Genomic DNA, 144,179 nt, shown 5'->3' with positions numbered 1-144,179 from the left:
GGGGCCCAAAAGCTTGTATTCGATTTTATCTGGTCGATGGACAAGCCATCCGGGCCGGGTGCCTTATTGCCAGCACTATTGGCAATGGCTTCCTCCACCTCCTCTAATGTTATGGCTATGGTACTGTCGGGGAAATTATCCTCAGTAGGATCTCCAACTGCAGCATAAAGCTTTGAGAAATGGGTGACCCATGAGTCTCCTGTGATATTGCAATTTATCGGGGTGATGTTAGTTCCCAGGGCTCTCAAGTTCTTTACGTCTCTCCAGAACCCAGTTGAATCTTTTAGGGCAGCAGATTTGGTGAGATTGTCCCAATGGCTTATTAAAAGCTCCTCAGTTCTAACTTTTAGTGCATGTTTATATTTGGAGCGTAGTGAACTGACAAGGGACACATCTCAGGGTTTGGCTTCCAAGGCCTTTCTAAGTTCTCTATTAGCCCTCGAACAATTGGTATCAAACCATCTTTGATTATTTGCATTATGTTCTTTTGATGGTCTGGAGATTGCCCTTTTTATAATTGTGCATAGATCACAGAAAGACTTAGTTATATCGGGGCCACCAGGTGTTAAGCAGTTAGAAATCAGCAAAGGATTATTCCTAATCACATTAGATAGGATCTCTTGGTTGTCGATCCCTCTCCAAACAATCCTAAGCCTGTCTGTAGATACAGTAATATTTTGGGCTCCTGTCTCATGTGGGCCTACGGGTTTTTTAATAGATTTAAGTTGGATTACTATGGGCAGATGATCACTATATGAACTGCTAACAACCTCGGACTTAAGTAGCACTTCACTAAGGAGGGAGGAGGTAAACATATAATCAATCGTGGTTGAACTACCACGGCCAATATAAGTAGGGGCCGGCTCCTTTCCCTCAAAGGTTCCACCATAGCCCATTACATCGTCTAGGTCCCTGCTACATAATAAGTCCAATAATTCAGAACCTCGTCTACAAGGCGGAGATGTAGAGTGAATATGGGCATTAAAATCTCCGCCAACACAAATGCCATCAAATTGGCCAAACTTTTCTCCATTCGCAACTTCATCAATAAAGTTGAACAATTCTAAAAAAGTGGGATTTGGGTGGTTAATAAAATCATTGTTATAAAAATTTATAAGACACATTTTTAACCTTGCGACATATTTCACAGCTATCAGGTGTTTAATGACCACATGTAGAGGTTCAATTTTCACGTCCTTAGAAATTTTTGCCCAGATAGATAGACCACCACTTGGTCGCCCCGAAGCAGAAGATGAAGCAATAAGATTATGACAGAAGAAACCCTCCAATAGTTGAGCGCATGTGCACCATGTTTCTTGCAACATTATCACATCAAAATTACTTATCCAGGTAACCCATTCTTTGATTTTCATCTTACCTGGAAGCCCAGCAATATTCCAACTAATGACACTTAAAGTATCAGTCGGTGGAATAGTGGTGGAAGAAGGAAGGGCAATGGGAGGGTCGGGGCATACTACATGGGGTGGAACTGGTCTGTCTGGACAGGGTTTATGGGTACATATAGGGTTTGCCATTTCCAGAGGCGTTGTACTGATGACCTTGTCCGGTGTAATAGGAAATGTTAGTAGTGGTCAATCTAGGCTTCCTAAATCAGATAGGGCGGAAAATCTGTTGGATAAAGGAATGGTATTAGGGGCCGTTTGAAATATTCTATAAGGGGGCCCAATGGGTGGAGAGTTATTGCAGTAGATGGACTGGCATGGGTGTTATGTGTATCTATAAAGAATCTTACAGAGCTCGGATGTCTAAAGTTAATCACTATGCAGTCCCCACTAATATTTTTATGTTGTGGGCCCACCCAGCTTACCCGACGAGTTGATATGATCTCATTTGAGATATTCCATCTTGCCCCTTTGTGTTTAGTCAGCCAATCGATACATTTATTATGTAATTGTGACCATGACTCGCTTTGGCTTTCCTTGAGGGCTGGTATGCCTGCTAACACTAAAACATATGGGCAGGCTTCTGGGGGTAAGTGGAGTGGCGGCCCTAGATTATTAGTGGTTCTGTTTCTTACTAACGCACATCTGCTTATGCTTGCACTGTCCGAGGTGTTGCCTATCCTATCTGATAGGGTAGCTAATGGGGTGATAGTAGCCTTAGCATTCGAGCTCACAGTACTAGTCGTTGCTCTTCCTGCTACTCCAGAAGGGTCGTGATTTGGGCCCATGGTCGATACGGGTGGGGTATTGGCTGAAGTACTGCAGGATGAAACAATTTTGGCAACAGTTGGGCCTTTGATGTTACTATGGCCAAGATCAGCAGCAGCGGCCAAACCCCCCTCCCTCAGACCATTACATAATGATTCTAATTTGTTCATGATTCTTTCGCCCCGAACGGCATCCAAACTAATAATGCCTTTCCTTTTGGTTTCCTCTTTTTTAACAAGGTTTTCAATTTTGTCCAGTCTCTTAAAAACAGTATTAAATTGTTTAGCTATTTGAATTTCAACTTGTTTAAAAATGGTATCAACAATAGTTTCTATCAGATTGCCATTAACTTTAGGTTGGATATTTCGGTCAATGAACTCAGTCTGAGTACTGACAGAATTGTCGATGCTCTCGTCATGTAACATAGAGGCCCCACAAGTGCCTTTATCCAGGACTGGAGACTCTGATCTACAGGTAAAGGCAGTGGGTCTTCCGGTTCCTTCATCCGATGGTAAGAGTAGAGGTGGTAAATCCTCAGTGGTACCTGACATCACTATTTCACAATCTTTCTCTTTGTCTTTGTTCCACATACTCTGTGGGGTAGGTTGATTCCTGCAATGGCTTAATTGTTTCCTTTTATTTATGATACATTTCACTGGGCCTCTCTTACGTTTCTCCCTTGTTGTTTTGTTGGAGCGTGGTGTTTTATCTGGTTCGGGCTCCACTAATCGGTCAGTTGCAGGTACAGTCACCAGACTAGTTATGTCAAGAATAGGGGTTGCAATGTCAACTTGAGCTGATGGTTTAATGACCGTTACTGTAGGGGAGAGAGGGAGACCCAGATTAGGTAAAGCCTTTGGAGACTGGGAACATGGCGAGGTGGTGGTAGGAAATCCGAAGGACAATCTACGTTCGGTGTCGGCAATCTCGTTGGTGACCATAGTAAGGGCGTTGGCCAACAATGTATCGATCGATGTGGGCAGCTCAATAGGGACAACAGTGGTTACAGATGTGGTCATCATCGTACGTTTCCCCATGTTTTGAATAGTTACCTGTACAGCCTGTACAGCCTGAGGATGCAAGGGGGGGTGGACCAGCCCTGCCTCTGTCTGCCCCTGACGGCCACAGACGGCCCGCCCTCTGCCCGGGCTCAGCCCGGCGATGCCCGCGCGCGTCCCGTGACGCGGAGGGAGCCTCTGCTTATGTAGCGCCTCCGGGCGCGGAACTGGCTGGAAGGAGGTCCTGGCGGCAGCAAAGGATGCCGGGAGCTGTAGTTCCCCCCCACTGCGGCCAGCGATGGAGGGTGGCGGCGAGGGGAACACACAGCGTCAGCGTCCCGTTACAGCCTGGTGGTCTAGTGGATCTCGCCTGGTGAGTCCCGCTGCTCTGTTGGTTTGCAGAATGATCCCCCCGCTCCACCGAGGGAGCCTCTGCTTATGTAGCGCCTCCGGGCGCGGAACTGGCTGGAAGGAGGTCCTGGCGGCAGCAAAGGATGCCGGGAGCTGTAGTTCCCCCCCACTGCGGCCAGCGATGGAGGGTGGCGGCGAGGGGAACACACAGCATCAGCGTCCCGTTACAGCCTGGTGGTCTAGTGGATCTCGCCTGGTGAGTCCCGCTGCTCTGTTGGTTTGCAGAATGATCTTGACAGAGTGAAGTGCCCACGTATTTTACTTGCACCCATACAGAATGGCCTAATGACTTAATTTACAAACCTTAGGAACAGTTCTAGAAGCTATTCAAAAAGAGCTAGTAGCTGTTAGAGAAGAAAAACAAAGCCTAAGACAGGAGATTATAAGCTCAAGGAAAGAAACAGCAGAGTTAGCTTCAAGAATTGGACAGCAATTTAGTTCAGGAAGAGAAACTTTAGGCTCTCCCACTGAAAGTTCCACTAGGTTAACTACACAAGGGGTGCACTCATTGTCCCCAGTTATTCCGTTAGTCCCTCCGGAACGCTTTAGTGGGGATCCTCTAAAGGCACAAGTGTTCCTCACTCAATGCTCATTACATTTCATGTGCAGTCCTTCAAATTTCCCTGACGTGCAATCCAGAGTGGCGTTTATTTGATCCTATCTAAGTGGTGATGCGACGTCATGGTCCATGCCACTAGTTTCCCGCGATGATGCAATATTACACAACTATGAAGAATTTAAACAAGAATTTCTTTGAATATTTGACAGACGAAGAATCTCTCAAGCCGTTGATAATGAATTGCTCAAATTATGACAAGGGAACAGAGATCTTGTAGCATACTTGGCTTAATTTAACAAATTAGTTGTGTAAACAAACTGGCCGGAGAGTAAAAGAGCAGCGTTTTTTTATCAAAGGCTAAAAGACGAGCTGAAGGACGTCGTAGCTCAGATTCCAAATCGTCCCACAGAGATCTCGGCTCCAGTGGGCCTGGTCCTAGAGCTCGATTTCCGTCAAGGCGAAAGAAAAGGGGAACGGAGAAGAGACTTCAAGCCAACTGTTCCAAGATTTGATAGAATCAGAACTGAAACCAGCAAAACTACAGAAGGACCATCAGGCACTGTCCCTATGCAAATAAGAACCATAAAGAGTCCTTTAACTAAAGAAGAAAAAGACAAAAGAAGAGCAGGCAACTTGTGCTTGTATTGTGGATCAAGTGGTCACTTCGTGAGAGGTTGTCTGAAGAGGTCAAAGATTGCACTGAAGCCGAAGGAAAACTTGCAGCACCACCTGTAGGAGGAGTTGAACCGGTGGATGCTAATCAGGAAACAACTCCAAACGAACATCGAGTGGCGAATACCCTGCAGTCGTCTTCACCACACCTGATATTGTCAATGATTATAAAATTTCGACAAGTCACCCTGACAGAAGTTTCTGTAATGATAGACTCGGGAGCCACCGGAAATTTTTGCGACCTAAAAATTGCAGCTAAGGTGGGGTTGAGAGGGGGAACTACCTTTACAACGCAACTTTTACAACGCTATGCTAATACAACGCATTTTTTACAACGCAAAAGCTTTTACAACGCATGCTTTTACAACGCATGCTATTATATGGTAAGTACTTTTACAACGCATATACCATTACAACGCATTCTTTGAAAATGCCTTTACAACGCATGCATTTACAACGCATGCATTTACAACGCATGATATTATATGGTAAGTACTTTTACAACGCATATACTATTACAACGCATTTTTTAATTTTGGGATTTTAACTTTAATAAATATATATCGTATAATTAAATGTTTTTTATAAAAATATAAATTTAAAACAAGTGAGTAGTTTTACAAAATATTAATACTTGAGTATTTTTCTAATATAAAAGAGTATTTTTTAAGTTAATTTAATACTTGAGTTTTTTTCAAAAAAGAAAGAGTATATTTTAATTTAAATTTAAAAATATAAGTGTGAGTAGTTTAACTAAATATTAATACTTGAGTATTTTTCTAATTTAAAAGAGTATTTTTTAAGTAAAATTAATACTTGAGTATTTTTCAAAATACAAAGAGTATATTTTATTATAAAATTAAAAATATAAGTGTGAGTAGTTTAACAAAATATTAGTACTTGAGTTTTTTTCAAATATAAAAGAGTATTAATATTAATAATAAAAGAATTGTATTTTGAGGAATTAATAAATGAGTAATTTTATTTAAAATTAAATATGTAAATAAAATTAAAAAAAGGATTATTATTAAATATTAATACTAGACCAATTATTTAAAATTAATAACAGTTAATTAAAGAAAAAATTAGTATTAAGAAAGATTAATACTAGAGTATTTTTAAGTTACTTATATAAAGTTTAATGTTTGTCTAAAAAAAGGAAGAGTACTTTTGGAGTATTATATTAAAAAATTAGAGAAATGTAAAAAAAAAAATATATATTTTTAATATTAAAAGAGTAATAAGAAATGAATTTCAGAAATAATAATACCTTAAGAAAAAATCCCAGGAAAAAAATAACTTACTTTAAAAAAAAATTCCCACGCTTTTGCATTGAAGTCTATGAGATAATTTGTCCTTCATTTATTTTGGCAGCTTCAGAATATACAACCCGCGGAACAAGAAAAGAAGAATCAGAAAGAGAAGAAAGAGCAAGTTTTGAAGGAAAAAGACAATAGAGTCGAGGTAAGGAACACATTTAGTAAATTTACAATAAAAAAGTTACATTTTTAATGAATAAATTACAATTTAAAAAATAATGACAGTAAACAAATAATGTTTTCAAAATATTTATTTATTGAAAAATCCTTAAAAAATAAACCATATTTTTATTTAATTTTGCAAAGCAAGTAACAATTTTTATAAAACATATAAATATTTTATTAACATTTTTAAACATTTATTTACAGATTAGTTAAATAAAGTAGTCCGTTATAAATATTGATGCACGCGATGACGTAATGACGTGAGCGTCGACGTAATGCGCCATTTTGAAGAGCATCGGAGGAGGAAGCAGCAGGAAGCTGATCTGCGTCCAGGTAGGAAATATTTTCACTTTAAAATATATATTAAACCTTTAATAGTGATACATATATAGTGAGGAAAGAATAAGGAGAGGTTGCGGGAAAACTAATTGATGTTTTAAATGTTTTTAAACATGTCCACAATAATGTCATTAATGCATGCCTATGTCGGGTCGCGAAAAGTTATTTGTTTATTTAAAAAATGTATGTAACTGTTTAAAAATTAAAAGTTACTGTTCACAAAGTTAATTTCTTTACTTCGGAACTAAAAAAAGTGATTTTGATCTTCATTTCTAAGTGAAAAAAAATAGCATACTCGTAAATTTTGGGAAATAATGATTGAATAAAAATTGGTGTTTATGCAGCAATGTGCATTTTGGATTATGGCTTGACATGTACAATTTAGATTGGTTTGAGTTTTGGTGATTTTTTAGGTCGGAAATAAAAAACGAAGTTTTCTGTAATTATATTAATGGCGTACGGATGTAGAAAAATTGGTCAAATACTATGGTAAAGTAAATTTGTTGACATTGGTAGTTGTGCTAGAAATGAAGATTTTGAAAAAAAAAAGAAAACCCGACTTGTTTGTTTGAAAAAAATTTTAGAAAATACATTGTATGCCAATTGTAATTTGAATTTTTTTTAAATTTGAGGCAAAGCAGGAAAGTAAGTAAAAAAAAAAATTTAGAAAGAAAGAATGTTAGAAAGATTTTCCAGGTAGTCTATAGCCACACACAACGAAAATTGTTGTACAATAGCCAATAGTCTCTCAGACATTTCCCTTGTTTTGACTGTTACTCGTGGGTTTAGACTACCTGCGAGTGTTTGGGCTATTCTCATTTCTTGAAAACTTTGCTCCTTCTTCAAAGTTTCCAAAAAAGAGTAGAAGTTTGGATGAGGTTTGCCAATTGTGTGGTTGAAGGAGTTATGCCATCCCTCAATGGCATTGTTTGTTTTTGCTTCTCCCTCTAAACAACTCGTGTAGCAGTTCCACCACTCCACATGGAATCGTGGCTTCCTCCTGCGACCCGATCTGCTTAGGTGTCCAATCCATGTGTCCTCGAAATAATTTAGAATGGGTGCCAATTTTTCTTCGTTACTCGTGTAATAAACAGATTCTATAATTGCAGTGTAGTACTCGTCCACACTATCGGGAGCAACAAAACAAAGTGCAGTTAATTTTTTTAGTTCAAATTGCAGTTTGCTATCACGAGAATATTCTGCAACTAGGGATGTTTTTTGTAATTTACGCCAAAATGCCTGGGAAAAATGAAAAAAACATCCCTGAATTTGGGTATCCGTGTACGTTTTAGTGATCACATTGATCATGCTCAATTCAAAATCAATAATTATTTTCCGAGGACTTTGAGATGTTTTACTTTTAATCACTGATAAAAGTTCAGTGTATGTTGCAGAAGTCTTATCAGGTAGCAAACTGTATACTAAGGGAATTACACTATTGTTAATTTTGGCATGTATAGTGTAAATTTGAGTGAAAGGATGGGGTGTACTTTTAAACGTCCCATCCATCATCCAAATTTCACTACTTTCTAACTTAGCAAGGTTACGTGGGGTACTAAAAATGAGAATTCGTTTCCGAGGGTTTTCGTTGTCATGCAGAAGGAAAGGTTCATCAGAAAAAGAAATAGAAAGATCATGTGGAATTCTAATGTCAGAGAAAGAATGTGGTACAGATAATTGAATGTTACTTGCCTGCTTTTGTCTTTGAATAATTCTTCTCAAATTAGGAATTATAGGCATGTTACTAGCAACATGACTGGGGACATGCTGTGCAACCTCTCTTAAAATGGATCCTGTAGAATCATTGGAGGTGCTTGCAATAGCTTTCATTTCGTTCACAGTTTCTCTAATTTCTACCTCCATTGCAGAGGCAGAGTGGTTATGTTCTGTGGTTTTCACAACTAAATTATCAACAGTAACCGCTCTGCCACTGCAATGGGTAGTGTAGTATTGCACACACCTCCAATGATTTCTAGTTAAACTTATTCTTTCCTTACTATATATGTATCCTCCATGGTTTAATAAATTTTTGCCCTTCCTGGATTTAATATACTTTGCAGCTTCCAGACTAGACATTATCTGAAAAGAGAAGAGAAGAAAAACAAATTAGTCTGAAAAATTAAATGAAATACCTAAAATATAACAGTTACACCATCCAACACTTTCCCTACTGCTGCACCTTCCTGGAGTTAGAATAGTAAATTGCACCCCTATACCATCCAACACTTTCCCTACTGTGCACCTTCCTGGAGTTAGAATAGTAAATTGCACCCCTACACCATCCAACACTTTCCCTACTGATGCACCTTCCTGGAGTTGGAATAGTAAATTGCATCCCTACACCATCCAACACTTTCCCTACTGCTGCACCTTCCTGGAGTTGGAATAGTAAATTGCACCCCTACACCATCCAACACTTTCCCTACTGCTGCACCTTCCTGGAGTTGGAATAGTAAATTGCACCCCTACACCATCCAACACTTTCCCTACTGATGCACCTTCCTGGAGTTAGAATAGTAAATTGCACCCCTACACCATCCAACACTTTCCCTACTGATGCACCTTCCTGGAGTTGGAATAGTAAATTGCATCCCTACACCATCCAACACTTTCCCTACTGCTGCACCTTCCTGGAGTTGGAATAGTAAATTGCACCCCTACACCATCCAACACTTTCCCTACTGCTGCACCTTCCTGGAGTTGGAATAGTAAATTGCACCCCTACACCATCCAACACTTTCCCTACTGCTGCACCTTCCTGGAGTTGGAATAGTAAATTGCACCCCTACACCATCCAACACTTTCCCTACTGCTGCACCTTCCTGGAGTTGGAATAGTAAATTGCACCCCTACACCATCCAACACTTTCCCTACTGATGCACCTTCCTGGAGTTGGAATAGTAAATTGCACCCCTACACCATCCAACACTTTCCCTACTGCTGCACCTTCCTGGAGTTGGAATAGTAAATTGTACCCCTACATCATCCAACACTTTCCCTACTGCTGCACCTTCCTGGAGTTGGAATAGTAAATTGCACCCCTACACCATCCAACACTTTCCCTACTGCTGCACCTTCCTGGAGTTGGAATAGTAAATTGCACCCCTACACCATCCAACACTTTCCCTACTGCTGCACCTTCCTGGAGTTGGAATAGTAAATTGCACCCCTACACCATCCAACACTTTCCCTACTGATGCACCTTCCTGGAGTTGGAATAGTAAATTGCACCCCTACACCATCCAACACTTTCCCTACTGCTGCACCTTCCTGGAGTTGGAATAATAAATTGCACCCCTACACCATCCAACACTTTCCCTACTGCTGCACCTTCCTGGAGTTGGAATAGTAAATTGCACCCCTACACCATCCAACACTTTCCCTACTGCTGCACCTTCCTGGAGTTGGAATAGTAAATTGCACCCCTACACCATCCAACACTTTCCCTACTGATGCACCTTCCTGGAGTTGGAATAGTAAATTGCACCCCTACACCATCCAACACTTTCCCTACTGCTGCACCTTATAATGTTGTGTAAAAATACCTTGTTTTTTTGAAATTGGTTTTCTTGGTGAGTCTTCTTAAGTGGGGATGGCCTGTAGGCTGGAGTAGACACTTATGTGTTGATTTCAATCGTAAAACAAAAACAATTGTCTGCAAAAGTGATAAAAGGAAAAAATGAGAAAACTGAACGTTGTAGAGATATGCAAATTTACAATAACTTTTTGCAAAAATTAAATCCATTTTAATATATAGTACATAACACTTTCCCTACTGTTGCACCTTCCTGGAGTTGGAATAGTAAATTGCACCCCTACACCATCCAACACTTTCCCTACTGCTGCACCTTCCTGGAGTTGGAATAGTAAATTGCACCCCTACACCATCCAACACTTTCCCTACTGCTGCACCTTCCTGGAGTTGGAATAGTAAATTGCACCCCTACACCATCCAACACTTTCCCTACTGCTGCACCTTCCTGGAGTTGGAATAGTAAATTACACCCCTACACCATCCAACACCTTCCCTACTGATGCACCTTCCTGGAGTTCTGAAAAGAAATTCTTCAAACTGCAACTGTTTTTTTAATTATTTTGGGATTTTATTTACATTAACAATTAAATGGTTAGTCTAACATATTGAAAGGTTAAAAAACAATGCTGTATAACAATACCTTGTTTTTTTTAAATTGCTTTTCTTGGTGAGGCTTGTAAAGTTGAATTGGCCTGTTGGCTGCAGTTGTAACGTATGTGATGGAAAGAATCTTTCAGGAACGAAAAAAACAATTGTCTTTGGAAAAAAAAGAGGAAAAAAAAACTTAACGTTGTTTTAAAATGTAAATTCAGATTATCTTTTCGAAATTTTGACATAGAATATAACTAATACTACATAACACTTTCCTAAGTACTGCATCTTCCTGGAGTTAAAATAGAGAAATTTACCCCTACACCATCCAACACTTTCCCTACTGCTGCACCTTCCTGGAGTTGGAATAGTAAATTGTACCCCTACACTATCCATCAGTTATCCTATTTCTGCACTTTAGTCGAGTAACAATAGCAAAAGGAATGACTATTAAATTGTGGAAATTATAATACTCATAATGTAAAATACCTTTTTCAGTTGTTGTTTGTTCTCGTGCCTTTAAGGTAATGCTTGCTGCAGGATATAGTTATTTTTTTGTAACCGATTTACTCTGGAAAAAAAAAAAGTTAAAAAAATTAATGTTACTTTGCCAACGTTGGTTAAAAAAAAAACCATTTTTGAAAATTATGATATTTGTCAAATGAGTATGAGTAACAATTGGTTAAGCAAAACATAATACACATTGAATGCATTTTAAAATAAGAGTAATAATGGATACACCTACACTATCACTCAATTACTCTACCGCTGAACATTCTGGGACTTAGAAAACTAATAGTTACCTCAGTAACTTGAAACGCTTTTTCACATGTAGTACCTAACTGAAGTCCTATTAGTAATTGTTACCCCTGCACCATGGTATAATTTCGTTTATGATGTAGTGTGTTTGAGGGGAAAAAAAAGTTACCTTTGCAATACAACACTTTAGCTAATGCAAAAAATATATTTTTAAAGTAAAATAATTTAAATTAAATTACATTTACCTTCACAATCGTAAAGGTGAGTCGATTCCTTTGAGGTGATGCAAAAATAGGTACACCAATTCTTGATTCTCAATATTTAGCAAGTTTCTGTTTTTGGAAAAGAAAGTAGTTGTTTTAAGTTGGTATATATTTTTAGTGATAACAAATTAGAAACAGTACATTTTAAAAGTTAATATTAAAAATTTTAAAATATATTTTGTATGGAAAGCAAACATATTTTACGCAAAACCATGGTATAAAAATATTTTACTGACTTACTAGTAGTTGTCTACTAATAATGCTTTTCCGAAGGAATTCAGTGCTCTCTCTGAGGAGGTCGCAGTGGAGGTGACAGAGGGTCAGGTTTTGACGTCTGGTCTCTCTGGTAGTTGATAATCAACTGATTGCAAAATGGTGTCTTCCTGGTATTTATAAGTTTTACTCTGTGTCACTATTAATTTTTTTTAAAACTGCGTTCGTTGTGTTTTTTTTTATACTTTATTTTACTGTGGAAAATGATAATTTAAAAATGCATTTTAAAATGTATTGTTTTCATTCATTTGCTCCGTTTTGGCATCCATTTTGGAACATGTCTTTTGGTATTGTTTTCATAGAAAGTGTTGTAGGACAAGTTTTACAAGTGAGATGGTTAAAATGGCGCCTATGTCTATGTGTCTTCTGTTTTACTCTGTTTACTTACTTTCCGATGTAATCATGATAAAAATGTGTAAGTACTGTTGTTAAATCTATCGTTCTTTTTGTAAAACTTTGAAATGTGTGAAAACGGAATTTTATGGGGGATTTTGAGTATTAATTTTAATACCCGAGTATTAATTTTAATACTCGAGTATTAATTTGGTAATGCATTTCAGTAGATTTACGCTCAGTTTTTCTCCACATTTTAATACACTTCCCCACCCTAAAACCCCTAATTTCCCTGCATCCCGTGCCAGATTTTATTGTACTTTTAAATAAAATAAAAACAATTCGCGTTGTAATGGTATGCGTTGTAATAGATTTCGTTGTAACAGCACTTTTCAGTATTTTAATAGGTTTTGCGTTGTAAAAGTATTCGTTGTAAAGTAATGCGTTGTAGTAGTACTTGCGTTGTAAAAAATGCGTTGTAATGGTATGCGTTGTAATAGTATGCGTTGTAACGTCATACATCCGGTTGAGAGCCATACAGAAATTCAAAAATGAGCCTGTGCACACGGTGGATGGGACAAATCTTTTGTGTAGGCCCAGGGGTGTAACAAAGGCCCCCGCAGCCCCCGCAGTGCGGGGGGGGGGGCCTGAGATCCAGTGGGCCCCCTCAGCGCAGGACCCTGACCTAAGAGATCCCGAGTAAGTCAGGAAGGAGGCCCCTCAAGTTTCCTTACGCCACTGGCTGATGGCTGCCCCTGAATGAAGCTTCAGTTTGTGACTAATATTAATGGGCTTTTCGTGGGGCCAGAGGAATTTGCGAGTACAGCTGTCACTTATACAAATCCTACAGCTATCAGGGAAATATTGTAACACACAAAAGAGGAACTTATAGTAATAACGAGGAGTGTTAAAATTTGTGCCGTTTAATTGCAAAATGTCATGTAATTAAATCATTAGTTTTGTGAAACTGCACTTTAAAAAAAAAGTGGTTTGCAGGTATCACACAGATTTCTTTTTTCGCACGAGAGCGCAGTCTTTAAACATATCGGCATGAGATTGGTGTAATCAGAACGTGCTCACCGGTGAGGCATTTCTTGCACAAATGACCCTGCTGTGTGCAAAAAAGTACAAAAAATTGTATACTGACAACTTTTGAGAACTTTTACACAAAACACAATTTGGAAATAGTTTAATTATGGCTGCCAAATTCATACATTCACCCAGGTCTTATAGTACATAAACCAGACAACTCTCACTTGCTGCAACCAGAGTGAAATTAGTAAAGGGACATGCTCCTGATGGGCACTCTCGAAGTCGGTTCAAGGGTCTCCAAACAGAACCGACCTATGGGTCTACACGGTAGAGGTGGGAGAGCCACTGAATGCTTTAGCCTGGCTCTGGAAAAGTCGAGATCCTCTTGGAACCTCACGCCCAAGACGAGCCAAGCTTTCATGTGGCTTCTGCCAGCTACCCATGCTGTAAACTAATCCACCAAGAATTAAGAAAAATTATTAACATTTTATGTGAAACATGAGAGGGAAAAAATAACCATTTAGAGGTTAAATGTCACAATGTAAATCAGAAAGCTCAGGATTTTTCCCGGCTCCCTTCTTGACCAAACTGTGTGTTCTTAGGCAAATATTTTATGTAATCACTGTGCTTCCTTTTTGCGTTTGAACACTTTAAAATATGGGATTTTGGGATGCACACTTACAACCACCTTTCTTCTGTCTGATTTAAATAGACTATAAGGTTGCTCCGTGTGAAAATCTAGGAAACATACAAGGTGCACATGACAACTGACTTGCCTTTTAATTCACTAAAGGCATTTTTGTCATGGCAAGTGGTGGGAGGGGTATGAATGTTTTTAATTTCATGTTTAAAAACGTTTATTGAGGAGGAGCTTAGCGCGCATCCAAGATGGTCGCGTGAGCACAGGGCTCCCCGGACCCTCGCCGCTCCTCGCAAATTATCCTGATGATATCCTGATTTCTTGGACAGGCTTTCGAAGGCGAACCTAGACTGAGTCCATAACTCTTTCCAGAATTTGAATCGGACTTGGGCGACCGAAATTACGGCATTTTGAACTTTTGAGGCCCACCTTGAGGCAGTGCCGGGGACTTGGTGATCTGTGGAGCCGGGGCGTAGTTGAACAACAACGGCATTGGGACCTCCTCAGTGGCCGTGTCCCCACTTTCGGTTTCGCTTTTGGTTTCTGGCGTGGTCTGATTGAGGGCCTGTTTCGCTCGGCCGGGGACCAATCCAGCCTTCTTCTGTTGTCATCGCTGCCTTCTCATCACAGCGTACTGGGTCAAGTCGCGCCTCTCTCCGGACCCCACGAGCCAGCTTCTTGGCCGGCTGGTGCCCGACCTGCCGGCGGCCATTTTCACTCGGTCTTGTGGGCCCCTCCGGGGTGCATCTTCCACCATGACGGGCAGGGGTGAACGCGAGAAGCGGAAGACCAAGACGTCTCTCCGTGGGGGACAGTTCCAGACAAATGTTATGGACCGCTATACTCACTCCAAAGGATCCCCCGGGCCTTCCAGCAGTACCCCGGAGGACGCCAGAGACGACCTATCTGCCCCTGCTGACTTGTCCCTGCAGTACATTATGGGCGCCATCACCGGCATGAAGTAGATCATCGGCCAGCAGTATGAGGCCCTGGCTCGTAAAATTGACACGGTCGCCATTGACGTCACTCTAATCAGGGCTGACCTGTCCAAAACTAACGGGAAGTTGAAGTCGTTGGATTTGAAGACCTCCAGCCTCACGGCCGATGTGTCGGGACTTCTAACAGACCTTGGCGCCCTGAAATCAGACAACGACTTGATGTCCCATCGGCTGGACGATTTTGAGAACAGGGCAAGACGCAACAACATCCGTGTCATAGGTGTTCCGGAGAATCCCGAGACTCGTTCTGTTGACCTCCTGGTTGAAGATCTAATTCTTACTCATCTTGCCCCTTCTGGACTCAGCAAGTTCTTCGCTGTGGAGCGTGCACATCGTGTTCCGGGCGGCAGGCCCAAGCCTGGCGCTCCCCCGAGGCCCATCATTGCTAAACTTTTTCATTTCAGGGACCGTGATGCGATTTTGCAGGCCTCGAGGGTGCACGGCCCGGTGAAATTTGAAAACTCCTCTGTCGCTTTTTTCCCGGACTTCACTCAACTTGTGCAGAGACAGAGGATGGGCTTTCAGGGGGTTAAGCGACGTCTTCGGGACCTGGGCTTGAAGTATGCCATGCTTTTCCCTACCAGGCTCCGAGTGGAACATGAGGAACGGACCTTCTTTTTTGACCGACCGGACAATGTGAGTGACTGGTTGGATTCCCTGCCTGGCCGAGGCGATCGAACGGGGCATCCTGGCGGTGCCGAGGGTGGTGAGCCTCCATAGAAGTGACTTTTCGGTCCCTACCCTTGATAATCGGACATTGCTCAGTTGGGTTCTACCTCTTTTGTATATTTTGTCTGATAAGTAGTTCGCGTCTGGGTGGCGGGTGGAGACGGGCCCCTCTCCTCCTCCGGGGTCTTTTTGTAGAATGGGATTGTTAGGGCGACAGGCACACTGCATTTTGGGGTGGTTTTGTTGTTTGCAGGGGTGCAGGGAGGGGGGAGTTGTAATGGGTTCTGGTTGGGGGGTTTGTGTTTGTGTTTTCTTTTCTCAAGGCGGCATATTTGTTCTTTCTTTGCTTCTGGTGTCCTGCTCGCTGTGGGGAGACTCCTGCTACTTTTGTGGGGATGGGGGGTAGTGGGTTGAGGTTGATATCTTGGAACGTCAATGGATTGGGGGATCGTATCAAACGGGGTGTTGTATTGCAATATTTGCGTCGTTTGACTCCTGATGTCGTACTCCTGCAGGAGACGCATTTGGTTGGCAATGTGTGTCATGCTATGAACAGGTGGGGATACCGATTGGTTGCACACTCTGGGTTCACCACTGGTTCCAGAGGGGTTGGTATTCTTGTCCGGTCTTCCCTCCCACTGGAGATTGATAATGTCATCCTTGACGACAGAGGGCGCTATGCTGCCCTAACTGGGAGGTGGGAGGGCAGGGCCCTTTCCTTGGTTACGATATATGTTCCCCCAGGCCTCCAGCCCTCTACTTTCTCTGATGTTGGCCGGATGTTGTTGGAACTCCCCGAGAGTCTTCTCCTCCTGGGTGGGGACTTTAACTCGGTGCTATCCGGCGATCTCGATCGTCACCCCCCCAGGGCCCTTCCCGTTTCCCAATCATGGCTCGGTGGGTTCTTAGACACCTTCGGTCTGGTGGACTGCTGGAGGTTAATGCACCCGACGCAATGTCAATACACCTTCCACTCCGGGGCTCATGGGAGTCTCTCTAGGCTTGATTACTTCCTCATGCCCGCGGCCCAGTCCACCCACGTTGGGGAGGTTCGGCACTTGGCCCGGGGCATTTCAGACCACTCCCCTGTGTAGCTGCTTTTTGACACAGGGACGCAAGCTGCGGGGCGGATCGCCCCTATTAACCCTTGGTATCTGCGCAACCCCAGTACTCGCGACAGCCTCATTAAGTCGCTCGACCACTACTTCCTGGAGAAGGAGGGGTCTGTCCTGTCCTCAGTGTCCCTGTGGGAAGCTTTCAAAACTGTTATTCGTGGACAGGCCCTCTCTTTAATAGCTGCTACCAAGAAAGCTAAGAATGGGGAGGTCGTGAGGCTGGAGGCTGAAATACTGGAGTTGGAGGCTGAGCTAGACTCGGGTGTCACCCAGGACAGGCTCCACGCCCTTGGCTTGAAACTGTTCGAATACAAATCCCTTGTTACTGAGGCTGCCAAGTCACTGTACAGGGAACAGCAAGGTAGACTGTATGATGTTGGGGATAAGGCGGGTAAACTGATTGCGTGGCTCGATAAGAAGGAAAGAGTGAACCGCGTGGTCTCTGTGCTTCAGGGTCCTGGCGGTGTGCGTGTGACTGACCCTGGTGAGATTGTGGAGTGCTTTGCTGATTATTTTCGTGTGGTTTACTCCCCGGTGTCCGACAGAGATGAGGTTGACTCTCGTTCCTTGTTGAGGGATATCGCGCTACCTTGCCTGTCTGAAGAGGATCGAGAGTGCATGGAGGCATCGTTGTCAGCCGACGAGATTGCTATCGCGATTCGTTCCCTTCGTACTGGTAAGGCTCTGGGCCCCAATGGATTGCCCATTGAATTGTACAAATTGTGTCCGGATAAAGTCGCACCCTTTCTCCGTGATATGTTTTTGGAGTCACGTGAGCTTGGTTCCCTCCCTAGTGACCAGCGTCTGGCCACCATAGTTGTGATTCCCAAGGAGGGCAAGCCTCGTGATCGTTGTGCCTCATACAGACCCATCTCCCTACTGAATGCTGAGCCAAAGATCCTCGCCAAGGTCCTCGCTACTCGCCTACTCGCTGTTATCTGTGATCTGATTCATCCAGATCAATCTGGTTTCATCCCGCACCGGAACACCGCTCTCAATCTGCGGCATTTGCATGGCGTTCTCGCCAGGGCGGAGTTTCTTTCCGAGCCGGCCATCTTGGCTTCCTTGGACGCCACGATGGCCTTTGATACTATAGAATGGCCATATCTCTGGGCCACACTGGCGAAGTTCGGTTTCGGGCCGGGATTTATTAGTTGGGTCAGACTTTTATATACGGATCCGTTGGCTCAGGTTGTTGTCAATGGAAGGGTGTCCCAGCCCTTCGCTCTCGGGAGGGGTACTAGGCAGGGGTGTCCGCTGTCCCCCCTGCTCTTTGCTCTTGCTTTAGAACCGCTTGCAGCCTGGCTCCGATTGGAACCGTCGATAAAAGGCATTCAGTGGGCCCCTGGCTTTGAGGACCGAGTCTCGTTGTACGCCGACGATATTCTTTTGTACCTCACCTCCCCGCGTGAATCCCTTAATGTCCTTTTTGACGTCCTCACTTCTTTCGGGAAAAACTCCGGGATGATCATTAACTGGTCCAAATCCTGTGTGTATGTTATTTCCGGTGACCTTCATCCCTTGCCGAATAGGTTTCCCATTCAAATTTCGCAATCCGGCTTCAAGTACTTTGGGATCTATGTATCGCTGGACCCGGCGGTTCGCCATGAACATAATCTCCTTCCTCCTCTTCGGCGATTGAAGTTGGACGTGGCTCGCTGGCGTAGGTTGCCGTTGTCGCCACTCGGCGGCACTTTTTAAAATGATGTCCCTGCCCCGATTTCTCTAAGCACTCCAGAACTCCTTTGATAGTATTCCGGCGGCCTACTTTCGGGAGGTGGAGGGTCTACAGAGGGAACTTATTTGGGATGGTCGCGCTCGTATCGCGCTTGCAAAGCTGACTCTCCCCTGGTATGACGGGGGCATTGCGCTCCCGGACATCAGGAGGTACTATTGGGCCTCCCAGCTGTCCGCCGTCAACCATGCTACGTATGCACCCGGCCCAAATCCGGCTTTCGAGATGGATAAATATCAGTTGCCGGGTGGCAACTTCAATAGAGCGCTCTATTCTCGGACGGCGGGGAGGAACCTAACGGGACCCACTAAGATTGCAGTGCGTGCGTGGAAGGATGCCAATGTGGCCATGCGTTGGAATGATCGCCTGACACGAGCGACCCCCCTGTCTGCGTCGGACAGATTGGAATGCCTCTGGACGACGAAAGGTTTTGAGAACTGGGATATGATTAGCATTAGCAGAGTGGGTGATCTCTGGGTGAAAGGTTCTGTCAAGTCCTTTGCGGCGCTTCAGAGTGAGTATGAGCTGAGTGAGAGGAAGTTCTTCAGGTACGCACAGGTTCGCCACGCTTTGCTGTCGGTTTTCAAGGCTGGTGCCACGATCCCCGCAGCTTCGCCACTCGAGGACCGTATACTTGATGGTCATCTGCCCGATAGTACGATTTCTTTGATTTACAAGAAGTTAATCAACAGTCGGGCGGACCTCCTTGTGCATCTTCGGGAGGCCTGGACTGGAGACGGGTTGGAGTTGGATGACGAGGACTGGCAGTCTGCATTGTCTTCCCCGAAAGAGGTCGCCATTCCGGCCCGACTCCATCTTGTCCAGCTTAAAATTCTTCACCGTGTGTACGTGACGGGTCCTCGTTTGGTTGCGATGGGTTTTTCTTCGGATGGGCTGTGTAAGCGCGGCTGTGGTATGAGTGCCACCTTCCTGCATATCCTTTGGGAGTGTCGCGAGGTTGCGGCTTATTGGCGCCGTGTGCATGAGGTAATGGAGTGTGTCACTGGGGTTGCTCTGTTGCCTGAGGCTCGTCGATGTTTGCTGAATGTATGGGAGCCGAATGATTACAACGTTGCCCAGGCCCGGTGGGCGGCACTTGGGAACATGATTGCAAAGAGGGATATTGCGCAGCTTTGGGGCTCCCGGCGGCCGCCCGCCGTGTCAGTGTGGAAGGAGAACATGGACTGGTGTATGTTCAGGGAGAAGACGGTATATCTGGTTCGGGGCAAGCCTGGGGCGTGGGGTAGAATTTGGGGTCAGTGGAACGCCTACCGAGGTAACATTTGTACGCCCCCTTTTGAAGACACTTCTGATATTTCCCTGTCCCCCTGATCCTGGGGTGCCTTGAATACTGCACTCTTTACGCTGATTGTTCTGGCTTCCCCGCTGCCTCCCCCTCCCCCCCCGGTCATCTTTATTGACCTCCTGTTTCTTTACCTGGCCGGGTGGGGTCCCCCCGTCGGCGCTTGACACTGTCTAGACTGTTTCTCGCCTTGAGTTTTTTGTTTTTCCTTTTTTGTTCGTTTTCTTATCTTTAAAATTTTAAATATCGGTATTCTGTCTAACTTCTGAGTTGCCGAGCATAACTTTTGTATTTTCAGCTGCGCCTCTGGGGATAAGTCGCTGCTTTGTGTCGTCACGTAATCGGCATGCATGTGCCAGCGGCCGGCCCTGGTGGTTGTAGGCCCATGTTTGTATTGCTGGTTTTCTGCACAATAAAGTTTAAAAAAAAAATAAAAACACGTTTTTTTTTTTTTTTTTTTTTTTTTGAAACCGTTTATTGCAATCTCAAGAATATACAAGTATGGGCCTACAACCTTCCGGCCGGCCGCTAGAATGATAGGAGCATATGACATACATACAAAAACACTGGGCGGTGCAGAGAAGCAGAATCAGGAGGTACCAGCGTCGTGGGCCACATCACTCTGACCCCACAATACGGTTTCATTTTATACACACAACACAAAAACCACACCCGCAAGGCAACCCGCAATCGAAAGCAACAGCACGTGCTCCCCGAATGGGGGACCCCAGCCATCCACAGGAGTCTAAAGAGGGGAAGGGGAACAGATCGAGGACTGGGGGAACTCCGTGCTCGGGGCTATGGAAAGGAGTCAACTAAGGGGACGGGGCTGGTGAGGCCGCAGGCAGCAATGGTGGCGCGCAGATACCCCCGCGGTAGGCGTTCCAGGGGCCCCATACTTTCACCCATGCCCCAGGCTTACCTCTCGCCACATACACCACCTTTTCTCGGAACATGCACCAATCCATGTGTTCTTTCCAGGCCGACACCGCCGGGGGCCTCTGGGATCCCCACAGTTGAGCAATGTCACGCTTAGCTATCATATATCCCAGAGTCACCCATCGCGTCTGCGGAACCGAGTAGTCAGTTGGTTCCCACACATTCAGCAGGCATCTCCTCGCTTCAGGCAGCAGCGCGACATGCGTAACCACTCGCAGGACCTCATGCACACCACGCCAGAATCGCTCCACCTTCGGGCATTCCCACAAAATATGCAAAAAAGTCGCCAAAGCACCACACCCACGCTTACACAACCCATCCTCAGCATAGCCCATACGCAGAAGCCTTGGCCCCGTCATGTAAACCCGATGGAGTATCTTAAGCTGGACGAAGCGAAGGCGAGCCGGTATGGCCACCTCCTTCGGAGAGGCCACCGCGGAAGTCCAGTCTTCGTCGTCCAACTCCAGCCCGTCGGCAACCCAAGCCTCGCGGAGGCCAGTCAGCAAGCCCGAGCGATCATTAATCAATTTTTTGTAAATGAGGGAGATCGTGCTGTCCGGAACGTGGCCATCCAGCACTCTATCCTCCAGGGGGGAAGACTCCGGGATGGAGGCGACGTCTGGGAAGACTGAGCCCAGCGCGTGACGGACCTGCAAGTACCGAAAGTATTCACTGCCCTGCAGCTGAAACTCCGTCTGCAGCGTCTCGAATGTTTTAAATCCCCCCCTCGTCCAGAGGTCCCCCACTTTACTGATGCCGATCGTGTCCCACTTCTCGAAGCCCTTCGAGGTCCACAGGGAGCCCAACCTCTCAGACGCGTACAACGGTGATGCCCGGGTCAAACGGTCCTTCCACCCCATAGCTGCGTTAGCCGCGTGCCATACTCGTACCATGACACGCGTAGGTCCCGTCAGGCGGGGTCCGGGCGCGCCAGAGTAGAGCGCTCGATTATAGTCGCCACCAGGCAGGAGCATCTTGTCCATTTCAAATGCCGGGTTTAAGGCGGGCCCGTAAAGGCCATGATTAATTGCAGCTAGCTGGGAGGCCCAGTAATACCGTTTAATATCCGGGAGGGCAATCCCCCCGTCGTACCATGGGAGCGTCAACTTCGCCAGGGCAATACGCGGCCTCCCGTCCCAGAACAGGCGGCGCTGTAGACTCTCCACCTCACGGAAGTAGTGCGCCGGGACTAAATCCATAGTATTCTGGAGAGCGTACAGGAAGCGTGGCAACGACATCATCTTAAACAATGCCGCCCGGCCGAGCGGCGAAAGCGGCAGGCGCCGCCAGCGCGCGACGTCCTCCTTCAAGCGCTGGAGGGGGGGAAGCAAATTCCGCTCGTAGCGGGCCTCCGGGTCCAGAGTAATGTAAACCCCCAGGTACCGAAACCCCTGCGAGGCAATCTGGATCGGACAGCCCCGCGGGAGGACGGGAGCCTCCCCGGAAAGCACATACACGCATGATTTAGCCCAGTTGATGACAAGGCCTGAGTTGCGGCCGAATGAGCGCAAAACATCAACCAGGACAATCAGTGATTTACGCGGGGAGGCTAGGTACAAAAGGATATCGTCAGCGTATAGGGACACGCGGTCCTCATACTCGGGGGTCCAACGGAGACCACGGATGGAAGGGTGCCACCGCAGCCACTCCGCCAGGGGTTCCAAGGCCAGCGCGAACAGGAGCGGCGACAAGGGACAGCCCTGTCGCGTGCCCCGTCCCAGCTCGAATGGGACCGATACTCTTCCATTCACCACCACCTGCGCCAATGGGCCCGAATACAACAATTTGACCCAGCTGATGAACCCCGGGCCAAATCCAAACTTAGCCAGCATAGCCCAGATGTATGGCCACTCGAGCGTGTCAAACGCCATGGTGGCGTCTAAGGACGCCAATATGGCCGGCTCCCGCACAAACGGGACACGCGCGAGCACCCCGTGCAAGCGCCGCAGATTAAGGGCCGTGTTGCGATGGGGAATAAAGCCGGACTGGTCTTGGTGGACCAAATCGCCCACCACGCCGACCAGCCGGTTGGCTAGCACCTTGGCGAGGATTTTGGGCTCCGCATTCAAGAGCGAGATAGGCCGGTAGGATGTAACCCGGTCTCGAGGTCTCCCTTCCTTGTGGATCACCACGATTGTAGCCAGACGTTGGTCCGGCGGGAGGGAGCCCAGCGAGTGGGCCGCCAGGAACATCGCACGGAGGTGGGGTGCCAGTACATCCGGTCGCAGCTTATACAACTCGATAGGGATGCCGTTCGGGCCCATGGCCTTGCCGGATGCGACCGAGCGTATGGCGAGGGCAATTTCGTCGGAGGTAGGAGCGGCATCTAACGACACCCTGTCCTCCACCGAAAGGGAAGGCAGCGCGATATCCCTAAGCAGGGCATGGGAATCCTCCTCCGAGCAGGGAGAAACCGGGGAATACACCTCGCGGAAATAATCCGCGAAACAAGAGACAATGTCTTCTAGCTCGGTGACACGCACACCATCCATCCTCTCAATCAGCGGGACCACACGACTCGCTCTCTCCTTTTTATCCAACCATGCAAGCAGTTTACCAGCCTTATCACCCACATCATACAGTCGCCCCTGTTGCTCTCTATAGAGGCCCCTGGCCGCCTCCGTGACGAGGGCCCTGTAGGCCGCCTGCTTAAGTTGTAGGACATGTAGTGCAGCGTCCGTCACCCCACCCTCTAGATCACCCTCCAATTCAGCGATTTCGGCCTCCACCCGGGTCACCTCCTCCTGCTCGCGCCTCCGGGCATGGGAAATAAAGGAGAGGGCCTCCCCTCTAAGAACTGTTTTGAAGGCTTCCCACAGGGAGATAGCCGAAGGGAGGGACCCCACATTCTCATCGAAATACCGCTGCAAGGATTTAATCAAATCAGCGCGAATAGTGGGGTCGCGCAGATACCAGGCATTGATTGGAGCTACCCTGCCCTCCCCCCTCGGGAAGACATCAACGTGCAACAGGAGCGGGGAGTGATCTGAAATACCCCGCGCCAAATGGCGCACCTCTCCTACCCTCCCAACATAGGCCGCAGGGACAAGGACATAATCAAGCCGTGAGAGGCTACCATGGGCACCCGAGTGGAAAGTGTACTGCAGCTGCGTGGGATGTTTTAAGCGCCAGCAGTCCACCAATCCCAGTGTATCTAAGAAGCCGGACAGCCACGCCTGCGCCCGGGGGAGGTCCCTAGGGGGGTGACAATCCACGGTCCCAGAAACCACCGCATTGAAGTCCCCCCCAACCACCAGAAGCCCCCCCGGAAGGTCAAGGAGGAGGCGCCCTAAGTCTGCAAAAGTCGTAGACTGTAACCCCGGTGGGACATACACTGATACAAAGACAACTACTTTACCCTCCATTCTCCCCACTAAGACAGTGTAGCGTCCCCGACGTGAAGCCCGAGTGGGCCACCAAGCGATAGCCACGTCGATTCATGGCACAAAAGGAATTACCAATAAGGTGTGTCTCCTGCAGAAAGACCACATCTGGCGAAAGTCGTTTCAAATACTGCAGGACCACACCTCGCTTAATCCTATCCCCCAGTCCGTTAACGTTCCAGGACAATAAAGTCAGGTCCCTACCCCCCATCACATACAGAAGCCATCATTCGTCCCCCGGAGAGCACCTTAAAAACACCAATACAATAAAGGGTTTGCCTTGCGGTAAAAACGAACAACACCCCACCCCAACCCACCCATCCCAACAGAACTCCCCCCTCCCTGCACCCCTGCATGAGCCCAAACAGCCCCCCCAAAGTGCAGTGTGCCTGTCGCCCCATGAATGATTAAACTAACTAGTCCCCCAGAGGAGGAGGGAGAGCCCCCAAGAGACCCCGTACCACCTCCACAGGAGGGAGACTTAACGAACAGTCAAAAATGACGACAATGTTGTCCAGAGCGAGGCCTACTATTAATCCCTCAGTCCTGATCCGGCGAGCCCTCCCCTCCAACCGCGCCCCCCCCACCCCCCCGGCCCCGATCCCCGGGCAAGGAATCCAACCAGTCCCCGGCCGCCTCGGGACGATCAAAAAAGTGCGTGCGGCCATCCACCTCCACCCGCAACTTAGCTGGAAAAAGCATCGCATACTTGAGGTTCAAGTCCCGTAGACGACGTTTGACTCCGAGAAAGCTCAGTCTCTGCTTCTGGACCGCTGGGGTGAAATCAGGATAGAAGTTTACGTCCATATTGTCAAGTCTGACTGGTCCTTGTTGCCTAGAAGTCTGAAGGATAGCGTCTCTGTCCCGAAAGTTGAAAATCCGGGCAATGAGAGGCCTTGGAGGGGCTCCGGCCTTAGGTCTTCCTCCGGGAACCCTGTGGGCACGTTCCACCGCAAAGAATTTACTCAGCCCCCGGGGCTGGAGATGGGTGAGAATCAGGTCCTCCACAAACAGGTCCGCCGCCGCCTCCTCACGTCCCTCCGGCACCCCGACAATGCGGACATTGTTCCTCCGGGCCCGACCCTCGGAATCCTCCAGTCGACGATCCATTAGGGCGCTCGCCTGGCCAAGCCGGCGCACCTCCTTTTGGAGGGCCGCCACGTCCGCTGTAAGGCCCGAGGTGGTGTGGGCCAAAGAATCGACCCGGTCATTGGTCTTGGATAAATCAGCCCTCACCAGGCCAACATCCACGTGGACCGAGTCAATCTTTTGCGCCAGTGTGTCAAAGCGCTGGTCCACCGAGGCCTTCATCTCGGCGATAGCGCCCATGACATCTCGCAGGGTCAAATCCGCGGGCAGCGCAGGAGCATCAGTCGGGTGCTCAGGGGACCTACGCGGCACCTCGGGAGATCCCTTCTGGAGGGTGTAACGGTCCATGCTGTTGGACTGATGGGCTGCGCCACGGCGGGTCGATTTCACCTTTGCCCGGTCACCATCTTGCTTTGTGGACATGGTTTCAGTCCCCAAATCGTCCCAAATCGTGCCAATCACCTCGGAAAAGGCCGACAAACCAGTTCACGGGCTCCGGGGGGGGGGCAACCACAGGTCCGCAGGACGGATCACAGCCGGCGGGCCAGCAGGGCACCCCAACGAGGCCACACCACCGCACACCGCCCCGCAACCCAACCTCGCCTACACAGCAAGGAGGGTGCAAAAGCGAAAGTGAAAGTGCGGGGCACGCGAGTCGCCCAGCCCTGCCCGCCGCTGTTGATCACTTTGTCTCCGGATCGCCCCGTAACTCCAATCCGGGGGGCCGGCGTGGAGAAGGCCGCAAACCTCAATCGGTGCTCCCGCCGGTGTCCGAGGTCCAATTTGGAAGCGGAAAACGGGTGACACCTCAGCTCGGGCTCACCAACACAGTCCCCTCATCTAGGACAGGATATTTTCAGGATTTATGTAGGAGGTCACGGAGGTCCTCGGGAGCCTCGCACCTACGCGGCCATCTTGGTTGCGCGCTAGGCTCCTCCCTCTCCACGTTTATTTTTAATAGGTGTTTTAATGCAGTGATATGATCTGAAGTACTAAATTAAAAAAAAAACTTCTGCAATGCACGGTGTTACATTGTATTTGTTGCACAGTTCACATGCCAAACATTTTCAGGGATCGGCTCATGCATGGGCTCTTAGAGCCGAGCAAGACTCTTGGCTTGAATCTGGCTTGCCTCTCCTTGGTAATTTGTTGGCTTACTCACCACCACCACACAGCACCCAGCAAGTCATGATCTGTTTAATTGTTTCCTAGAATTCTGCTCCTTCTGTCTTCAGTTAGTGAGTCAGAATTCCTAAAGTGGCCACTTGGTATCAACCGGAAAATACCTCCCCTCAGTCCCCAGGTCTCCCACTCTCGACTAGAATGATGGATGTTTCAGAGGCGTAAGACTGTCTGTCGGCAAGGTCCAACTTAGCCCATTCGCAGGGGCAGCCAGCACAGTCTGTAGGTGGGGGGGCGTAGGCTTCTTTAACAAAAAAAACAAAAAAAAACTTACCTTGCCGCCGCCGGGTCCCGCATCTCCTCTCCTTCCTGCCTGTGTCCAGCTCCAGGTCGGAACATCAAGCAGGGAGCTAGGCTCCCACCCCTAAGCCAATCTGTTAGACCTGACATCCTTGGCGTGGGTTTTTCCCCTATCTTTTGCCTCTGCTACATGGATTTTTGATGCTGTGCTGGATTTCGTTTTGCTGGTTTAGATGCTTTGGACACTCTGCCACTGCTAATCAGTGCCAGAGTGTAAGTGCTCCCTGTGTAAAATATCGTATTGATTGGATATACCTGATTGGCATATCTGTATCACCATGAAGTCCCTAGTAAAGTGCACTGTGGGTGCCAGGGCTGGTGATGACAGATGCTACTAGTGGGTCTGCAGCGCTGATTGCGCCACCCACCTGTGTAGCCCTAAAACAGTGTCTCAGGCCTGCCGCCGCAGGCCTGCCTGCAGTCCCCGGACTGCCATGTCCTCCTGGCCAGTGTCCACACTGACCGGGCCTAACCCTTCCCTTTTCGTACACGTCAGTCATCCCTATGGAAGGCCCAAGGTACCCCCCTGGGCAGGGTGCAGTGTATGTAGAAGGCAGAGCATGTACTAGTGCAGGTAACATGTTCTGGTAGTGAACACCGGCCATTTTGTGTGTTCACTACTGCAAGGTTATCTTGTTCCATAGGCTAACATGGGGGAGGCGGGTGCCAATGGCTATCCGCCTATCTTCTCATAAGAACAAGATAAGACATGAGTGTTTGATATCCCTGAGCTCAGCATTTAATAACACATCTTTTAGGAGAGGTTGTTTTTAAATACTGAGTTGGAGAACAGTACTTTTTAGAGAGTAGCTGTTCTCTTGTCTGACCCTTCTGTGTGCCTGGGCGCGCTTGTGGATTGACTGTCTGGTTTGAGAGTGACAGGGACTGGGGATCCCCCGGGAGGTTGGCTGAGTCAGCCCTCTGCTGAATGGCGACAATCGCAAGGAGAGTGGAGGGAGGAGATAGCACCTGGGATTGAATAGGGCTGTGCCTGCCTGTCACTCTGCTGGCTCCACCTCCTGCTGGGCGGCTGACGACCTTGCCCCTCGCTCTGAAAAGAATGTAGAGGCCAGGAAAACAAAGTGCTCCAGCAACACCCAGAACTGGATCAGACCGGGCTCAGGACCCACTTGCACAAAGACTTCAAAGACTTCTAGGGGTATAAGTACAAGACCCCTGACAACAGATTTTTAGATTCGACCATCGAGAGGAACCTCTGCTGAAAGACGGACCGCTGAAGAACTAAAGGAAGATTGCCGTGCTGTGTGCTCTAAAGGCTGACCTGTTCTGCTGTACAACTGAAGCTGAGGAGAAGAAGGGGTCTTGCTGTGTGCTGACCCTATCCACTTGACCAAACAAGACTTTGCTGTGTGCTGTGTCTTCAACTGAATCTCCAAGGGCCTGAGAAGAGCTGGCCTCCTGTTTCGCAACCCAGGGATAGAAAGGTTGCCAAGAACTCAAGACTCTGCTGTGTCCCACCTGCGCTGCTGTGTGCCGCAGGGACCGTGGACTGTTCTACCAAGCTTCTCAACATCTGCCTGTGAGGTGGGCGGGCTGCTCTCTGTCTTGCTGGAGAGTACCGCACCGAGCCAGGCCTGACACCGGTTGCCGCATCAAGAAGATCGACGTGCTCATTGGCACGTGCTTTGCCGCGACCCGGAGGCCTGAAGCAGATCGAGAGTCGTATTTCCCTGCTCTACGAAGCCGCGCTGTGAGTGGCTGACTCCGGTGACGTCGACATCGTCACTGGGGGCTCGTCGAGGGAGTTGTGGAATCCTTGCACCGAACAGCCCGAGGAGCGCTTGTACAACGAGCGCAGCGACACTGCCGGAGCAACGTAGCTGCCTAAACATCGAGAGCCTACAAATTGATTCATTCTCAGTGAGTATCGAATCACTCAAGAGACTAGAGACTATCATCTTACGATCCCGACCAACCAAGAAAGCGAATATTGTGTAAACCTGTGATGCTTGATTTCAACTGCGGAAACTAGATAAAGATATATTATTTTTGATATAACTCACCTGTGTGGTCTAAGTTTGTGGTGTACGGAGGGGGGATCATTGTGGTGTCTACGTGCAAATACCTTACACATTGCCTTGGGGATAAGCCTGTCTGCTCGAGCCAAGCTACCTAGAGGGTGAGCAGGGGTTATCTACCGTTTGTGTCCCTGTACCCTGACTAGAAGCAAGGGTCCCTATTTGGTCTAAGGTGTATACCTCTGCCAACTAGAGACCCCCAGATCTAACACAATCACAATGCTGCAATGCAGCATTTTGATTGGTCTGAGCGCCGTGACACGTCACTCAGCCAGTGGCTGTAGGGGTGGGCATCTTCTGTTTGCAGGCTGTAATACAGCCTGAATGGAGAACAAGGGAGTGTGCATGACTGTTTTGGGTGGTCAGACAGGGCCAATAAAACAGTCATTTTGCACAGGAAATTTTCGATCACTCCTCCCCTGCAGCTCCGCCCCACCTCCTCACGCACTGCCGCAGTATGAGGAAAAAATAAAATGATAATAACATTCCGTTAGAGTCATTTTATTTTTTGCTTTCTTTGCTGCTCCTGGCAGTGGGGCGACGCTCCTCCGCCATAGCGGAGGACCCGCCACTGCTCCCTCGTGTGATTTAATTAGGCTTGGGCAGTAAATTCCGTTCAGCTAGCGGAATTTGGGTAATTTCGCGTTCCGCAGAGAACGCGGAATTGCCAAAAATTCTGCGATCCGCGGGCTCGCGGAATTTGTTGCTTGTTTGCGCTTTCAAAATGGGTGTTCGCGAGATATTTCTCCCCGAGCATGCAAACAGCGTTTTCGAACAAGAAAAAAGCACCGCGAACAGGCGGAATAAGCAATTCTGCATGTTGGCGGAACTTTTGCGTGCTCGCAGAGATTTTTTACCGTTTCGCGGTGCTTTGCGTAGCGCGACTACTTAAATTCTGCCCAACCCTAGATTTAATGAAAGACTCTCCAACCTTCTCACTGCACTCACTGTCCCCACACGGTACCAAAGTGAAGTAACTACCCATACTTAATGACCATCGGTGGTTCCCAGCAGTAGAGTTACAAAAGCCCTTGCAGCCCCTGCGGTGCAGAGGGCTCCCGGGCCTCCCTCACAAAAAGTGATAGGTGGTGGGCTGGGGAGAGAGGGCCCCCTCCATGTATTTTGCAAGGGGGCCCCCTCGAGTTTCGTTACGCCTCGTGAGCCATACAGGACAAGTGCAGATGATTTTTCTAGAGGGACATAGAGGAGTACTTCAATTCAACTTAATTGATGCCCCCCAGTTTCATCTCATATTGGGGTTGCCATGGCTCACTGAGCATAACCCAACCATCAATTGGAGCACCAGGACAATAGTGATGGACTCTGAATACTGCAAGGGAAATTGCTTTGGAGGAGCTGAAAGAACCACAGAAGGCAATCCTGCACATTCATTGTGTGCAGCAGGAGTTTCTGTGTGTATAATCGATTCTAAAGAAATACCTTCTGAATATCAGGATTTTGAAGATGTCTTCAACAAAAGAGAAGCTGAGCAATTACCACCTCATCGCGTGTACGACTGCAAGATAGAGTTGGAACCGGGTTCCAATATGCCCTGTAGCCGTGTCTATGCCATGACAGAAAAAGAACATCAACATCTAAAAGAATATTTAGACAAATACCTGGCAAATGGTTTTATCCGACCTTCTCAATCTCCTGTGTCTTCGCCTCCGTTCTTCGTGCCCAAAAAGGAGGGAGATTTGAGGGCTGCATCAATTATCGTGCAATTTACAAAATCACAAAGAAAAAACCATATCCTCTTCCCCTCATTTCGGTCTTGTTGGATCAGGTCAAAGGAATGCAAATCTATACAAAACTATATTTAAGAGGGGCCTACCATCTAACCAGAATGAGAGAAGGCGACGAATGGAAGACGGCTTTCAGAATGAGTTTTGGGCTATTTGAATACCAGGTGATGCTGTACGGACTATGTAATGCCCCAGCTGCCTTTCAGCATTTTATTAACGATGTCCTAAGTGAATTCATCGATCAATGTGTTATTGTATACATTGAAGATATCCTAATTTACTCAGTCGACAAGAACAAACACCAAGAACTAGTATGAAGTGCGTTGCAGAAACTTCGAGAGAACAAATTATTTTTGAAATTAGAAAAATGCGCTTTTAATGTTTCTCAGTTGGAGTTTTTGGGCTTTGTCCTTTCACCAACTGGAATAAACATGGATGAACGATAAATAAGAGCAGTGATCGACTGGAAGTCCCCCACTAGCGTGAAAGAGGTCCAAAGCTTCATAGGTTTTGCGAACTTCTATAGAAGATTTATCAGCGAATTCTCACGAAAGATACTTCCTCTTACTAGGTTACTCAAGAAGGGAATCCGCTTCGAGTGGACAGGAGAAGCAGAAGAAACCTTTAAATCATTAAAAGAAAACTTTACTTCAGCTCCAATCCTTTTACATGCAGATCCTTTAGAACCATTTTATGTTGAGACAGATGCCTCCGATCAAGCCGTGGGGGGTGTGCTATCCCAAAGACATAAGGAAATGGGTCAGCTCCATCCTGTTGCTTACAGATCAAGAAAACTAACTTCAGCCGAAGTGAACTACACAATAACTGAAAAGGAGTTGTTGGCCATCAAAGATGCTTTTAAAGAGTGGCGATACTATCTCATGGGGGCCAAACACATGGTAACTGTTTTCACTGATCACCGAAATCAAAAATTTCTAAAATCTGCTAGGACCATAACACCACGGCAACTCAGATGGTCATTATACTTTGCCGACTATGATTTTGTAATCACCTATAGGCCAGGAGCTCAGAATGGAAAGGCGGATACTGAAAACCAAAAGAGTCAAATGGAAATCCAAACGATAATACCTGAATCAAGAATAATATGTGCAACGAGACCCATTGATTAAAAGGAGCAAGTTACTCAAGCCTTAAATCCAGAAGCAATGCAAGAATGGGCCAAACAAGAGGCCGGAAGAGAAATCAAAAATCAACTGCCTTACTATAAAGGGGCCTTGTACCTACCAACCAAAGAATTACGGAATCAAGCAATTTACGAGTGTCATGATAATCCTCTGGCAGGACACAAGGGAGAATTGAAAACTGAAGATCTGGTGAAGAGGAGTTATTGGTAGCCACAGATGAATAAAGATATTGAAAAATATGTTAAAACCTGTGAAATTTTCACTCAGGGAAAGTCTGAGAGACTGGCTCCAAAGGGGTTGTTACAACCCATGCCTACCCCTCCCTTTCCGTGGCACACAATCACCCTAGATATAATAGTTGACTCATCTTCTAGCAAGGGTTTCAACACACTTTTGGTAAATGTAGATGCATTTACGAAAATGGCACACTTTTTGGCACTAAAAGGGGTTCCCACTGCTAAACAACTAACTGTACATTTCAGCACACAGGTAGTGAGAATTAATGGAATTTCCAAAATCATCATTTCAGACCGAGGTTCACAGTACTTGTCCCATTTTTGGAGTGCCTTTGTAGAGGGTTTAGGAATCGAAGCCAGATATTCAACCAGTCATCACCCAGAGACAGATGGGAGACCGAGAGGGTGAACCAAGAATTAGAACAGTATTTAAGGTTGTTCCTTCTAAAACAGGATGGAGATTGGCCAGAATACTTGTGGGCAGCTGAGTTTGCACATAATAATGCCAAGAATGTGTATACAGGATTATCTCCCTTTTATTTAAATTATGGTAGGCATCCAAACTCGACTGTAAGACAAACTGAAATCTCTGTTCCGGCAGTCAAAGATGTAGTGTCACACTTAAACCAAGTCTATCAAACTGCGACAAAAAACTTATAGCAGGCAAAAAGGAAATACAAGATTTATGCAGATAGGAGAAGAAGAGAAGGCCCTTCTTTAGAAGTAGGGGATAGTGTTTGGTTAAGTACAAAAAAACCTTAGGCTAAAAGGAAATCGAAAATTTCAACCTAGGTTTATTGGACCCTATCTGATTGAGAAAAATATAAATCCAGTAACTTAACGGGTCGAAATTGCCCACCAAACTTAAGATTCATCTGACCTTCAATGTTTCCTTGTTGAAGAAAGCATCTCCTGAGTTAAGGAAAAATTTACCTCCGAAACCTATTCAACTAGAATCCGGAGTAGAATTCGAAGTAAAAGGAATTTTAGATTCTAAAATGGTAAAAGGGGAACTGTACTATGTAGTTGACTGGAAGGACTATGTCCCAGAAGAGCGTTCCCGGGAGCTGGAATCTGATGTTCATGCCCCAAGATTGGTAAGATCTTTTCACCAGAGATTTCTGACAAACCACGGTTGAAAGGACCTCCTTTGTTGGGGGGTACTGTCAGGCCTCCAGATCAGCTAACTAGAACGATATGTACTTTGCAGACCAAGAAGCGCTACAAAAAGAATCAAGTAAAAGGTTCCTCTTGAAAAATGCTGTGGCACAAGAAGAATTATAAGATGGCCGCAGACCCCAGCATTCACATGACGGTCTAGTGTTTTTCCTCATGAGCGATTAGAACCTTAGTGAAGCGCACGATCCCTAATGATTGCGCACTTCACCGAGGTAATTATCTGAACCGATACCTGTGTGAAGTTCCTCCGCTTCTATTGAGGGTTTACCTTAGTTGCAGCAGTTAGTTGCTCTAGGTTTTTCCTGACGTCCTAATTCCCGTTGGGTGTAGGACTTTCCAAGTGTTCCAGAGTTGGAGTTTGCGCACTTTGTTTTCTGAAGTGCAAAGTGTCGGGGCGTTTCTTCACATGACGCTCCTCCCCGTCGAGTCTCGGAGTCCTCAGAAGGAGTCCCTTCAGAAGTGAAGAATTTTCAGCATTCAGGCAGCCGTCCTGTGAAAAGGAAAGAATAATATCAGCTAAGTGACATAACCTTAACCAGTCAAAAGTCTTATTAAGGTTACAGAGACATGTTAACTATGGAAATTAAATGCGATACTGTACATATGTAAATATTAAGAAAAACTTACCTTCGTATTAAGTATAAGCAATTCCTAAAAAAGAAAGAACAAAGAAGACAAGCTTATTATTTTGGAATTAAAACTCAGAATTCTACATGAAGATTAAGCTGAAGAAACTTAAAATAGTAGAAAGGAAAAGAGTTAAATATATTGATTGAAGAGAAGCTCAGCAGTCAGAAGTGAGGGTAGGTAGAATACTTATTAAAGAAAAACAGTCCTTAAGAATAGAATAAGTGTCAGATGGGAATTGCATTAATTGTGACATGTTAATTTTCCAGGTTGAACTGTCTGAATGCTATACAGAATAAGAAAAAGAAAAAAGACTCACAATACACCAGGCATGGAGGGCTGTCCTCCGCTGCGGACCTGCTATGCCTGCCGCGTGGGGCCTGGGCCCAACTGAATTCCTTGCCCCACTACAGCCTATTGCCTCGATAAAACTCCAGCAGTCTCACCTCTCCTGGTGCTGATGTCTTGGCAGTGGGATCGCAGGCTGCCCGCTCCGCTGTGTTCCTCTCGTGCGTGCTCTAGGCCTGCAAGCACGTACCTCAGGCCTCTTCAGTGCAGGCCCATGCACGCGCTATCACATGGAGCCAATGCGCGCTTAGGTGTAGGGGTGCCCACCGTCTCACAGGCACCCCTGCTGCTCATATGAAGCAGTAATCTCTGTCACTGCTCTTGGTACTGACTGCCCCGGGGGTGTGATCCTCAATCGTCACCTACCAGGAGGGCTGGAGCGTGCGAGAAGTACAGGCATGATCTCCGGTCCTCAACCTCGGCTGTCAGGGGGTCCCTCAATCACAGAAGCTCACCGCTGGGCTCAGCGGGCATTCGGATGTGCCATCTGTGCCCACAGGTCTGCCCCAGTGGTTTGGACATGATGATGGGCAGGATAACCATGGGATCGGGTGCGGAGCTAGATCAAGGTGCGTCCGCCATCTTGGCTGCTCACCCACGCCCCCTCCCGAAAGCAATCTCCTCTATGCCAACCTCGTAGAGTCTTTATATTAGAGTTTCATGGTCAACCATGTCAAAGGTAGCTGAGAGGTGCAAGAGAAGTAGTGCAGCAACCCTGTTCCGGTCAACTGTGTTCTTAAGGTCATCCCAGATGACAATGAGGGCAGATTCTATGCCTCTTCCTGAACGGAATTCTGTTTGGAAGTCTGAAAGTATGGAATTGTCTTCAATGAATTGTGATGTCTGGGCGAAGGCTGCTCTTTCATCAGTTTGCCCAGGAAAGGTCCATTTGTATTTTTGTCTCTAGTTGTCGGGGTTAAGCAGGTCCAGGTTTGATTTCTTTAGTAATGGGCATATGTATGACTTTTTTAGATCATCTGGAAATATTCCTGTAGTTAAGGAGTTGTTGATGATTCTTCTTACTGAAGGACTGGGTTATTCTAAGACCCAGCGGTGCCAGGGGACAACACCTGAAACCTTCGTGGGTTACCTGTTCTGGCGTACAAAACACAGAGACACGGGACACTTCCAGCGACGTCAGAGATCAGCGTTTATTTACTGCAGGGATACAGAAATCACAAGAAGTACACAACGTGTAGGTTCTCGGAGACTGCTTCAAATTGCAAAAGTGGATCGCTCCTTTTATACACGTTTTTGCCATTGCACAGTATGGCGAACAAAGGTTACAACTCGGTTCCCACAATAAACTTCAAAAGAGTCGTGTTCATGTTTCAGGAGGCCGGAACATAATTACAGCAGCATTGCCGGTTCCCAACTGTAAAAACATATCTTCTCTGCAATAAAACACATTCCATTCTGACCGTAAACACATTAGGAGAGGGGACAAAAACAGATGCAAAGAAAGGACAAGGATGCACAACAGGTTAGAAAAGAGTGTTGGGAGTAATAACGGAAACTTGATAACAGGATCAAAGACCTCGTGTCCAATGCATGCATGACTGAAACAATAGACTAGCACGGCAAGATGAGCCTCGAGCGGGGCCATCTGCCTTCGCCTTGTCATTTCCCTTATCGTAAAAGTCACCCTCAAAGAAACACGTGTCCCTCGTGTAAGCTTGGGAGTCCCAGGGTCACGGAGCGGACAAAGTCCGTTCGCTGGCTACTTGAGGGCAAGAAACAAAATGGATGCCGTATCTAAAATGGAACCCGAGGGTTCGGATGAACAAACCCAAAAATGAGACGAACCATACGTGGTTGCATAGCGAAACTGCGTACACCCACTATACTCGTCATTTACGGTTCGTAGACACCAAACTCATCCATATTCGTCACCACTCAAAAAGTGTCGTTCCGTCTCACACGGAACCTCAGACGCTCCTTTTGCCCTCATGTAGGCAAGCACTAGTCAAGATCGGAATCGATTTCAATATTCATCAGATCGTTCACCTGCTGCTAGAACATCATTCTATTCATCAACGTCTCCTTGGTAACAGATGGCCGTCTTATACACGTTGTAGCACAGAGGCCACATAAGGCAGGACCACACTGTACACAAAGACAACACGTGAATAGAAACGTTACAACAACCCCTACGATCATCAGAATCTTCCAACCCCAAGTTGACATCAGACCCCAAAACCATCCTAGAAGTGTCCAATTACCTTCGTCCACGTGTATGGACTCGGAAATCTTGTGCAACTTTGAGATGGCTTGGTAGACAGTTGGAGCATTGTCAGGAATGAAAATGCAACAACTCGAATGGATAACTTTACACACACCACCTCTATCTGCAAGAACAACATCTAGAACCATCCGGTTCTGCAACATCATGAGTCTATCCGCCTGAAATTCAGCTGTTAAATTACCAAGGGCACTCGCGGTAATATTAGCAGTCGACTCAACTACACGAGTCAACTATCTTAGGTTCCTACTATTAACCATAGGTCCCCAAAACGGCAAGAAACCCTTAAAGAAATCTCCTGCTTCTTGACCGGCAGTATCCTCTTTGCTAATAACGCCTCTCACAACTCTAGTCTTGTGATAGTCTGAGGCAACTGTGAAAGTCGGTGGTAAAAGATTCGCAATATAACAGGTACCCGAAAAATCACGGGGTAACCATGTATATGCGCGTTCATAACATACGAAATAAGTGCCCTTAGCAGTCAGGAAAACAGGGGAAGAGAGCATCGGTAGGACATACGTGTCAGTACAAGCACTGTTCTCAAGTTGTGCTCTCGGATTTCGACCCAAACCTTTCAAGCAGAAATTACCGAGGTGTGGTACAATCCATATTGGGGACGAGCTCTTAAGCTGTCTATCACCCACTGAAACACTGTACTCAGCCTCACTCAGATCCTTATAGGCTTGCACCTCTTCATCTGGGATAAGCGATGCATCAAAAACATCTCTATCTAAATCCGCTATCGCCAAAGGCTTGTGGTACGGACCGGGACCAAAATTGACAGAGCGTGGCTCTCGACTGGGGTAGGAATCTAGTGCACTACGAAACATAGTTTGGAAGGCTCGAGCTGAACCCTGGGAGCTGTAAGGAAGGACCAAATACGGAATACCCCTATCCATGGTATGTGGCATTAACCCACACACCCAACAGTTGGTAGTATTCATCACCAACTGATGCTGATGTAGGAGTTGAACGAAGGAGTTATTCATAAATTCCGCACGTCTAACCTGTTCGTGTTGAGGCAAGGGATGAATAGAATGTGGGGAAACAGTGGTGATGGAGCTTAGTTTAGGAGAAAGAGTAGGTGAAACAGAAGGTAATAACAACTGTATTCCAAAATACACTCCGCCCACCAATAGCATAGACTCAGAAACAGTAGGAACACCTGAAACAGAAAACATTTTGTTCGTACAACCTTATGCAATTCTGATCTCTGCGCCGACATCCTTTCTACTTCCAACAGCTTAGAGAATGCCATCCTCTACAAACCGTCCGTGACGTACTTGACGCACTTCGTTCTGAGTAGCGATTATCAATTCCCAGGAGTTCCCAGGAATCGACAAAAGTAACCGACCTAGCGTCAGAAACCTGCTAAACAGAAAGGAGTACCCGCACGGCCCTACGGTAACCCGGATGGTAGGGTTTCCTCAAAACGTTCAATTTTAATACAAATCTCTTAGCAGTGAAAAGCACATAAAAACTCAAAAAGAAAGGATGTAATTGTCCATAATGTTCATAGCACCAGAAAAAGGGAAAACAAATATACGACTAATTTTTATTAGTCCTTGAACGAAGAAAGTATCGACTTCTTCCAGGTCGAGTTTGCTCTACAAACAATTGTTCAGCTGGCGCAACAGTGTTCGATGAAGTGAACGACGAGTCGGACCTTGGGTTCTCTGCTACTGATGACTCCACATGTGGGTTTGGCAGCGACAAATCATCTCCTACAGGTTGAGCGTCACTAAACGGCACAAAGTTTAAAGGAGTCTCAGTTTCCGTTGCCGCAATCCCAGTTCTCACCCAACCGTCTGTTGGTGAGGGGATCGGTACCTTTTTCGTGTGGCCGGCGTGAACCCAGTTCTTCCTGCCTTCCAATCGAACCGCAGTCCTCGTTGCCAACAAGACTTGAAAGGGTCCTACGAATCTTGGCTCCAAGTTACGTTTCCGACCAAAATTTCGGGTAACGACCCAATCGCCTGGCCGGAGCTGATGTCCAGGACCCTCTGTCTGCGCCGGTAGAGCTTCAAAGACCTGTTGATGGATTAACCGTAGTTTAGTGGTCAAATCATGAAGGTAATCAATTAGCATTGGATACTCAAGACTATCAAAGGCCTTAGGTCTCGGGACTCCCCAAATGTTCGCAGGGCGGCCGAACACAATCTCATATGGGCTAAGCCCTACTCGAGAGTGTACAGTCGCCCTGGTTGATAGGAGAGCCAGAGGCAAGGCATCAGGCCATGATAGACCAGTCGTAGCTTGTATCTTTGCAAGTTTCAGTTTCAGGGTACCATTGTACCCTTCAACCAAACCCGCTGCCTGAGGATGATTAGCGCTATGGAATTTTTGACGAATTCCAAGGCCCTTACACACACTCTGCATCACACTTCCCACAAACTCACTTCCATTATCCGACCACACGATCCGTGGCATTCCATACCGAGGAAAGTATTCCTTCAGCAGGATTTTCGCTGTGGACAGGGCAGTATTATCCTTAAGAGGATAGGCCTCAATCCATCTAGAGAACGCACAAACCACAACCAAAACATACTTCAGGTTATTGCATCTCTCCATATGGATAAAGTCCAGTTGGATAACCTCGAAGGGACAAACAGGGGGAGCAAAATGACCAGGTGGAGTGGGGGTGCCCTTGCCAGGATTGTGCATCAAACACACCATGCAATTCTTAACCACTCTCTCAGCACACTTAGTAATACCCTCATTCTTCCATACAGGGGACAAGAACTTACATATCCCTTTTGCACTAATATGTGACAACCCATGAGCCATCGTCACGACAGCTAATACGTACGCATCTGGTAACATCCACCTCTGACGTTCCGTCAAGTCAACCCAACATCCATGCATATCCAACCTTCCCGTACTTTCTTTCCACTTGATCTTTTCAGCTTCAGTGGCCTCGTTCTGAATTGCTTTCACACTCTCAACAGTGTCTTCACACATACCAGTTTCCGTCGGCCATCTCACTGAACTTGTCACGTACATTCGGGTTGTAAGATTCTTAGCCGTTTCCTTAGCAATCTCATCCGCAAATGCATTACCACGACCAACATCATCCGTCACTTTCCGATGTGCACTACATTTAACAATCGCCACTTGCTTAGGCAATGTAAGTGCATCCAAAAGATCATTCACGAGCTGCCCGTGTTGGATCTTCGTACCATGCGATGTCATAAATCCTCTTTCTCTCCACAGTCTTCCAAAACTGTGCGCAACGCCGAATGCATACTGACTGTCGGTAAACACATTCACTCGCTTTCCCTTAGACAAAACACATGCCCTTGTCAATGCAACCAACTCTGCCGCTTGTGCTGAATTCTGATTCAATCTTGCAGTTTCCACGACTGTACTCAACGTCACTACAGCATACGCAGTCGTCACATCGCCATTCGGCAACTTGAAACAAGAACCATCAACATACAACGTACCATCGGTGTTGGACCCGGCCTCGTAGCATGGCTCTACTTGTCCCCGCACCACCTAACCTGGTACCTGCAGCCCCAAGCACACGGCCTAGCCGATCCTTTCCACCAGAACACACGCACCCGACCCGGACATCCTCGTCCATGGCCTCTCTCCCTTCGGCCACCCCGGGCCCGCGTGCCCACTTCATGCACCAAGATGGCCGCCCGGCCCCAACGCGACCCGGGCCTAGCGGCGCCACTCCGGCTGGAGGACATCACGCTTGCCAGGGGATGAGAGAGGGAGGAGCAGTTTCTATCGCACCTCTGCACTCCCCTGGGACGATGGGTTTCGATCGGCCCTCCGGCCTCCCTGAGAGCTGGCTCCATGCCTGCTGGGTGTCTGGGACTCCTCCCGACCCGGCCCTGAGAGGATCAAAAGACAATGGCAGGAAACCCCGACAAGCGACCCCCAGGTGACAAGACCCCTGCCTGCACAGACTCCGGACATCAAAGAGGGGTCGACCTATAACAAGGGGTGCTCTGAGACTGTCCGGCAGATTCGACGCTGGAACAACGAAAGCCTGCTGACGCGGTCGCGGCTCCTGGAACTTAGAACCACCTGAGCCCTGCTGAGTGACTTGCGGCTCCCTGAAGATCGTAAGACCTCCGAACTTGTACTTGAGCCCTGCTGAGTGACTCGCGGCTCCCTGAAGATCGTAAGACCTCCGAACTTGTACCTGAGCCCGCTGAGTGACTCGCGGCTTCCACAGACTCCACCGGTCCCGCCGGACCCCAACGACAACAAGCCTACCCCCCAGCTCGAGGATTGTGAGCTGTGCGCCGGGTACGTCCTTGCCTTGAACCTTTACCAGAGACTGTCCCGCTACCCCCTATCCCTTCCGAGACTCATTGAGCCCGCGCTCTCCTTGTACATATTTGCAGTGCTAACCTGTTTGATAAAGATTGATTTCTAAGAACGCACGGTGTGGTGTTCCTGTGTCGTGTGGTGCCAGAAGTACGATCCTAGATACGAGATTCCTCCTCCTGAGGGGTCTCCCGCCAGTGCCCGGCTACGATACTTTGAGGGTGGGTCTCAGGGTAGTCAGGACCCCTTTCCGGGCTCCTCTGAGGTCGCCGTCTAACATTGGTGGCAAGCGACGGGATTCGGGCCCATCACCTAGAGATCGTACCGTGAACGACGGACGCACTACCGACAAAGATGGCAGAAGGAAACGCCATGAGCCCTGCAGAAACCAACGCCAACAGGGTGTTCCAGGTGGAACAACTAGAAGAATACACGCACAAAGAACTAAAGCAATTCTGCAAAGAACTTAAAATCGCTACCACCGGTCTCAACACCAAAGAAGATTTGCAGAAAGCACTGAAAGCTTGGGTGGAGGCCGGGGCCTCCCGCCCAGAAGGCACGGGGGAGCGCCCCGACGAAGCCGAACCCCCCCAAGGCGAAAGCAGCAGCAATCAGGTGCGAGGCATCGTACCAGACGGGGGCCTATCCCCGGAAGAACTCGCGGACAGAGAGAGAAGCCGCAATCACGAACTCGAGTTAGCCAAACTCAAAATCGAAGGCGAATTAAAGTTAGCGGAAAAAAAGCTAGCAGTAGAGCAAATGCGCGTGCAAGGCGAGCTAGAAGAGAAGAAGCTCCAACGGGAACACGAAGGAAGGAAGCTCCAACTAGAGCACGAACGCAGCTTGAAGGAAATCGAGCTCAAGGCCAGAAGCGAGGAAGGGAGGCCCCCGGGAAACCGAGAGGCGGCCTCCCCAGCGGAGCAGAAGGTCCACATCCCCAAGGACGTGGTCAAAGAATATTATAAAAACGATGACATTCAACAATGGTTCAGGGCCTACGAGGTCGCCATGACCTCCCATCGGGTCCCGCAGAAGGACTGGGGGGCAGGGTTGTGGGGACGGTTTCTGAGCGAAGGAAGAGACACCCTGCTCGACCTACCCATCTCTCTGCAGACCTCCTACAGCCACATGAAAGAGGCTCTACTCACAAGGTACGGTCTCACCCCCGAGATGTACCGTCAGCGATTCCGGGACTGCAGGAAAATCCCGGGCACCACCTGGGTGGAATATGTCAACTTTTTCAGTCGGGCCTTCGATGGGTGGATCAAGGGCAGCAAAGTCACCACCCTTGAGGAACTCACCGACCTCATGTTGTGGGAACACCTGGCTGCGAACTGCTTTGTGGAACTACGCCAGCATCTGCTTGACAGCAAACTCACCGATCCCAGGAAGCTGGCGGTGGAAGCAGACCGCTGGACCAACACCCGGGTCCCCCGGGGCATGGTAGGAGAATACCCCCGAGCCAGTCAGGGACCACCCCGCCAGAGAGGAGGAGGGAACCAGGGAGGGCAGCGAGAGTCCCAGCCTAGCCCCCCAAAGACCCAACCTCCACCTTTCCCAGCGCCCCCCCCACCAGTAACCGGACCCCCCGGGAGACGGGGACACCGGGTAACCGTCACTTGCTTTCGTTGCCAGAAGCCCGGGCACTACGCCAATGACCCAGAGTGCTCCATGGCCACCCAAATCACCCCTGCAAGACAGATAGCCAACATAGCTCTGGGGGAGGAGGTTGAGGAAACCGGGGAGTGGGAACCCGCAGCTATGGCCCTAGTATCCCTGGGAGATAGAGAGATGGTCCCTGGTAGCCTCCTGCCCTCCAACACGAAGAAATACGGGCAGCTCGTCAAGATCAATGGCCACCAAATAGAGGCCCTGCGGGACACCGGGGCCAGCATCACCGGTGTCCTCAGGCACTTAGTCCCCGAGGAGCAGATCCTCCCCAACGTCTTTTGCCCGGTAATTTCCGCAGATAATAGAGAGAGTATGTGTCAGGTAGCCCTGGTGCCGTTTGAGTGGGGTGGGGTGACAGGTAAACTAAGGGTTGCCGTAAGAACCTCCCAGCCGGTTGACTGCCTCTTAGGGAACGACCTGGAGAGTTCTCCCTGGAAGCACGTCGAGCGCAAGGCCCACCTAGGAATGATGGGACTCCCCGAGTGGGTGTGCGCCACCACCCGATCTATGTCAGCTAGACTCACCCCCCTGGGAGAAGTCGAAGACGCCCCGACCGAAGAAGTCAGAACAGTAACCGCCGAGGGTCCTCCCGTCCCCCCATCGGAAGGATCAGTCGCCAGCGACGAACCCTCACCGTCCGACACCGCCCCGGTCCCCGAGTTAGGCGATCTACCCGAATTGGCCCAATGGCGCCACGAGGGCGGGCCCACCCGGGAGGAATTTTGCCGGGAGCAAGCCACTTGTCGTTCCCTGGTCGGACTGCGGCGCCAGGCCGAGGGCCAAGCCGCAGGCGACCAAACCGGAACGCACCGAGTTTATTGGGAGAATAACATTTTGTACAGTGAGCAGAAGTCGGTGGAGCTGGGATCCGGACGGGTGCTGGTGGTACCCCTCCGCTTCCGAGACTTCCTCCTAGGCTTAGCCCACGACGTCCCCCTCGCCGGCCACCTGTGTCAAGACAAGACCTACAGCCGTCTCGTGACCCATTTTTACTGGCCTAGAATGAGAGCAGCTGTAGAAGCCCACTGCAAGTCCTGTCCCACGTGCCAAGCTAGTGGGAAGAGTGGGGGGAAGCGCAAGGCTCCCCTCCAACCCTTCCCGGTCGTCAGTACCCCCTTCGAACGAGTCGGGATCGACATCGTTTGGCCCCTGGACCCCCCCACCTTCCAAGGTCACCGGTTTATCCTGGTCCTAGTGGATCACGCCACCCGCTATCCTGAGGCTATCCCCCTACGCACCGTCACGGCCCCCGTGGTGGGCCGGGCCCTGATGGGGATCTTTTCCCGGGTGGGTTTTCCCCGCGAGGTCGTGAGCGATCGCGGCACTAATTTTATCTCGAAGTACATGACGTCCCTGTGGCAACAATGTGGAGTGTCCTATAAGTTCACCACCCCGTACCATCCCCAAGGGAACGGCCTAGTAGAGAGGTTTAACAGGACTCTGAAAGGGATGATCACCGGCCTAGAAGAGCCCCTCCGGCGTAAGTGGGACGTCCTGCTCCCCTGCCTCTTGTTCGCTTACCGAGAAGTCCCCCAGAAGTCCCTAGGGTTCAGCCCGTTTGAGTTGCTCTATGGACACCCCGTCCGAGGTCCCCTCAGTTTGGTTAAGGAAGGGTGGGAGGCGGCACCCCAGACCACCCCACGAGATGTGTTCCAATATGTTCTGACCCTCCGGAACCAGACCAGGAAGTTCCGAGCACTGGCCGAGGCCAACCTAGAGGCAAGCCAAGAAGAGATGAAGCGCTGGTACGACCAGAATGCCACTCTGGTCGAGTTCCAGCCGGGCCAGCAAGTATGGGTCATGGCCCCCGTGAAGCCAGGCGCCCTCCAGGACAGGTGGACCGGGCCCTACAAAGTGATTGAGCGGAAGAGTCAAGTCACATACTTGGTGGACGTCCAGTCGCCTTGGGATCCCCTTCGGGTCCTTCACGTGAACCGCCTCAAGCCTCACTTCGTGCGGACAGAACTGAGCCTCCTGCTGGCCACCGATGACGGGGCCGAAGATGAGTCCGATCCCCTCCCGGACCTCCTGTGTGTTAAGGAGCAGGATGGCTCCGTGGAAGGAGTGAACCTCTCCCCAGCTCTCACTGCCCAGCAACAAGAGGACTGCCGCCAGCTCCTAGGACAATTTTCCGACCTCTTCTCCCTGATCCCCCGAGTCACCGACTGGTGTGTCCATGACGTGGACACCGGGGACAGCCCGCCGGTGAGACACCGAGCATACCGGGTCCCTGACCGGGTCCGGTCCTGCATTCAAGCTGAAGTCTCGAAGATGTTGACCATGGGGGTGATCGAGCCATCTGACAGTCCCTGGGCCAGCCCCGTGGTCCTGGTCCCGAAGGCAGCGGACCCCGGTGTCGCCCCCGAGCTCCGATTCTGCGTGGACTACCGGGGGCTCAATGACGTCACCCGAGCCGATGCCCACCCCATTCCACGGGCCGACGAGCTCATTGACCGACTCGGGGCAGCCCGGTTCCTCAGCACTTTCGACCTCACCTGCGGATACTGGCAGATTGCGCTCACCGAGGGAGCCAAGGAGCGGTCCGCCTTCTCCACCCCAGATGGGCATTACCGCTTCCGCGTAATGCCCTTCGGAATGAAAAATGCCCCGGCCACCTTCCAGCGACTGGTGAATAGAGTCCTGGCCGGGCTGGAACAGTTCAGCGCGGCCTATCTAGACGACATCGCCGTTTTCAGTTCCGAATGGAGTGAGCACCTCCAGCACCTCCGGAGGGTGCTAACCGCCCTGCGCCAGGCAGGCCTCACAGTAAAAGCCAGCAAGTGCCAAATTGGGCAAGGATCAGTAGTCTACCTGGGGCACCAGGTCGGGAGCGGCCAGGTCGCCCCTCTACAGCCGAAGATCGACGCCATCCTGGCCTGGGAACCCCCCACCACCCAAACGGAGGTCCGAGCCTTTCTGGGCCTCACTGGCTACTACCGAAGATTCATCCGGGGGTATGGCAGCCTTGTCGGCCCCCTCACAGAACTCACATCCAAAAAACAGCCAAAGAAGGTGCAGTGGACGACTGCCTGCCAGGAAGCGTTCGATGCCCTAAAGAAGGTCATGTGTACTGCCCCCGTCCTCCAGGCTCCCGACTACTCCAAGGAGTTTGTAGTCCAAACCGATGCCTCCGAGCATGGCATTGGGGCCGTCCTGTCCCAGGTGAATGACCAAGGCCTAGACCAGCCCATCGCCTTCCTCAGCCGGCGGCTGTTGCCCAGAGAACAGAGATGGAGCACCATTGAGCGCGAAGCCTTTGCCGTGGTCTGGGCACTCAAGAAACTACGCCCCTACCTGTTCGGCACCCATTTCAAAGTCCAAACCGACCATCGGCCCTTGCGATGGCTCATGCAGATGCGAGGAGAAAACCCCAAGCTACTGCGGTGGTCGATCTCCCTCCAGGGGATGGATTTCACCGTAGAACATCGCCCTGGTACGGACCACGCCAACGCTGACGGCCTCTCCCGGTTCTTCCGCCTCAGCGAAGAGAACCCCCCAAGATGATGGGCAGTTCTCTCCGGCTTTCAGCTGGGGGGGACGCGTGTTGGACCCGGCCTCGTAGCATGGCTCTACTTGTCCCCACACCACCTAACCTGGTACCTGCAGCCCCAAGCACACGGCCTAGCCGATCCTTTCCACCAGAACACACGCACCCGACCCGGACATCCTCGTCCATGGCCTCTCTCCCTTCGGCTACCCCGGGCCCGCATGCCCACTTCATGCACCAAGATGGCCGCCCAGCCCCAGCGCGACCCGGGCCTAGCGGCGCCACTCCGGCTGGAGGACATCACGCTTGCCAGGGGATGAGAGAGGGAGGAGCAGTTTCTATCGCACCTCTGCACTCCCCTGGGACGATGGGTTTCGATCGGCCCTCCGGCCTCCCTGAGAGCTGGCTCCATGCCTGCTGGGTGTCTGGAACTCCTCCCGACCCGGCCCTGAGAGGATCAAAAGACAATGGCAGGAAACCCCGACAAGCGACCCCCAGGTGACAAGACCCCTGCCTGCACAGACTCCGGACATCAAAGAGGGGTCGACCTGTAACAAGGGGTGCTCTGAGACTGTCCGGCAGATTCGACGCTGGAACAACGAAAGCCTGCTGACGCGGTCGCGGCTCCTGGAACTTAGAACCACCTGAGCCCTGCTGAGTGACTCGCGGCTCCCTGAAGATCGTAAGACCTCCAAACTTGTACCTGAGCCCTGCTGAGTGACTCGCGGCTCCCTGAAGATCGTAAGACCTCCGAACTTGTACCTGAGCCCTGCTGAGTGACTCGCGGCTCCCTGAAGATCGTAAGACCTCCGAACTTGTACTTGAGCCCTGCTGAGTGACTCGCGGCTCCCTGAAGATCGTAAGACCTCCGAACTTGTACCTGAGCCCGCTGAGTGACTCGCGGCTTCCACAGACTCCACCGGTCCCGCCGGACCCCAACGACAACAAGCCTACCCCCCAGCTCGAGGATTGTGAGCTGTGCGCCGGGTACGTCCTTGCCTTGAACCTTTACCAGAGACTGTCCCGCTACCCCCTATCCCTTCCGAGACTCATTGAGCCCGCGCTCTCCTTGTACATATTTGCAGTGCTAACCTGTTTGATAAAGATTGATTTCTAAGAACGCACGGTGTGGTGTTCCTGTTTCGTGTGGTGCCAGAAGTACGATCCTAGATACGAGATTCCTCCTCCTGAGGGGTCTCCCGCCAGTGCCCGGCTACGATACTTTGAGGGTGGGTCTCAGGGTAGTCAGGACCCCTTTCCGGGCTCCTCTAAGGTCGCCGTCTAACAATCGGGATCTGCCAATGGAGTGTTTTTCAGGTCCACACGACCCTTTGTTTCTTCCTCAGTTCGTAAATAACAATCATGTGGTGGTACATCATCTGATTCCATATTAATCGGCAACAATGTCGCCGGATTCAGTACATTACAACGCTTGATCTGTATATGACTTGCCAAAAGGGTCAGCTCATACCCAGACAACCTTGCACTCGTCAGATGTTGAGTTTTTGTACGATTCAAGAGAGTGTCAACTGCATGCGGAACCATCACTATGAGCATATTATCCATGACAAGACCTGCGGATTGTCGAATAGACGCCGCAGCTGCCGCCGTCGCCCTCAAGCAACTCGGCAACGCTCTAGCTACCGGGTCTAAGGTCGAGGAAAAATATGCACACGGGCGCTGCTTGCCACCAAATTGTTGCGTTAAAACACTCAACGCACAACCTTCCCTCTCGTGGACGTATAGTGTAAATGGCTTGCTGTAATCAGGAGTACCTAACACAGGAGCCGAACACAACGCATCACGAAGTTCAGAAAAACTTTTCTGACATTCCTCCGTCCATGGCAAAGGAGTCGAAACATCCTTGCACGTGAGAGCTATCAATGGCTTCGCTAACAGTGAAAAATTTGGAATCCACTGTCTGCAGTATGACGTGATACCTAGAAAGGCACGCACATCTCTCTGAGTCGTCGGCACAGTCATTCGAGCAATTGCTGCGATTCTTTCAGGGGTCAACCTTCTTCCCGCCTTTGACAATAAGTGACCTAGGTAGGTAACTTCTTGACAACAATATTGCAATTTAGAAGGTGACACCTTGTGATGTAAGTCACATAGATGCTGCAACAGTGACACAGTAGCAGTCTTTCAAATTTGTTCAGTGTCTGCAGCTACCAACAGGTCGTCAACGTACTGAATCAAGGCCGCACCAGTTGGCAGCACGAATGCATCAAGTTGGCTCTTGAGAGCTTGGCTGTAGATCGATGGGCTCTCACAGTAGCCTTGAGGTGCACGTTTGAACCGGAAGCTACGACCGCCTAATGAAAAACCGAACAAATCACGACTTTCCTCAGCAATCGGAATGCTAAAGAACGCATTCTTCAGATCGATTACCGAGAACCATGATGCAGAGGCTGGAATCAGAGTCAGTAAAGCTGTAATGTCGGGCACCACAGGAAACTGCGGGACAACAATTTTATTTACCTCCCGTAAGTCAATAACTAGACGGTACACGGGAGGCTTGGAGGGATCAGTTCGCTTCAGAATAGGCAACACAGGACTATTACACACGTTACCTCGTGTCTCCTCAATAACATCTTTATCGATCAAATCATAGATGATCGCTAATAGTGCCCGTTCACCATCAAGGGAGATACGATACTGGGGTATGCGCGGTAATCGCGCATCAACTTTCAATTGAACAACATAAGGTGGTATATCCAGCAGGCCCACATCATTGGGACCTGTCGCCCACAAAGAAGCCGGAAGAGAACTCAATTCCGGTGGGAGCTTATCGATCGACAGATACATTGGGGAAATCACACTCTGACCCAATGTAAGCTCCACTCCCGTAGGAGAGCAGTACAAAGTCGCATGTAACCTTTTCAACAAATCCAAGCCCAAAAGATTCTCACCACAACCAGTAGTCAAAATCAAAGGAGCTTCTAACTCATGAGACCCAATCGTAAGGGGCAAGGGGCTAGAAACTGGATTGCTAACGGGGGCGCCAGAGAATCCAACGGAAACATTCGTTAAGCCAGACAAAGGCACGCCAGGGAGTTTCGAATGCATGATGGAACTTTTTGCTGCACCAGTGTCCAACAGAAAAGGCTCAACGACGCCCAATGTGGCAACTGCGACATAAGGCCCTCTCTGATCAACCGGAACTGATACGTCTCCCTTCCTTTGTCTATGGCTGTCCTAGTAGATACCGTCCGTATCAACATCACGCTCGACATAATAGTCGTCCACATGATACTGTGCAGATCTACCAGACGAGAGATCGCGTCGATCGAAACAATTCTGCGAGTCTGAGGAAGTGGCAAGACGCTCGGCCTGATTCTGAGTAACACCGCGACCTCTACCACGTGAAGCTTGTTGAGGACCACTACGACCTCCTCGAGCCGACACACCATTGTTCCTATCACGTAGAACTGGACAATTAAACTTCAAATGGCCCTCCCCTCGACAATATGCACATTGATTATATCCCAACACAAAGCGAGGTGCGGGAGAGTCATTGCGCACCTGCGATCTGGAAAACTGCGATTGTGATCGATTTGGCTGTTGCGAGTCATTGAAATTTGAGCGCGGAGGATACGCTTGCTGCAATAAGACCTTAGTTTTAAGATCCTTCGTTTTCTTATCTGCACGTTCACTTTCTTCCTTTTCTCTGTTTTCGTAGTATTGGGCCGTAGCCAATATTTGAGCAGTGGTAGAAACAGCCCACGAACTCTCAGAATTCTTCAACTTGTTGCTGAGTTCGGGCAACAAGTTCGATACAAATTTATCAACGAACAACCGCTGACCACCCTCCGAACTCATGTCCTGACCACTATGATCAACAAATGCTTCCTCAAATCTCGTAAAGAAATCGGAGACACTCTCATCCCTCTTTTGCTTACACGCGGACAATTTGTCCCAGTTGACGCGCATTGCTGGCATAAGCGTTTTCATAAGAGTAATTATCCTCTGGGGCAAATCCACAATAAGCTGTTCAGGTTTAGCCCCACCAACTTGCTGGGCGTCTGCCGCCGCAAGGGCAGCCCAGTCACCGCCTAACTCAGCCGCGTGATTCTCGTGACGAATTTTCGCCCAGATCGGCTGAGGCACTACATTGCCAAACAACATGTCAATATCAGCAAGATTCATAACAGTAGCATCCACTAGTTGGGACAACTCCTTATAATAACCTGCAGGATTTTTACGGGGATCGGGCAAAGTTTGCTTCACCTGCAAAACTTCCGATCGCTTCCAAGGGAGGTGTATCCATACTCTCTGAAAACGTCCTGGGACAGCAGGATTAGCATTAGGATCACCTGGCATCCACACTGGGGGAACTTCCCGCATAGGATGCTGACCAGGTTTTGCCATCCACTCTTCAGTCTCGTCTTTAAACAATGCTCGAGGTTGCACTGTACATCGAAAGGATAACAGGCGTTCTAGAGCATCTCGAACCTTATCACCTACAATCACACCAGTTGTAAATTGATGCTGGAGCTCAGAAACCTCAGACGGTACATTATCGACCACATCATGATCCCACTCTTCCTTCAACGATTTACACATTTCCTCAAACACGAATCGTTGCGTGGGGGCATTAAACTGGGAAAATGTTTCAAACACTATACGCGAAGTGTACTTAACAGGATTACGAATCCATTTACGTGCCATTTTTACCAACGATTCACGTTCCCTACCATCAGGAAGCTGGCTGCGCCTCTGGGCAACATCAGAAAGAGTCGATCCAAGTATTGGCCCAAAAAGCGGAGAATAAAGAGTAGCAACAGCATTCAGGAGACGGCTGCGAACAGAAGGAGAAGAAGAAGAAGGTACAGGAGCAGCAAAAGTAGGAGTGGAGACAGTAGAAGTGGACGCGGCACCAGGAGTAGCGGGAACGACAGGCTGAGGAGGGGCTGGGAAAGGCGCTGTAGGAAGAAAAGCCGGTAAAGGAGGATGCACAATTTGCGGCACAAGAGGATTCGGGAGAGCGGGAGGAGCGACGGGCTGACCAGCAGCCGCCAAAACAGCAGGTTGAGGAATAGGAAGAATCATAGGACCACAGTATCTGGAGCATAGGGAGGTGGTGATTTCAACAGATAAGATAGTAGCGAATCTTCTATCACTTCTTCTCCCGTCTTATCGGCATTAGACGGTAACACCGGATAACACTTATCCACCGCCATATGATGAAGTCGAGCACTAACTTCCTGCTCTTTCTCATCTTGGTCTCGCTGATACTGTTCAGCATTTCGCATCACCGTAATGACACCTTCTCTTTTATTTTTCTTATTCTGTTTGATTTCTTTCTGCTTGGCCTCTTTACGCCATAACCGGAAGGAATCAAACATGGCTGGCCTAGCCTTCTTTTTAAACAGTTTAGCTTCCAAATTATCTAAAACGGCAGTTTCGAAACTACCATGTGATGGCCAACTAAGAACACCATCATTTTTAGTGTAACGAACCCAATATTCGTTATATACGATAGGACCCACGCCATGGCGACTATAGAGCTCGTAAATTGGAGTTCCAACCGGAGGTATCGGACATGAATCCTCCAGCCGGGAATCCGTTCTGCAACATTTAGGAAACCCAAACAAAGTACTACGGCCAGGCATCGTGCACACTAACCGAGTTTACAAACTTCAAGGGCTATCGAATTATGATGTCCTCGCACAAAAATGCAAGACCCTCGGTTTTGGCAATTGCAATCGTCAAATAAAACTCAACAACTAAGAACCACACATGCTATGGAACCATGCAAACAACAAAGGAACACTGGGAGCGACCCACAAATACTTAACTGAAAGAGCAATGGCGTCACCAGGAAGGCCCGTCTATCGTCTCGCCGTACAAAGGACTACACCAGGCGCCAAAACAGGTCGACAGTCAGGGCATCAGTCCGTCGCAGCCGTCAGGAGGCGGGGATCTTCGCGGGAAAAGACGTCGGGCCACTTATTTCGACAACTGGATCGATGAAGCGGGGTGCACCTTCCCTCGGAGATTTCACACGAAGTTCCTCACGATCGTCGGGCTTTGGACCGGTACCGCTGATGTCGCCCCACGTTGGGCGCCAACTGAAGGACTGGGTTATTCTAAGACCCAGCGGTGCCAGGGGACAACACCTGAAACCTTCGTGGGTTACCTGTTCTGGCGTACAAAACACAGAGACACGGGACACTTCCAGCGACGTCAGAGATCAGCGTTTATTTACTGCAGGGATACAGAAATCACAAGAAGTACACAACGTGTAGGTTCTCGGAGACTGCTTCAAATTGCAAAAGTGGATCGCTCCTTTTATAAACGTTTTTGCCATTGCACAGTATGGCGAACAAAGGTTACAACTCGGTTCCCACAATAAACTTCAAAAGAGTCGCGTTCATGTTTCAGGAGGCCGGAACATAATTACAGCAGCATTGCCGGTTCCCAACTGTAAAAACATATCTTCTCTGCAATAAAACACATTCCATTCTGACCGTAAACACATTAGGAGAGGGGACAAAAACAGATGCAAAGAAAGTACAAGGATGCACAACAGGTTAGAAAAGAGTGTTGGGAGTAATAACGGAAACTTGATAACAGGATCAAAGACCTCGTGTCCAATGCATGCATGACTGAAACAATAGACTAGCACGGCAAGATGAGCCTCGAGCGGGGCCATCTGCCTTCGCCGTGTCATTTCCCTTATCGTAAAAGTCACCCTCAAAGAAACACGTGTCCCTCGTGTAAGCTTGGGAGTCCCAGGGTCACGGAGCGGACAAAGTCCGTTCGCTGGCTACTTGAGGGCAAGAAACAAAATGGATGCCGTATCTAAAATGGAACCCGAGGGTTCGGATGAACAAACCCAAAAATGAGACGAACCATACGTGGTTGCATAGCGAAACTGCGTACACCCACTATACTCGTCATTTACGGTTCGTAGACACCAAACTCATCCATATTCGTCACCACTCAAAAAGTGTAATTCCGTCTCACACGGAACCTCATTACTGGTGTGGCAGCAGAGGTCGTTAGAAGAATTTTCTTGTATGTTTGTGGAGGACATGGGTCATAAGGACTGCCGGCAGGCCTGCTTGCTTTAACCCAGTCCATAAATTAATTGTGTGATATTTGTTGAAAGGAATGCAGAGCCTGGGTTAGCCTACTCTTGAAGGGTTTTTTGGAAAAGGGTTGGTGCTGGTGGTTTTCGTTTGTTTGAAATAGGAGTACAATGTGTCTGCTTTGGTTGTGTAATGATTTGCCAGTTTGTGAATCCTTGAGTAATGGGATGAGCTCCTTCTAGGCAATTTGGTTTCCAAAATTCTGTGAGAATTTTATAGATATCTTTATTTGCACATTTAGCATTTTCAAATGTTTCTGAATAGTATTTTTTATTAGCTTTTTTGAATGATGACTTGTATAATCCGTTAGGTTTCTGTAGGTGACGTTTGTCTTGATCGGTGTTTGTTCTGAGCTAGGTGCATTGTAGCTTTCTAATTTGCTGTTTTATCTCTTTTAGCTCTGTATTTCTCGAAGGTGGCTGTTTTCTTTTGTTCTGTTTTGTTGTTCTTTGTGGTATTAGGATTTTAAATGCTTCCTGTAGCCACTCGTATAGTTTTTGAACGGAATGTATTGTACCCAGACCAGTACTGGAGGTTAGCTGTGTTTCTAAGTGTTCAAAATTGAGTTTGTTCCATGGTCGATAGGTGGATGCATGTAAGCTGGTTTTAGGTGTGTTGCTTTCTGTTGTTTTATGTTGGAAAGCAAGCAAATAGTGGTTTGGCCATGTGACTGGAGTAATTGTTTGAAAGGTAACTAGTTCTGGATTTGCAAAAATGACATCTAGGATGTGTCCAGCGATGTGTGATGGTTTGTGGACGATCTGGTATAGGCTCAGTGCGTCTAGGCCATTGATGATTGCTTTTGGATGGTGCATATTGGGTTTGTCAAACCAAATGTTTAGGTCACCAACAATGCATAAGTTGGAGTGTATTGTTATAAGGTTTGAAACTGTATCTATAAGTGTGTCTTGGGATATTGCATTGCTAAGCGGAGGTCTGTAAAGAAATAGGAAGTTACAGGAGGAAGATGGTGTAGGGTTGTATCTGGTGAAGAGGGCCTCACAACCTTGTATGGAGACGTAGTCAGCTTTAGTAATATTTAATGTTTGTTTGAATACAACAGCTAGGCCACCTTCTACTTTTCCTATACGATTGTGTGTGAAAGTTTGATAGCCTAGAGGAACGGCTTCACGCAACACTGGAGACATGTCCTCTCCCAACCATGATTCAGTTATGAAGAGTAAGTCAGTTTGTATGTCAGTGAGAAGGTCGTAGATGTGATACTTGTTTTTTGAGAGTGATCGAGCATTTATTAGTGCTCAGTTTAGAGAATGTGATGTGGTGATGGTGTGACATTGTTTTGTAGAAGAGTGAGCAGTATTTTATGGACTTGCAGCAAGTGGGTCCTTAGTGCTGGTATTAACGGTATGAGGATAGCAATAGAGTAGCTGTTCTGTATCATATTCCTCACCCAGCAGGCTAATAAGGCATTTTGATTGGCCTGTGTATGTAGGTGGTGGGGATGGTGGTTGAGAGTGAGTTGATGAGCTGTGTTTGGTTTTGTAGAATGGCCTTGTTGTGCAGTAGACATGGAGATGCGGAGTTGTGAAGAGTGGAATGTTGCTTATTTTGTTTGTGTCTGTTTCGGGTGGAAGGTGTATGAGTTAGGGGTGGTGGCGCAAAATCTGGGTCATGTTGTAAAGTTCTAAATTGTCCAATGGATGAGAGGCGGTTAAAAGAGTGCTGCTATATTGCTGTATATGTGTTAGGTGTGGGGGAAGGGAGAAAGCTTAGTAGTGGAGTTGGTTTAGGGTGTGTAATCTGGATGATGGGAGTAGGTGTATGTTTCTAGTTTGTATGGAAAGTATTATGCGGTAGAGTGTGTGTGAGATTTTGTTGTGCTGGTGTGTTTATTATATTTTGTTTTTGAGGAGTAGTGAGAACAGGTGATGTATTTGTTTTCTGATAATTATTTGTATTTAAGTATTACTGGCGAGTGGAAGATGCAAGGTAAAGGGGGTGGTGATGTGTTTGGGAAAAGAGTGTATGTGGCTTGTTAGAGGGGATGAGCAAAAGATTTGATTACTAAACTAGGTAATTTGTGTGGTGCAGTAGAGTGCAAAGGTTGTGTGCAGGGCCGGACTGGAAACCAAAACTGGCCCTGGCAAACTGCTCGGCCGGTCCCCCTGGGGTCAGGGGGGGTGCGTCAGGCTGTTTGCTAGGGCCGGTTTTGGACGAATTTGATACAAAAGAGTCGTGTTCATGTTTCAGGAGGCCGGAACATAATTACAGCAGCATTGCCGGTTCCCAACTGTAAAAACATATCTTCTCTGCAATAAAACACATTCCATTCTGACCGTAAACACATTAGGAGAGGGGACAAAAACAGATGCAAAGAAAGGACAAGGATGCACAACAGGTTAGAAAAGAGTGTTGGGAGTAATAACGGAAACTTGATAACAGGATCAAAGACCTCGTGTCCAATGCATGCATGACTGAAACAATAGACTAGCACGGCAAGATGAGCCTCGAGCGGGGCCATCTGCCTTCGCCGTGTCATTTCCCTTATCGTAAAAGTCACCCTCAAAGAAACACGTGTCCCTCGTGTAAGCTTGGGAGTCCCAGGGTCACGGAGCGGACAAAGTCCGTTCACTGGCTACTTGAGGGCAAGAAACAAAATGGATGCCGTATCTAAAATGGAACCCGAGGGTTCGGATGAACAAACCCAAAAATGAGACGAACCATACGTGGTTGCATAGCGAAACTGCGTACACCCACTATACTCGTCATTTACGGTTCGTAGACACCAAACTCATCCATATTCGTCACCACTCAAAAAGTGTCATTCCGTCTCACACGGAACCTCATTACTGGTGTGGCAGCAGAGGTCGTTAGAAGAATTTTCTTGTATGTTTGTGGAGGACATGGGTCATAAGGACTGCCGGCAGGCCTGCTTGCTTTAACCCAGTCCATAAATTAATTGTGTGATATTTGTTGAAAGGAATGCAGAGCCTGGGTTAGCCTACTCTTGAAGGGTTTTTTGGAAAAGGGTTGGTGCTGGTGGTTTTCGTTTGTTTGAAATAGGAGTACAATGTGTCTGCTTTGGTTGTGTAATGATTTGCCAGTTTGTGAATCCTTGAGTAATGGGATGAGCTCCTTCTAGGCAATTTGGTTTCCAAAATTCTGTGAGAATTTTATAGATATCTTTATTTGCACATTTAGCATTTTCAAATGTTTCTGAATAGTATTTTTTATTAGCTTTTTTGAATGATGACTTGTATAATCCGTTAGGTTTCTGTAGGTGACGTTTGTCTTGATCGGTGTTTGTTCTGAGCTAGGTGCATTGTAGCTTTCTAATTTGCTGTTTTATCTCTTTTAGCTCTGTATTTCTCGAAGGTGGCTGTTTTCTTTTGTTCTGTTTTGTTGTTCTTTGTGGTATTAGGATTTTAAATGCTTCCTGTAGCCACTCGTATAGTTTTTGAACGGAATTTATTGTACCCAGACCAGTACTGGAGGTTAGCTGTGTTTCTAAGTGTTCAAAATTGAGTTTGTTCCATGGTCGATAGGTGGATGCATGTAAGCTGGTTTTAGGTGTGTTGCTTTCTGTTGTTTTATGTTGGAAAGCAAGCAAATAGTGGTTTGGCCATGTGACTGGAGTAATTGTTTGAAAGGTAACTAGTTCTGGATTTGCAAAAATGACATCTAGGATGTGTCCAGCGATGTGTGATGGTTTGTGGACGATCTGGTATAGGCTCAGTGCGTCTAGGCCATTGATGATTGCTTTTGGATGGTGCATATTGGGTTTGTCAAACCAAATGTTTAGGTCACCAACAATGCATAAGTTGGAGTGTATTGTTATAAGGTTTGAAACTGTATCTATAAGTGTGTCTTGGGATATTGCATTGCTAAGCGGAGGTCTGTAAAGAAATAGGAAGTTACAGGAGGAAGATGGTGTAGGGTTGTATCTGGTGAAGAGGGCCTCACAACCTTGTATGGAGACGTAGTCAGCTTTAGTAATATTTAATGTTTGTTTGAATACAACAGCTAGGCCACCTTCTACTTTTCCTATACGATTGTGTGTGAAAGTTTGATAGCCTAGAGGAACGGCTTCACGCAATACTGGAGACATGTCCTCTCCCAACCATGATTCAGTTATGAAGAGTAAGTCAGTTTGTATGTCAGTGAGAAGGTCGTAGATGTGATACTTGTTTTTTGAGAGTGATCGAGCATTTATTAGTGCTCAGTTTAGAGAATGTGATGTGGTGATGGTGTGACATTGTTTTGTAGAAGAGTGAGCAGTATTTTATGGACTTGCAGCAAGTGTGTCCTTAGTGCTGGTATTAACGGTATGAGGATAGCAATAGAGTAGCTGTTCTGTATCATATTCCTCACCCAGCAGGCTAATAAGGCATTTTGATTGGCCTGTGTATGTAGGTGGTGGGGATGGTGGTTGAGAGTGAGTTGATGAGCTGTGTTTGGTTTTGTAGAATGGCCTTGTTGTGCAGTAGACATGGAGATGCGGAGTTGTGAAGAGTGGAATGTTGCTTATTTTGTTTGTGTCTGTTTCGGGTGGAAGGTGTATGAGTTAGGGGTGGTGGCGCAAAATCTGGGTCATGTTGTAAAGTTCTAAATTGTCCAATGGATGAGAGGCGGTTAAAAGAGTGCTGCTATATTGCTGTATATGTGCTAGGTGTGGGGGAAGGGAGAAAGCTTAGTAGTGGAGTTGGTTTAGGGTGTGTAATCTGGATGATGGGAGTAGGTGTATGTTTCTAGTTTGTATGGAAAGTATTATGCGGTAGAGTGTGTGTGAGATTTTGTTGTGCTGGTGTGTTTATTATATTTTGTTTTTGAGGAGTAGTGAGAACAGGTGATGTATTTGTTTTCTGATAATTATTTGTATTTAAGTATTACTGGCGAGTGGAAGATGCAAGGTAAAGGGGGTGGTGATGTGTTTGGGAAAAGAGTGTATGTGGCTTGTTAGAGGGGATGAGCAAAAGATTTGATTACTAAACTAGGTAATTTGTGTGGTGCAGTAGAGTGCAAAGGTTGTGTGCAGGGCCGGACTGGAAACCAAAACTGGCCCTGGCAAACTGCTCGGCCGGTCCCCCTGGGGTCAGGGGGGGTGCGTCAGGCTGTTTGCTAGGGCCGGTTTTGGACGAATTTGATACAGGGGGCCAATATTGCTGGCCCCGGTAACAAAAACGGCCCTCCACCCTGGCGGCCCACCGGGGAAACGCCCGGTGCCGCCAGTCCAGCCCTGGTTGTGTGATTGTGTTTTTTTGGTGTTGGTGGATGAAAAGATGGAAGGCTGAGTGTAGGTTATTTGGGGACAGAAAGGGGCTGTTAGGAGTAATTAGAGTAGGGAGTGTGTGTCTGGATGGGATATAGTTATGTATGGTGTGGATTTTGGTTATGTTGGCGATAAGTGGATTGGTTAGTGTTATAGCTTAGAGGGGTGTTTTGTGTGTAAGTAAAGGTGCAAATGTGTGGTAGTAGGGGTTGAAGAGTGTATAGGTGTGGTTTTGCAGTGGGCGTTGAAATGTGTGTAGAGTTTGTACTAAATGAGTAGAGTACATTTGCTGTGAGTGTGTTAATATGTTGCTGGATGTGGATGGGTTCAGTTGGGTGTGGGTGAATGGGAGAATGGGCAGCATTTCTGGCCCTAGGCCTGACCACCCCGAAACAGGCAACAGCCATTCTCCTCTCTGTCCTTAGCTGAGACGCCCTGAACCCTCTGCTTAAATAGCCCTAGTGATCAGATGACTCCTCCGGCCAATGGTAAAGCTAGCCTAACCCTAAACAACCTAGCCTGAAAACCAATAGGAGACCAGGCCCTTACAATCAATCACAGCCCTAGACATATCAGCCAATCAGAAACGAAACCCTAAGCCCTAGGCCCGATAGAAACACTAGCCCCAGGAGCCAATCAAAACCCTGGACTTATCCGCCAATTAGAACACTAACCTTAAGCCCTACGTCCAATAGAATTGCTAACCCATGGACCAGTCAGAACTCTGGACCTATCAGCCAATCAGAACACTAACCCTAAGTCCAATAGAAGCACCAGATACAGCAGCCAATCAGAACACAGATGTAACGTCAAATAGCAAATTTATATAAGGAGCGTGTGACCTCAAGCACAGGCTGATGGCTAGGGAGAAGGGAGAGCTGCTCCTGAAGTCAGAATCTCTTTGTATACAGACAGGCTCCATCCACACTTTTCAGGTCCTGTTTTAGCCAGCAGGTAAGGCCTACATTTAAATCAACTGAAAATACTGCTTTTTGCGCACTTAAACAAATCACTTTTTCTAGCCAAAAACAAGTGCTACATACACTTTCCAAACACAGATTAAACCATAAAGCAGATTAAGTAGTCTCTTAAACACACTGTGCTCAACCTCTGAAGGTAGTCTTTGTTTTAAAAAAAACTTTTAAACACACATAGGAAAAGTGACTGGGGGGTTGCCCCTGCTGGTCTAAGCGCAGTGCAGGATAAAGTAGGAGAGAAATTCGCAACAGTCACAGGTAGAAAAAGCAGCAGTTTTAAAAGTACAGATTACACAGAAACTAGGAGTTTAATTTAAGCAGTCACACGAAGAAAAAACCCAGCAGTTTTGTAGTGGAGACGGAGTTCCAGGTACATACATTGCTATGTTAGCATAAGCGTCTTAGATTTAAAACACCATTTTGCCACTTTTGCTGCGTTTGCACACGACACTGCAGGTAGCTGTTATTATAAGAAAAAATGCTTGCTTGCTTTTCCTTCACATAAGAACGGTCTGTTGTTCACATCCCTAGACGTGCACCACGAACTTGGCCTGAACACTGTGTGCAGACGTCATCAGGGACAAATAACAATGCATGCTTTTGAATTCATGTTGATCGGCCCACGCTCTAGACATAACATGCACACAGCTGCAAATATCTGAAACTCGAGTGCCTTTAATATTGCATTTTGCATGCATAATTAGACACTTTGGAGAAGACCTTTTCCAGACACAGAGCAGAGCTGATCCTGTGATGTGATTCACCTAAGCTGATCTTTACGGTATGGGGTTCCCCATTCAAACCTAGAGACCTTCTATTAGTTTAATAATACTAGCTTATTAGTGAAGGGAGGGTGGTTGTATTCCACTATCATCGGTAATATGATTTCTCCCTTCATTTTCTATGGTATTGTAACAATGCTGATGGTTTTATCTTCAATCATTTGTCTGCTTATGTTAGCCAAAGTACTGCATCTTAGGGCACGTAGTTTATAAAATAAACATTTTAAACTTTACTGTGTCCTTGATTACTCTTGTTGTGGACTGATATGAGAATAACAACAAACAGGTGTTTCTGATTCCCACCATTCCTGAGAGTACTCTAAGTCGCTTGTTCTGGGTTGTCTAATCATTGGTAGCTTCGAGATGATACGGAGAACGAATGAGACACTGATGCTAGTCGGATAGGGGTTCTGGGTACTGAGGTGTGTTTTTGGTACACCACAATTCACTGAGGTCCTGGTTTCCTGCGCATAGTTCCGTGCATGAGCAGAATCTCTGCAACAGTTTTAAACTATCAAGAATACGCAGTACAAGTCTATGTTTTTACCACCTTTTCTGTTGTTTACTCACAGGGCTGCTTAGGACACAGAGAAGCTGTGGCTACAAGATGGAGAATGAATATTCCTCATCCATAGCATTGAGCTTTGATATGATTAAATCACTTTTCTTGAAAGAAAAGCACTGGGATGAGTGCTCACTTATTGAGTCTATTGTTTGACTGCTTGAGTTCCAAGCCTCTGCTGCACCCCCACACTTTCCCCTGAGATTCCTTGACTTTTCGCCCTCACTATCCTGAGAACTCGGTGCTATAGGGGTGTAATTGGCCAAGTTTGCAGCTCCAAAGCAGGGTGGACCCCAAAACATCAGAGGCAAAATACCTCAGGTCCCACGGCTGTGGCCTAAAGGTCCTGCCTGTCCCATGGCCTCCCGAACTGGGGTTGACAGTGAGTGAGAAAATTGGACTACTCAAAAAAGTATACATTTGAAGAAATCATCAAAGTTACAAACACAGTGTATTGGTCTATTTGTCATGGAATACATTGGGAATCCTGTTACTCTATGATTACAATTGTCTCAGTCTATAAAATATTCCTCCTGTATTCCATGTGTCCCTGTTGAAACCCTGTTTGGCAAACATTTCTTTCTCTACATCCTGCTCCAGTTCAGGAGAGTGCTGAAAAAGAATACTAAGTACATAAGAGTGTAGAGGCACACATTGTTAGCAATATTGAGTAAATTGGAAGGAGCTCAGCTCTGATTGATCATGGGAACAGGACCCCAACCTTTATGCCACATTTTTGCCGCATGAGTTGTAGTCTAGTATTATGGATAACCTAGAGCACCACCTCCAAGATGGCAGCCTTTAAGGCCGGGGGCACTATCACGATTTGCAGCCCGCATAGACCTCTTTGTGCTTGACTAATGCAGACGTGGGATATTCGGAACTGCTTCTCTTTGCATGCATTCAGAAACCAGAAAGGCTGGTTGTGTGCTCAGTGTTGAAACCACTTGGAGAGATGCTTTGTGTCTTCTCTTCACACACTATTCAGGAAGCCAAGGAAAGTAAATGTCCCATGAAGCCACAGGACTCTCACCAGGTTTGCAATAGGTGAATCCATTTTGTAGTTTCAAAGTCTAAGTTCTGCGTTGCCCAGAGTGTCCTTGCTAGACAATCAAGATATATTATTGCTGTGTACGGGTTGATGTTGTCAGAATTAAGAGCAACCTTGAAAACCATTTGTGATTGCTTTTGGACACAACGAAGATACTGGATACAAAGAACCCGTTAGTGTTCAAGGATTTAAACTGCAGTTCCAAGTACTCTTACAGGGACTATCCTTTAAGGATTATGAAATTGTATTTTTTGACATCTTGTTATTCATCGTGAGGATTGGGAAGGATCTTCATCCCTTCAGAGACTTCGATAACATTTCTTTTGACACACAGATTGTATTAAGGTATTGATATAGGTTGGGAAAGTGACTTTTGTCAGGTGAACTTCATAATGCTAATGTATGTTTGCTATATTCTAGTTAGTGAACTTGTCATTCTGAAAATAATTTCAATCACAGAGCATGTTCTTATAATATAGTAAGGTAGTTCCCCGAAATCAGAAGACCTAAGAACTCTGATTACTTTTGACATTCATTTTGTTGATAGTAATTGTATTGCAGCTCTAGGGAGGCTCAAATTTAATCAAGCTTTAAAGGGTTGGAAACACGGCTGCAATATTCAAAAGTGGACCGTGTGGCAAGAGCGATAAGACACCAAAGGCCTCTTCTTATTTTGAGGTATCAGTGCTCCAAGGAAGGTAGGGCCCAGCTGAATGTCACATCAGAGCGGCGATACCGAGTGTATCAGTTTTATCTCTTATCCCATTTCCCTTTCTCTGGGCCTACTTCTAACCAACATATGTGTAGGGTGGGTAGTGGAATTGGCAGTAGCGGTTCGCTTTCTTAACAAGTGGTGGGAAGGGAGGAGGTGTGGGGATAGGGGAATATAATTAATAAATTAAAAACCACTTACCTGCTGCTGCGCTGCCGGCTGCTGTCTCAAAATTCTTCTCCTCGGGTGCCTCCACACTGTGCAGGCTCATAGATGCCAATCAAGACGCTGCTCTCATGAGAGCAGTGCCGGGATTGGCCTGAGCGGGCTTGTTTAACACTCGCTCAGGGTCTAGGAGCCTGTGCCTCTACTCCACCCAGCCGTACAGCACAACTCATCTGGAGAGAGATCAAAGTGCGCATGACGGTTTGGACAGTATTAAATTGCTGGACAAACCCTCATGCGCACCTTACAGTGTGCACTACTCCAGAACTCCTCATGCCCCCCCCCCCCGTCCAGACTTGGCTGCCTGCAGCACAAAGAAAAATGAAATGATAATACAATGGTTTTATTATCATTTTATTTTTCCCATTTCTGTCTGCTGCCTGGCACTCAAACCAGGGGGGGAGGGGGTCCTCCGCCATAGCGAAGGAGACACCACTGGGAATTGGAGAGATATGGAAACATACTTTGCTCCAGTTGGACCCAGACTACAAGATGTCTTTTCTGACACACAAGGAGTATTCAGCCTGTTCCATTTTTGGTGCGCTAAACTGGTCTGTGAGCAACACACACTCCCTCCAGTCATTCTGTGACAGGGTACGTTTTTGGTGCTCTTCTAGGTCTTTCAGTTTAGTTTCAAGTTCAGTCTGTAATTAATTTGTACTTTATTCAAATGGGATGAGGCTCATTTACACATCGTCCTATCATAGCCTTTGGGGCATCCCCTGTGATCCACTTACCTATTCCCTGTTTTGTTATCCTGCATATGAGCTATACTGTCCTTGATGTTCTTAGTAGGAAATATTCATAAAAGAGTTTGCCATTTTGCCAAGGTTTCTTTTTACACAGGCCCCAGTAAACAGCAATAGGCCTGTCTAGGTGCACATATGCAAAAATTCAGTCTAAGTGCACATATATTTCATGAGGTACTCTTCATATATCAACTAACCACATCGCTTTTAACAAGCCCCCACCACACCTATGAGAAGGCACAAGTGCAATATGCCTCCATTGGCTTTCTTAATGCAACTCTCGAATCAAATCCTTCATAATTTGCCACTTACAATCATTATTTGAGAACCCTATTCCAATGTTTTACATCACCATTTGCTCTGTGAGTGATGTACAAATATATGCATGAGGTCAATCTCATTATACGCTAAAATCTTTTCATCCCACATGAAACCAGTAGGTTGTCCCTCACAAATCCTTTGCCATTCCCTATCTAGCAAAGAACTCTTCTTGAAACTCTACCACCTTCTTAGTGGTCACATGTGAGACCAATTTCACTTAAGGCCAGGTGCGTAGTAATCTACAATCACTGCAGCATATTTGGAAACCTCTCACCGTATACTATACTGTCCTGAAATATCTAACGTGATCTTTTTGCAAAGACCCTTAGGACACCACTTTTCTTTCTGTGGCTTATCGCTCCATGCCAAAGGTATGATTGATTTTACTTCATTTTTCAAACTCTGGCCACCAAAATTGCATCTTGATATTACTTTTCAGGGCACTCGTATGAATGTCCGTTATGTGCTAAGGTTAACACTCTTTAATGCAGTCTTTCTTGCTCTAACAGTAGTTCACTGTGATACGGTACTCCATCATTTTATGATCATTCACACGCCACTCTTAATACTCCAATTCTTCTTCTTCCAACTTCCTTTTATTAGGCCATGCCAATTTTACAAATCCCATTATCTTTCTTGTCACCCTAAATTTTCTCAGATTCTCCACCGCATGGGTACTCACAAACATTTTCCCCATGCCAGAAGATTTGGCCTGTGATGTGCCTGAGGGTGGCGGTAGGGCAAGAGGGCTGGGGGGATTGGCGGTAAGGTCAGTGTAGGCGAAGTACAGAATATACATCTAGTGGCTGAATTGAACAATGTGAAATCAGAAAACCTGGGATTAATCCCGGCTTCCCCACTTTACCAAATTGTGTGAACCTAGGCATTTTCACTTCCTCTCTATTTTCTTCATTATCACATATAAGAGGTCCTCGAAATACATGATTTCACGGTGTGCCCTGCACATAATGTTCTCTTGTGTTTGATTTAATAAACTATAATATTTTTCATGTATAATAGGCCACCCAAAGAGTGCCATAACAACTGACTTGCCTCTTTAGTTTACCATTGGCGTTGTCGTCAGCGTAGGGGGTAGAATTAATGTTTCTAAATTAATGTTTGAAAACTATCACTTTTAAATTCATACCTCTTAATGCATGGATATAATCAATTGTACTGAGGTGAAAAGGTTCTGCATGTTAATTAATTTCACTTTTTGCATTTTGAAGAGACTGTCATGTTTTTACACTTTTGCTGCAAAGTGTGTTTAAAAATGAAGGTATTTCCAAAGCAATTTGGTGCAGGACTCCCTAGTTACATTCTTTCGTTAACACAAATTAACCATGAAATAAATGCTTGCCTGTCTATTTAACATCTTTTTATTGTTAATGCTGAGTCGAGTAAACAGCAGCTCAGTGCTGCTGTTAACCAGGGGGCCGAATGTAAAGGTCAAGGGGGCCACATGGGCCGCCGGACCATACCTGGAGTATCAATGCTCTACCCCATTCCTATTTTGAAACTCCTCAATGTGACATATCACACACAAACCCACAACACCCCCATCGTCTTCCCATTCCTATTTTACCAGCACGTGCCAAAACTCTCAACAATCTGTCTCAGCATGCCTTGCTCCAGGGAGATTCTCCATCTGGAAACAAAATTATTTTAACCTCATCTGCCACTTGGGGATTCTTGGCGTGGCTTGCCCTGCTCCCTTAGTGGGGAACATATCGGTCAATGTTCTGTGATCGAACCTCACCCCAAATTGCGAAATCTAAACATAGTAAAGAAAATGTGCCTTCCCGATTCCGCAGGCCAATGCTTTCTTCATTCAGTCACTCAGAACATTTATATCATGCACCCTGCCTGAACAGGGATCTCCACCATGGAGTTTAGCTCTCCTCCCTGTTCCAGGTGTCTGTGCTATGCACCTTCCTTTCCATTTTTTCTTGCAATACAACTACCCATAATACATTGTTTGTAGCATAAGTAAAATTGTCTGTACATCGTGTATCAGCTTGAGAGGTGGGGTGTTTTTAATTTTTTGCATAAGATATTCAGAATATACAGCACAACTCTGATTCTAGTCCTATCTTGTAGGTTTTCCCATCAGTTTTATTAAATTCTGTGTTTTGATAGCAAACTTTTCACTAAATCTAGAGTGATATTTAACTAAATCCAAGAGTAAGTTCAGTGGGTCTTTATCAACAGAGCTTTTGGCTTCCACAGGGCCCTTTATTAAGCTTTTAATACGTAACTCCCCATCCTTACTGATGCAATGGCCCAAAACCACCCGTTGTTAACATTTGTCTCGCAATATAAGCCTGCTGTTAAACAGAAAGGACTGTTCTTTGGGTCATGTGTTGTCATGTTCCTTCTTTTCTACTCTAATATGTTACATTAGTAATGTCCATGAATAATCTATGCATGGTCCCTTGTAGTCAGCTGAAGCCAACCAGTATGGCATGCGTTTATATCCAAAAGCTCTTTCCAGATTTACAAAGGATAGGAGTGCTTAGCATTTCTTGTGTAGAGCAATTTGCTGATTACAATATTCGGCAGTGGGTGACCATGCCCATACGTTGTCATGAAGGTCACTCAGATCTACACATAGTCTTTCGCTTCCGTTGGGTTTCTGGGTGAACACCAAAGGCGCAAGACATTCAGAGACTTTGATTTTCTCTCACTCCTTTATCAAATAACCTCTGTAGTTCCTTTTTGATCTCTATTCCTATTAACAATGGTACATTTCTGGCTTTGTGAATTTCTGACACAGCTCCTTCCGTAAATATTTTCATGAGCAAACGTATTTTACAGATAAACATATTGCATAGTTTATCAAATTTGTCAATATGTAAGTTACTGAAAAAATATAGAACATATATTGCCAAAGTGGGTTATACAATCCTTCACATATTAAGAGTAAGTGTTCTTTTGATTGGTCCCTATCCATAGGAAATGTATGGTCCTCACAAGACTCGTAAGTAGCACTGTCAAAAAATGCACACACCGGATTCATATGCTAGGCAACCACTATGCATCAGGATGGAAAGACTGGTATAGTGCCAAAATGTTTAGTTGAGCGTTGTGCACTGGAAAAACTGGGCCTAGGGGAATTGCTATTTAAAGAGTTAAATCAAAGATCAAACGAGACTAAATAAGCTCCACAGCTATTCGGCTGGCAGTATAACTCGTTTATAATATAATACTACTTTTTTGCAGCCGGTTGCTGTGTATCAATGTATCTAAGACATTAACTATTTTCCTTACCTCTTGTGTGGGAATTCATAGACCTAGGAAGAGACAGATTTGATCTCCGAGGTAACTATGATGGGCACAATGAAGTCTGCTTCAGCATGAATGTATTTCCAACTCCAACCTGTCTACACATGGATGCTGAGGAATGCAATCCTTCCGGGCCAAGGCAAGGTGAAGCTGGAGTCTAGCACTGAAAGCATTTAAAATGGGTCGGAATCTACTATGTGCCTCCAAGTCTGCGTTATGGAGTCAGTGAAGTTCTATTCTAAAGTGTAGCTCCTGCATCTGTTGCTGTTCTGCTAGAAATTCTTTGTGGCTTTCCTGACACAAGAACATCAGTACAGTGTGTAGGCTCATGGAGCCAACCAGGACTCAAGCTAGAAGCACTGTCGAGACTGCCACTAAGCGCTGTTGTACAAACACTCGTCCCAATGAGACACTTAGTCATCTCTCCTAGACTCAGCACCGCTCTGACCTTTCTGGCCCCACAATCACATCCCACGACTCTACAGTGGTCCACAAGCACTTGCACATACCTTTTTACTTTGGTAGAAAGTCATAGCAAGGCATTCACAGCTGGTGTCCCTGCATGTCTATTTCTGGCTGGGTGCCCACCTGTGAGGGGTCCCTTGACATCGAACATGACCGACATATTCACATGATAACACAATCCACATTCTAAAAGTGGACTCCTAAAAAATAATATGTATAATTTGCTTGATATCAGCTGCTTTGCATTATATTTCTTTATGAGTCCAGAAGTGCCAAGTGTGACGTGCTTTTTGATGAATAATCAGCTGCCTCGTATTATATTTATTTAGTGCACTATTGTAAAATATGACATGCTCTGTTGAACCAAATATTTACTGTAACCATATATGTAAACGTCTGACTGGTATCACTAGAGCATTCAAAATGTGTTAATGTTTGCATATCATCTTGTATTCATTTAATTCACTTCAGTTTGGTCCGTTATGACTACTAAGGACAATATAGTGACAAAGCGTGTCAATAAAAATCATTATGGACCCTAATACATGTGGGCGAAGTGGTTTTCCCTGTGGGGATACTATCCTGTCCGATTACAGGTTTAATTGGATACGGCAACCTTCCCAGTGCAACCAAATGTGTTTTCTTGCGCAACTTCGTCCTGCTCGAAGCAGGAGCGAAATGTGTGCAACAAGTTGGCCTGGACTTGGGTAGTGCATGTAGAATTGGACCCTGTAGCTGTGGGTCCTGCATAATTTACCCATCCCAAGCCCGGTAAATGGGGGAAACATACCATCTGCAATGGTTGACTCCAGCCCCAGTAACTGCCCATCTAATTACTTGGCATCTTGCAGTTATCAGGGACTGAAAAGAGAAAGTGTGTGACTTGCCCACTGGCCCCCCTAAAAGAAGCCATAGGACAGTGCAAGATGAAGAAACTGTTGTGCTTTGCTAGACGGCTGAGGCTGACAATTGGGCACAGATCCTACTGAGGGGTGAGTTTGCGCACTGTCAGCAGTCACTTGTTGGAGGGCAGGGGCTTTGAGCGGAAGTGCCGAGTGTGCGACCCTTACACAGTCTCCTTAGTCACCAGTCACTACTCCTAAAGATAAACCTGTGCGTTACTTCTGTGGGATGATCTAAAATGTGAGAGACACTTGAAACAAGCAAAGTCTGAAGCGGGAAGGCTCAAAGCAACTATAGGATGAAGGGGCCCAGTTTTAGGGACCCCTAAGACCAAAGCACCAAAAACTGCAGATCTTGTGCTCATTTGGGGCGCCTTTGGTGTACTGTAGCACAGGGGTGGGGGGGCTAAAACTGGTCTTATTGAAGGAACTGCCTGATCCCCTTTACCCAGGCCATGGCTTAGGGATACAGTAGTAACACACAGGAGGATGCTTATTGCCCCCATGTGAAATAAGTCCAGCGACCACAGGTAGCAGAAACCCCTTTGTGTATGTTTTATTTTTATTTTTTATTAATGGGAAACTTCATAACAATGGAACAAATGCAAAGAGTAAAATGACCACAATCACTTTTGGTGGATCTGCCACTAGGGTTTGCCTTAGATGATTGAGAAAATCGTTGTGTATAAATGGTGACGATAAGATTGAAGATCACAGCCTCCCACAGAGAATCAATAGGGCCAGCCCATCCCCACTAGTTCTTCCTCCCTCTTGCTCCCTTGTCCACAGGACCCGTCTGAATGGAGCCCAAAGTTTCAAGTCACAGTTATCTCCTGGAGAATGTTCCTGTCCAATGTCAACTAGGCGCCAGCCTTCACAAAGCATTCTGGGAGAAGGGCGAGGTCTGCTTTACCCAGAAGGCCCCCAAAAAGGAATATCTGCACCAACTTGACTGGTTGGATGTTCAAATTGAGAGAATGTACTTAAACTAATTGACAGTGATATACTGACCAACAGCCAAGGATTGTGAATAGAACATAACATAACATAGCAATGTAAGCTGGAAGCCCACTCGAGCAAAGGAAATATCTCAATCGATTGCAGTGTTTCCTGAATGTGAAGCGGTGTGCTGTATTTTTCCTCGAGTATTAAGCCAGACACCCTACGAAGCTCTTTTGCCCTACCTTGCTACTACTTCATCACCATATACAACAATCGTATTATAATAGAGATACGATGATGCCCATATAAGTAGTCCAATAGACAGTTTAAAATCATTTATGTGCACAGATAGACAAATGTGTGGGTGAAAAAAAACATAAACAAAACAAAAAAACAGTCAAAAATGACTTAAAAGACTCAGGCACTTGACTGTGACAGAAATAACAAAATGGGTTGGTCACATTCAACAGTACTACTGCCCTTATGTATATTACTTTCAACATTACTGTAGGGTTAAAGTACAGGAGTCAATGACTATTCGATACTTACCAGATCATAGGGTAATCATTAGGACATTAATGACTACATGCCCGAGGACTGGTTACACAATGATAAACAAACATATACTGGATATGTGGCCCTGTAGAGGAAGTCCAGCAATGTGCTTCAAGGCCTGATAAGGACGGGCAATTGGCTGTTCAAGGGTATAATCCCCAGAATTGAGTACTGATGCGAGTCTCAGTGGAAAAAAGCATTGGCATTGCCAATGGGTCTCGCCTTTGGGACCTTACAAGTGGTTAGTTATCCAGCACAATATCCTTGGTTCAACAACATCAACTGTTGCATACCTAAACACTTAGAAGGTCCCAAAGACGAGACCTATTGGCTATGGCAATGCTTGTTATTATACCTGTCATGACACAAAAAGTCTATTATGACAAAACCAAGGTATAGTTTATGCTACAGTAACCGCTCTTGGAAGAGCAGCTAATATGGAATTCTTGATAGAAGTTGGAAGAGACACTCAGGTGGGTAATCAAATCAGAAGTGAACCAAATTCAGATATTTCATTGTAGAGTGAATAAAAACCATCACATCACTGAAGTGAATCAACCTTTAAAGAGTGATGTGCCAGTATCATCTCTGTCATGCCTTCACCCCATTAACAACACGACTCTGGTACAGTGAGTGGGTGGGAACCCTGCCCTTGGCTTAACCCCTTTCACCCTTACCTACAGCCGAGATCTGGTGTCCAGGAACTTTAGTGCATTCACTAATATAGTGTTTCACATGCTGGTGGAGGCTTCTAAGGACTTTAGGTATCACCAGTAATGTAAGTAGCATGCACGTAATAGTATTCCCCTGGAAGAAATCTAGCTGGAATGCGAGGAACGCTGTACACGTTTTGTCATTTTGATGTAATGATTAAAAAAAGATGACCAAACTCATCCGAGCACCGTTTTAGCTGACCCACCAACCATCAATGGTAAATTCTCTGGTTCATTCATTCATTGAAGAAGTTGTTTTTATAGCGCTCACATGCCACTGACAAGCGCTGAAAATTATTGCCAGACAGAACGTACATTGCATACGGTAAGGTACAAGCGTTAATGAATTGAAAACAGCTGAAAGCAGATGTGTAAGACAACTGCTTGTAGGAGATGGCCTGTCCCGTTTTGTTGTCACTAGAAACGATAGTGCCCCTGCTTGACATAAACCTTCTGAAATAAAAGTCACGATCGCGGGCTTGAATGCTCGGACGAGTTGACGGCTCACCGCTGACATCTGCTGTGACCTGCGGCTCAATCAGTCGCGTTCTGACAGGAGCAACCAACCTTTCATCAGCCTGGTGCCAAGCATGTGAACGTTTTATGGTGCTTAGAAACAAACACTACGATACCAAGCACTATGTTAATATCAAGCGTATTTAAACTTTGGAAAGAATGTCTGATATCCAAATGCGCATTAAAATCCTTTCTGGCTGAGCAGATCACAGACTCCTAAAACTGCAAGCGAAAAACAGACAGCTCGTTCGTACTTACAGCTCAAAATGTCCTTTAACACATAATTCATGAGGGGCCAAGCCTCGCCTTTCTGCTCTTCTAAAATGAAGACCGGAGAGTGTCTCCAGAAAAAACATCACAGTGCGACGGAGCCAGAGTTCAAGGAAGCCGGTGTGTTCAAAGTTAGAAACAAGCATTGGCCCCGCGGCCGTGAAAGTGACATGGCCGTGCGGCCCGCGAAAGTGAAAGTGATCGCGATCAAGCGCGGCGAACGAAGCGATCTGTGGTGGGGGAGGGGGAGAAGTGGGAGTTGTGTGACGGAGGAAAGACAGATGGCGGCTGCACGCGTGCACGCTTGCATGCACGCAAGCTTGAGGCCACCAAAAGCCTGTGGCAGCACTTTGAAAACCCACACACTAAATGTCTCGCAGAGCAGCGCATGCGCTGGCTCAGCGAGACCTAAAAAGCACAAGGATGCCATCGCAATCATAGGTTAATAATGCCTGCATGGGGCCATAAATTAAGCCTTTAAGCAAGCTGAAGCGTTCGGGAATATGGCCCATGAGTACCTTCGAAATGCAGGTGCTCAGGGAATCTGTGTGCGCTCCAGGTGCCACAGGGATACACGCAGTCGTGCTGGAGGAGGCATACAAGACCCAGCCAGCCCAAGGAGCCCAGAGAGGCAGAAAAGATAGTCAATAAGCCCTCCCTGTCCTCACCAGACATGAGGGCTGTCAAAGAGCCATCAACAAGTGCATGTGAGCTGAGTGGTGAGTCTGGATGATAAGCACAGGCCCTCCGTCTATACCCACAAGCCTCTGTACAGTGAGGCGTTGAGCACAGGTACATTACCATCTTGACTGGTCGGGGTGCAAGAAGAAGTGTCCTCACGGCCAATTAGAGGGTGCCGTCTTGCTCTACTTCAGAATTAAGATCTTTCCTCTCGAAGCTGCTGAACTGTCAAAAGCCCTGAAGTCTGGAAGTCCGCATATTAAGGGCAGATCAGAATCCCCAAATAATTTCAAGCGTATGGGGCCCTGGTGACACCCTAAGGAGGAGAGACAGAAAGTGTGTGTCACTCTTGGCATTCTTAGGCAAGACCCTGCTCCCCTGCCCCCTTTTTGAGCTCACTTGTGTGACCCTGTTTGCCTGAGGAGCAGAGAATAGAGGTGCAACAGTCCCCCTCGGCATCCTTCGGTCATGCTTTGCTCCCTTCCCTCTCCTCTTTATACAAGTCCTCATCTGATGTGTGACACCACCCTTTCGGTAAGGCATTTCCCCATAACCTGGTCACATCTTGTCCCCTTGTGCTCCCTTCGGACCCCACTTGGGAGAGTCTTCCCCGTTTTTTCCACCATTCTGCAGTTCCTCCCCCTTTACAAAAGTCTCCAGATGTGTCTAGGACCTGATGTTGCCGAAGGACGAGAATGGAGGCCGGTCCGCTCTCTCTCGTTCCCTGGCTCTCGCACCTCCTGTCAAGGGCTATCAGGTTGGCTTCCATCATTTGGAATGTGCCTCTAGGCTTCTCACAGACAACTAAAGTTACAGTTCCCTGTGACCAGCAGTTGTCTGGTACTTAACATGTGACATCACGTTCTCTCATGGAAATTGTGCATCCTCTCACCACAACACTCCTACTGCCATCAGCACCCCAGAGGGGGCTGTAAACGACAGTGCTGCCCACGATTTTCACACTAACCTCTACAGCAGACTGGAATCCCTACAGTACTACAGAATTTAGGCCTCCGAACAAATTCTACATTGTGTTTGTTCTGAGCTATACTTCTATAAAATAGCAATCACAGATCATTTACTAACCCGAGGCCACTTGGGTGCCATTCATTGCCGAGGCATGAGTGTTCTTGGATACTTTTGATGGCTGGTGGAGAGAATCAAGTGGTAGCCCTCTTGGCAAACACGTTTCCTTTCTTAATATTGCTGAGAAGTCAAGCTAAACCCACGACAAAGGTTTTCAACAAACCTGGCGTAGAGTAAAAAATAAGGAACTCAACTGTCCAAGCAAAAGTACTTAAAAAGTAGTGAGCTGTTTATAAACAAAATAAAGAAAAAGTTAAAACTTTAAATTAAGTGTAAACAAATATTAAGAGGTAAATGTTAGAGTTGTGAACATAGTAAACAAATAAATGGTACTGATAATTGCATTCAATTCCAGAAGCCTCTGAAGGCATGGCTCTTCCCATCATTGTAAGTAAATAGTTAGTTGCCCCTTCCTGCACCAAAACAAACCTACCTACAACACAGACACCCATGCACCAAGGCTGCAAGGGTGCCTGCGTTGGTGCAAGGCAGCACATTGTGCGCCAGTGCAAGGAGAGGACAGAAATGCGCGGTATAATGTTCAATGTATATAAGAACAATGTATACGATAAATGATAATCGTTAAGCTTGATGGCAATATTTATGGGTGGAAGATGTCGGAGGGAGAATCAGAATTATACACAACAAGGAGTTCAAAAATGTTTGCTGTTTATATATATTGCGTTCAGTACGAACCACTTATTTTAATGGTGTGCACTTCACCACCTTGACAGTCGATTGATATCTCTTCTGGTGTCCCCCATTGTTAGGTCCTGATGAGACACCCTACTGTTTATGGGGTCAAAACGCCATAGACACGAATTTGAAACAGACCACTTTCCGGCCCCTATTATCATGTTAGAAGTCTGTTAAGATTTAATGTATCCAGTTTTGATGGTCGTTTTTTTGTATAATTTGAAACCTAAAAAATGTCACAAACTGTCACTTTGAAATATAGGTTCTGAGTTCACTTGGGACACTGAGCACTTATTTGTGTAATTAGCTGTACTAAGCAACTTATATAAACAGCAAACTTTTTTTAACTCCTTGTTGTGTATAATTTTGATTCTCCCTCTGACATCTTCCACCCATACATATTGCAATCGAGCTTAACATTTATCGTATACATTGTCTGCAGGAATGAGTAGGGTGGCCCTTGTTCCTTCAACACAACATAATGTTAAATGTGGCACACTCCTGCCCTCTCCCTTCCACGCTGCAAAGCAAAGCGCAGGGCAGCAACAGCGCAGGGCAGCACACTGCACAAAGATGTTGTGCTGCGTTGCATTAATCCTTGATAAATCAGCCCCCTAGTTCTCGTGACATGGAGTTAACTAGTGTCCCCAACTAACTTCTCAAACTCGGCTCGCGAGACTGACATCTGTATGTAAGCATGAGGTTCTCACTTCACTTCACGAACCTTACTTTCGATTTTCCCATCACACCCTATCATATTATTTTACCACCAAGTTCCTGCAGCTTAGTGTGACTCAGAGTGGCAAAGGGAAAAAAAAGTTCCTGCAGCTTTTGGGAAATGACAGCACTCAGATCATGCATTGTGCAGGGTTTAAAGCATACAATTCACCCTAAGCACCTGCATGTAGAGTTAGTGGCCGAAATTATTATTTTGCTACCTACGTCTAAATGAATTGGCCGGAATTGCTGTGAAATGAAGCCATCCATCAATTCCATGTTGTTTGTGTTTCAAAAAAAGTTGTCCTTCGTCACTCTCACCAATTTAAGGACTTAGTAAGCGCTTGGAGCCATTCGATTCAGAACTACATACTAGAAACCCATCATCAGCCTGCCAGAACTAGACGCATTAATGTGGAAACAGGAGCATTTAGCAGGGCTCCTTCCATCCCTCCTCGAAGCACATCAAGCAGAAAGTACACTGTGTTTCATTTATATCCACAATTAGGGGGTCAGCGGTAGCTTGTAAAATCCAGGTCATATAATATGTTTTTCGATTCACACAGAAACAAGCACAGGCGAAAACAAGCCCCACACACAACGCTCCGAGGCTGCGTTGGCAAATACTTAAGGAGAAGTGTAAGTGACAGCGTGAACTTTACCCGTTATTGTTCGAACGAGAGAGCACACACTTCAATGTGTGCGGCCTGAGAGCACAAAAGCGCGCGCCACAAACAACGCTCTGTCTAAAAGTGCGAGGTAGAATGAGGAATGGTGACATTTACTGGAAAGCAGACAAACATTACAGAGGTGCGGACCTGTCACTAAAGGCAAGTCCGCTTTATTGATTGATTAGGAAGTTTGTAAAACGTGCAAATACCCCAAGGCGTCTTGGCCCTGAGACAATCTACACTCCAGCCATAATTTTGGGCGTTCTCTCGGTCCGTGTGAAGGATGGGTACTGCATAAGGAGCAATTATGCACACATCCAGAGGGTATGGTACCAGCATATCTTTGTCAGAATACCGTCTGATATAAATATCCTGCCTGAGAATGTGTTTACAAAACTATCACCCACTGGATGTAAAAATAGAAACTGTACATCCAATGGGACGATAGATAGGGTCAGGCAGGATTTCTGTGCACTACATTCAAATATGCACATCACAACATTCTATGTGGCAGCTGTTTTACTTTGGAAAAAGCATACAACTGAGGAAATACCTAGACTAAATAGCCCAAAAAACACAACTAGAATACCAGTGGTATAAGACCTAGCCGAGGACTGACATTTTACCAAACAACATCGCTAGAAACAGCACAAGTAGTTACAAAAGTTGGGTCAAAAACGCTGAACCTACCTGTTAGAGATTACTATCACTTTCGGGGTACTCCCTTAAGTTTTTGCCTTCTTTTGCTTAATCTATTTTTGTTGGCCATAGGACTCTGAGCATTTTACCCTGCTAACCACCGATAAAGGGCTTGTGGTCTCATTTCAAAAATGTTAAAATTGGTATAAACCTGATTGGCACAGTTAATTTAAGTGTACGTCCCTAGTATATGGTACTACATGTACCCAGGGCCTGTAAATTAGATACTGCCAGTGGGCAGCAGAACTCAATGTGCCACTTTCTAACGTATCACTGTAAAAACCTGCTTCCAGGCCTGCCACTGCAGCCTGCGTGTGCAGTTTTAAACTGCCCGTTCGACCTTTCAAAATAATCCTTTTTACCAGCTTAAAACTTTCTTTTTAATGCTTATAAGTCACTCCTAAGGTAGACACATAGGGCAGGGTGTATGGTATTTAAAAGTAAGACATGTATATTTAATGTTTTATGTGTTCGGGCAGTGAGAAACCTCCAAGGTCCTTTTTCCTGTGGCAAGGCTGGCCCTCCCCTAGGTTAACACTGGTTTTCACTACTACACCAAATAAGTTCAATTCAGTTTGGGAACAACGAGAAAAATAATTCAACAACGTATTTTAATAGTAGTTTAAAATATAATTTAATGGAAAAGTCATATTTTTTATTACTATTAAGGAAACACGCTTTGGGAAAGTTGTCTCTTTCCTGCTTCAAAACCCAGTAGCGACCGGTGTATTGATATAGTGGAGGGCGGAGCACGGATGGATAAGACAACAAAAAAATCAAAAATAAACACTTACATGCATCCCCGAATCGCCGCATCGCACCCCTCTCTTCTGCAGGCACAGGCTCCCAGAGTGCACTGCGGCCAATCCTGATGCTGCTTTCATGCTGCCAAAAGCAGCGTCAGGAATGGCTTGAGCGCTGAGGTTAGACTGGGAGCCTGTGCCTGCTCTCTCCACCCCGGCAATGTAGCTGGGGTTGGTGAGAGCTACAGTGCACATGACGGTTTGGCCGGCCTGAGACGGCCGGGCACACCGCCATACGTACTGATAACAGTGCCCATCACTCCCCCTCAGTTCCTGAGATCCCTTGCCCCGCCCCCAAGACTCCACGGTAAGAGAAAAATGAAAAGATATTAAACATGGTTTAATATAGTTACATTTCTCAAGTTTTGCAGTTGCTGTTGCTGGCGGGGGCGATGCTCCTTCGCCATAGCTGTTTAAACCGAAAGGCCTTTTTGTCAGTGTCCAACTGTTACCTGACCACTGATGGCTCTCTTGTTGTGAGATGTGTATTGCTCCCTGATTCGGGACTGGGTATGGCGAGGGGGTTTCCTTCCTTGACAGGATGGCCTGGGAACTGTGCCAAGCCCCTTCCTGGTCTTCATAGGATGTCTACCCTGTCACTCGCAGATGAAGCTCATGTCTAGCCCTACCTCCCTTTTGTCTGGCTCCAAACCCAGTGGGAGGGAGGAGCTGCCCAGAACTGGCCCCTGCCCACAGGCTGGCACTGGACATAAAAGTGGCATCCACAGAATTTTCATCAGAGCATACCTGGACTTATCCCAGACTGCCCGGCTGCCTGAAAAACCTGATGGAAGATTGGAGCTCCTTGCCTTGAACTCAGGACACCAGAAGTGACCCCAACGGGCATTTGGCTGACTTCCTGTTTGAACTACAGAGCTACAAGCAGCTTCCAGTGGCCCTCTCCAGCTTTCCAGCTGACCACTCCCAACTGGATTTGACCTGGTCCCGTCTGCTGGCCCCTGTAGGAGTGAGGCCTGACCCCCAAGGTCGTGGACCCTTGGCTGCAATCAAACTCGCTGCTGAGCTTGGATGCTGACTGTTTCGTCGATGGCTTCCCGGACACCACGCTGACCTGCCCTCGATCAACGGCTTTATCGGACTCAACACCAAGCGATGCCCGATACACAGCTTCACTGAACTCAATCCCGAGCAGCATCCCAGCAACCCTGACAACCTTCATCCACAGCTTCACCGAGCCCGACGGCAAGCAGCGTCCAATCAACTCCAAGAGATCACACAGCAGCTCCATGTTGTTGTCGAGCCCTTCATCGGATCCAGCCTGTTGTCTGGACCTGCTGAGGACTTTCAACCTCCATAGATCATTTTAAATGGCTAATTTATGTGTTGGGAGTAAGGATACTCTGCGCAACAGCCTTTATCCTTATCACCAACATAATGGTCCGCCTGCCCGATTTAAATGTAGGTGAGCCATAGGTATAACCACAGAGGAGGCTACTCTGCTATGATTCTACCCTACGATAGCCCGATGGAGAAAGGACCACCAGTGGTTGACCTCTATATCCGCCCAGCTAATTTAGATGGTTGGACATTCAGATCAGTTTTCACTGCTTGTCACTGCCAGGAAAACCTTGGAGGTAAGGGACAGTGAAAACTGTCTAATGTCACCATTGCCATTGGAGGTAATCTCATGGCAAGGAGGGGCATTTAAAAAATAAATTTAAACAAAAAAATCACTTCGGGTTTTACTTTTTGAAATAAAAAAAAAAAATACATTTGATGGACGTTTCTGTCTTGTTGGTGGAGTTGTGTGTCAAACTTAAAACATTTTTTTGACAAGAATGCCAAGATGGCGGTTCAGGACATGCTTCAGAAATGACCACAGGCTTGGCAGCCAATTCTAAATTTGGCAGGTGGTTATTCCGTGAGGGTGACTAAGTAATTTACTCCATTACCGTGAAGGAGTAAACTCCATCCACCAAATAATAAATCAGGTCCTTAATCCAAAGTTAACTTTCCTGAAGATGAGCCTGGTCTGTGATTCAGACCAGTGATTCACTGCAGTTGGCAAAACACACAAGATGATGGACGGAATGTTGCACATTGGCAAAACATTCACCCCCAGTCACAGATCTGGGTTTAATCCATCGTTATTTTGCTCACCACGCCACCCCAGTACAGACATGGCCATATGCAAATCAGTCTTGACCCTGTGCCTCATGGGAACAGTCCAGCCCGAACTGCCAAGCCATGTCTTCCCTGGACCAGAATCAAGCATCCTAGGACCGGTTTCGGGGTTTCACCCCTCTTCAGCCAGGATAGCTTGACTCCAGTGGCGTAGTGGGCACTGGACCCACGTCTGGGCATACCCTTCCCACATAGGGCGAACAGCAAAACACACAAGATGATGGACGGAATGTTGCACATTGGCAAAACATTCACCCCCAGTCACAGATCTGGGTTTATTCCATCGTTATTTTGCTCACCACGCCACCCCAGTTCAGACATGGCCATATGCAAATCAGTCTTGAACCTGTGCCTCATGGGAACAGTCCAGCCCGAACTGCCAAGCCATGTCTTCCCTGGACCGAAATAAAGCATCCTAGTACCGGTTTCGGGGTTTCACCCTTCTTCAGCCAGGATAGCTTGACTCCAGTGGCGTGGTGAGCACAGGACCCACGTCTGGGCATACCCTTCCCACATAGGGCGAATAGCAAAACACACAAGATGATGGACGGAATGTTGCACATTGGCAAAACATTCACCCCCAGTCACAGATCTGGGTTTAATCCATCGTTATTTTGCTCACCATGCCACCCCAGTTCAGACATGGCCATATGCAAATCAGTCTTGACCCTGTGCCTCATGGGAACAGTCCAGCCCGAACTGCCAAGCCATGTCTTCCCTGGACGGAATCAAGCATCCTAGGACCGGTTTCGGGGTTTCACCCCTCTTCAGCCAGGATAGCTTGACTCCAGTGGCGTAGTGAGCACGGGACCCACGTCTGGGCATATACTTCCCACATAGGGCGAACAGCAAAACACACAAGATGATGGACGGAATGTTGCACATTGGCAAAACATTCACCCCCAGTCACAGATCTGGGTTTAATCCATCGTTATTTTGCTCACCACGCCACCCCAGTTCAGACATGGCCATATGCAAATCAGTCTTGACCCTGTGCCTCATGGGAACAGTCCAGCCCGAAATGCCAAGCCATGTCTTCCCTGGACCGGAATCAAGCATCATAGGACCGGTTTCGAGGTTTCACCCCTCTTCAGCCAGGATAGCTTGACTCCAGTGGCGTAGTGAGCACGGGACCCACGTCTGGGCATACCCTTCCCACATAGGGCGAACAGCAAAACACACAAGATGATGGACGGCATGTTGCACATTGGCAAAACATTCACCCCCAGTCACAGATCTGGGTTTAATCCATCGTTATTTTGCTTGTCACGCCACCCCAGTTCAGACATGGCCATATGCAAATCAGTCTTGACCCTGTGCCTCATGGGAACAGTCCAGCCCGAACTGCCAAGCCATGTCTTCCCTGGACCGGAATCAAGCATCCTAGGACCGGTTTCGGGTTTTCACCCCTCTTCAGCCAGGATAGCTTGACTCCAGTGGCGTAGTGAGCACGGGACCCACGTCTGGGCATACCCTTCCCACATAGGGCGAACAGCAAAACACACAAGATGATGGACGGAATGTTGCACATTGGCAAAACATTCATCCCCAGTCACAGATCTGGGTTTAATCCATCGTTATTTTGCTCACCAGGTCACCCCAGTTCAGACATGGCCATATGCAAATCAGTCTTGACCATGTGCATCATGGGAACAGTCCAGCCCGAACTGCCAAGCCATGTCTTCCCTGGACCGGAATCAAGCATCCTAGGACCGATTTCAGGGTTTCAAACTGGAATGGCATGGTGAGCAAAAAAAACGATGGATTTAGGCCCAGATCTCTGTACTGGGGTGAATGTATGCCATTGTTCTGCATTCTGTCCATCAACTGTTGTTCTTGCATTTGTCACCCCGAGTGGGACGGGTATGCTCAGACGTGAGTCCCGTGTTCTCCATGCCACTGGAATCAAGCTATCCTGGCTGAAGAGGGGTGAAACCCCGAAACCGGTCCAGAACTGAAGCTGTATCCCTTCCTGAGAGACAGCTCCAAATCAATTGACCTCAGCCTAACCCTGCCATTCTCTGTGACGCCCTTGGTTCACTATGTTTAGGTCGAGCCTATAGCGGCAGCGCGCAAGCGCTGCTCGCTTTGCGAGGCATGCCGTTTTCAGTATGGAGTGGAAGTTCCGTGGAAGCTCCGCCCACTCTCCGCCCATCTTTTTTATTGGCGTGTGTCTTTGTCGTTCCTAAATGCTGCCTTCCGATTGGTTTTAGGCTGGTTAGTCCCTCCTTATGACGGCCATGTCGTCATTTGTATCCTTCCATGGCTACTGGCGCCTTTACTTCGAGTGTGGCACAGTATGTTTTATTTAGATTGTGAGCGCTATTTCGTTCCCGTGCCTTCTTGGGACCCGCACTCCTGTTGTTCGTACCTTCTCGCCCGCCCACACTCCCGTTTGCAATGCAATAGGTCTCGCGTAAATGCGAGTCCTATTGAATTGCAAATGCTTGTTTTTCTTTCCGCCGCTCCTCACCACTCGGGGGTGTGCAAGGCTACCTCCAGACCCAGTCCCTTAATCTCCCCTCCAGGCGTGGCTTCTCATTGTCCATATGACTGCTCTGTCTCTTTCCTCTTTCGTAGAGGAGTATTGATATCCTCGGCAAGAGCAGGCGGCATCTCTGGACTCGGACACACTTGGTGTGTTTGGCCTGCTGGCGTTGGTGACCCCTCCTCTGCGGCAGCCACCCTGGTGCTTTGGTGGCGTCTCCACCTGCTCTCCAGGGATGCAGCAAACTCCTGTGTCCTTTCCAGTAGCTGATAGCACTGGGGCCTGCAGGGTTGCCGGCCGTGCCAGGGTGTGCTCCCTCTGCGCTTATCTGGCACTGGGCCCATTGATACTGAGGGGGGAAAATACTCCACTGACCCCAGGTACTCCAGCCCTGATGCAGATGGCTCAATGATGGGAAACAACCTTTACAACGCAGTCATTACAATGCACTACCTTTACAACGCAGTCATTACATCGCAACATCCTTTACATCGCATGCCATTACAACGCAGCCATTACAACGCATGTCACTACAACGCATGCCATTACAACGCATACCATTACAACGCATAGTTTTTACCCCTCCACTATCCAACACTTACCCTACTGTTGCACTCTCTGGAGTGGGATAGTAATTTTAACCCCTACACTATCCAACACTTACCCTACTGTTGCAGTCACTGGAGTGGGAATAACACTTACCCTACTGTTACCCCCAAAAATTATGGGATGTAATGGTATGCGTTGTAATGGTATACACTGTAACGGCATGCGTTGTAAAAACATGCGTTGTAATGGATGTTGCAATGTAAAAACTGCATAGTAAAGGCATGCGTTGTAAATGTTTACGTTGTAACATCATACATTCCTCAATGATTGCCACCCTAGAGTTCCCGTGGGAGTCTCATCACATCACCCAGAGTTGCGTTGCAGCACAAAGTAGCGGTCCTCCGACTCCAAAACGGACACCTTGAGCAGGCCACAGTGGCTCTCTGCACCAAAGAGGCAACCTTAACCCTACAGCAGGGGAGCGTCGCAGCCTCCTTGTTGCGCTGGCAACCGACAAAACAAAGAAAAATACAATGCAATTTAATGTAGTAGCTCAAAATAGGCATAGTTGGTGGCCCACCTCCTCCAGTCTTTCCAGGGTTTCCGCCACCACCTAAGATCTCTGCCGCCCTGTTTCCTCACTCCTACCCTCACATGTTTGTCTCCCATCCCCTCTAAGAGTCCAGTGGGCCAACACCTGTGCCCAGGGCATGCCACAGTCCTGCGGCTGCTAACAGCTTCGCTGGAACGTTTGCCCTTCATGTAAAGATGTGAATCTGTGTGAGGCACACTGTGCTGCCCCCAGTACCCTTTTGGGAGCTGCCTGGCATGATGGCACTGCCACACAGCGAGCGTCATGCACACCCTGCCAGCCGTCTATGATATGCACTGTCAAAACTGCTTCCCTATTCATTTTTCATCACAAGGGAAAAAATTCAAAACACCCCCGCCTTCACTAATTGCCATTGTTTACAGCGCCAATACCTTTTATAGCACTGGTTACGGATCCTTACCAGACCGTTATCGTTTTATTTTAATTGTTGAAACAAATACACTTTGTGTAACATGGTAAGCGTCTATAGAATACTTGTTAGAAAGTCACTAATTAATATGTATGTGTGGAAACTTCTGCACGTAGCTGAGCACATACCATACATTTTATATAGCATAATGTCACAGGTCACTTCTTCCTATGGACCCTACGCGGTGCCCTTTACAGGGCAATAGGGAGTATTGGATCCGTAACATTAAATGTCATAACCAAGCATTCGTGTAGCTTGAACGAGCCAAAGGAGAAGATATGGCCATGGACCCTCTGATTACATTTCTGCTTTACATCCGAAGTTCCACTCCATGGTGTAATCCTAGGCAGACGCCTGTCAGTGTTCCCTATGCTCGTATTCCCTTACTTTCCAAATATTGAGGTGGGATGGCGGCAGATTTGAAAACATCTGTGGACCAATAGGGAACAACTGTGCCATTGACTCTGCAAGCGCCTACAGGACCTTCAGCTTGCGGTGTTACGCTTTAATTGGCATCTTCACTGCAACATCTTGCACATTACATTTTTTTCATTTTTTCATTTCTTTTTATAAACATGTAATAGCATTTAAACTTTTAAACACAATAAAAAATGATTGCCCTTTAAGGGTCTGCTGTTCAAATGCCACAAAAACGCGAGAAACAAGAAAAAAGTGAAGCTTGCACAAACAAGTCTCCTTTTGAAGTCAGAGAATGAAAGTAAACAGGCCCCCCCTTACAAAATGTCGTCAATTATTTGTCCTTTTCTTTAAATACACAGCAAATGTGACCAGATACGATGATTTACAAGCAACAACACAGCACCACCTCACTACCACTGCAGCACTACCTCGGCATCAGTGCAGCACAGCATGATTCAGCACCAGCACAGCATCACTCAACAGCATCACCTCCGCATCAGCACAGCACCACCTTGGCATCAGCACAGCACCACCTTGGCATCAGCACAGCACCAACTCTGCATCAGCACAGCACCACCTCAGCACCACTACAGTGCCATCTCAGCATCAGCACAGCACCACCTTCGCATCAGCACAGCACCACCTCTGCATCAGCACAGCACCACCTCAGCACCACTACAGTGCCATCTCAGCATCAGCACAGCACCACCTTCGCATCAGCACAGCACCACCTCTGCATCAGCACAGCACCACCTGTGCATTACCACAGCACCACCTCAGCACCACTACAGTGCCATCTCAGCATCAGCACAGCGCCACCTCATCATAGTGCACAACCCCAGCATCAGCTCAGCACGACCCCAGCATCAGATAAGCACCACCTCAACATCAGCACAGCACCATCTCAGCATTAGCACAGCACCACCTCAGCACCAGCACATTACCACCTCAGCATCACTCAGAACCACCTAAGTATCATTCAGAATCACCTCCACACCAACACACCAACACACCACCACCTCTGTCTGTCCTCGGAATCTAGCATCTGTTGATTCTCCCGTAGTGTCCGTCCGCTGCTTGTGTTGAAATTCAGCCTCCTGTTGTTTATATCCCCCCCATAACACAAATAAAGCAATAACAAACAAGCATTAGAACAGGCTGGAATGATGTTGCCAGCATTAAAAGAGCAAAAAACTAGATTTTTTTTTGTGTTAATTCTTTTTTTAATAGGGTCATTCAGTTGTACATAATGTCTTCTTGGTTATTTATAAGGTAACAAAAATACTTAGCACTTTTTTACTGTAACTTTTCAAAATGCTGCACAGCAGTCACACTGCTCTACAACATAGCTTAAAGACATTGGCAAATCCAATAGCTCTGGTTAAACACTTATAAGGTCCCAAAGGCGAGACCTATTGGCTATGCCAATGCTTGTTTTACAAGGTGTGACTTGATACATCGCTGTCATCCTGTGGGCTATTTAATTAATCTGTTTCTTCCACTAGGCACTCCACGTCTTGGTAGTTTTTGTTAGACTGCATTTGTATTTACCTTATAGGAAAGAATTCCCAATTTTTCCAACATTGACTTTGGACACAAATTTAGCTTTCAGCTACTGATATTTTTTTAAACTATTGATAACCTTTTACCATGAATTTCAAATTTTACATATTTGTCTGCAAACATTTACCCTGATGCTAACTTGTATGAACAATTGAGATTTCTTTTTACAGTTACTATACTTTGAGTTTGTTAGACACCTGAACCACATGCACTTTTTTCGGATTTAGCCTGACCAGTCATACTATGGTAACCTGGGGTATCCCTAGGAAACCAATTCACCTCTGTGCATCAGACGGGCAAGAGTTTGTTTGACTAACAAAAAAATACGGTACCCCAAGAACCTACAGGAAGATTCAATAAAAAAAAGCAGAATGCTATTAATACTTCCATTTACACAGTAGCAGACCCACAAACTGACACCAACTACCACTCATGTAAGACTTAATGCACACGTCTAAAATCCTTGAGGGAACTTGTGTGTACATTCCCTCTAGAAAAAATACAGAGACACACCACTATTGTTAATTATTTGGACTGATCAATCATTATTGCCCAGTGAACTCAAAAGCAGTTCTGCTTGTTTTTATTAAGGCTCATTCATTGTAATGTTTCCCTGTATCATGATACAAGATGGTTATATATTAGGCACATGAAGTAATGCTCTAAAATTGTGCATATAGATATATATGTTGTTTTTGTTTTGATGATTATTTTTCAGCCTTTCTGTTTAAGTCTATCTTGTGAAGGCATACCCCATATCAAAGGTATAACATTGCAATGCAAATTTTGATAGCTCTACAAGTGCCATTGTGATGTTGGATACTACACATTAGCATTTCTTTTTTTCATCCTTAAATGTGTGGTATCATTGGTGGGCCTAGTATTTTTGACCTTTAATCGCAAGAGGGGATTTATAAAAGTACTACTTCTCCCTGGGGGGACATGTCAGAAATAATACGAGACAGATTTAGAATTAATCACTCATATATGTTTGTTTTCTTTAACACACAGGGGAGAAATATAGACGGGCCCCAATAGTCTCGCATCAAAGACATCGGGGGAGGCTCTGTTGTTTTTTCTCTTCCCTTCCCCCCTTCCCCGTTGGTCAGGATTGGCTTTGACCTCCTCTCGCGGAAAATAAGGTGAGATTCCTGACAGTGAGTGATGGCATTCTGCTCTTTCACAACAAGCATGTCCACAAAGTAGTTCCCTTCTGTGCCAGAGACTACCATGGTGATGCATGCCTTTTGAGGCTAAAACATATTTTTGCTATTAGCCACATTTTATTTTATGTTGTTGAGGGCGTGGCACCACCCTACACAAAAATATTTACCAAAACCATGATAAAATCAGCATTGATATAAACAGAAGGCTAGCAGCCAATGCCAGACCTATGGGTTTTGCAACTTTTCATTTGTATCAAAATTGCACCTACTGTGAATGAACTTGCATTAGTGTAATAATTCATTTTTCTTTCTGGGCTAAACTAGGAAAGGTTTGGGTCCAAATCTAAACCAATGTCAAGTAGGTTGTGAGATCATTTTGAATAGAAAATCTGCCATAGGATGGCAACGCCTAGTTGGTTCTGTGGTTTGGCTAGGATACAGAACTCACTAAAATAAGATTTGTGCCATGGCTTCTTTGATGAGACAGAGTTTTCTCAAATTGAATGGAGCAAAGTCTGAACTTATGCTCTTTGGAAAAGCCATAAAAGCCATTTAGGCTTGGTGAAATGACTGGTAGCCTCAAAATCTTGGTGCTACTTTCTGTACTAAGAAGGTGATTAGAAATCTGGGCTTTATAATGGATGACATGCTATCAATGGAAAGTCATGTCAAGACCACATGTGGTAGCTGCTTTGGCACATTATGCATTCTTAAGAAGACATTCTCATGGTGGCCTTTAGACTGTAGGAAGACTGTGATGCGGTAATTTATCACCAGCTGTCTAGATTACAGTAACGCCTTGATGGCAGGCATGAATTCTTCCTTGAATACTCATCTTCAGTTGGTCCACAATTCAGCAGGACAGTAGGCCTGCCACATACTTCTTGGTACCAGAATAAGTCTGGTGCTCAGTGCCTTACACTGTCTCTAAATTAGGAAAAGGTGCCTTTATAAGCTTCTCTGTCTTGCTTAAAAGGCCCATTGTATCTCCTCTCCTGTATCATTTTTATGTACCAGCTTCTAAGGGCCCTAAAGGGCGTCCGATGGGGGGCCTTACCATATGGGTCAAACAATCTTTAAAGGTTGTTGTAAAAAATGTGGAGACTGGTCAAAAAGATATTCAGCTCATTAGACTCATGAGTAATTTATCTTTATCCATCGATATTTATAACATTTATGCCAGAGGTGGAAATGTAGGAAAATCTGAGGTTCTTCTTACCCTGTATAATCTCCTTGAGACACATTCTGGTGGGAAAAACATAATAATTGCAGGGGACTTAAACCGTACGTTTGAACCTCTAGACACAGGCGAAGCCTTTTTAGGTGCAGAGGAAGACAAACAATGGGACATCCCCTTACTAGATACTATCCCAGTAACTCGTTGGACAGAGGATATCCTGGGTTTGAATGCAATGTGCCTTGAACAAGGGTTAAGAGCTTTGAATGGAAGGACAAAGTCAGATAGAGTACCAGCTATGACCTTTAACAATGGGAGAAGCAAAAGTCGTATCGACTATATTATCTGTAGCTTTTCCCTTTGGCCAACTGTTAGAGATATGGTTGTAACAGAAATGCCAGAGAGTGACCATAATCCGCTATGTGTTACTCATAAATGGTGGCTGTCTGAATCCAATGCTTCTATTCCTCTGGATGATTGCCTACCCCCGCTTATTGTACCAACAAATGATATGCGTAGGCTAAGATGGACAAGTGTTAGGACAGACCAGCAAGCTATAGAAAATATAGGAGTTGCGACCGATAAGGCCATTATGGCCCTAGACGGTGAAGCAGGGATCACTTCAGGTCAAGTCAACACTATTGAAGTACATGAGTCTCTTTTCCAAGAAATTAAAAGCTACTTTCTGAAACCAGTAAACTCTAAGGTGACCCGTGTTCATAGAGCAGCTAAATGGTATAACCATGCTTGCAAGGTGGCACGAATTTCTTTGGGAGTTGCAATTAAGAGCAAAAACCTGGGGGCCATCCGCTCTGCTAGAAAGTCATACAAAATTTGTATTGCCAAAGCAAAAAAAGATTGGGACGAAGCCCATTGGGATAAGTTGAAGTGTGCTAGTGATCGAAAAGATTCTAGATTATTTTGGCATATTGTCAAATGGGGGCAAGAAAGGTCTGAAGAGGCTTGTAATAATTATGTCCCGCAGGATGCCTGGATAAACTTTTTTAGTGATCAGTATGCTACCAGGGATCAGATTGTAAATAACATCAGCCCTATCTATACAACTTCTGAGGACAATGTCTTCACGAAGGGTGAAATTTTGTTGGCCCTCAAAACTGTACATAGTGGACGTGCTCCTGGCATTGATGGAGTTCCAGCGGACGTTTTCTTAAACGACACTGGAAGGTGGTGCAAATATATTCACTTGTTAATAAACCACATAGCTAGGGGTGCAGCTATCCCGGTATCATGGCGGGGTGCTGTTATTATCCCTGTGTACAAAAAGGGTGATCGTTCCCAGCCTTGTAATTACCGCCCGATTAGCCTAATCGATACAGTGCAAAAAATCGTTGGGCGAGTGATTGTTAATTGATTGCTCGATTGGGCGGAAGAATTTAATATTCTATCTCCCTTTCGGCTGGGTTTCGTAAGGCCACTAGTACTGTGGACCAAGTTTTTCGGTTCCAGCTGATCCAGTGGAGGACTGTGGTGCTAGGTGGGGGCAGTCTTTACGCGGCTTTTGTCGATTTGCGGGCTGCCTTCGACCTGGTACCAAGGGCGAAACTGTGGGAAGTACTTGTGGCCTTTGGGGTCCCAGGAGTCTTGTTGACTATGATCATGAGATTACATGAAGGCACCTATGCTAAAATCCAATGGGGTGGATACGGTAAAGACACAGCCGAATTTCCTGTTGAGCGTGGGGTTCGGCAAGGGTGCTCAATGGCACCAACTTTGTTCACCCTTTTTATTAATGGCATTGTCCCCCGCATTCAATCACAGGCAGTGGATGCTCCCTCTCTTGCAGGTGTAAAAGTTCCAATTTTAATGTTCGCCGATGACACGTTAATTTTATCTAAAACTCCAAGTGGACTGCAAAAAGCATTGGACATCTTTGATAAGTTTTGTGGGGATCACGGACTGGAGGTGAACGCGTCTAAAACAAAACTCATGGTTTTTAATCCGTATCGAAATTTTAAATCTAACATTACCATGAGTGGACGCACTCTTGAGGTTGTATCATCATTTACATACCTGGGGATCCTTATTTCTAATGATAATAGGTGGAACCAGCATTTAAATATTGCAATTTTAAGGCATAAGCAATTAGCTGGAACCATTATAAAGGAGCATAGGAAATCATTGACTAAACCAATCAAACCACCCCTGATCATATATGAGGCAAAAGTAATTGGGTCAGCATTATACGGGGCTGAGTTATGGGGGCATGATAACCTACAGGAGTTACAAATCTCAGAGAATACATTTTTTAGGAAACTAACGGGTACTCCACAGAGTAGTCCGCTATTGCCTCTGAGATACGAGCTTGGTAGGAAAGAAATCTCGGAAATGGGCAAACTACGACCAATTTTATATTGGCGTAGGTTATGGACCACACCTGAGCTCACTCACTATGCGGCCGGGTTCACTGACGTTATTAAAGCAGATTGCTTTAATAGAATTAGATGGTTCAAATTATTAAAACTAGCACTATCTGAACTAGGCCTGAATGCACTATGGACCGACCCAGCTGGGGCATCATTTCCTAATAAGACAACCCTAAAAAATATTTTTTGGGAAAATGTTGCTAATAAAAATTTGCTCAGTATTAACTGTGGGTCCATGACTGCTAGTTTTCTTGAGGTTAAACTGTACCCCATGTATGAACTGTATTGGGATTATATATCCAAACCTTTGGATAGGAAATTGCTTTTTCAACTAAGGGCGGGCTCTCTTCCTCTTCGTTACCTAACATCTAAGTGGAGGGAAGGAGGCCCTGCTACATGCCCAGCTTGTGGGGAAGGTAATGAAACACTTGGACATTTTTTATTCTCCTGCAAACCATACTCTACTCCAAGGCGTGTTTGGTTGGCACCTATGTGTAGGAACCTGGGTACTAAAAGTAGTATGGTGGCTTTGCGCATAGTCAGATCGACTAGTTTAACTTGGATTATAATTGCCACCGCTAAGTATCTGGGGTGGGCATGGATAATCAGGCAGAGATTGCTAGTCCGGTGACTACTCTCTGCCTAGACGTCCAGAGACTGCTAGAGTACTGTCTATTCTCTGTTCAGTGTAATTTATCGTGTCATCTGGAAAATATTTTTAAACGATTCTTTTTAGTACAAAGACTTTACAAATTATACTTAATTGTATCATCAATGAACTTTACACCTGTGAAATGAAATTCTAAATGGTTCTTTTATTAGTACAAAGATTTTACTAACTGTACTTAATTGTATTATCAATATTAATGAATTTTATTCTTGTGATTATGTATATTTCTTTTCTGAAAATAATTTGTATTCTTTTTTGCAATGTGCGTATGTCAATATGACATCTCAGATTTAATTGTTTTTTATTATATGTTTGTATGTTTGCTTTTATGAGTAACACTCGAATAAAGCACTTTTTGACTTGACTTGACTTGTTTTTATATTACAGCTAAGTCCCTGAGATCAGCTGGCAGCACTCTAACTGATCCCTATAGAATTCAGACCACTTGACGTGGCAGACGTTCCTTCTTGTTTCTTGCTTCTCTCTATGGGAACAAGATACCCATTCACATTTGCTCTTGTAGCTCTTTTTTGCTCTTTAAAAAGTTTATCAAAACCTTGCTTTTTAACTTACCTTCCTGTTAGCACAGGATGAGTTCTGCCTTCTCTCATCTGCTCTCAAGTGCCAGGATACTCTGTAAGGAGTGAGCCATTCTGCGCTATACCATATACCTGTAACTTAACATAAGAGTATGAAAAATAAACCCCAATTCATCCTGTCAAATTATTTTTCTGCATTTAAATCACTTACTGCTAAAGGATATTAACTAATGACATATTTACCAATGATGTATAAAAACACTCAAGCATTGTCAGGCGTGTCTTTCTATCACAGAACCGTTTTTGTCTTGACTAAGTAGTTTATGTAGAACTGGATCTAAATGGGAAGCAATAGTTGTGTCAATCTTTACCTTTGCTTGAAATCAAGAAACTTAGGCTATGCTGAAAAGAGCCTTGAGAGAAGCCACTATCTGAAAGATATTCATACAAGGTAAACAGTAAGAGAAAGTGTTAAAAAATGGGCATACAATTCCACAGGGAATCCACTTGGGTCAGGGGATTTATTATGTTTTAATAGACCAGTTGCTTGAACAATCTCATCCATCAAATCAAAATCAATATTTGATAGGAAATCTTTAGTTATTGTGTCAAAATTATTTAAAGGTAAGATATGTATTCTGGGATGTATAGCTCTTTGTAAAACTGAACTAATGTATCTAAACTATCAGAGTTTTTAAAGGCTAACGTATTTAAATTGTTATTTCTGTCTTTGTATGTTCCTGATTTGTTTTCACATAATGTCCAGTAATTTAATAGATTAATTCTGTCCACCATAATATTTAGCACTAGATTTCAATAAATAAGTGGAGGATACTATTAATCCAAAATTTGCTTCAATCAAACTTTTTAACACACATTCGCAGGTAGTTGTATAATATGAATGTTCCTGCTTCTTAATGTTGATCTAAATAATGTCTTGTATTTCTCTTATATGTGAGACATAATAATAATAATATTAATACAAATAATAAAATATTTTGCTGAAGCATTAAATGCATCCCATATTGTTGGGAAATATGTATTCAGTTGCTTTATGAGCAAAAAGTTAATCTATAAAAACCTCAAAGGTCTGTATCATTCAAAATGCCCACATGTAATCTCCTTCTATCACCCTTTTTAAGGTAACATGAAGGTCTTTTGTACTGCTAACAGGGGCATAATCCAATATTATACTTGCTTGAATTTCAGCATCTACTAGTGATTAAGCTAACTTTTGACACTGAAATAAAAATCAATTCTGGATTGAAATATGTGTTATTTAATTGTTTTATTCTTTGTCAGAAGCTTCAATATATCTTAATGGTACTATCTCTATTCCTTTTATTTTATCTAAAGAAGTCAGACAGGGTTGCCCCTAACCCACCTGTTACTTATTTAGCATTGGAACCATCCAATACAAGGTCTGACAAAATCTAGAAATACAAGCTTTTATACATAAAGAGCTGTTTCTTAAAATGCAATTATAGGCAGGTGTCATCCTTCTATATATATATTGGACCCTGACATTTGAGCTCCAACATTTTTACAAGAAGTGCAGTCTTTTTTACGTTATAAACTCAACACAGACAAATGGAAAATTCTTCCATTAAGCAAACATTGACTAAGATTCGCTGCTGGGGGCGTTTGACATTCGGAGCCCTGATACTCTGGGAGAAGCTGTTCGTGGAGATATCTTTGCTATCAAGGGGGGTGAGAGGCCGCGGAACGGACTACGGCTCCCAAGAGCCTGTGCATACCTCCCTGACTGTCCGCACCTGAGCCGCGGACCGCCTCCACGCCCAAAACCTTGAAAACTGCTCGCGGAACCCGCTGGCGCGGGTCCCGCTTCGCTGCTGGGGGCGTTTGACATTCGGAGCCCTGATACTCTGGGAGAAGCTGTTCGTGGAGATATCTTTGCTATCAAGGGGGGTGAGAGGCCGCGGAACGGACTACGGCTCCCAAGAGCCTGTGCATACCTCCCTAACTGCCCGCACCTGAGCCGCGGACCGCCTCCACGCCCATTGGCCCTCTTATCATACTAATATCATTGGGTGCAGCAGCGCGGGACGCGCCGCGGGACGCCCAGGACGAAGCCCGGACAAAGGGCGGACAGTCTGAGACAGTCCGGGACAGGAAGGGGTAGGAGGGGGCCGCAGACTGGTTTACCGCCTTATGTGTAACGTTATCCCCTCTTTTGTGGGTGGTCCTGGCTTGCTATTGCTGTGTGTCAATTAACTAACCAGGAGGCCGTACGTACGTGCAAATCTATCTGGGATAGGTTGGTATATACGGTGACAGCTCGTGGTTTGCTGTTTGTATCAATAAAACCTGTAGCGGGGTGTAGGCCCTGGTCTTGGCTATCATGCCTAAAGCTAAGCCAACAGCTTCGACCACAACCATGGACAACTACTTGGTCAAGATGGTTGATAAAATCAACCAAGAACGCAGGAGATCTTTAGGTAGCCCGGGGTCACAAAGTACGATCTCCTCCCCGCCCAACTGTCCGGCTTCCCAGCCTTCTTTTGATCAGGATCCCAGTACACCTTTACATCTTATAGACTGTACAACTGAGGGAGTGTTAACGGATACTTTAAGTTTGGAAAGTGGTTCCCCTGAGCCCCTTAACGACCCTGAATCTGGCCAAGCTACTATCCTTGATACACCAACCCCTAGCCAGCCTGTACCTAGACGCCAAAGATTAACACGCACTTGCAGGAATACCAGCAAAACCACCCAGCCTAAGCGAGGAGGGAATCGTCATGTTAAGAAAAACGACCCCCCTCTGCAGAAAAATCTACAAGCTCAACCAGTGCCACCGGATGGAACAAAGGTCATCCTTGATAAAGAGCAATTGGACTTTATAATTAATGCTATAGATGCCAAGTTTGACATACTGGTTAAACCCCTTTTGACCAAACTCACTACAATTACCGATGAAGTAGCCAGATTGGGAGACATCTTGGACTCTTTTCTCAAGGCAAGACCCGTAACGAATACTATCGCTAATACCCTGGTGCCTGATGTGTTACCTTTAATCTCATCTAATACCGTTGTATCGTTGACTGGGAGTGGAAGTTCTGATTGCAGACCAGGGAATGCTCCTGGAATCCTATCTGTAGTCCCCAATATGTCATCTCAGCGGCTGGACTCTTCTAAACCACCCCCTAATACTGAATCAGGGAAACAGATGGGCCATAGCGCAAATACCTACAGCCATAGTAACTCTCAACCGGACCTGCCACCTACTTGTGCTCCCTTTGTAGCCGTTCTGACGAATGTCCCCCCTGTTAAGAGGCTTGGTGGTAATCCTGTAAACGGAGAATCCCACTCGTCATTAAAGAATAAGACTGTGGATTGGCTCCACCGACAGTGTGACTTCCCTGTAGCCCTATCTAGGGATATACTAAGTACCAGGAGACCCAATTGGGTTGGCAAATCACGTAAGACCTGTGAAGGTGACTGTATAGTCATTAATTTTCGCAACCCTCATCTTGCCTCTACAGTATTAATCAAAGCCGCTTCTCTCCCTGTGAGTGATCAGGGTATTTCTTTGCGGCCCCTTGGGTACTTCTATAGAGACCTTGATACTCAACCTGCTGATGAGCACCACTGGCGCAGGCCTAGAGTTCAGAATTTGTGTGCTGCCCCTGCTATCCCTACGTTTAACAGATTCCAACCATTAAGTGGGCTTGATTGCAATGATTGACTGGAGCCCCTCACAGTTGATGTAGGGATCGAGGACTTGGCTTTGGTTAAGAAGAGCTCTAGTACGGCCCCTAGGATATTAACTAGTATTACCACTGGTATCGGTGTAAGCCATCTAGACTCTATTGTGGCTCATGATCGCGATAGACCAGTAAATGCTGGAAGGGTCAGGTCTCCATTGAATACCCTTATCCACCCAGCTAATTCTGGCTCGTGTTTTATTGCTTGTTGGAATGTCGCGGGACTATTACATAAGGACGAATGTTTAGGTTGGTTTGATTTTATCAATCTTTTTAATATTATATGCTTTCAGGAAACCTGGAGTCTGGACCCCATTAATTATAATGGCTTTGTTTCATATCAATTACCGGCTGTGGCTTCAAATTTGGGAAGAGCCAAGGGTGGCCTTCTGACATTGATTTCTGTTGATGTTCCACTTGCTGTAAAGAAACATGTCCTGGTGGGGGTCCATTCCCAGATTCTATGGCTTTGTAAGGAGCAGGATAGAAATATCCTTTTAATTAATTTTTATAATAATGTCTTTGATAACACTAGGCAACAGGTAGTATATGCCTTGGAGGCCGCTTTGGCAAAAATTGTAACGGGTAATGATATTGCTTTTGATTTTATTTGGATGGGGGATTTTAATACTTCTGCCTGTTCATCCTCTGCCTATAGGGTCTGTGGATTTGTACATTGTCGGGGTGAGGGAGTCGCCCATTTCCCCCATAATCCGTACGGGGACTCATTAAACAAAATCCTGATGACATATGACATGGAGATCTTGGGGAACGGGAGGGGCGCTTCTGGTGAAATCCTCCCCACCTTTAAGGGTAGGAATGCTAACACTGTTATTGACTTTATTTGTACCTCTTCCAGCCTTAACCCTTGGTGTTCAGCCCCTTTGGTAGTAGACAACTTAATTAGTGACCATAACTGCCTGACCATGGAGACGGTGCTTTGGAAGGCCATTTTAGGCCCTAAACCATGTATTGTTGATAACATTGAACCACATCGATCCAATGGAATCAGAATTAGATGGAAGGGGGATAAGGCAGATTTTTTGTCTAACTCCATTATTGTAAATTGTTTAAAGGAAATTGATGCTATTTTAGTGAGTAATGAACTGACAGATGTAATCCTGTATAAATTTGTTGATATCAATCATTGCATTGAAGCTAAATTTACCAAGCAACTTAAGGGCAATCTAAATCGGCATAGGGGGTGGTTTGACCATGCCAGTACTGCCGCACTTAAGAGCCTCAAAGAGGCATTGGCAGCTAAACAAAGGGATACAACCCTTATTAGGCACCTTAGGGCCATCTACCGGGCAGCAGTATCAGAAAGAAAGGCAGAACTTAAGCGAGAGGCATGGGACAAGTTAGACCAGGCCGCCGAAACCTCTGATTCCTCTCTATTTTGGGCCACTGTCAACAGCCCTTTTTTAAGGAACGAGGATACACCTGTTCTGTCGGCAAACGTCAGTGCGGAAAGTTGGGTCCTTCACTTTTCTTTGATTTTTGACTCAGCTAAACATATGGACATAGGACGAGGGGTCTGGCCAATCATCCCCTTAGATATTTCCCCAACCGAGGTCAAGAAATGTATCATCGCAAGCAAAGGAGGGAAGGCTCAGGGGCCTGACGGGGTGCCGGTTGATGTTTATAAAAAAGAACCGGAGATCTGGGGCCCGTTACTGACCAAAGTATTTAACGCTGCTGTTAGTTACGGTGCCACGCCTACATGGAAGGAATCCATTATTATTCCTATTTATAAGAAGGGGGAGAAGAGGGATGCTAAGAACTATCGCCCTATCTCCCTCTTAGATTCCTCCGTGAAAATTATGAGCCGGGTACTTCTTGTTAGATTAGAAGAATGGGCTGAAACAAATAACATCTTGGCTAATTCCCAATATGGATTCAGGAAGGGTCGAGGCACAGTAGAACAGTGTCTCAACCTAGAACTACTTATTGGGAAATACACCATGGCCAAGAAAGGTTCCCTTTTCCTCTGCTTTGCAGATTTAAGTAGTGCCTTCGATATGGTTAACCATAAGATTTTATGGGAGATACTACTTGAAATGGGGGCACCGGAGGGTATTGTTTATTTCTTGGCCAGACTCTATGCCAATCTTAGTTCTAGTGTTCGATATGGCCCAGGTGGGGAATGTACCCCAAAGTTTTCTGTTAAGCGTGGTATTAGGCAGGGGTGTGTGCTTGCTCCCCTGCTTTTCACACTTTTTATCAATGAGGTTGACTCTGTTTTAAGGACTGTGGCGGCAGATGCCCCAAATATACTTGAGTCCCATATCCCAGTCCTATTATATGCGGACGACGCCGTTCTCCTTTCCAGGACCCCTGTCGGCCTCCAACGCCTTATGGACAGGTTTTCCCTGTTCAATGGGGAAAGGAAATTGGTGATTAATAAATCAAAGACATTTGTCATGGAATGTGGCATGGGCCGTAAAAAACCGCATCCCTTTTTTATTGAAGGGCATAGGGTCCAGACAGTTGATACTTTTAACTATCTGGGTATCACCTTCTCCAAGACAGGTAGCTGGTCCAACGAAGTCACCCACGTTAGAGCAAGAATGGCGAAATGTGCTCACGGGGTGTTCACGTTCGCCTCTAAGATAGGGGACAGGCGGATTGGGGATATGCTAAAAATCTACCAGATGAGGTGTCTTTCAATCGCCCTTTATGGAGCAGGTGTCTGGGGGCATGTTTCGGTTGGGAGTCTACAAGTGGAGGAAAATCTGTTTTTAAAAAGGCTACTCTGCTTGCCTATCTCAGCATCCACGCATCTGGTGCATAGGGAACTCGGAATACACTATCTTTCGGACTCTGTCGCCCATAGACCTCTACTGCTATGGCGTGCCATCTGGGCAAAGGAGGAGACTTCCTTGAATAGAGCCATCATCAAGGACTGTCTGTCCCTAGACAATCATTTAAAGATCCCTTGGGTAAAATTTGTTATGAGCAGTTACAAGGAAATATATGGTCTTAACTTATATGAGGATTGTTATTCTGCCAATAGTTTGACCAAAAGTGAACTGAAATCTGTTTGTATGTCTCTAAAGTATGAGCAACGTTTGAAGGCCAGTAGCAACCTATCCACCTGTATGCTCTATGACAGCCGTTGTGAGTTGTTAGGTTACCAACCATATCTGAGCTTTGTTACTAGACCCTCCCACAGGTTCGTTCTAACTAGACTGCGCTTTGGGATTGTCCACCATTTAGTGGCGTTTCCCAACATCAGAAAATACCCAATTGGTCCTTGCCCTTGTGATGGCACTACTGCTCAAAGCACTATGCACTTTTTATTGTTCTGCCCACTATATGGTAATTACCGCATTGGTCTTTTAAAACCTATCTTTAAAAAATTTGGTGTTAGAACTGTTAAAGATGCCATGAAACTGATATTTAACCCCCCACCTGATGTCTGCTTTTTCACTGCTACATTTCTTCTCAAAGCTATCAAGGCAAGGCCTAGTATTATTTTTTAAATTTTTTATTCTGCTGTATTTTAATCACTTGTCTGTTTTAGTCGTATAAATGAAGTTTTATGATTTATTTTTTGTTACCTGCTTATGTATATTATTGATGTTTTATAATGTATGATCTGCTTTTATGGACTTTTGTCAAGCTCCGAATAAAGCTTTATGAATTGAATTGACTAAGATATATGTTTGAGTGTACAAAGCTCTCTTGGAATCCCAATAAAATAAAACAATTAGCTTCATGGTTTACTCCATACATTTAGAGTATGCTTAATTTAAATTGAGTGGATTTGATGAAAAAGAATATAAATCTAACGACCAGATGGAATCTTTTATTTTTTCCTGGTAGGGTCAATTAGATTATGTTATAATTATGTTAGTCCCACTAATTTTGTTTCTGCGGTCTATGTCACCGCTTAATATTTCATCTTCCTTCTTTATGGAACCTGATTAATTTTTGTGGAATAAAAGGAAGTCTAAGATTTGAATTTCTAGACGAAAATTAACTAAATGTGAAGACAGAGTAAACTTTCCAGAGTTTTGTATGTATCAAAATGATTTTATACTTAAATAATCTACATTTTGGTTGTAACATGAACATAATCCCTTTTGTCATATTTGGATTGATCTTGAAAGAGTTTTTATTAACACATTTTCTGTTAAAGAATGTGTATTATTTTCTACGAAACGTCTTTAACATCCCTTATTATCAAGAATGTATGTATATTACTGCAACCATTGCATTGCCACAATGTTAAAAGAAACAAACATCTTTATTATATTTAGCATAATAAACACACTCTGTTAAAAAATAGAACCATCTGAAATAAATGGAAAAATAAAGGTTTGGTATGAGTTAACCAACTGTATTATAACTCATTTCTTTCATTTACAGAAAAACAAAATAAGTTGAATCTGCCAAGCTTTAAAGGAAAGCAGGAACTATTATCTAATGCTGCATAAAATACTTATTTATCACTCCATGATCTAAGTCTAGAGCATACACGTTATGATGAAATTGTGCAAGTTGTGACATTATATCTCAAGGCTTCCAATATCTACAAAGTCTATAGGAATAACATGGAGGTCAGATTGAAAGCTAAGGTTAAATTAGCTCGAGAAACTGAGTTTGAATCTTGTTAATCCATTGATGTTTGGAATTAAATTTGGTGTTAAACTTCATGTACAACTAGTACAAATAAAGCTCTATTTTTACAATAGACTGGTATTAATCTCTTATTTCCTTCATAAAGTCAACAGTGATTCAGATACATTCTGTTGATCTTGTAAACATGAAGTTGCTGATCTTACACATTTGCTTTTACATGTCCAATGGGTCTAACGTTTTGGGGACAGATTTGGACTCAACTGAACTGTATTTGTGATACAAATATTCCTTTTGAAATTACATATATTTAGGTAGTCTTGCAGATGCTTGGTATTCCTAGTCCTTTGATACTAGTTCAATAGATCTTCTAATAGCAATTTGATTTCATCAAGCTTAGTGGTACAGTGTTTATTATGACCAAGGACTTGATAGAGTTATGTATCACCTGTTTCACTTGCAATTACAAATATTTTTTCGTGATCTCTGGCAGTTCAGAACTCAGTTTTAACTCGAGAAAATATAACACCCATTGTATCAATTTAGAGGATGTACTTGAGCCACCTTGTTCATTTACATTATGCAGATGTATTTTAATTTATTAAATATGTTCTGTAACTGTTCTCTCTACATTACCTGAGTTACTATTTATACCTAATGAATTTGTTTAATTTTCTAACTCCAATGGGTATGAAAATTACTTTTACTCCTCAACTGAAATGTTTTAAGGTTTATTTCTCTTTTTCCCTTTTTCTTTCCATGGTTTTCCATGGTTTTCTAATATGTTTCAGTTGTTTAATCATTTGTTTGTGGAAACAGAATATATCTATAATTACATTACATGAGTTCACTCTTCTTATCTTTTATGATAATCTCCTTTTTTTGTAGTTATTGTTATTTTTTGTTTTTATATAATTTTATTTCTGTTATTTAAAAAAATACTTTTCAAACTTTAAACAAAAAACTACTTAAGGTTATTGCTTTTATGGAAACCCCATTTTGTACACTCTGAAACTCCTGTGCAAGTCTTTACAAAGCAGGAAAGTAGTTCTGTCATTAACAAAAATGACACCATCTTTACTTGAGTTGTCCCTCCCACCCAATGGCCTTCTTAGGTTCTTCCTTATATTAAACCCATGCTCAATTATGACATCCAAAACTTCTTCCAGTGCTACACTATAGAACAGGAGGATCTTTGCAAAGCCTAAAAAAGCGGATGTAAATCTGAGCCAAAAGCAGATTTTCGTGGGAGAAAAATCCTTCTGCAAAAGGGTTTGCAGGAAATGTCATCCAAGGGAAAAGGTGTTGGGAACTTATAAAGTAAGCAACTTCATGAAATATAAGCTTGAGTCTTGGGACAACCCCTTTACTTTTAATTACATGTAAGTGCAAGCAAACATAGATCCATAATATGCTCAGGTATAGCAAAATACAACAAACAGTCTGAGAACTAAACAGTATTTGCCAAAACAGGCTCTTATAAATGGCTTCTTTACGCATTGTGTGTTGAACAGCTGTAGATCCAAGTCCAGCCAGTGCCTGCATTGAGATAGGCACCTTAGAGATGGTGCCCCTCACCGACAGTGTGAGTGTCTTGACTGCGTGTGTGCCAGTTTTGGTGCTTTTGGCCCTCTCACACTGTGGTGTGCTGTCTTGCTCAGCAGTTTCTTCTTTTCTCCAATGATTTTATGATTTGCATATTTAGACTCGTTATCATGCCCCTAATTATCTGTTACGATTGGGCTTATCTTACCCAATGTGGTCCCTTTCTTGCTCCTTTTTCCTACTGCTTTTCTTTCCCCTTCTTTCATATGACCTTAGAACCACAGCCAATTCGGTACTGGGGTCACTCTGCCTGTCTTTCTCAACTACAAAGAGGCCCTGCTGCTTTGTAGTTGTAGCAGCTCCAGGGTCTTCCTGTCCATCCCAGATCATGTGACCACCACAATACATTCTAGCGCTACCGTGCCTGATCCTGAAGAACACACCTATTTACATGGTGTACAATTCTGGACAGTGACTGTAAACATTCTCGACAAAGTGGAAAATTTACAGGAAACATTCCGGACAAAAGGTCAGTTTTACAGACACACTTGGGTTCTCTTGTCTGAAAGCTCTCTCTACACACAGAATTGAGTTCTACCTAGAAATGGACAACTCTGAAAAATGTCCATGTGAAACCTATTATCCTACGAAAAATATCCATGGCTGCCAAGATGACCTAATATGAATGTGTTTAGAAATATGTGGAAATTAGGTATGTCAACTTTCTTTCCAATTAGATCAATTGAGAAACAACAATGCAGCCCTTCGTGGAGTGAAATACCTCACATCCTGGTTTGATCCACATGTGAAAAAACACAAAGGGCTCAAATTCGATTGTGGCTGCAAGAGGCCCTTGTGCCATCCACTAGTTCACCAAAAGATTTACAGACAGGCGAGGGCCCTGAAAACTATCAACATTGGTGGCAGGAGTTCCACCTCGTCACGGTCCTGCCCAATATCTTTAAGTCAAGAATTGGAAACTATTTTATGAATTTAAGGTGGGGGAAAGACTGGCAGGCAAAATGAGGAGCTACTCTCCTCCCAACTTCGAGCTGACAAATGGCTCCTTCAATCTTCCTCCCAGGTCACATTGAACCTTGGTCTGACCCAGTGGTGGCCAGCACGAATCTGGGGTACTGGGGTGGGGTGGGGGGGGCAAGGAGGTGGGAAGGAGGTAAGGAGGTATCATTGTTAAAAAAAGAAAAAATCACTTACCTCCTCGCTGCTCTGACCCACGTCATCCCTCCTCCGCCGAACAGAAAGCAGCCAGGCTCCCCTAAGCCAATCACAACGCTGCAATGAAGTTGTGATTAGCTGCCGTGAAACAATCACAACACTGCAATGAATGAATGGTCATTTGTAAAGCGCAGACTTTGCCAAAGGTGTCAAGGCGCTAGGAATAGAAAAACAGCGGTCAAGAAGTAAGGAGTGAGACTTTCAGATATTAAAGTGCAAAAAGCCAGGCCTTTAGTGATTTGCAGAAGAGAACATGTGACTCTTGGCAGGAGATCGATAAGGGGAGAGTGTTCCAAAGCTTAGAGATGGCCACGGCAAAGGCTCTGCCGCCCCAACTAGCCCTCCTAAACCTGGGGACTAACAGCCAATTTTTTGGCAGACCGCAACTGTTTGGTAGGCACGTACCGTTGGAAGAGTCGTTTAATTCCTTCAGGACCAAAATTATGTAGTGCCCTATGAACTATACATAGGGCTTTAAACAGGATTCTTTTCTCTAAAGGAAGCCATTGCAACTTGCTAATTGCAGCCGAGACCGAGTGAAATGTAGGAAGATCCATAACAAGTCTTGCTGCGGCATTCTGGACATGTTGCAGTTTATGGATGTATCCCTTGTTAATGTCCAAGTAAAGACCGTTGCAAAAGTCCAGCCAGGACAAAATCAAGGCAACAACTGCCTGCTTTCGTGAAGAGAGAGAAAGACTTAGGAGGATTTTCCACAGGATCCTAATAATCCAGAAACAAGTTGATACAGTTCTGTTAACCTGGGGATCAAAAGAGAGTGAATTGTCAACTATGACACCAAGATTCTTTGCTGAAACAGCAGGGCAAGAGCATGGTCCAGGCATTTCTGGCCACCAGGTGTGGGACCATATGAATTGTTGGCTGCCAAAGACCAGGACCTCTGTTTTGTCCCCAATAAGTCGCATTTAGTTGTTTACCATCCAGGAGGCCACAGCCTGCATGCAGCAGTTAATTTGCTGCTGCGGCCTCAAAGCTGTTTGTGATGGACACAATTATCTGTGTGTTTTCAGCTTAGGACAGGGCCTCCAGTCCAAATGATCTAATCACCTTGGCCAGCGGAGAAACATATATGTTGAATAAAGTGGTACTCAATGAGGAACCTTGAGGAACTCCACAGAAGGTGGGGATGGAGTCATAATAACATTGGTCCATCTTTACTTTCTGTGACCTATCTCTCCGAAATGAGAACAGGAGCTCCAAGGCGGAGTCGGATACACCAATTTCCTGAAGACGGTTGATCAGCCTTGTTGGCGAGATGGTATCAAAGGCCACAGATAGGTCCAGAACTTTAGTAACAGAGAAGTATGCCCAGCATCTACTTGGGTTCGTATGTTATTTACTGCGGATATTAAGGCAGTCTCAGAGCCGTGGCCACTCCTGAAGCAGTCAAGCAGGTGATGTTACTCCAAGTTGGTGCTTAATTGGGCATTTAAATGCTTCTCCAGGATCTTAGCAGGAACAGGTAGCAACAATATGGGCTGATAGTTTTTAGGTTCTGAAGGATCCAGGTTGGTTTTCTTCAGTAGAGGCTTGACAACCGCTGTTTTTCAGCTGAGAGGATAGTGCCCCAAGGAGATGGCCAGATTAAGCGTTGAGGTTAGGTGGGGGACAATCATCTTCCTTCCCAATTTCATAATCCTCAGGGGTAAGGGTTCCAGAGGGGACCCAGATGTTTTCCCCCTAAAAGTAGATCAGTTTACTCATGATACAGAGGAGGAAAAGCAGACAGTCCTGCTTCCCTCTTATCAGTTTTAGAAAGGTCGTAGGACTCGGGGCTGGTCATATAAGCCGTACTGGAGAGGTGTGAATTAAGCCTGTCCAAGGAGGAATGAATTTCAAGAATGTTTGATTGGAAATATTTGGCAATCTTATCACAAAAATCCTGTGAACTGTCGATATATGATGAGGCAGGCGGAGAAGAGAGAAGGTTGATCACATTAAATAGATCCCTGGGACACTAAGGCGATTCTGTCTTCTGAAAATAAAATAATAATTTTTATTCCTTGATGGCTATTTTATATTCCGATAACCTCCTTTTATGATTATCCCTTTCGATCGGGTCAGGATGTTTCCCCCAGATCCTCTCTTGGCAGCGACAGGATTGTCTGAGTTTCCTCCGTTTCTCTGAGAACCAGAGGGCAGTGGGCTTTTTCCTACCTACATAATGTTCTTTAAGGGGGAGCGAGGGAATCTATCGCTGCCGTCACCCAATTTGCCACATTGGCATCATTTTGTTCTGTCCAATGATAGTTGCTAAGTGTCTTGGAGAACGATTCCTTGCTGACACGGTTATAGGGCCCGATTCACAGAACTAACTTAAGACAAAATCCTAAACTTACCACCATTTTGGTATTCACAGAAGGCACTTACTCATTTTGGTATTCACAGAAGGCACTTACTCATTTCGGTATTCACAGAAGTTAGGAGTCCTAACTTTAGGACTCCTAAATGCCTTCTGTGAATACCGGAAGTCTTAAAATTAGGATTTTTCTCAGTTTAGTAGTAGTATTGTTAGGACTCCTAACTTTAGGACAGTCCTAAATGCCTTCTGTGAATACCGAAAGTCTTAAAATTAGGATTTTTCTCAATTTAGCAGTAGTAAAGTTAGGACTCCTAACTTTAGGACTCCTAAATGCCTTCTGTGAACACCGAAAGCCTTAAAATTAGGATTTTTCTCAGTTTAGTAGTAGTATAGTTAGGACTCCTAACTTTAGGACTCCTAAATGCCTTCTGTGACTACCGTAAGTCTTAAAATTAGGATTTTTCTCAGTTTAATAGTAGTAAAGTTAGGAGTCCTAACTTTAGGACTCCTAAACTGAGAAAAATCCTAATTTTAAGACTTTCGGTATTCACAGAAGGCATTTAGGAGTCCTAAAGTTAGGACTCCTAACTTCTGTGAATACCGAAGTGAGTAAGTGTCTTCTGTGAATACCAAAATGAGTAAGTGCCTTCTGTGAATACAAAAATGGTAGTAAGTTTAGGATTTTGTCTTAAGTTGGTTCTGTGAATCGGGCCCATAGTTTCTTTTAAGTACTCTATTATTACTTTTATTGGTAGTTTTATGTAGTGTGGAAACAAGAGGGAAAAGGGAACGGCATAATGATCTGACCAAGAGAGGGGTAGAAGCTCCATCACTGTGAGGTAAGAATCATTCGAGAATACGCCGTCCAGTATATGTCCTGCATCATGGGTAGTTGATTTTACAAGTTGCGGTAGACCACAGCATGCCAAGGTTCCTTTAAAGGTCTGTGATGCTTTACATGAGGTATTCTCCAGTTGGAAATTAAAATCTCTCAAGAGAGTCAGATTTTGTTTTCCCAGGTAGGGTTCTATACGATTTGTGAAATCCTGGGTAAATGAGGATCTAGGCAGTGCTGTAATTGGTCTGAGCACAGTGATTCGGCGCTCAGATGGGGACTGGGGGCCGGGCATGTTCTCCATGCAGGCTGTAATGCAGCCTGCATGGAGAACATGCTAAAGTGCGCATGACTGTTAGGCCGGCCAAGAGGGCCGGTCAAAGCGTAATGCTCACTTTAGTGTGCCTACCACTACTCTCCCCTGCTCTGTCAGCAGAGAAGCCCAGCTCTCATGCTGCCACAACAAGGAAGAATAAAATGCTAATAACATACCGTTATCATTTTATTTTTCCTTTTTTTTACTGCTGCGCAGCAGTGTGGCGATGCTTCTCCGCCTCAGCGGAGGAGCTGCCACTGGTCTGACCCAGACTGATCCTCACATGTTTGGCCATGGAGAATGGAAGGCTGAATGTTTCTTGAACCTGGTGAGGTGTTGCATTCAAATTGATTATTCGTTCACATTTAATGTTTAGACCAACGTCTAAATACTGTACTACTCACCTTGTTATGTTTTGTTGTGGTCTTGTTCTATATTTAGAACAGTGGTTTAGAGGCTCTGCAGTGACAGATTTGTTATTTGCTGACGGGACTTGAAGCCTACTGGACGTGGTCTGGTTTTGGGAATATTCCTTGGAATAAATCTTCTTTTTCAGGACTTCTCGTGTGACCTCTGTTTTCCTTTATTTGGGCGATGAGCAACGGGTCTCTGCCTCACTTCTCACGCCCACTGACTGAATTCAAACAGCCCTTGTGGAGACGTGTTTTGTTTGCAACTGCTATACTTGGTTCATATAGGATTGGTGCTGCATCGCACCTGAAGGCCACGGATATTGACAATTGTCGGCCAGTGTATTGGCTCAGTACGTTGCCAGATCCTGTAGTGTATTCGCTTTCAATGGTGCATGAGGTGTCTGTGGTTTGCCAGGCATCTGCCAGCGGAAGAATCAGCCCCAGTGTTGCCAGATTTTGAAACCAATCACAAGCCCAAAGCTGTCCAAGTACAAGCCCAAATTCAGCACAAGGCAGACCAGTATCAGCCCAAAAACCAGCCCAAAGTTGTAACTCTCAAATTATGCTAAACTAGTTTTAAGGGTAATTCTAAATTGTATTAAATATTCATATTGTAGGAGGCAATTTGGACACATGTGTACTTTTTCAATCATGCCTCTATTCTAATAATAACTACTCATTTTCAATACCAGTCCCCACTCCGGCCTATCTTGCACTTCAGTCACAACAGATCCAAATCTAAATCTGGCATCCATGAATTAAACTCTACAAGAGCAGAAGGTCCACCTTAATTAAGCCTGAGAACAGAAACCTCAATGTATTTCAGCAGTGTGGCCCCAAAAACATAATAGTCAATTGATCTTGCTGAATTAACACCACATAATGATACACAAATTTAGAAATAACCCTTGTCTTAAAGTAATTTCAACGCAACTTGTTTGGCAAGGTTCATATCATACCCATTTGCCTAAACATTCAAACAAAAAAACTCATTTACAATGGCAGTATGGGAAAATCATACAAATAAATATTGAGGAAATTTGAAAAGCAGATTTTCTACAAAAAACAAGTATACTTAAATGTGAAGGGATAGTGTGAAAACTTTGAAGATTAAAAGTGTTCTGCTGCGAGGACTGCTGCAGTAAGACATGCTACCCTAACCCTTTCAGTTAAAATGTACAGAAAAGGCCAGAAAAGAGACAGTCTCTTACTGTGACCAGTTCTGAGACTTGGCTCCAAAGTCATTCACTATGACCACTTACTCTGGTGGTAAAATCTATAGAGGACATTTGTCGAGGCCCTTTTGTTGCAGTGAACACTTGACTAAAGCTCCCAACCTTTGCAAGCCACTCATGGATTTGTTTGGGATCAAGATGAATGCAAGACTGTTGGAGCAGAAAGGAAAAAGACCAATTTTCCCAGAACTTTTGGTTACAAACTTCCCCAACATCTGAACAATAACACTGTCTCACCTCTGCTGATACTGTCATCACTCCTCTTGTCCCATCTCAGTCTATTCCCCTTCATCATTTGAGCTGTCCTGTCATTACACCGCTGCTGACCTGGGCAAAGGATTATGCCGCTCATTTACAACTATTACCCACCCAGGGCTTCAAGTACAGGTGAGCAAAATATTCTGTTCTGCCCCCGGAATTGATGGCATTTTGGGGACTCCGTGTTACTCGTGTAACGCAGAGCTCCAGCCAAGTTCCACCAATCGCTGTGTGGCAGAATTGTTTCTCGTGTGTGGCACCAGAACAGTTGGCGAGCGACATTTGACCGCACCTAGATCGATTTCCAGTCGCTAGGGGTACATCCCCTAACAAGGGCAGTCGCGACCATTCATGGTCAGAAGGCTGCCACTTGAATAGAAAATCTACTCGATCTGTAGCAAAATCAACTCTAGTTTTTTTTAAATAATTGACTAGAAAGAATATCAAACTGCAAGGTAAACATATCCAGTTTTAATTTGCTACTATCAAGGTTAGCAATAACAAATATAACCTTTGGTTTGTCATCAATATATATTGTGATGCAATGTAAGAAGTAGAACTGATAGTAGGTGTAAAAACTTAAGTCCTTATTTATGAAGCCTTGCGACACCTCTGCGCTGCTGTTGCTTCACTTTTTGTGACGCAACGGCGACGTGAAAAATACGGCAAGTTGCGCCCTATTTACAAAGTGATGCATCTAAGCAGATGCGTCACTTTGTAAAGCCCTGTGCTACATTATACCTGCGTCAGGTATAATGTATGCAGGGTCGACGTTCCCGTGTAGAAAGCCTAGTAGATGTGGCACAGTGAAATCTATCAGATTTCATTGTGCCACTTCTAGGATGTCACTGCGTCAAAATCTAATGCCTGCCTCACAGCAGACTGACGCGGGCACATTTAATATGGGACTTGCCTATGTGTAATGACACATTGCTGGAGTTGTGTCACTTACACGACACACTCCAGCAATGCGTCATTACTGTGCCTACAGATATGTCAGAAATACCAAAGTATCTGTAACTCCTTGCGACATGGAGCGCTGTACGTTAAATACAAAAGACACACAATTGATGGATGGAATGCAGAACAAATCAAAACATTCACCCCCAGTCAATAGATCTGGGTTTTATCCATCCTTCTTTTGCTCACCATGCCACCCCAGTTTAGACCAGGCCATATGCAAATCAGTCTTGACCCTGTGCCTCATGGGAACAGTCCAGCCTGAACTGTCAATCCAGGTCCCCTCTGGACCGGAAAACAAGAATCCTAGGACCGGTTTCGGGGTTTCACCCCTCATCAGCCAGGATAGCTTGAATTCAGTGGCACAGTGAGCCCGGGACCCATCTCTGGGCATACCTGGCACACATAGGGCTAGAAAGCAAAAGACACACAACCGGTCCTAGGATGCTTGCTTCCAGTCCAGGGAGGACTAGGCTTGGCAGTTCATGCTGGACTGCTCCCATTGGGTGCATGGTCAAGACTGATTTTATATATGGCTGGGTCCAAACTGGAATGCCATGGTGTGCAAAAAAACGATGTATTTAGGCCCAGATCTCTGTACTGTGTAGAATGTATGACATTGTTCTGCATTCTGTCCATCAATTGTTCTTTTTGCATTCATATGTTAAATACGGCGCATCCATCGTGTCGCAAGGAGGGCGCAGTGAAAACTGTTGCATCGCTGTTTTAACAAAGCGATGCGGCAGTTTTCATGAATGAGGCCCTAAATGTATATCAAAAAAAGAAGGTACCATTCCAAACAAGAAGTTGCTTTCAACCTTAGCTTTCTTAACATATGGATTTGATTTATACCTCTCTATTTGAGCAAAAACCTTTAACTCTGTCAGCTCGAAGCTTGCGAAAAATATAGGCCTTGCAACCTGCGAGGTCTAAGGTGCAGAGGAGCTCATAGATTTATAATAATAGCAGGAAGGACTCTTTGAAATCGTTTTCGGGAGAGAGTCTACCATAGGATGTTTGCTACAAACAAAAAATACAATTACGCTCTTAGACCACGCACTAGAGCTAGAAGTAGATCAGATATTAATCCTCAAGCCAAAAGAATGGGTTTAGCAGTTTCAGAAAGCTAAGTTGCACCTCATCTGACTGGTGATAAAGTTTGTAGGACCTACTTGGCATCTTTCAGACCTTTAAACCCCTACGAGTTTGCTAATATAAAGGTAATTATAACTATCATTTTATCTGGGAACAGCAGTTCCTTATATAGGCACACATAATGTCCTGAAAACCATAAGCAAGACTGGCATGTTAGAAGGTGCTCTTGTGTACCATGGAGGTGAACTAGCCACTGAAATCTCGAGCTAAATGCCTTGCCCTGGCTCAGCTTGAGGTCCTTGTTTAACCTTGCACCAAAAATGAGCCAAACATTCATGTGGCTTCTGTCTGTCCATCAGTGTAGAGCATGGGTGGCAAAGAGCTAAAATCAAAACATTAACATTTGAGGTACAAGGGAGAGACACATAGATTACCATTTACTGACTGATTTGTACAAAGTGAAACCAGTAAACTAGGGATTAAACCTTGCTTCACGCTTAACGTAATATTGTGATCTTAGGCAAATATTTTATTCGCTGATCTTCCTTTTACTTCATTAACAGATATGAAATCACCTTCAAATGTGTAAGTTCAGAGTACGAGCTGTACAAAAACATATTGTGTCTGACGTAAATGGATAGTAATGTTGCTCTATCTTTAAGAATGTGAGCCACATAAAGAATGCACGAGTACTGACTTGTCTGTTAGCTGCTGGAGCAGCTCCTCCACCGGGGCGGAGGAGCGTTGCCCCACTACTTTCTTGCAGTGCGAGAAAGCCAAAACATAAAATGGTAATAACTTTTAGTTATTACCATTTCATGTTTGCTTAGCGCATTGCAGGTGGGTAGGTGGGCGTGGCTGCTCTGCTCTTTGAGCAGGACAGAGGAGGAGTGGTTTGCCCACTCCTGAGTACGTAAAGACTGTTTGGTCGGCCCTCTCGGGCCGCCCCAAAGCAGTCATGTGCACTCTGGCCTTCTCCATCCAGGCTGCATTGCAACCTGAGTGGAGAACATGGCCACCCCATTAGCCCCTGGCTGGGTGCAGTCCAGACCAATCACAACACGCAGCGTTGTGATTGGCTTAGGGGAGGGAGCCTTGCTGCCTGCTTCCTGTTGGATGCAGAAAAGAAGGAGAGCAGGAGCAGTGAAGACGTGGGACCCAGCAGAAAGGTAGGTTTTTATTTGATTAAATTATGATCCCCCCCTCCCTGTGTGACCACACCCCTCCCCGTGTGACCACTCCCCACACGCTAGCCGTGCCGGCCTTTACTGGTTAGCTCAATGATAGCACTGTCACCAGGGTGGGGTGGGAGGGGGGAGTGGTATAGTACTAAGTTCATGTTTAAAAACTATCACTTTTAATAACTACCTGAGTGTGGTGATGGAATGTATTGAGGTCGGAGCTTCCACATGTTAGGGAAATAAACGTTTGAACTTAGAAGAGGCTTTATTATCTTTTATGTGATGCTTGTCACATATATGGCAAACATTTTCAAGGTTCAGCTAGTACAATGACCCTTGGCTCTGCTCCCTGTCAATTTGTTGGTTCGCCTACCTCTAATAAACCACAACTTTCAATTCAAATATGTGCTTAGAATCAGACAATTTGGACAAGCAGCATGCGCCTTCACATTTCACTAGCGCCCCCACCTCCGATTGTGCAGCTGTTTTGTATATTGCTCATTCAACACAAAGGAAGGAAGAACATTAATGCAGCAGGGAGAGTGAGTGCCTCGAGGCACTCAGTGAAGGGGAGGAGGGCCATGAGAGTGGGAACCTGGGTTCTGCTGCTAGAGTGATTGAGACAGAGAGGGAGAGAGAGAAGGAAAAAGTGACCTAAAGAGACTGGACAGACAGAACATAGGACAAACTATGAGAATGAAAACAAACTTGGCCTGGACAGATAATGTTCCATTTAAAAATACGCAAATCGGGTAACAATAACGGTTTACAAGTAACCAACCGGACTCAATCACTCTGACTTAACCTCTTAAATTAATATAGTCCCAGACACGGCCCTTTCTCACCGGCCAGGTCAGTCAGGGGCCGGTTAGAAGTCTGTTGTTAACACGTTGTTGGTGACAGTCTTGTAAAAGTAAGCATTGGAGACCTGGCATTACATTCCCACTTGCCTGTATTGGACAGGAAGTCTAGGCAATACTCCCTACCCTTTCCAAAGTTAGCATGCACAATGTAATAAATAAATACACAACACAATTCTTTGATGGGAAAAGATTGCTGCAGGTTTATTCCATACAATGGTATGCAACATGGTAGGTTAACTTACGGGCGATCCAAGGGCAGGCAGCGGTGACTGACCTACGCTGCCCTGCCCGCCTGAAGGGCCAAATTGCACCGTGGCCAATCCAATTGGTGCTACCAGTTATGAGTGGATTCCCCCCTTAAATACCATGAACCACTGGTCCACCACTTTATTCATGCCCTTTTTAGGGCGTAGCGTTGCAAGGCAAGCCCCTAATTGCTCATGCTTCAAACCGCCCGAAGGACTAGCGGGGCGTCGACGATTGTTTCTCCAGGGTCCTGCCGTAAGGACTGCTGGGGTTTGGCACAGGCACACCTATTGTGCTCATGACGAGGTACCCTTCTGTACCCTTCCTTCTCAGGAACGCCCTGTAACTCCGCCAAACCTCTTTATGTGGCCACCGTCGCCTCCCGAGCCCCCCACCAAGGTCTGCAGTTTCCCACACTTGCACCCTGCTGTTTCCAGTGCCTCGCTAGTGTCCAATAAGAACAGATCCATGCCACCTTCGACAGGTGCACCCTGTCCTCCTCTTTGTTGATCTTTAGTACTTCTAGGTAGACCATCTCCTTAGCTACCTTTGACAGGTGAGCCCCGTCCCTACCAGGAGACCATGTGTGTTACACGAAAAAGGCCACACCAATTTACCTAGCCCTCATATTTCCTATTGAATTTGAGTTGAACCATGCCCCCCAGCTTGGTGGGCTTGTCCATGACTTTAATTTCCTTTCTGTCGAAATGAGATGGCCTCCCCGGGAGAGGGATCCACTGTTCTTTTCAAAACTACAGCTTTATTACCCTACACATTATTGCAGGCTCTATAACCTCCAGCAACCTGCCGTTACCATCCTTCTAGTTGGACCACTTCCCTATCCACCTCTGATAGTTGTGCCCCGTCTCTACATATAAATTTGAGTTAAAATCAAGCCCTCCTGCTTGGTGGGCTTGCACATGGCAATATTTACACTTCTGCATGACTGTCCGATGGCCTCCCCGGAAGTTGGGAACTATTGTTCTCTTCTTTAACCACAGCCTTCTTTACCCTGCAAGTTATTGTTCAGGCCAACCAATACCCTATCCAAACCCATGACCTCCAATTGTACTGGAGAGCAGTGCCAACAGGAGATGGGACCCCAAGAGCATAACAAACTGCTGCTCTACTTTGAAACCACAGTCCTGTGTGCTATAATCAGTTGAGCTCAGTGTACAAGGGTATGCATTTACCTTTTGGGGGTTGAATAAGCCATTGTTCACGCCACCCCCTACTTGGCAAGTCCCAACTTGAGGGTTCAAATTGATAACCAACTGATGCCCCAGCAAAGATTGTCATGCCTTCCTAGAACTTCAGGTGGACCTCCCCAACTAACGAGATAAAGGTGAATCTAATCACAGAGGGGTGGGTCCTGAGGTCCCCTAAGGGGACTCCAAAGATTCTGCTACATCTCATGTCCTTCTTGCCTGCACCATTCAGCCGTCTGACTGCAATCTACAGATGCTGTGTCGCCATGCTGGTGACCCCACCCAGCATATATGGCCCATTGCCAGCATTTGTTGCAGGTATCCCAAGTGCTGCAAAAAGATACCAATGCTTTTGGATTGTGCAGACATGGCAAAATTATATGCGCATGTTTACCCTCACCTACTTAGATCGGAGTGCAGTGTGTGCTCTGGAATTGTCAGCAATTGTGCTCCAAACCCATATATCTTGACGCTATTGGAGCCACGGCACACTTTCTGGCATAACCAACTGATGCAACCCAACAGGTTGAATGGCTGCTGCAAGATTTTGATCTTATCCCCATGCTCTCATGTTTACCTGTGCACATCTTCTATGGTCTAGCCCCCACTCTATTTATACCGATTCCTGCAATGTACCCTTCTGCCCCTGTATGTGCGAATAAAACACCTGTAACATTGTGAATCCCACTGCCCTAACATCATATGGCAATCCGGGGGGGGGGGAAGGGGTCTGTACCGTTAGGTTCTGCCACAATGTATGGCCTCATTGTCTGCAAGCACCCTAGTCTGACAGCAGTCTTTATCTGCTGTGTCGTCCGCTAACTGTCCGCACCTTGGCGCAAGTTGTCCTGTTCCATATTTCTGTTAAGGGTTACCATAATGCAAGCCAGAAGGAAACGCTTATGGGCTGGTGGCTAGGCAGAGAACACTATGTAAAGATACCTGTCCTTTCTTGGGAATGTGAATGCTTTAATAGCTGTGACCCTATGTGCTCTAACCCAGTGTTTCCCAGCTATGGAACCACATCCTTGTTAAGTAACAAACTTAACCAACACGTCTGGCTGCAAAGGCGGTAAGGCGAGCAAAAATTAGCTTAACTGAAGCACCACTAACATGTGCTGGTTTACAGGGTCACAATTCCTGCTAGGAGACCAGACTTTTGCCCAGTTAGGTATACTGATAACTGTGGCAAACACTTACTTGTGTCAAGACTGGTTCAGTGAACCTTTGTATGTTGTGCATCTGACAGTTAGTACCTTGATTTGCTTTGGCCGGGATAGAATTATTGTTTCCGTCACAATCCGGATGGTAGCAATGTGCAGCTCTTTCACTTTCTTCACTGCTGAGTGTGCCTGGTCCGTTCCCAGATACACACTGCGTTCTAACTAGCTGTGACCCATGATGCTTAAAGCCCTAGACCTGGTTCACTTGGTTTAACCCGGAATTGATTGCCCTCCACCAAAATCAAGCCAGATTCGACTTACCTTCTAGTAATTTGTAATTCAGGCTAGAATTGTTATTATTATTTTTTGCCAGTGTAGCCAGGCAGCTGTGTGTATTATTTTTCAATTACCAAGTCAGGATCTAAGATTCCCAGTTTCAAGTACAGACGCAGCCCATCATATGTGGGTCCGCTGGGACCCTCTGTCTCAATGCAAGTGACCTTGTTTATTAATGCAGCTTCCCTAATGCATTTGCCTGGCACTCGAGGGCACCTAGCACAACAAGAAGCACTGCAGCGGGTGAAGGGGATTCGAGGCCAAAGGTGCCAAAGTCTGTGTTTTCAGCTTATACTTTTTAGGGGTCGTTTGTATAAGAAAGTGTCAATGAGATGACCAGGCAAAACCACCACCGCTGCCCCAACTGAACCTCCACCTGGTAGGACATCCAGACCTCACCGCCTGTGCCATCACCCGGCACCGCAGGCAGCACCACCTCCCCAAGCCAGCGCGACACACCCGTGACCAAGCATGCGGCTCCACCCAGGACAGAGCGGAAAACGAGTGTGCCCTGAAGCACTGCCCCACCCGTAACTACACCTGCGGTCCCACGCCCGGTCCCAGCCGACCAGAGCAAGCGCAGCCCGGGGAGGGGTGCCTCCAGGCAGAGCCACCAACGCGGAAGGCCCCTGCAAAAGTGCGGGGTATGAACACTATGAACACGCAGGATCCAGAGTGTTAGGACCGCTGAACAAAGGCGGCAGGCAAGCTCCGAACCCGCGACCCCCTCCTGTGTCCCCATGGCACCAACACCCGAGCCACGAACAACTCAGGAGCCCGGACAAGGGGCCGTCCACACCCCCGTTGTCCCCACCCCGAGCCACAGCGCAGGCCACTAGCGGCCCTGCTCTGCCGCAGCACATGTGGCCGGGATGGCAAGCGACCCGTCTGCAATGGCGCAAGGGACAAAATAAAAGGGGGGTACTGGGGGCCTTGGGACACAGGCCGACTCACCACAAACTCCCACACTCCACCAACTCCGGACCAGCAAAAGGAGACGCGACCGAATGACAACAAGATGACGGCGTGTTCGGCAGCAAAGAGGGCGCCCAAAAGGCGGGGGTAGGTATAAATACCTTCCCCCAACCCACTGTGCACCGGAAATGACGTGGCCCATGCATCGGGTTGTGAGAATCCTCCCCAGGATCCCAAGACTAGAGGGGGGTGTTGGTGTGCCTAAGTGGCACGAAGGTGGCCGCCCTTTTAAGTGGCCCACTGCATGATCCGCGGGCAGCTGCATAGTTTCCTTTGCTCTGCTGCGGGAACAGTTAGAGACTGGAATAGAGTCTGTATATCGATCGGGGTGGCTGGGCGGGGGCAAGGGGCAAAGGGGGGGCATGTAAAAAACAAACAAAAAAACAACAACTTACCTTATCACTGCTGCGTCTCATCTCAGCGTTGTGATTGATAAGCACCCAGGCTCCCCTGTCCAATCACAATGTGGCAATGCAGCGTTGTGATTGGTTTGGGCTCCGTGGATTGGCGCTCAGCCAGGGGATGGGGGCTTGGGCATGATCTTCATGCAGGCTGTAATGCAGTCTGTATGGAGAACATGTGAAGTGCGCATGACTGTTTTAGCCGGCACCAGAGGGCCGGTAAAACAGTCATTGTGCACTTGGAGTGGGCAAACCACTCCTCCCCTGCCCTGAGAGCAGAGCAGCGCAGCCCATCCCGCCCTCCCGCTAGCAAAGCAGCACAGAAATATAAAATGATAATAAATTTGTCATTATCATTTTATGATTCCTTTATTTACACTGCTTAAAAGCAGTGGGGTGATGCTCCTCGGCCTTAGCGGAGGAGCCGCCACCGAGTGCACTGCTGACGCAACGCACAAATTAAATATAGTTTTGAAAACTGGGCACTGCTGCAGCCTCAGAAACTGTGCAAAAATGTGTTTTTTCCCCGCACAAATAGGAATAATATCACCCATTTGTGTGGAAAATAGCCCAATCTGGCAACACTGATCAACGCGCATGTTGGTACGCACAACTTCATGGCTGCATGTGTGGATATAACAGACTCATGGCCATATTGAATGCACATTGCGCTAAGCATCTGACGTAACATGCGTGTGACCATATTGAATGTACACTGTGCCAAGACAATGTAAGCAGTTTAGTTATAGTTCTAGCTTAGCATATGACGCATATGCAGGAAGTCATTATGATCAGTTATTTGTTTTAAGTTTACTTGCCGCACGCACAGAAATCACCTTTTAGAATAAAGGCAACGCCACAGGTATTTGCGCTTCTTTCATGCTAAACATTAATACAAAATATCAAGTGTCATTGAGTACTTTAGATTCCTTATCACTCTGTCAGCTGGAAGCTTGCTTTGCCTCACAAATGTTCACTGCCAGAAGTTTGTCCGTATTATTATCATGGCCAGTTGGGCCTATAACAACAAATTTCTCAACTGCCTCCATTTTTACAGCATCCTGGAAAGTCACAAATTGAGCGGAGACAGCAGTTTAGGATTTTTGAGACCTATTTGGCAGCCATAGAGCCACAAAATTTGAACCAGCCCGCTATGATGTTTGGCAGTCTTGAACAAGTGGCACAGCAGGTATATGATAGTTTGCCCACGTCCAGCACAAGGCCAGGTTGGTTGTTGGGATCAGTATCAGGAAGCTATAGCACAGCTAGGTGAACACTAATCAGAGGAAACTAGTGTTATACTATTATTATACTCGTATTATACTTGTATGTATATATGTGTTGAAGACTAGTGTTTTGAGTGCTCACTGCTATCTGTGAATTTAGCAACAGTATAGACATATGTATGTGTAATCCTTCTGTATTTAACTGCTTTTCAAAGAAGGTACAGGCTTCACTCCTTAATTGAAGAAATCCCACTCTCACAGAAGTTATTAACTTATCAAAAGGATTTGAACGTTCTATGGTTTCATCCAGAGCCTTGAATGTAGAAGTCACTGTACATGCTATGTCTCCTACAGATGTTGGGAAAAAGTCTATGTGTGTTATGCATGCACATGTTAAAGTCCGGAAAAACTTGCCAAAAAAGGGCATGAGTATCTGTTAAGGATATGGATTGGAAAGTAATGTGGGAACCTATCCAAATGGCCCTGCTTTAGGAAAACATTGCATGTTATGCAAAAAACCTGTTTATTTTCAGGTTGTTAGCAGAAGTGCAGAACACTTAGGGCCTGATTATGAGTTTGAGGTCCTGGAGCAGGCCACCGCACCAGTGCCCGCTCCAGGACCGCCAAACTTGACCGACAGCTGCCTGCCAGATGACGAGTCAGCTCGAGGTCTGGCAGGGCAGTCCTTTGTTGTTCCAAAGGTGGTGCTTATTAAAAAGGCACTGCAGTGGAAACGACAAAGCCTCTTCCTGCATGGCATGGACTGTAAAGTCAATGTGGTGCAGGCAAGGGGGTGACTTCACACAGGGGGGCGCAATATGTGCCCACCTGCAGGCAGACCTTGGCCCTGAGGCAGCAGAGGGACCTGAAGGCCCCCCTTTTCTTCCTTACTGACCCATTTTTCATGGCGGCCACGAGACCATGAAAACTGTGGGGGTGAGGAAACTCGTAATATGCTTGGCGGTGCTGCAGTGGCACCACGAAGTATATTTCGGCCTCATGACTGCCGCGCCAAAGCCAGGGATCTCGGATCAGTGGTAGTTGCGGCAGTTCCAAAACGGTCTGACGACCATAGTCGTAATACGGCAGTCGGACCACTGTTGCTTCCATCATCGCACCTCCACCACAGGTTGAGCAGTCTGATTTGCATATGGCTGGGTCCATACACAGGTGGCATGGTGTGCAAAAACGATGGATTGTGATGCGACCTGAGCTACTGCCAGTGGCTGAGATTAATTCAAGCATTCAATCCTTCACCTTGCTGTTTCTGCATTTGCCGCCCTATGTGCGCCGGGTATGCCCAGATGTGGGTCTTGTGCTCACCGTATCACTGGAACTAAGCTATACCTGGCTGGAGAGTCCTAACTAGGGCAAAAACGGTTCTAGACTACTTGTGTGTTCAGGGAGGACTAGGTCTCTCTGTTTGGCTGGATTATATTCCCATGAGGAGAACGTCAGAACCAATTTGCATATGGCTGGTCCAAACTGGGGTGGCATGGTGGGCACAAAATGATGGATTGGGATGTGGCCCGAGCATTTGCCAGTGGCTGAGATTAATTAAAGAATTCCATTGTTTCTGTATCTAGTGAAAGAGCAGCATGCAGTCACTCACAAGGAAGGAAGCCAATGGCTGATGTTGTTGCGAGCGTAAATAAAATGTGAATAACATAACAACAGGTGGCCACAACAGACGACATCTGCACCCTACTAGACAAAGAAGAAACAGCAGCCCTCATCCTCCTCGACTTCTCAGCGGTGTTCGACACAGTCTCTCACCACACCCTAATACGCAGACTCCATGACGCAGGGATCCAAGACAAGGCCCTAGACTGGATCCACTCCTTCCTCTCCGGCAGAACTCAGTGGGTCAGACTCCCCCCTTTTCTCTAGGACCCCACACCAACCACCTGCGGAGTCCCCCATGGATCCTCCCTCAGCCCTACGCTCTTCAACGTCTACATGGCTCCGCTCGCCCCCATCGTCAGAACCTGCGGGCTCAACATTGTGTCATACGCAGACGACACCCAACTCATCCTCTCCCTACCCAACGAACCCAACACCGCCAGTCACAACTTTCGAGAAGGCATGGAAGCAGTCGGCAAATGGATGAAAAACAGCTGCCTACAACTAAACACCAACGAAACGGAAGTACTCATCATGGGCCCAAACCCCAACGCTTGGAACGACACCTGGTGACCCCCCGCCCTCAGAAGCCCGCCCACCCCCACAGACCACGAATGCAAGCTGGGAATCATCCTGGACTCAGAGCTCAAAATGGACCACCAGATCAACTCGGTCTCGTCCTCCTGCTTCCACACCCTCCGCCTCCTACGTAAGACCTTCAAATGGATCCCCCTCAAACACAGAAAGACCGTCACTCACGCCCTGGTCACCAGCAGACTCGACTACGGCAACGCACTCTATACCAGAATAAACAAAAACCTCACCGCAAGCTACAGAACATCCAAAACGCTGCTGCAAGACTGGTCCTCAACCTGCCAAGACACTGCCACATCTCCCAGCACCTGCACACACTCCACTGGCTCCCCATCAAAGCTAGATTCACCTTCAAGATGATCACCCACGCTCACAAGGCCCTCCACGTCACCGGACCAGCATACCTGAACAGCCGACTCAAATTCAACGCACCCCACGACCCTACGATCAGCCCAGCTCTCCTACGCCGTAGTCCCCTGCACCAGAAAGACAAGATCGGGAGGCCGCCCCTTCTCCTTCCTCGCGGCCAGAGCCTGGAACGACCTTCCGCTCCACCTCAGACAGACAACATCGCTCCCCATCTTCGCAAGAAACCTAAAAACCTGGCTCAACAGACCCCCTCCTTGTAGGACTGGCACCTGTGACCCTTTCCACCCCAGCACCTTGAGACCCTTACAGGTGATTAGTCGCACTTAACAAACACCTTGATTGATTGATTGATTTGGGTGCGCTGATTAAGTCATGCTTGCACAGACAAACCAGATTTAGTTTGGACTGGTGCTTGATCAAAAAGAGACATAACTTTTTAGAGTATTCCTGAAGCTATTGCGGCTAGTCTGAGTTATTACTGTAATTATGTTTCATGTTACGCTGTAACTGGTGCAAATGAGGACACTGGTGGCGCCACACAAGTGGGGCCATATGTTTCGCGGTGTGTGATGTTTTGTCCCTTCGTAAGCATATTGCTGAGAAGTATATATGTCAGGCACAATTGTTTGATGTTCTGTTTTGGATGTTACTTTGTAGCACTTTGGTATGGATTGTTACCGCTGCATATGAAGGATGTACACAGCTTTGAGGTATGTTTGGCTAATTAATATACTTTGTTTCCAAGATATTACGGCGTGACCAATGAAGTAAATACGCTTTTCTACATATGTTTTACCCAACAGGTGTTGTGCCGGATAGCATGTTTTGTTCTGAAGACACCCACAGGAACTAGAGTGTGGTTTGAAACATCAACACTAAAATAGAGTTTGGTTAGGTGTAAATTAACTCCACGCAGAAAACAGAATTAGCACTGTACTGTGTAATTTTAAAGTTTGGTTGACATCCATACTGCATATATGTATCATATTTTACTATTCACTTCACTGTGCCATCTGCACCAATGTAAGCAACGTAACACCTAAATACAAGGAGCTGTTGGCCTTGAGAAAGACTTGATTGTGGTATTGGACTATAACTTCATGGGGATGTGCAGATGAGATCCACTGAACCTTTGTGTTGATTTTATATTGTAAAACCAAAGGGGATGATGGACGGAGTGTTGAACATTGCAAGCACTCACCCCCAGTCAACTAATCTGGGTTTAATCCATCATCATTCTTTAGCTCACTCCGCCACCCCAGTTCAGACATGGCCATATGCAAATCAGTCTGACCCTCTACCTCACGGGAACAGTCCAGCCCGAACAGCCAAGCCATGTCTTCCCTGGACCGGACTGGGACTGGGACTGGTTTCTGGTTAATCAGCTGTCATCAGCCAGGCTAGCTTGAATCCAGAGGCAAAGTGAGCAAGGGACCCACGTCTGGGCATACCCTGCCAACTTATGGCCATGTCTGAACTGGAGTGGCGGAGTGAGCTAAAGAATGATGATGGATTAAACCCAGATCAGTTGACTGGGGGTGAGTGCTTGCAATGTTCAACACTCCGTCCATCATCCCCTTTGGTTTTGCTAAGTTCGCCCTAAGTTGGCAGGGTATGCCCAGACGTGGGTCCCTTGCCCACTTTGCCACTGGATTCAAGATAGCCTGGCTGATGAGGGTTATGAACCCGAAACTGGTCCCAGGATGCTTGTTTCCGGTCCAGGGAAGACATGGCTTGGCAGTTTGGGCTGGACTGTTCCCAAGAGGCACAGGGTCAGACTGATTTGCATATGGCCATGTCTGAACTGGGGTGGCGGAGTGAGCTAAATAATGATGATGGATTAAACCCAGATCAGTTGACTGGGGGTGAGTGCTTGCAATGTTCAACACCCCGTCCATCATCCCCTTTGGTTTTGCTAAGATTCTACATTGTACCCTGTTTCCGTATATGGACAAAGGTGTTTGGTTCTGTGTATTTGGCTATGAAACATGGTGTCTGGCTAGCGTGACCAGAGGGCTGTCCCAACACTTTACTTAATTTTAGGTATATATCCCGCTTTTTGGACGAAGGTCAGGTTATTCTGCAAAGCAGAATGGAAAAGGGCAGAGGGAACTCAGGGTGGAGCAGGTTCTGCCATAGAGATATATACTCACACAGTTACAAGCCTAGCGCGCGCGTGCGTGCGTGTGTGTGTGTGTAAATATATACACATATCCAAACACACGTGCATTTACTACCCTATTGTGTGTGTATGCATATATGTGCAAATATTTACAAGGCCATGCAAAAAACAAAAGACACACAATTGTGACACGCAAAAAACGGGACAGGGCAGACATAGAAGTAAAGACTAAAGGCTTTGGTCCTACTTTTTCGTCTGGCCTGCCCTAGTTTTTGCGTCTCAAAATCTGGTCACCCTATGTCTGGCCCCTCCTTGGGGGGCCCCTATAAAACAAGCCTAATTGCTTCAGGGTGCTGTCTGCTGAAGGAAGTGATTTAAATGTGGAATCATGAAACATTGCATACAAATGTGAGACCTTTTCGTATAGACCTTATGTTATGGGGCTGGATCAGCTTGGAAAAGAGGCGCACTGCTGATTCCTGCCACCTCATACCAGGGAAGTTTTAAGGCAGGGGGAAGTGGCCAATTGCCCTGTGCCCCGAACTTTTTCTCTGTCTTACTTTTATTTCTTTGTTTCAACTTTTAACATGTAATTCAATGTTTGGCCCCACAGGCCGTGAATTTGCGAAAAATAAGTCATAAAATTCAAGGTTGTTCCGAACAAGGGCCCCCAAAATCCTTCAGATGACACTGCCTCCTCACACTTGGCAGTCGAGGCGACTTTCAGAGTCTGCAGTCCTCGACCTTTTAATAGGATATTGTGGTTTGAGCCTGACGGAGCACTCGAGGAGCAGGGTAATGTAGGGAGCTAGGCAGGTGTTTTTAATAAACATGTGTCAGCGAGGCAGCGGCACTTCCTGCCCAGAGAGGACGGCGTGTTTGCATTCCTATTACCGAGGGCTTATAACAACACGGGGCTTGAAGCCGTTACTCCTCCGTTAGTCACCGCGGCATCGGGCGCCGAGCTGACATCATCAGAAAACAGAAACTACGCAACCGACGCGCTTTCGCAAGAGCTTGCAGTTATAACTTATAAGACAAGGCCACGGTTCAGCAATGTGCGGGCAGAAAGATGACACTTCCGGTGTACTCTGCAATGGCTGAAAATAGCCACCCCACCGCGACCACTACACGCAGGAAGGTGACTGGAGGCCTCGCTATTTCCCACAAGTGTGCCTATTCACGTAAACAGCTATCCTGGGAAAAAACATGCAAGAAGCTGCTAGTAGCAAAATGTGAGCACGATGTAATACAAAGAGGGAGGGTGCCGAAGTGAACAAAAATAAGACTATCCGCCCAATATTCGAAAACAACTTACTGTATGGAAGGAAAACTGTTTGTAAATGGACTTTCCGCCACTAAAATCACAGTGTAACAAAATATGGCATGCAGTCTTGTATATTTCCATCTTACGGCAGGGCGGTAAGGGTGACTGGGGAGAGCCGAGGGTTGACGTCGCTCCAGTGGGAGCATTGACTAAATGTAATTACAAATCTAGCACCCAGGATAAAAACATATGTTAACTTGTCCAAACAGCAGTCTCCTCAAGAGGGCCTCTCTGATTGGACCGGAAACCCCTTAATGAAAACCACGACGTCTCCTCGGAGATATGAATTAAAAGCATATCTCTATGCAGGGCCGGGCTTTATCATGGGGGAGCTGGGCCCAGGCCCAGGGCGCCATTATTCTGAGGGGCGCACGGAGCTGTGTGCATTAAGGTTACGCCAACAGCAGCGCTCTTCTCATCTTGCTCCAGCCTTGTATTTGTCCCTGCCTGTTTGTTTCTGTCTGATTTGCCAGTTTTAAGTGGTTTTAGTCCTTCATTATCTATCATACATGCGATTTTTTAACACCTCTTAAGCCCTGTTCCTTGCCCTCCCTACACATGAACAAAACCATAATCTGCATGGGGTAGCTAAGCTATCGGTGATTTAGGTGAGCTGGGGTGGTCCGGGGAGGTTTGTGTTCAGGGGCCAGTCCTTGCTCATCCAGGTACTGACCAGTGAACACAAAGAGACCCCCTGCTGTCTATTGTCTGTGTCCCCTGTGCCCCAGCACTTCCTCCTCATGGGTATTCCTAGAGTGTCCTCTGTCTCTGCTCCCTGACCAGAAGTGATGTCCGGTGTCCAGTCTCCTCCTCATCTGTTCTGTTCAGGGTCCTAGTACCTGCCTACACACGTCGCTCAGACATCTCCCCCCTTTGTTGACAAAATAAACACTCTCCCCTCGCCTGCCTTAGTTGGTGAAAATGACCATGTGTTATGCTCTCCCCATGCAACTAGTATGTTGTAAGAGAGACAAAAGAGAAGTAACCAAAAGAAAAACAAAGCAATAAGAGCAAAGAAGAAAACAAAGAAAAAGCTGCTGTGAGTGGCTACATCCACCCACTCCTCAGTGTCGTCGCTGGGAGACTTTTGTTTGACACTTAGCAGTGCCTCTCCTTCATCATCATCTGATGTCCTGAATCATTAGAAGTCAGAGCTGTTTCCAGTGATAGAGCAAGACCCTGACGAGGCCGTTATCATGGGCCCTTTGATGTCTGTTATCTTCAGTGGCTGGCTTGAGACATTCCATTTGCTTGCGGCCACAGAGGTGTTATATTCCTATAGTTATCCAGATAGGTCATGAACTTGCGGAATTCTTCTTCTGAGACACAACATTCAACGCACCAAACACATATACATGCACACATGAGGTCCTATTCACAAACTCCATTTTGTAGTATGTTTAATAATATTAGAATAGTACTACTAAAGTACTAAACCTCCAACTCTCATATCTTCAATGGGGAGTTCTGCACACAAGTACGTTTACTACTTAGGGGCCAATTACGATGTCGTTAGGAAAGGTTCCGGATGGGATTCAGTATTTCAGAATCCGATTCGGAACCCTCGTTTCCAACCGAATTACACAGATTTTTCCCAATGATCGATTACGATGCCTGGAAACTGTACGGGCAGGCCGAATTGGTTCCGAAAGGCATTGGGATGGTCCGAGTCTTTCGAAGCCGAATCATACGGCTCTTTGGATACGGTTTCCAGACGAGCGATTACGATGAGCGATTCTGACAGCCATTCCAATTTGGTTTGCCTGCGATGAAACGGCTGTTGGAATCAGTCTTTGGAGGCCCGTTGCGGGCCACCCTTCCCCCGGAGGCATGCAAATGTAGCCTGAGGGGGTACCCAAGGGACCCCTGTTCCCAACTATGCACAATATAGCAGGCACCATTGGGTGCAAGTTTTCCCCAACCACCCCTTTTTGCAATGGGAGACTGTGTCCGCGTTCGGAACACAGGCTCCCATTGAAGTCAATGCGAGTCCGACTGAACAATGTTGGGAAGCATCGTAATCGGTTGTCCCGACTTGCAGGACCCGATTCTTTGGAACCGATTAGTTCGGGACAATTTCCAAATGAGACCGTAATCGACCCCTAAGAAGTAAATGTATACCTTAGGAATGGTTGAAAAATGAGCACTCACTACAAAATAAGCAGGGTTTAGGGAGGGGTAAGGAGAGGCTAGGATAGGTTTAAGAAGGGTTTAGGGAGAGACATTCATTCCTCACAAAAAAGTAATCCATTTGCTATTCACAAACTGCACTTATAAAGTTGCTACAGCCAAAAATTACAAAATACAATAGTAAATGTACTCTAGTTCAGAGCTGGAGTAATCCCTGCACCACCCATGGCCAACCACTTGTACTACAGTGCCCTCCCACAGAAATCAATAGAGGTAGGGACTTTAAATAAAAGCCCACAGGAAATAACGTTAAATTAAACTAATGAAGCTATCCAAAAATATATATACATTTAATTTAATATTAGAAAAATAGTTTACAAATACAACATATTTATTATTAAGTTTAGAAATATTTTAATAAACTTTTTTAAATTAAAAAATGAATATAACTATTTGTATTACAAAAAACCCCATTACTTTTATTCTTTAAAACACTTGTAATTATCAATCTATAATAAAAAATATATTGTTTACTTTAGGTGGGACATTTTTTATTTAAACTTCAGAAAAATATTATATTTAAATTAATATATTCAAAATAATTAAATTTTAAATGTAAAATATTGCTATTAATTCTGTAACCTTCTTATTTTGTTCTTCATTTAAAATACATTCATAAACATTATTTACATTAATATTTATCATACAAATATTTTGTCAAGTTTAATAAACATTAATACTTTTCCCTATACTTTAACATAGCTAGATCTCCACCTACGGAGCGGAGAGCAACATATGGTAAAGTATAGGAAAAAGTAAAAAAGTTTAATATACTTTAAAAACATAGTAAACTATGTTAGTATTAAATTTGAAGGTAAAATATTTTTATATGATTATTTCAAATGTAGAACGACATAAAAAAAATTTACAACACTATTAACTTAACTTAGGTTAAATATTTAATTAATTAAAATTATGAAATTAAATTAACGTTATGTTTGTCAACAAAAAAATCCCACTTACACTAAAACTATCTTTTTATTATGTATTAATAATTAATAATAGTGATGTATAGAAATAATTAAAATTAATTAATTATATTTTAATACAAATTAATGTTGAATTAATTTTTAAATTAAAAAAAAGAAGGGTATTACATTTTGAAAACTAAAACAACATGTTTTATTTGTAGATTTTGTTAACATTCAATTATATTTATTTATAGTTCTAACTATTTTAAATAATTTTATTTAATATTATTTCCTATGGGGCTCTATTGTAAGTACATATTCCATTACTTTCTATGGCATGATGTAGCAGAACCAGTGGTTGGCCATGTGTGATGCTGGACTTACTACTGCTACTTTTTGGCAGTAGCTTTATACTTGTAAAATTGGCTCAACCTCCTGTTTCAGGGAGTGGAGACACGTAAGCCTACATGTTTGCGTAACGTTACACTCATAAATGATGCATATCCAAAAGCACAAATTTACTCAAAAGTGTAAGAGTAAACTTACACATGTAGATTTACTCATGTGTAGGTTTACCTTAGTGAAGAGGCCTTATTCAATTCCACACAACACATATATAATCTGAAAACACACAAGGAGGTGCATACAGATGGACAGAAGAATGGACGACAGGGCTGAAATACAGACAGAGCTCTCCTTGTCTTTCCCTTTGCCCAGATAAATCTATTAATCATATGTTCACATTCCTTAAACCATTTTGCCCAGATAAATCTATTAATCATATGTTCACATTCCTTAAACCATTTTGTTTCAAATAATAATGGTATTGCCCTGAAGAGATATAAAAACTTAGGTAAAATCAACATCTTTATAATATTAGTGCGCCCCACAATGGAAAGATGAAGATTCTCGAGCCTATCTAGATCCTTTCTTGCCTTAAGAAAGACTGGTGTCGTATTTTTCTCTACCAACGTATCTAAATCGGAAGAGATAGTTACCCCCAAATACACCGCATCCTGCACCACCCGATAGTCAAGGCAGTCTACATACTTGTTCTTAATTATCTGAGTCTTATTGGCATTCATTTTGTAGCCCGATATTTGTCCAAATCTGATGGCCTCAATTTCAACCTGCGCTATAGCTTCTGTGGGATTAGATGTAATCACTGCCACGTCATCGGCATATGCGAGGACCTTGCTATATCCCATGGGCGTGCATACTGGGCAGATCATATCACAGCTCTCTAGTCTTCGAACCAGGGGGTCAATATACATCGCAAATAAAAGCGGAGAGCAAGGGAAGCCCTGCCTGGTGCCTCTCTTAATTTGAAAAGACTTAGTTAAGCCTGAGTTAATCCGGATTACAGCGCTTGGAGCTCTGTATAGCGCTTGGATTGCCTTAATGTAACCATCTTTGAACCCTACTCTTCTCAAGATGTACCACAAATAGTTCCAGGAGACCCGATCGAATGCTTTTTCTGCATCTAATAACATTACGGCCATCGGGTCTCCTAAAACCTCCATGGCATCAAAAAGTGTAATGACCTTACGGGTATGGTGAGTCGTACCCCTCCCCGGAATAAATCCATGCTGGTTAATACTCACAAGGGAGCCAATTATTTGGGCAAACCTTGTAGCTAGTATTTTAGAAAAAAAATTTGCGTCAGTATTTATGGTTTAAGGAATGTGAACATATGAATAATAGATTTATCTGGGCAAAGGGAAAGACAAGGAGAGCTCTTAGGTTCATGGCACTGCCTCGTGATAGGGGCGGTTGGTCCCTTCCGGACCTAAAACTATACTATTGGGCAGCGGCCCTACAAAATATGCTGGGCCTGATAGGAGGGGCAGAGGTCGAAGGACAGGATAAGTTTGGCACGTTGGCAATTCACGTCTTAGTCATGGGGGTAGAAGCTGAGAACTTATTTTTAAAACAAACCGATTTTTGTTACTTTAAAAGGACGCGATTTAAGACGGTTTTAGCAGCTTATAATATATGGAAAGCATTCTCAAAAAGTTTTGGTTTAGGGAAATATAATGCATACACTAGAATGAGCGCGAACCCTACTATCCCAGTAGATATTTTTGCAGGTTGGGTTTTTGGAGAATGGGGAAGAAAGGGGATAAGGATGCTGGGAGACATTAGGACCACACAAGGGGTCTTGCAATTCTCCGAGCTACAGGCAAACTATGGACTTGAGACAAGACATTTTTTAAGTTTTTGCAAATAAGAAGTTATATCGAAACAAAGCGGGGGGTCCAGCCGGGTTTTGCAGTATTCCAATTATGGATTTAGTACAAGCTGGGTCAGACTGCACGATTCGGAGGTTTTACTCAGAGTTGATAAAGGCTAAACAAGACGATAAGGATAGAATGGCGCAGAAATGGGGGAGGAAGTTGGATATAGTAGAAGAGTGTTTTCATGTGTCACTAGAGTTGGGACAGAGTATTTTATGTTCGGCACCCCTACAGGCGCAGCACTACAAAACTATTTACCATCTTTATTACACTCCTGCGAGAATTGCTCAGTGGGGAGGAATCTCGGAAATTAGATGTCCGAGATGCGGAAGCTCAGAGGCTGGTTTGACTCACATGCTTGCAACATGTATCCATTTGCAATCTACTCAAAAGAATATCGAGGAATTTCTATCTAGAGTTTTAGCTGTAGAAATAATCTTGTCTCCATCGATAATCCTCCTTGGGGTTAACCATAATGACATACACATGAAGGGGGGATACTTTATATTTGTTGCCATGGCAGTATTAAGACTATGTATAACTTCAGCCTGGCTAGATCCTATACCCCCATCGTACCATCAATGGTTTGCTCGATTATTGGCAATATATAATTTAGAGAACGCTATATATGCTAGAAAGGGGAAAAGAGGGAGAAAATTAGGAAGAAAAATTTGGGATCCAATGAAGAAATGGAAAGAGGATCCTATCTGACTCCCTATTGAAGCTTTGAAGTAATAAGAGTATTTTATAGAGACATTGTGTATGGCAACGATATTTTTCCTGTTTACTGCTTTGTATATTATTTCATTTCAAATGTGTTGTGCCCTGTTTATATTTATCAGAAACTCATAAATAAAATAAAAAAAAAAAAAAAAAGAAATACAGACAGAGCGATTAATCTGAGGTTTTTCTGCTTCTGCAGGGAGTGCTGGAGGGCTCAGCGTTGAGCCCCACTTTATACAATATCTATGTGCGCCCCCTACCTGATATCATCAAGCGTTACTTCTTCAACATCGTGTCGTACGCAGCTTATGTTTTTTTAAAACAATGTGTTTATTGCTTTTTTTGGTATTTTATGTACACCTGCACACATTATTCATGATATAAAAATAGCATTTGCAAAGCTTCCTGGTGATAATGACGATCAGATGTAAGTCACACATTTACAATTAGTGTGTCTATACAGTTTTACAACTAACCATTTAATGCTTTGCTATATCTAGTACCTAGTCCAACTTTTCACAATCCCTGCCACAGCTGTGGCCGGCTATCAAGTAATTCTACAACAGATTAAAAGACATTTAACAAGAACTTCTGAGCATAATATAGTTGCGCAGCTCTACATTGTGTAGTGCGTCTCCAATTTTCTGTCCCCTTTAAGGATTACATAGTCTAGTAGCATGAGTGCAGGCGGTATATGTGCAGTGCCATAAGTAGCGTGCAATACTTTCAGGCTCTACACATATCTGTCCATGGTTTCTGTGGGATGTGGGAAGTTATGCTGGCGCAAATAAAGGTGGGTCTGGCACTGAGACTGACTTAATTTAATTTGCAATCATGGGCGCACTCATGCAAGTATAATTGCTGCTGTTAGGACAATCCCATCAGTGTCCCCCACCCCGCCGCCCCTTCAGGGTACCGGCACCGTTAAAGAGACTCCAGTATAGAGGCTGGGTGAGCTGGGACGAAACCCCCCAGTCTACCATGTCCCAGAGGTGGGTTCTAATTGTGAGTTCCCTCCGGATGCGGGCCCCCATTTGGGTCAATAGCCGCAGCCTCAGAGTCCCTCTCCATTGACCCGCGCAATCACTGTTGCATGACTTCCCATTGCAACGATATTGGGACCTTACGTAGCCCCCAGATGTCTTCTATTCAGAGCGCTGAGGCTTCTGCTCTAGCTCATACAAATAGAGACTGACTCCATGCTATTAATGATGGCGGCTCCAGCCTTTTCCTCCTTTTAGTTATCAGGCGCTTTGAAGTTAGCATGCGCAGGTCCAAGAAACGGGATTTTGCCCTCAGCTTTTTACCTGTAGCAAAGAGGTGCAAAATGCACTCCTCACAAATGCGATCCAGATGGCGATCTGTCGCCACCATCAGGATGTCACAGATGCGACACAGTGTGTAATGTCATGCAGGTCCACAACATATGTAATAAATCGGCTCCGATATGGTTGCATCTAGGGCAGGCCCGGTCTGTACGCCCATATATCCTGTTGATCCTCCCCTGGGTAAGGTAGGCCATTTGAATAATGTAGTGCTGTATAAGTTAAAAGCGAGAGTTGCTTGGAATATGTGCAGGGCTAAACAATACCTCCGACCATTCCTTATCCATAAATGGTCTCCTTCTGTCTGCTTCCCACTGCTGTCTGCCAGGGATCATTGATGTCGTTGTGTGGGTCCGGAGTGAGTCTGCAAATCATCTGGTTTGGTATCTACCCCTACCCATGACATGCAGATACTGCACCGTGAGGTGTGTAGGCTGTTCTGCGGTCATGTTTCCCCAGCTGTACCTGTACGTTGCCAGAATTGTGTGGTATAGTAAAAACTGGCCAAGTGGCACCCCGTATGTCTCTGCCAGGTCCACAAATGGAGTGAGTGGCCAATCTTGATATAAGTTGCATAGTGTCAGCACTCCCGCATCAGCCAGGGCGCCAGTTCTTCCGTGGGTATTGAGCCTCTCCCCCTAGGTGGGCCCAGTAGTGAGAGGGCTGATGCGTATTGGGTAACCACACGCGTCAAGTAGAGGCTTCTGCGATGTACTCTATGCGCCACCTTGAGCATCAGTTGTTCCGGCTGGCGGGCCCTAGCACACGGGCAAAAGACGTGAAGAATGTCCTCCTCAAACCAAGGGGGATCCGTCCCTGCTGGCTCCGAGGCACCAACCACCTCACCACCCATTGTAATTGTAATGCCAGATAGTATTGTTCCATATTAGGAACCACCAGACATCCCCCACTCACCGAGAGACAAAGCTTCGCAAACGCAACCCGACTTTGGCCGCCATTCCATATAAATTCCCGCAGCATCTTGTTTCCGGAAGTGATACAGGGTCACATATACAGGCAGGTTTTGCAAAGTAGTACAACAGTCTAGGGAGTGCCACCATTTTTACTAATGCAATGCGACCTGCTACTGACAGCCCCAGTGCACCAGAAAGCTATTTGTGAGCGTAACGCAGTGATTGCTCTACCCAGATTACCTTTCAGGAGATCTGCCCGCGTACTGTAAATACAAATTCCAAGATATCTGAACGGGTCAGGCTGCCAGGGTATGCAGACTCCATTGCAGGTTAGCTCAGGGTCCGGCTGTTCTTGACCAAAAGGATGCAAGCATGACTTGCTCCACTTGACTCTCACGCCCGAGAGAGTGGCAAATGTCTCCAGTTTATGAGCTAGGACGGGAGTACGCGCACATCTTTAAGAAGTATCAGTATCAGAGATACTACATGCGTGCCGTCACCCAGGGGATGCGCCAGTCTACGCCCTGCTCCCTTAACACTGCTGCCAGAGGCTCTACCGCCAAGGCAAACCGCTTCTGCAGGGGCTGCCGAGAACCACGTCCGATCGTAATAGGCTCGGAGTTGGATACGTCTGTTTTCACCCTTGCCGTTGGCCGTGTATAAAGTAGCTTCACCAGCTGGAGGAAAGGTCTAGTGACACCTAGCTTAGTGAGCACCGCGAAAAGGTAATCCCACTCAAGGGAGTCAAATGTCTTCTCCATGTCTAATACCCGACAGCCAGAGTGGGGCCAGTCTCGGGGAGAGTACGCTGCCACCCTGAAGTATCGGTAGAGATTCAGCGATGTATTGCGGGCTGGGACAAAGCCATTCTGATCAGTTCCCACCAGTAGTGGAACAAGGGCCTTGTAGTCTGAGTATGGTAATGCTAATGGGTGGTACGAACAAGGCTCCGTCGGATCTTTGTCTGGCTTGAGGAGAGATACAAGCAACGCCTCCCACATGGAGGGGGGGAGGCTGCCTATATCTAGCGCACTGTTGTATACTTGCTATAGATGTGGCACTCCTGTAGTTGCATTGGCTTTAAAATAATCGGAGGGGAGGACGTCTGTGCCCGGGGTCTTTCCTGTAGCCATTGCTCTTATCGCTGCTCCTATCGCCATAGGGGTGATTAGCTCATCTAGCTCCAATGCCTGTGCCTGATGCAGCGATGGAATCGTTGTCTGTGCGAGCAGGGAGGTGAATTCCATATGGCTGAATGTGTTCTTGATGCATAGAGGGCTGTGTAGTGATGTGTTAGCTCTGCATGTATTTCTAGTGGTGTGTGTAGCAGCGGGCATTCTCCAGTACGAAGGGCCATTATAGGATTTAATGTTTGATCTTGCCGGATAAGCCATGCCAGTAATCACCCTGATTTATCTGACTGAGCATGTGCACGAGCTGAATGTGGTGCAACATAATTAACATGGCGCAGACGCTCCAACAGCTCTGCCATCTCCCCTCTTTTTGCTTCTACTGCCGCTATGCCTACAGACTTGTTTGCCCAATCTGTTTCTAATTGCATCAGTTCTGCTTCTATCCGTGCCACTGCCCCTTTCGGTTGCCTGCGGATACTCCAGTAGATGCCTAGACAGCTACCCCTGATGGATACTTTAAACGCCTCTCACTCTGTGAGTGCACCGCCTGCCGACACAGCATTTAGTTCAAAATACTCAGCCATAGCTGCCCCTACTGCTTCACGGAATCATGCATCTTCTAGGGCCGCCGGTTGGAGGCACCATATCGGCATTGGCGGGTGGGGTGATGCCCATGACAGATGAACTAATAGTGGGTTATGGTCAGAGTGTGTGCGCCCGAGATATTCTGTTTGTTCAAGCATGGCATGAAACACTGGGGAGCCAATTATTCTATCCAGGCGCACATGTAGATCATGTGGGGACGAGTAATAGGAGTATATTCTCATGGTAGGATGACGTTCTGGCCACAGGTCTATCAGTGACCAGTGGTGAAGCCATTCCCTCAGTGCTTGAGCCTTTTTCGAGGACTGCGTACCCGGCAGCGGGGGAAAGGAGCAGTCTAGTGTACAGCATTATAGTCCCCTCCTATCAGCCATGAAGACCCTCATGAGGGAGTGAAAGAATTGGATATATGCTCTACGTTAGGAGCGTACACCAGCCCCAGAACCAGTGGTGTTCCATTTAGTCACGCTTTTATAATGACTTATCTCCCATTGGCGTCTATTTAACCACTTCAGTTGCAAAGGAGGTCCCTGCCCAAACCCAAATGAATGTTCCTCTTGCACATGTGGAATAGTCAGTGGAATAAAATCGGCCCCGCCAGCGGCGCCGCAGGCGCTCTATTTCCACCCCAGCTACATGAGTGTCGTACGTAGCTTATTATCACTCTGAAAAAGTTAAAAAAGAGTTGCAAAAAAGTAACTTGGTTGCTCAGATGCAAAAACGCAGAGCCCGGCGGCAACTGAGTGTGGTCCCTAAATCTGTTTCCTGCCTGCGGTCTGCTGGTAGGCTTTCACCTGGTAGCCGCGTGGTCCGGTGTACTCCAAGGGTGGAATGAGGTCCCCATTCCTTGATGAATTTGCCAGAAAGTGAATTGGCAATGAAACATGTCAGGTGTTGACTTAAAATGGTCTAAAACATGGTATGGTTTTTAATCATGAATGCGGGTACTACAAATTAAAGATGTATGCAGAGTGCTTTTTCGCAACACATTTTTACTTTTTCGGTGCTTGTGAGGAAGAAGTTCTCCTTTCTTCAAGGGGATTCATAGGGAGTTTTTTTTGAGATGTGCTTCACACACAAAAGGTAGTTTTTAGGTTGTACTCCTACAATATTCTTCCACACATGTTTTGAGTATTGGTTCTGTTCCCTAATATAGGAAAGTGCAGATGATAAAAGAGTGAGCAATTTGGCAAGAACCTGCTAATCGCTCCTTGGTGGTTGCTTACGTGAGGCACTTACTATAGATATACACTTTTACTCCTCTTACATGTAGGGCTCACCACGACGCACCTGACCTGTCTTATTATTTTTTTTAATACATATGATAGGGTTCATAGGTATGCACTAGAACTTCCTCCACTTGAAAGTGAGTAGTGGGGGACCCAAAAAGTATTGACTTGATATGTTATGTGCAACAAGGGCTGCTTTGTGTATTACCCAGGCAAACAAACATGTGAGCCATTCTATGATTGGGCACCACCTTTTTTAATCATGACCTGCTGTAGGTTGTGCAGTGCTTCAATGGCGATTGACAGTGTGCCATTGTCCAGTCATTCATGGGGATGAAGGCACAGCATGCTGTACCTATCTTATCACCTATGCCCTCGCCCATTGCGGTCATTAAGTCCAACACATACCGGTGCTGCATCACCATGAGGCGGATGGTGTGCATTTCTTTTTAGATTGCGTTGAGGACATTGTTAGTGGTGTGCACCATTTTCAGCAGTTCCTACCTGGAGATCTGCAGCCACCAAGCGTTGGCTGTGGTTTGCACGGTGAAGAAGGGGATTGAACTTCCTACACCTATTTGTGCATCAGTGAAGAGCCAGAACTCTATAGGAAAGTCCTTGAATCTGTCCTAAACAAAGTACTCAGCTGACCTTCTTTTGTATACTTGGTGTAGAAGCATGGTAACTTTGCTCATGGAGTGGTGATGCAGTGTAGAAAGATCTTCTCCGGGTGTGATCCATGTGGTAGTGTAGAGGGTGACCAGTGAGCAGACCCCTCTCGCAAGTCTGGGATGAGCTGGCTATCAGCGTGCTCGCCGCTTTGCCAGTAGTAGTCCATCAAGGTGAAGGTGCCCCGCTATATTTCATTATTATACATTATACTCTTGCCAATGCGGTTCACCCTGACAGGTACAGTCCTGTCCCCCTAAAACACAAGGTAAACCCTGGTGGATTCCTGAATATTATGGGTTTCTCCTTATCCAGGTGTCTTGGCATTGCGTCAGTAGAATATCATTCAACCCACAACCACAGGAACTGTTGTCACTTTTGTTCCCAAATTGATGGCTGTGCAGGTGAGCTGAACTTTGGTGTTCCACTTGTTGTTCATAAATATATCTCCAGTTGCACTAAGGACTAGCCTTGGTCCACAGGTTGGTACTTGTGCGGACACTTTTTTACACTGGGCTGAGGGATTGGTGATCTCCCAGAAACCCTTGTGGGAGCTGATTTTAGGCCCTGTGTTCCAATACCGGGTCTGCCCCTTTTTCTTGAGTTTGTCCGACATGGACTGGATCTCCTCCTGCTCTGTCAGGATGTAAAGGACTTCGGGTATGATATTGTACGTAGGTGCACTCAAAATGGGTGATGTGTTAGGGACTTGGCACTTTCAAGAAAATAACACAGTATTTTACATAGATCTTATCTGGGGGTGGTATGTTGAGACCAGCTTGTGGGTTATGCCCATCAGGGTACAAATGTTTTTGAACATTTTATTTCCAAAATATCACCCGTTGTCTGATGGGATGACCCCTGGTATCCCCCAACTGGGTATGACTTCTCAAACCAGATAGGTAGCTGTGGCTTTAGTGTTGCAGTGTATGCAGGGGCCACCTAGAGAATGGGCAGACAACCACAATTAGATGTCAGTAAGTAGCAGACCTGTCGATCATGTCGATTAAATCAATGTGTAGTGCCTGAAATAGCCCAGAGGGTGTCGGTCTAGATGAGACTATGACCTTCAGTGTAGGTTTAGGTGAGTGCTGCTGCCATACTGTGCACTCATTTAGGGACATAGAGATCATTTCTTCCGTATAGGGAATAAACCAGTTTAGCTGTAAGTAGGTGAGCATGCTCTCTTTAAGGGTGTGTGCTGGAAGATGGAGCTGGTTCAGGGCTGTGTAGAGTAGGCTTTGGGCTATGACGGGTCTCCCTGTAAAAGTGTCCCTGTAGATGAGATCGTGGGGGTCTGTGCGCATTCTCTAGATTCCCAGAGCTCTCGCTTATGTGGGAGAGCCACTTCCTGTATTTCCCTGAGGAATAATCTAGCCGTCTCGGTGTTCGGTAGTTCGGAAGGTGGAGATGAGTCCTCTGGAGGCTGCTTCTCAGCCTCCTCTATTGGGAACTTGTGGATTGCTCCAGTGTTTCCATAGGCTGCCTCCTTTGCGGCCCAGTTGGCAATTGCATTGACCCAGGAGATAAAATCCTGGCCTCCTGTATGTACAGTGCTCTTGACGACTGCTACTTATTTTGGCACCGTCTATGCATTGATGAGGAGCTCTAACATATCCCTGTGCATTACTGGTGTGCCGTAAGATTTGAGTAAGCCCCTTCTTTTCCATCTATTAATATTGGAATGTACAGTATTTGTAACATAGGTTGAGTCAGAATATACCATGATGATGTCCGATGCGCCTCAATGAGTGTCACCAATTTGGTTGCATGTGATTTGCAGGGATTCTGAGGATGTCTGAGCAGTGTGGGTACCTGTGTGAAATCTTGATCTCCGAGGGATGTTGCTGTGGTGACAGTTGACGAGGCCCTGGGCTGCGGTTCAACGTAGATGTCTATGGGTTCTTCAAAGACTTTTGTTGAGGGTTCGGGGTAGTCAACGGACAGTTGTTTGCTTGATATGTCCCGTACGTGGACACCTGGGTCTAAGAAAATGATGCATTCCCATGTGACTTGATTGTTATTAGAGGACATCAAGACCCTGTAAGTGGGTCTGATCTCCACTGCCTTGACTGTCACTAGTTCCTTCGCCTGGGGCTCCCGCTTTTGGCGCCATTTCTGATGGAATAAGAATTCCTTGGGCAGCTGTACTTGTCTCCCTAGAAGCATTGGGACATTGGCAGTGATGGTCAGGACTGCCTTGGAGAATGTAGCCTGGTCTACTGTTGAGGCACGAACTATATCGCCCTTACCAGAGTTGGGTCTTAGGGTCATGAGTCGTAAAGGGGAGATCCCGGGGTTAAGCAAGTCATGGTTCCATCTTCTGAAAAGTGTATGGTCCTGTTTAGTTTGGCTATTAAGATCTCTCCCCAGAAGGTTGCTAGGGGATGAAGGATGATAAAGTATTTGACGTTGGAGTTGGGTTCTACCTACCCTCAAGTCAAGGATTTCAGTGAAGGGAACCCTTTTCACAGTTCCTGAAAATCCCTACGTGCCCATGGCATTCAGTGATAGATGGACATTCCTTTCCTTAAGGCAAGATCTTGTGGCCCTGGTGTCCACTAGGAAGGTGTAAGGTACGCCATTGATACCAACGTCATAGTGGATTTCTCATCCGACCTTTGCGTGACTGTCAATACAGGACAGATGAGGTTCCTGGGCACCTCCATTGGGCTCAATAGGGGTTCTGGGGCTGGAACAGTGAGTTCCATCCCCATAAAGTTGCTCCTCCTTGCGCAGCGGGGAACCCTAGGCCCTTTGCTAATGTTTAGGATGGGTTCCCTGCTGTTTGCTGATCCTGCCATGGGTGTGGCCCATCCATCTGTGTTTGTGGTGAGGAGGGGGCTCCTAGATGCCCGCCTTAGGGTGGTGCCCACTGGGGGCATACGTATTCTGTCTCTGAAGGTGTTGTGGGTTGCTATTGGGCTGGTATTGTATGTGTTCCTTGCCTCTCACATGAATCTCTGTTGCTTGCTATACATTCTGGTCCTGCAATCTCCTTCAAGGTATCCCATCTTACGGCAGTAGAAACATTCTCTATTGTCTTTCATTGGGCCTCCCCTTCCTCTTTCACTGGAAATTCCTCTTGCCCTTCGATCATTAGTTTGGAATCCCTGAAAGTTCTGTGTGTCTTCCCATTGGGATCATGACCATCTTTGTGGCTGTGGTTACAACTTCTCCAACTTTGCTTTTTTGAAATTTCTGCTGTACCAACTTGGCTGTGTCCCTCTGTACTTGCTTCTGCCTTCGTCTTCTTCTATTTTCGCCTTGTAATAATGTACGATATGGGCCTGTATCTCTCGCCATGGTTTTGTGTCCAACCCAACTATGTTGTCTAGTCTGTTTTGTACTTCGTTGGGTAGTCCCTTTTTAAGAATATTGAAGACAAAAGTAAGTTGCGGGCCTGCATTAACCTATGGCTATCCTGTCTCCTGGCCTAATCTTTCCTTCATTCTGCTGAGATAGTTGTTTATCCCTTTGTCAGGCTTAATAGTCTCTGCCATCAGTCTCCCAATGCCAGGGCAGTCTGGGAACATTTCTCTCAGGGCCGTCCAGATCTGATGTCTATATTTGTTAAACACTGTCCCATTGTGTTGGGTATTAATCAGAGGTATTGCTGGTATGTGGGCTAGGGCGAACATGGCGTTAGTCCGGTCTCCTATCAGGCTACTTAGTAGGCTTTTAATGTCCCCTATAGCGAGTACGATGCCTACTGTGGGTTTTTCAAAGCAGGATATCTACTTCCCTGCCCCTTCTAATAGGGATGGAAGCTTAGTCCTAAGCCCTTCTCTGCCCATCTGGGCCCAAGGGACATAAACAGTTGCTGCAGGCCCCCTGCAGGAGCAAGGGAAATTGCCTTGCTGCTGAAGGGGTGATGGGCCTGTCCTTGATGTATTTTTCTCACTTCGCAAGACGTTGCTGCACATAGAGGAAGTCCCAATCTGGATTTTATCCCTCATGCCTAATGCAATCCTGTGCCATGGCCATGTCTTCTCGCTCAAATGACCCTTCTCGTGGCCAGGGCCTAGCATACTTGCCCTCTCCCCTTGTCCATTGGGCTACAAAACTACAGAAAGGGTTCACGTAAAATTCGGCTTCCCTCAGTGCAACTACCTGGGGTGGTAGTTAGACTTCCCATGTCCCCGTGCCTTGTCAATGGTTGCTGGTTCTGGGGAGGAGCTACATCTCTGTGCTATTAGTATCTTATTTTTGCAGCATCGAGGTTCAGCGAGGATCAGATGTCCTTGCCTCCTGATCTCCTTTTCTGCCCTATGTCTCAGGGATTTGGACCTGGGTGGTAATCCGCTGTGCGGTTACCCTAGGCTGGTGAGTAGCATCACTGTGCTCAATTCATGCTCCCTTTGCTCTCTGCGCCTGGCCTCCGTTCTCTCTTCTTCTTACAGAGCGCAAGTAGTTCTCCTCTCCTCCCAAAGTCTCTTAGCTATATCCCTGCATGTGGATCTGTCTATCTTTGTCCTAGACATTCCTGTGTTTTCCCCACTGGGTGTCTCTTCTTCTGTCACTCTTATGCCCCCTATAGCTCTGCCTTTGGACCTCGGGGAGCCAGAGCTTTCTTTGTCACCCGAGCTTGCAGGATCGCTGTCAAAGACGGCTAAGAACCGCCCAGATAGCCACCCGGCTCATCCGACCCTGGAAGGGCTGATGTCCGGCTCCTCTGTGGTGCACTGCAAGTTGGTTTCCTAAGTGGGGTGGCCTTGGACTGGGGTATGCCTAGGCTATGTGGAGTGGCTAGGGGAGAGGGTGATGGCGATCCCCTATGTCTGTAGCAACTCCATTTGTTCGGGATCCCCTTTTTGTTAATGGTTCCTCTGCTGTTACTATGGGGGGATTATGGTACCCCAAGGCTGGTGTTAAGGGGTAACCACACACATGCTGGTGTATGGAGGAGGAGTTGCTGAATCCTCAACAGTGGGCTGGGCTGCAGTGTCCTTTAGTGCCCTTTCTTCTAACAGAGTCCACAGGTGAAGGGTTGCCTCCCTCCTTTCCCTCTTATGTCCTCAGTATTTGGTAATTATGTGTGTTTTGGTATGCTCAATTATTTTGGGGTCGAATGTTCCCTCCTTAGGCCACGGGCATGGGTGTGCTTTGGTTTGCAAGTGCCACTCTTGCCAATGTTTACAAATATTTGCCTTTTCTTTAGGGAAGGCTCCTTGCATGTGCTCCAGAGGAATGCACACAGTGGTTTGAGGGGCCATGAGAAGGGTGTGGGGTTGACCCTGGTTGATGACAACGTGGGCATTCAGTTGTGCCCTGGTAGTCTGAATGGGCTAGGCTTGGAGTGGACAGGTCAGTTGGGGCGTGTCTTTTCAGGAGCTAGCAGGTAAAATTTGTGTGAAAAAAAGCAGTTCCCTTTTCAACCTGAAGCAATACAATGACAATCAAAAAGTACTTTTTACATGCTTACAATCATGAACATTTCAAGACAGTAAAAACGTTCTTTGCTTTATATTAGTAAGGATAGTTGGCAGAGGCTGGTGACATGACAGAAAAGCGAGGGATATAACAAAAGAGTGTGCACACGAGAACGTAGAGTGCATGTATCAGCAGGAGGACGCATGAAGCAACCCTCGAGGAATCACATGCACACAGGATAGTGCGCGTCTTGAAAGACCCGAGATGGGCAGGTTTGATGAAATTAAATTAGGGACATGAGGTCAATATGCAAACAAGAGCAAAGAGTGCGCGTATGACTAGAATTCACAGGTGAAGTACCCCCAAAGAAATGCGCACACAAAGAAATGCGTGTCTAGAGAGCAGGCGCACAGTGTACCAACAATCAAATTATGAACAAGTAGTCAATACGCGCACGAAAACAGAGAGTAGTCGTATGACCAGAATTTGCATGTGAAGCACCCCCAGAGACTAACACGCACCTCAGAAAGTGTGACTTTTGAGAGCGGGGTGCACAATAGAACAACAATCAAATTATGAACAAGTAGTCAATATGCACAGGAAAACGGAGAGTGTGAGTATGACCAGAATCCGCATAGGAAGCACCCCCAAAAACAAACGAGCTGGGTGCACAGTAGAACAACAATCAAATTAAGAACAAGTAGTCAATATGCACAGGAAAACTAAGAGTGCACATCTGACCAGAATTTGGATATGAAGCACCCCCAATGACTGACACGCTGTCAAGAAAGTGAGCATTTTGAGAGCGAGGTGCACAATTGAACAACAATCAGATTATGAACAAGTAGTCAATACGTGCAGGAAAACAGAGTGCACGTATGACCAGAATTCGCAAATGAAGCACCCCCAAAGACGAATTCGCATACAAGTAAATGTGCGTTTTGAGAGTGGGGTGCACAGTAGAACAATAATCAAATCAAGAACAAGTATCCAATTGTACCGAGAAAGTAGTGCCTCCTATAGATTTCTTATGGTAAGGTGATATAATAAGTGGTGCAAGCCTGAAGCGTGGTGTTATGTTTGGTTAGTATTTCTTGGAATTTAATATGAATTTCTAGCGGTCCTTTTCTTTGGTAAGCTGTGTGGTCAATGTAGAGTGCCTTGAACATTGCCCTTCTAGCTACAGATATTCAAATAAAAAGAAATCACAAGCAAATTAGTTTTTTTTCTGATTTAATATAATAGATCAAGTTTAATCTAAAATTGTATAGTAAGAACAAGGAACAATGCAAAATATGACACCGCTACCTTGCCAGCACCTGGAGGGGCAAGTGGAAAAATATATTTGCAAACTGTGCACGAGTATGTGAACAAATTTGAGTGCAGAGTGAAAATATTTTTTATTATTGCATTGTTTAGGTGCCGAAGAGCAGGAAGTGCTAGAAAATCTGCTTGACCTGAGCCAGTAGTAAATGAGAACTTTGAATGAATATAAGGCATTCATTCATAAACTAGACATAAATTATTTACCTTGTGTGAGTGCAATACTTGAGCTGTATTTCGGATTGACAGCACAAGGTAGAGACAAATCTGTTGAGGATTATTTAACAAGTCTAAGAATATTGGCGTCCACATGCAAATTTGGAACTTCCATCAATGAGAGAATTTCAGATTAATTTGTGTTAAAATGTAAAAGGGATAAACCCCAGGAAAAAACTGTGGATGAAAGACAAACCTCATTTGGAGGAGGTGTATAAACAAGCATTTGCAATGCAATAGGTCTCGCATTTATGCGAGTTTGAGCTATTTTTGGTTTTGTTTTTAAAACATAAATAAAAGGCATTGTCATTTACAATGCCAACAGCTTAAACTTGCGTAAATGCGTGATGTATTGCATTGCAAATGCTTGTTATGTTATGCGACGCTCGGTTTGTTTATTTTTACAAAGTGAAACCAGAGAGCTTGGATAAAACACATTTTTCCGGCTTGTATTTTGTGATCTTGGGTATTTTTTTATTTTACAATTATTTTCAAATACGTGATTTCTGAATACCAGCTGCATAAAAATGTACTGTGTTTGATTTAAAAGACCGTAATGTTGCTTGATAGTGATCTGCGACGCAGACATCGTTTAAACAAAAAGTATCCTGTCTCTTATTTTACTAATGGGACTGTCACCAGTGTAGGGGCGGGGAAGGAATGGTTCTAAATCCATCTGTAAGAAACTATCACTTTTAATGAGTACGTCTAAGTGCAGTTTTATCATGTGACGTGCTAATGTCAAAGCTTCCATATGCAAATATTAACATTTTGACGGTGCAGCTTGTGCCACTTGGCTTGGCTGTCCTTGTTAATTTGTTGTAGAATCAATCCTTCTGGGTGACTCACCGATTTAGAGGCCCCCCTCCCTGTTAGTAGGAAGCGCACAGCTTCGTGAGTTGTGATGTGCGGCGGCGGAACCGGAATCTGAACTCAAGAGACCGACAGACTTCTGATCAGACCTCGCCCATGAGGGGTACTTGGGCGCATGCAGCCATTGCTCGGGGACACCAGTGCCCGGGGACACTAGTGACGTGAAACTGAAAGCAAAGGACACATCTGGAGCCTGATCTGCCTCGCACTCCTGTGGCAGGCAGTAAAGAGGCGAGTCTGTGCGAACAGTGCACAGACAGCATTGGCCGTAGCAGAGGAGGCTCCGCCTCCAGCCCGAGAGGTTACAACGGGTTAAGTGACGACAGTGACAGGCAGGAGCGTGTATGCGACAAAGGGTGGAGTCAGAGCTCACCGCAGGCATTGAGTCAGGTTGCCCGTGTGTCTGTCACAAGTTCTGACTGACAGCTCCCGTGGCAGCGCACAGAGCACACGCAGCGAGGCCCCCGCTCACAACCCCCGTCCTCTGCCTCTCTGCTAACTCACCAGCAGCGCTCAGGGCCCCCATTGCCTTCGGTGGAGGCCGATCCCACTTGTCCCCGCCCACAAAAATAGACTATGAAGTTGGAGGCTCCGCCCTCACACCCTGCTGTTAACACTCCGGCTCCTCTCCATCCCGTGGAGCCTCATCTGCAGCGGGTCCGAGCGGAGGATCCAGGACCCCCAGACGGTGCAGTGACATGAGCCTCCTGTGGTGCCTCCCGCTGCTCTGCTGCCTCGTGCAGGGGGAGGAGCTCTGACGGCCCCAGGGTTAGTTTCAGGGACCTTGGGAGGGATGGAGACCTCCAGCACTGGGGAGCACTGACACTGCCCCAGCCCCACTGACATGAGCCTCCTGAGCTGCCTCCCGCTGCTCTGCTGCCTCGGGCTCCTGCGAGCAGAATCTCCAGTCACGGTGGGCGGGGCCTAAAGGAGACAGGGCGGACACAAACCCCGCTTCCGAAGAACACAGACAGAAAAGCAATGACTATAGGTCTCGCCAAGGCGAGCAACGCATGCGCTGCAATGCAGGAGAGACCTAAAAAGAGTAGAACATATAGGAAAATATGTTAAGGACTTAAAAAGTAAGAGGGATGACTCGTGAAAATCAAAGTTTAATAAATGGGTCGATGAAGGCAGTAAAAAGAAGCGTGGAAGCACGTGAATAAAGAGATTCCAGAGGTGAGTGTTTTTGATCAGGTTAACCAAGCCATAGAGTCAATGGGAAAGAGTGTCCTGCAATTCCTGTATTTTGTCATGGGTTTGGAAAGAAAGGACATTTCTACACATTTTGTAGAAAAAAGATGAAAACATAACAGAGATATGAGGTGAAGGAGGTGGCATAATACACAGAATTTAAGATTGATAGTGTGATCAAGGGACATTAAAGTGATCTAGTGGAAAATGATGGGTTGACGATTGTAATGAAACGTGATTCATGATCTTACTGAACAATTACTGGAATATATACATTTGTAGGACAGGAGCACCATTTTCAATCTTCAGTGCTTTTGGAGGAAATTAAAACAAGAGCAATTAAATTGTTCACAGTTTAGAAACACTGGGGGGAGTGACCCGGGAGGGTCGAGCCCTGCTGTATGCGTCTCTGCAAGGTGTGTGCGAGTCGTAGGTAGGGGAATCTTTGAGCCAGGGACAGACTGTATTCTTTTTGTAGATCTTCGAATAGAAGAGGAG

Source organism: Triturus cristatus, chromosome 5_2 (assembly GCF_964204655.1).
Source record: "Triturus cristatus chromosome 5_2, aTriCri1.1, whole genome shotgun sequence".
NCBI classification, from domain to species: domain Eukaryota; kingdom Metazoa; phylum Chordata; class Amphibia; order Caudata; family Salamandridae; genus Triturus; species Triturus cristatus.
This window is presented reverse-complemented; position numbering follows the sequence as displayed.